Source organism: Vitis riparia, chromosome 10 (genome assembly GCF_004353265.1).
Source record: "Vitis riparia cultivar Riparia Gloire de Montpellier isolate 1030 chromosome 10, EGFV_Vit.rip_1.0, whole genome shotgun sequence".
NCBI lineage: Eukaryota > Viridiplantae > Streptophyta > Magnoliopsida > Vitales > Vitaceae > Vitis > Vitis riparia.
This window is the reverse complement of record NC_048440.1, coordinates 17,379,960-17,520,089: the sequence shown is the minus strand read 5'-3', so window position 1 is coordinate 17,520,089 and position 140,130 is coordinate 17,379,960. Positions and strand designations below refer to the sequence as shown.

The 140,130-nt window shown below is 35.0% G+C and overlaps 14 protein-coding genes across 19 annotated transcripts; 12 read left to right on the top strand and 2 right to left on the bottom strand.

The window, feature by feature from the left end:
- Positions 1–15,964: 15,964 nt before the first annotated feature.
- Positions 15,965–16,979, top strand: LOC117924031 (transcription factor bHLH162). The gene is made up of 3 exons (XM_034842581.1): positions 15,965–16,148; positions 16,262–16,597; positions 16,708–16,979. Exons 1-3 carry the CDS (start codon positions 16,029–16,031, stop codon positions 16,774–16,776), a joined length of 525 nt encoding a protein of 174 aa, XP_034698472.1. The 5' UTR covers positions 15,965–16,028; the 3' UTR covers positions 16,777–16,979.
- Positions 16,980–25,549: 8,570 nt separating this feature from the next.
- Positions 25,550–36,326, top strand: LOC117923547 (eukaryotic translation initiation factor 3 subunit D-like). The gene is made up of 2 exons (XM_034841889.1): positions 25,550–27,307; positions 36,029–36,326. Exon 1 carries the CDS (start codon positions 25,601–25,603, stop codon positions 27,302–27,304), a length of 1,704 nt encoding a protein of 567 aa, XP_034697780.1. The 5' UTR covers positions 25,550–25,600; the 3' UTR covers positions 27,305–27,307; positions 36,029–36,326.
- A 2,132-nt stretch (positions 36,327–38,458) lies between these two features.
- Positions 38,459–39,821, top strand: LOC117922861 (non-classical arabinogalactan protein 31). Its single transcript, XM_034841047.1, has 2 exons — positions 38,459–39,081; positions 39,336–39,821. Exons 1-2 carry the CDS (start codon positions 38,559–38,561, stop codon positions 39,647–39,649), a joined length of 837 nt encoding a protein of 278 aa, XP_034696938.1. The 5' UTR covers positions 38,459–38,558; the 3' UTR covers positions 39,650–39,821.
- Positions 39,822–47,158: 7,337 nt separating this feature from the next.
- Positions 47,159–48,250, top strand: LOC117922846 (VQ motif-containing protein 4). The gene has a single exon (XM_034841033.1). It carries the CDS (start codon positions 47,274–47,276, stop codon positions 47,979–47,981), a length of 708 nt encoding a protein of 235 aa, XP_034696924.1. The 5' UTR covers positions 47,159–47,273; the 3' UTR covers positions 47,982–48,250.
- Positions 48,251–52,131: 3,881 nt separating this feature from the next.
- Positions 52,132–53,001, bottom strand: LOC117924259 (protein RALF-like 19). Its single transcript, XM_034842851.1, has one exon. It carries the CDS (start codon positions 52,891–52,893, stop codon positions 52,507–52,509), a length of 387 nt encoding a protein of 128 aa, XP_034698742.1. The 5' UTR covers positions 52,894–53,001; the 3' UTR covers positions 52,132–52,506.
- A 3,874-nt stretch (positions 53,002–56,875) lies between these two features.
- Positions 56,876–66,406, top strand: LOC117923682 (protein SMG7L-like). Of its 5 annotated transcripts, XM_034842092.1 has the most exons (7): positions 56,876–57,015; positions 57,134–57,194; positions 58,462–58,607; positions 58,716–59,320; positions 59,550–59,672; positions 59,786–59,994; positions 65,483–66,406. In XM_034842092.1, the coding sequence occupies exons 4-7, from the start codon at positions 58,958–58,960 to the stop codon at positions 65,937–65,939; spliced, it is 1,152 nt and encodes a 383-aa protein (XP_034697983.1). In that variant the 5' UTR covers positions 56,876–57,015; positions 57,134–57,194; positions 58,462–58,607; positions 58,716–58,957; the 3' UTR covers positions 65,940–66,406. The 5 variants fall into 5 exon arrangements, with proteins under 5 accessions (XP_034697983.1, XP_034697981.1, XP_034697980.1 ...); XM_034842090.1 differs by lacking the exon at positions 57,134–57,194; XM_034842089.1 differs by having other exon boundaries at positions 57,134–58,607.
- On the top strand, positions 65,964–67,546 carry LOC117923159 (protein SMG7L-like). The gene is made up of 2 exons (XM_034841398.1): positions 65,964–66,025; positions 66,082–67,546. Exons 1-2 carry the CDS (start codon positions 65,964–65,966, stop codon positions 67,544–67,546), a joined length of 1,527 nt encoding a protein of 508 aa, XP_034697289.1.
- Positions 67,547–70,113: 2,567 nt separating this feature from the next.
- Positions 70,114–79,835, top strand: LOC117923158 (protein SMG7L-like). Its single transcript, XM_034841397.1, has 5 exons — positions 70,114–70,196; positions 71,255–71,297; positions 71,376–71,498; positions 71,612–71,820; positions 77,369–79,835. The coding sequence occupies exons 1-5, from the start codon at positions 70,114–70,116 to the stop codon at positions 79,431–79,433; spliced, it is 2,523 nt and encodes an 840-aa protein (XP_034697288.1). The 3' UTR covers positions 79,434–79,835.
- An 884-nt stretch (positions 79,836–80,719) lies between these two features.
- Positions 80,720–85,121, top strand: LOC117922954. Its single transcript, XM_034841191.1, has 3 exons — positions 80,720–80,895; positions 80,991–81,148; positions 84,306–85,121. Exons 1-3 carry the CDS (start codon positions 80,815–80,817, stop codon positions 84,397–84,399), a joined length of 333 nt encoding a protein of 110 aa, XP_034697082.1. The 5' UTR covers positions 80,720–80,814; the 3' UTR covers positions 84,400–85,121.
- A 2,567-nt stretch (positions 85,122–87,688) lies between these two features.
- Positions 87,689–94,877, top strand: LOC117923157 (transcriptional corepressor LEUNIG-like). The gene is made up of 13 exons (XM_034841396.1): positions 87,689–87,771; positions 87,957–88,037; positions 88,153–88,250; positions 88,729–88,856; positions 88,943–89,085; positions 89,373–89,421; positions 89,511–89,613; positions 93,442–93,491; positions 93,620–93,769; positions 93,891–94,013; positions 94,105–94,254; positions 94,372–94,518; positions 94,638–94,877. Exons 2-13 carry the CDS (start codon positions 88,003–88,005, stop codon positions 94,875–94,877), a joined length of 1,416 nt encoding a protein of 471 aa, XP_034697287.1. The 5' UTR covers positions 87,689–87,771; positions 87,957–88,002.
- A 2,046-nt stretch (positions 94,878–96,923) lies between these two features.
- LOC117924249 (transcriptional corepressor LEUNIG-like) lies at positions 96,924–102,500 on the top strand. Its single transcript, XM_034842843.1, has 10 exons — positions 96,924–96,977; positions 97,319–97,390; positions 97,538–97,591; positions 97,742–97,889; positions 99,160–99,269; positions 99,365–99,514; positions 100,553–100,708; positions 101,569–101,685; positions 101,823–102,023; positions 102,315–102,500. The coding sequence occupies exons 2-10, from the start codon at positions 97,322–97,324 to the stop codon at positions 102,459–102,461; spliced, it is 1,152 nt and encodes a 383-aa protein (XP_034698734.1). The 5' UTR covers positions 96,924–96,977; positions 97,319–97,321; the 3' UTR covers positions 102,462–102,500.
- Positions 102,501–103,973: 1,473 nt separating this feature from the next.
- On the bottom strand, positions 103,974–109,993 carry LOC117923598 (30S ribosomal protein S5, chloroplastic). The gene is made up of 2 exons (XM_034841964.1): positions 109,292–109,993; positions 103,974–104,519 (listed from the first exon to the last, which is right to left on the bottom strand). The coding sequence occupies exons 1-2, from the start codon at positions 109,963–109,965 to the stop codon at positions 104,270–104,272; spliced, it is 924 nt and encodes a 307-aa protein (XP_034697855.1). The 5' UTR covers positions 109,966–109,993; the 3' UTR covers positions 103,974–104,269.
- A 506-nt stretch (positions 109,994–110,499) lies between these two features.
- On the top strand, positions 110,500–111,571 carry LOC117924072 (uncharacterized protein ECU03_1610-like). Its single transcript, XM_034842624.1, has 2 exons — positions 110,500–110,664; positions 110,763–111,571. Exons 1-2 carry the CDS (start codon positions 110,530–110,532, stop codon positions 111,438–111,440), a joined length of 813 nt encoding a protein of 270 aa, XP_034698515.1. The 5' UTR covers positions 110,500–110,529; the 3' UTR covers positions 111,441–111,571.
- Positions 111,572–121,734: 10,163 nt separating this feature from the next.
- LOC117924284 (dof zinc finger protein DOF5.7-like) lies at positions 121,735–124,285 on the top strand. Of its 2 annotated transcripts, none has more exons than XM_034842883.1 (2): positions 121,735–122,080; positions 122,724–124,285. In XM_034842883.1, exon 2 carries the CDS (start codon positions 122,979–122,981, stop codon positions 123,876–123,878), a length of 900 nt encoding a protein of 299 aa, XP_034698774.1. In that variant the 5' UTR covers positions 121,735–122,080; positions 122,724–122,978; the 3' UTR covers positions 123,879–124,285. The 2 variants fall into 2 exon arrangements, with proteins under 2 accessions (XP_034698774.1, XP_034698772.1); XM_034842881.1 differs by having other exon boundaries at positions 121,735–122,555.
- Positions 124,286–140,130: the final 15,845 nt, after the last annotated feature.

Below are 140,130 nucleotides of genomic sequence, written 5' to 3'. Positions count from 1 at the left end.
AATATTTGATCCATGAACTGCATTAATATTCCTTATTGGGTTGTGAGCTCATTCCCAATTGTTGAAAATTTTTCAGGTACTCTTAGTTCGGGTGAGGAGTGATGGCTAGGCTGAGGAATGGTCATCATTAGGATTTGACTTAGGATTTTATGTTGGATTTTGTTTTAACTGTTAGTTATGTTCATTTGGATCATTTGGTATTTGGAAGTTATTTGGAAATTGAATTTTGAGGATTTTAGATTTTGTTCCGCTACTCTGAATAGGTATTTGGTAATTGGTAACATCCAGTTACAATATGATTGTTTGGGTCAGGTTATACTTTAAGCCTTTGGGTTTGAGGTGTGAAATGACCGTCACGCCCTTGGAGTGGGTCTTAGGGCGTGACAGAGTGGTATCAGAGCTTTAGGTTGTGATCTTGATGGGAACTTGTTTAGTTTACCTTTGGGAATAGATGAGTGACGCATTAGTTTAAGTTTCAACTTCATCTAGTCTGATTCCTTTTATTCCTTACAATTCTAATTTGCTTATTTGACTTCTTAGTGACTAATTTAGTTATACCTATTGCTTTATAGGACACCATGCCACCAAGAAGACCTGCATCTTCCCAAAACAGTCAGGCTAATGATGATATACCTCCTCCACCTGAGGCTTTGCCCCTATGAGTACTAAAGGGCTTTATAGATATTTAGGGACTTTGGCTGGCTTGGTTGAGCGTCAGGCTAGAGCTACTGGAAGTAATGGTCAAGGAAAATCCTCATCTACTAGGAGTAGCTCCTTTGACGACTTTAAGAAGTTGGGTCCCCCTTGCTTTTCTGGTACTTCAGATCCAACAGAGGCAGAGGCTTGGGTTATGAAAATAGAGAAATTCTTTAATGTCATTGATTGTTCTGAGGAGCAAAAAGCCTCTTATGCAGCTTTTATGTTAGATAAAGAGGCAGATCATTGGTGGTGTATGACTAGGAGACTTTTAGAGGATCAGGGACCCATAACATGGAGACAATTTAGGGAGGCTTTTTACAAGAAGTATTTCCCTGACAGTGTTAGATGGCAGAAGGTGGGAGAGTTTATTCGTTTGGAATAGGGGGATATGACTGTGGCTCAGTATGAGGCCAAATTTACAGAGTTATCACGTTTTTCCCCACAGTTGATTGCTACAGAGGAGGAAAATGCATTAAAGTTTTAGGATGGATTGAAGCCTTATTTGAAGAACAAGATATCTATTCTGAAGCTTGGTGTCTATTCAGAGGTTGTTGATAGAGCCCTTATAGCAGAGAAAGACAATGAGGAGCTTCATCAGTATAGGGAACAACAAAGGAAGCGAAATAGAAGTGATGGTGCTCATGGTAATCAAGCACAACGAAGGTCTACATCATGAAGAAATCAGAATAAAGGGAAGCAACGCAGAATTTAGATGGGGCTTGTCCTACTTGTGGTAAGAAGCATGGAGGTAGGCCATGCTATAGAGAGACTGGAGCTTGCTTTGGTTGTGGGAAGCAAGGACATTTGATCAGAGATTGTCCAGAGAATAGGAAGTTCATCACTGGGAAGCCTAAAGAGGAAAATAAGGAGGATAAACAGAAACCCAAAGCCCAAGGGCGGGTGTTTACAATGACTCATCGAGATGCTCAGGCCACTTCTGATGTGGTGACAGGTACTCTCCGAATCCACACCTTATTTGCTAGAGTCTTGATTGATCCTGGATCAACACACTCTTTTGTTTCAATATCTTTTGCTGGTTTGTTGGGTTTGCTTGTTGCTAGCATGGACTTTGATTTGATTGTTGCTACTCCTGTGGAAGATTTTGTTGTGGCCAGTAAAATGCTTAGAAATTGTATTGTGATGATTGGTTATAGGGAAATGTCAATTGACTTAGTATTCCTTGGCCTTCAGGATTTTGATGTGATTTTGGGAATGGATTAGTTAGCTTCCTACCATGCCTCTGTTAACTGTTTTGAGAAAAGGGTGACGTTTAGTATTCCTGGTCAGCCTAAGTTTAGTTTTGAAGGGAAGCATGCAAACAGACCACTATGTATGATCTCAGCCTTGCGAGCTAGTAGCTTGCTCAAGAAGGGTTGCTAAGGATTTTTGGCTAGTGTGATGAGTAATGAAAGTGATTTGAAGTTGGAAGACATACCCATAGTAAGGGAGTATCCTGATGTCTTTCTAGAGGATTTTCCTGGCTTGCCACCAGAGCGAGAGGTGGAGTTCACCATCGATCTGGTATCAGGAATAGGTCCTATGTCTAAGGCCCCATACAGGATGTCACCTGTGGAGCTTAAGGAGTTGAAAGTTCAGCTTCAGGAGTTATTAGACAAGGGTTTTATCAGGCCCAGTGTTTCACCTTGGGGAGCTCCTGTTCTATTTGTGAAAAAGAAAGATGGCTCAATGAGACTTTGCATTAACTATAGGGAGTTGAATAAGGTGACAGTGAGGAACAAGTATCCCCTTCCTCGGATTGATGATTTGTTTGATCAGCTACAAGGTGCTTGTGTGTTATCTAAGATTGATCTTCGGTCTGGTTATCATCAGTTAAGGGTTAGAAGTGAAGATGTACCCAAGACTGCTTTTCGAACTAGATACGGGCATTATGAGTTTTTAGTTATGCCTTTTGGTTTGACTAATGCACCTGCTGCTTTTATGGACTTAATGAATAGGGTATTCAAGCCCTATCTAGATCAGTTTGTGGTGGTTTTTATAGATGACATCTTGGTATACTCAAAGAGTAGAGAGGAGCATGAGGGCCATTTAAGTATTGTATTACAGACCCTTAGAGATAAGCAGTTGTATGCTAAGCTGAAGAAGTGTGAGTTTTGGTTAGATCGAATTTCTTTCCTTGGGCATGTGGTAAGCAATGATGGCATCTCAGTTGACCCTGGAAAGGTAGATGCTGTAGCTAATTGGAGAAGACCTAGTACTGTGACTGAGATTCGAAGTTTCTTGGGACTTGCTGGTTACTATAGGCGGTTTATAGAAGGGTTCTCTAAGATTGCCCTACCTTTAACTAAGTTGACACAGAAGGGAGTTAAGTTTGAGTGGTTTGATGATTGTGAATGTAGCTTCCAAGAGTTGAAGAATAGATTAGTGTCAGCTCCTATTTTGACTATCCCTTCAGGTTCAGGAGGATTTGTGGTGTATAGTGATGCCTCTCATCAGGGTTTGGGTTGTGTTCTTATGCAACATGGGAGAGTTGTAGCTTATGCTTCTAAACAGTTGAAGTCTTATGAAAGGAACTACCCTACTCATGATTTGGAGTTAGCTGCTATGGTTTTTGCACTTAAGATTTGGAGACATTTTCTTTTTGGTGAAACTTGTGAGATATTCACAGATCATAAGAGTTTGAAGTATCTATTTTCCCAAAAGGAATTGAACATGAGACAGAGGAGGTGGATTGAACTACTTAAAGATTATGATTGCATTATTCAGTATCATCCTGGGAAGGCGAATGTTGTAGCTGATGCCTTGAGTAGGAAGTCAGTTGGTTCCTTAGCAGCTATTAGAGGTTGTCAAAGGCAATTATTGGAAGAGTTGAGGAGTTTACAAGTCCACTTTCGAGTTATGGGCTTAGGAGCACTTGTAGCAAATTTCAGAGTACAACCAAACTTAGTTGGGAGAATTAAGACCCTACAAAAGAATGATTCCCAATTAGTGCAAGTTATGGAGGAAGTTAAGAGGGGCAGTAAGTCTGATTTTGTTTTGTCAGATGATGAGATCTTGAGATTTGGGACTAGAATTTGTGTCCCAAATGATGAAGACTTAAGGAGGGAGCTTTTAGAGGAAGCTCATTGTTCCAAGTTTGCAATCCACCCAGGAGGGACAAAGATGTACAAGGATTTGAGGCAAAACTATTGGTGGTCAGGTATGAAGCGTGATATTGCACAATTTGTGGCTCAGTGTTTAGTGTGTCAACAGGTGAAGGCTGAGCATCAGCGACCAGCAGGGTCTTTGCAGCCACTTGCTATTCCTGAGTGGAAGTGGGAGCATATTACCATGGATTTTGTGATAGGATTGCCAAGAACCTCAAGGGGTAATAATGTTATTTGGGTGATTGTTGATCGGTTGACAAAGTCTGCTCACTTTTTGCCTATGAAAGTCAACTTTTCTTTAGATTGTTTAGCTTCTCTTTATGTGAAGGAGATTGTGAGAATGCATGGAGTACCAGTTTCTATAGTGTCTGACAGAGATCCTCGTTTCACTTCTAGATTCTGGCATAGTCTACAAAAAGCTTTGGGCACTAAGTTGAGTTTTAGTACTGCTTTCCATCCTCAAACTGATGGTCAATCAGAAAGGGTAATTCAGGTTTTGGAAGACTTGTTGAGAGCTTGTATTTTGGACCTGCAAGGTAATTGGGATGATCATTTACCTTTAGTAGAGTTTGCCTATAACAATAGTTTTCAAGCTAGCATTGGGATGGCACCTTTTGAGGCATTGTATGGTAGAAAATGTCGATCTCCTATCTGTTGGAATGATGTTGGAGAAAGGAAACTTTTGGGGCCTGAACTTGTGCAGTTGACTGTTGAAAAATTTGCTTTGATTAAAGAAAGATTAAAAGCAGCTCAAAGTAGATATAAGAGTTATGCTGATAATCGTAGGCGAGATTTGGAGTTTGAGGTGGGTGATCATGTGTTCTTGAAAGTTTCACCTATGAAGTCTGTGATGAGATTTGGGAGAAAAGGAAAACTTAGTCCTCGTTTTGTGGGTCCGTTTGAAATATTAGAAAGAGTAGGCACTTTGGCATATAAAGTAGCCTTGCCCCCAAGTTTATCTAAGATTCATAATGTTTTCCATGTTTCAACCTTGAGGAAGTATAATTATGATCCCTCTCATGTTGTAGAGTTGGAGCCTATTCAAATTTCTGAGGACCTGACATATGAAGAAGTGCCCGTTCAAAATTGTAGATGTAATGGATAAAGTACTACGTCATGCTGTTGTCAAATTGGTAAAGGTTCAATGGAGCAACCATAGTGTTCGTGAAGCTACTTGGGAGTTAGAAGAAGAGATGAGAGAAAAACATCCTCAATTATTTCAAGACTCAGGTATGTCAAGTTTAGAGGACTAAACTTTTGTTAAAGAGGGGAGGATGTAACACCCAAGTTTTCTTTTAAAGGGTAATTTAGGAATTCTTAATAATGATATTAAATTAATTAATTAATTAATTTAATAAAATGGAAGAGGGGTGAAAAGGTAATTTTACGAATAATACCCTAGGTATAAATATAAAATTTTCTTCTTCCTGTTCTTTTTTTTAATCGTATTCCTGTTCGTAGAGAGTTTCCAGATAACGTGAAGTTGAGGTCAGATTTCAAGGTTTGAAGAACAAACTTCTATAGGTAAGTTTCTAACCCCTAAATTATTATTTTAGATTCATTGATTAATTTCAAACACATTAGATATATTTTTTTTGGAAAACCCAAAATCTAGATTAGGGTTAGATTATTTTATTTTTAATTCGTTTTAATATCAAAATAATAAAAATTTAAGATTTTGATTTTATTGTTGGAATTTAGGAGATCTTAAATTTTATTAGATGAAAAAAAAAATAATAATAATTCCTTGGAAAGTTTCGATTTTAGGTTAGGGTTAATTTAAAAAAAAAAAAAAAATGGCGTACGTGTACTGTGCTACTGGAAGCATGGAACAAAACAAAAGAAAAAAAAAAAAGGGAAAACGCGTGTGCACAGTATGGGATGGAAGGGAAAAAAAAAAAAAAAAAAAAAAATGGGCGTGTGCCGGATGGAGGGAGGCTTATATATATATATATATATAATGATTCATTATCATGATGATGGCAATGGAGAAAAAAAAAAAAAAAAAAAACCTTGTTTTGTTTTCTTGGTTTGGTGTACCCGAGAGACATGAATGGCTTTTGAATTGTTTAATTAAATAATAATAATAATAATAATAATAATAATAATATTTAGTTTTAGATTAATAAATAAGATAATAGTAATAATGGTCTTTTTTTTTGTAATAAATAGAACGAGAGATTTAGCAAAATATATATATATATATATATATATATATAGAATTTTATAATGAAATAAATTGTAATTTAATTAAATTAGTAATGTGTTATTAGAAACAAATTGAGAATTTATTAATTTAATTAAATAAGGAATAGAGTAATTAAATTATTACTTTGTTAATCAAAATATTAATCTTAACATTTAGAAATTTTAGGATTATCAGATTTATATTTTGAGGTAAATAGTAATAGTGGTCTTTATTGTGTTAGGTGAGAAGTAGACTTTTCAGGGTTATTTTTCCTTCAAGGTCTTTGCACATTTTGAGGTAAGGGAAGTTAATGCAATATTTATAAAATTAAATTATTTTATATGTTATTTTGAATTGTGGAAAAGAAAATGATATTTTGTTACCATGCATGGATCAAACTGTTTTGCACTAAATATTATGTTGGAATATTTTGTTTTATTTATGACACAAAATATGGAGATATTATGTTGTGTAAATTTGAACACTTGAACAAAAACATCACTCTGGTTTATTTGGCCCTTGTCAACGAGATATAATAGTTGACTATTCGGCCCTGTCAACGGGATATAATAGTTGACCTTTACATTTCATGGTGGGAATGTAATTGATTTGGACCCCAGCCTCTAGGGGTTTGGTTAGAGGTTACTAGTACTAGTAGTGTTAGGTTCCTTCCACCGGGAACAATTTGAGGCTAGCCACCCATTTGAAAAGTCCCACCTAACTGGGCATTTGATATTTGATAACCAGAATAATGAAAATTGAATGGATTTGATTGAATCTTATGTGAAAGTGTTTGAATTTGATATGAAATGGTTGGTTGAATTTTGAATATATTGGTATTTTGAAACTCTGATATTTGATGAAAAAAAAAATGATATTCTCCTATTTGAAATGAAAATATTTGATCCATGAATTGCATTAATATTCCTTATTGGGCTGTGAGCTCATTCCCAATTGTTGAAAATTTTTCAGGTACTCTTAGTTTGGGTGAGGAGTGATGGCTAGGCTGAGGAATGGTCATCATTAGGATTTGACTTAGGATTTTATGTTGGATTTTGTTTTAACTGTTAGTTATGTTCATTTGGATCATTTGGTATTTGGAAGTTATTTGGAAATTGAATTTTGAGGATTTTAGATTTCGTTCCGCTACTCTGAACAAGTATTTGGTAATTGGTAACATCCAGTTACAATATGATTGTTTGGGTCAGGTTATACTTTAAGCCTTTGGATTTGAGGTGTGAAATGACCGTCACGCCCTTGGAGTGGGTCTTAGGGCGTGACAATCTTCTACCCAATTTCTCCCTCCATGGGTCTAGGCACAAAAAAAGGGTGAAGTCATCTTTTCCATGAGTGCAACTAGGGTTTCTCTCTAGAGACTCTCTGGAAGATGACAGACAAAAGTCTTAACACTAAATCCTTATAGGAGTTTATATAAGGCTCCTTGTGGATTTAAGTGACTTAAGCCTAAATTAAGCTTAGGTCACCTAATCTTTCCTACTTTGATCCTAATTAATTAATTAGTTCCATTAAGATCCAATTAATTAATTAATCCAATCCAAAAGGTCTATTCATAAGATTTAATGCAACCTTGTGTTTTTATCAAAACACCTTTATGCAGACTTAATAATAAAAAAACCAAATTCCTCAAACAAAATATGCTTTGAAGAATTAAGAGCTCGAATAAGGATTGTTGGGACCCATAGAAAAATATTGACTTCATCATAATCTAATTTTGAAGTCAACTCAATACTCCACTAAAGAGAGTTAACTGTACTTCAGTATCCTATGAAATTACAACGACGTAAAATTCAAGTTTGTGACCTACTATTTATTACATACAGACTCTTGATGAACTAATGACCATAATCTAATAGGATAGTGCTATCAACCTATCAAGATTACCTTTTCAATCATTGAGTTATCAATCATCTTATTATGTGATCAATTGACATACTCTAACTCATAAAGAACATATGTCCAATTCTATATAAAGAATTATTACGACTATAGATTTCATAATCATATGTCATTTGAATCATTTGAATAGATACACTTTCTTAATTCCAAGAGATATCATGGTATTTCTATTGAGAATACCCATTGTCACTAACCTTCATCAATAATGAGCCGATCCATAAGGTTATATAACCACATTAAGGTCTTATCCATAAGTCAAAGTTTTCTGTTGATTTCAGCACAAGCTCAATATCCTCTTAAGGTTAGGAGTCCATACAATATAGTAGCTTGGTGAATCATGCAATTTGATAGTCTTATATCATGATTCATTGTACCCCATGTCCAATGTGTAACCATACATATTCGTGAATTCACAATGGGAAACTCATCCTAACGGCTAAAACAAGTCATTCATCTAATTATGAGGTAATACTGTACTATAGTCTCTATTGAATTACACAAATTCATAAACCAACTATGAACTACTTATCATCTTGTAAAGCCTACGACTTGTGTCCTCTATCAAACTCCAAACATATCAAAGTCATGTACAATGCAAGTGATAAGAGTTGAATGCTCAAATCAATATCAATGCGTACAAAAGATAAATAAGTGGAATCTCAAGTTTAACTTTGTTACATCATGTCTTGCTTTTAAGAGCTCTATCCTAATGACAATTTCATCATATAATATTGTCAAGTTGAATTAGAATGGTCCATAAAATTCCTAATTATATTGGATTATAAACCCTAGTTGTGTAAAATATGATTTGCTTATGAATTGCAAGTATTTTTAAATGATTTAATCATGGCTACTATTCATAATTTGATAGATTTCCATTAAATAAATAGTGCTTTGATAATCAAACATATACCCTATTTGTGACTAAACTTTGGTTTGAAATTAGGTATCATACATTTGCATATATAGGAAATTGTAACTTTGATTTTCTTGAATAAAATAGACTCGTATCAATAGTTTTGTGAAAATAACATAATATATGTTTGATATTATTTTAATGTCTTTAAGTTGGAGCAAAACTATATGTTGCTTATAAATTGACAGAAAAAACAATGGATGAGCATGTATAATTGACAAGATATATAAGTGCACTGAAAGCACTAAAATATGGTACTTCAAGACCTAATAATTCTTCACCATTTTCATAAGGGTGAAATGAGTTTTTTTTTTCAAGTGATCAAACAACTATTGGGGAACTTAAAAGGATGTGTTTTATCCATATGAAAACGCTTTAAAATTTTCTTAATATATGTTGATTTATTAAGACTACATTTAGAGAATGCTCAACCTACAAACCAAAACAAAATTTTGTTTTTCCAAGATATTTGATCTTAAAATCCTTTTTAAAATAATTTGTTGTTCTTATAAGCTTTTCAAGAGTCCTAACATGATTTAAGTCATTAACATACACTATAATAATTGTAAATTTGAGGTTTCCAATTTCTTTAATGAAAATACATAGACATATAGGATTTTTCACATAATCTACTTTTTCTAAGCATCTGTCGAGGTGATTGTACACACATGTCTTCAAATCACTTCAATCCATACAATTGTAGTTTTAACTTGATTGAATATATGTTACGAGGTTTTCTATCATTTGCTTCAAGTAATTTCAATTCTTTAGAGAATTATTTGTTTCAAACATTTTAAATCCTTTAGGGATTTGATTACTTTATGCATTTTGAATCCCTGTAGGGATTTTAGCATACCTATGGTCCATTTAAATATATTGTAGCTACATCATAAAGTATAAATTAAGTTCTTTAAAAACTATTGATCATATTATTAAATCATTACGGGAGTTGATACACGGTCTCTGTTATAAACCTTATGTCATTAAATCGCATTTTATATCTTATGATATTATTTTTCTCTCATTGTACTTTCATACAAATACCCATTTGTACCCAACAAGCTTAGTGTCTTCATGTATTTGCATTACAGGTTTAAATACTTCTCATTTTATTTACGAGTTTAACTCTATCAACATAGTTTCTTTCCATTTTTCATCAATTGTGGTTATGTCGGCATTCTTCCATATTTTGTGGTTTAAAATCTTCATCATTCTTATAATGTCAAAGGCTACTTGGAAAGTGAAAGTATTGTTAATCATAATATTATTTTGATCATATTTTTCTCGTGTATGTACATAACTTATTGAGATCTCACTATTTTCATATACTTGTAACTCTTCAAGGGCTACTCATTTCGTTTGTTTCTTTTCAAGGGCTTCTTGTTTCTTTAAGGGCTATATGTTTTATTTTGACTCTTCAAGGGCTATAAGTATATCAATTTTAATTGATTAGTTATTTTTGTGCCAAGTTTTCCTTGTGTTCTCCCCTATCGGGGAATTACATCATTTGAACAATAAGTCTATTATGTTTCAAGCATATTTTATATTCATTTGTTAATTGTTTTACATGGACATCAATCCATGTTGGAGTATTTACTGTTAAATTATATGATTTTATTACTTTTTTTTATATTAATGAATGCATATAGTAATTGGTTTGTAAGATTTTGCAAATAAATTATCCTTTGAAGTTTTAGTTCACATTGACTTGTACAAAGATCACAATGAGACAAAGTAGATGCATTCCAAGTAATTTCTCACGATTCTTCTATAATGGATTTTTCTCACCTTAATAATGGAAAACCACTTTCATCAAAATGGCAATTCCTAAAACAAGTTATAATAACATCACTTATCAAGGGTTTAAGATACCTTATAAAAACTTACATAAATCTTAAGCTTTCATTTAAAATCCATTTTAGTGCATTGTGTAGGTGCAATTAATACATATACTACACAACCAAAGTTTCGTATGTAAGAAACATTTGGTTGTTTTCCAAGTAAAAATTGTGAAGGGAAGTATTCAAGGTAACCTATAGGTTGAAAATGAACTAAAATTGCAATATGCATAATAACATATCCCTAAGTAGAAGTGGGTAATATGGTTTTCATGAACAAAAAAAGACAATTAGAGTAAAATGAGTGCATAAGGCAAAGAAGAATGCAAATAGGGAAATAAAGAGATACAAAACAAGATTGTTAGCTAAGGGCTACAAGCAACAACAAGACATCGATTATGATGAGATATTTGTTCTCGTTACAAGTTTAGAAACTATAAGATTAATCATTTCTTTGGTCGCTCAAAATAATTAAAAGATTTTTCAAATAGACATAAAATCTGATTTAATTTTTAATTTTTAATTTTTAATTTATATAAATGGGCATTTTGAGGAAGAAGTGTATGTGGAACAACCTATTGGTTGTTTAGTGAAAGAGCATGAAAACAAATTTCTAAAATAAAAAAGAACCTTGTATAGTCTAAAACAAGCACCAAGAATATGAAATAGTAGAATTGACAAATATTTTCAAGATAATAATTTAATTAAATGCCTTGATGAACATACTTTCTACGTAAAGGTGATATGTTACTTGTTTGCTTTTATGTGGATGATTGTATCTTCACGAAACAATCTAACCATGTTTGATGAGTTCAAATAAGTAATGGCTTAAGAGTTTGAGATGACTGACGTTGGTCTCATGTCATACTATCTTGACATAGAAATGAAACAAACCAAAAATAATATTTTTATTTCTCAAGAAGGCCAAAAAAAAAAAAAAAAAAAACTCAAAAGGTTTAATATGAATATGTGTAATCCAGTGAACACACCAATAGAATGTAGAGTTAATTATCAAGATATGAAGAAAGAGAAAAGAGAGACCTAATACAATACAAAAGTTTAGTTGAAAGTCTATATTATTTGACTTGTATAAGGTTATACATTCTTTTTGGAGTTGAACTTATTGATTGTTTGATGGAAACACCAATGGTGACTCACATGAAGATTATCCAGCGAATTTTTTGTTATATCAAAGGTACAATTGATTATGGTTTATATTATTCACCTTCTAACAATTTTAAACTTGTTGAATATAGTGATAGTGATTGAGGCAGAGATTTGAGTGATCAAAAGAACACCTTTGACTTTGTGTTTTTATGGGAGATACCGCATTAAGTTGGACCTGAAAAAACAACCTATCATGACACTCAACTTGTGAAGAGGAATTTGTTTCGGCAACATCATGTATATCATGCAATTTGACTTAAAATTTTGTTAAAAGAACTTAATTTGCCATAAAAGAAACCAACAAAGATTCATGTGGACAACAAATCAATGACTGCATTATAAAAAAAATCCAAGTTTTCATGATTGAAGCAAGTACACCGATTTAGTATATCATTTTTATTATAGAATGCATTATAAAGAAAAAATTGCAATTAACTTTTGTAAAACTTCAAGATCACACGGATATTTTCACCAAGACTCTTAGGTTTAAAGATTTTAGAAGGTTGAGGATGCTACTTAGAGTCAAAAATCAAGTTTAAGGAGACATATTAGAAAGTGAACTCAAATTAGGAACTTTCAAAAGATTACAATTACATTTAGTTTTTAAAAAGTTAAGGAGAATATTTTATTTTTGAATAGTTATTTTAATACCTATTTTTGAGTTATCAAATCCTAGACAATTTTTATATTTATTATTAGGAATTTCTATTTTATTACATAGTGTATATAAATAAAAAATTATGTAATATTTGAATAAGAAAGAGTGATGAAATATAATAAAATTTAGTTCTTCCAATTTTATCTTTTTTTTTTTTTGTAATTGTGTTTCTTTTTCTTTCAACCTTATTACTCCAACAAATTGATAAAAACTTTATGTTAGCTCAAGGGTTCTCCTAATTGTATTTCGACGATAATAAATTATGGTCAAGTTATTAATTATTTCAAGTGAGTAGATACTTGAAGGGATTGTGTAAGAGCCCATTAGAGTCGAAATCCAAGTGTAAAAGAGTTGAAAGTTTGGTTGAAACTTAAGTATAGTGGAATCCTTATTCGATTAAGAGCTTAAAGAGAAAAAATGTAGGCAAGGAATGTTGAACCAATATAAAATTTGTTTGAATTTATTATATTTAAAGTAAAAAAAATTAAGACCCAATTCACCTAATTCGTGGGTGTTTTTCCTAATTAAGTTTAGCCTTTATTTTTTCGCTTTCTAATACTCAATAAGAAATATCCAGACAAGATTAACACTCAATTTTCAATCCTGGAGCAATGGGCATAATTGAATCAATGCTGGCATGAGTTTTTTCGGTGCAACCACAATTATTTTTACTAGTCATAAATTCGTAGATATGTACAACCCTTAAATATGTGAAACTTCGTCTCCATTTGGGTGGTAATAGAATTTGGGAAAATATGAAGAAACAAGTATTAAATGTAGCTAGGAAGCAAGTGACCATCTAACAGCTTCTGCTAAAAACTGATGTATTGGTTAGATCCTATAATTGTTTGACCATGCTATCTTATTTTGACACAAAATTTGGTATTAATTAGATTTACAAGTTTTTCCTTCAGTATTTTGGGCTAGGTTATGACGATATATATGAGCGAAATATCATATATTATATTATGGAATATTAGCATGCCGACCTGGGTAAGGGATGAACCATATGTTCTTTCACACGCTTTTCATTTGATTCAAATCTCTGAAGTTGGTTTGAAATTAGGAAAAAAAACTGTCTCAGCTAAATTCCAAAGCAAGAATAGTCCAAAAAGGCAAAGTAGAGGAAGAAAACGTTCCCCGTAAAGATGGAGAATTTAATTTCCCAACTGCAGAATAAACGCTTTAGTTGAATTCGAGATGGTGACAAATATTCGACTAAAAATTTGAATTTAGACTTGCCGCTTCAATCAAGCCGCAATGAGTTTGGATGAAGATAACAAGCATTTATAACCAATATTGTTTTTTCATGCTTGGGGCTGTGATTGGTGTGAATGGATGGAAGTTGGGCGATGGTGTGAATTTGTTGATAGTCGACAAGTAGCAAAAATATTTCCATCTTCAACTCAGCAGACCTTCTGGAAAATGGCCTGTTTCATCCAAACTCAATCTTCTAGAAATGGGTCACCCCTCCCACCCATCGCCTTCAAAGAAAAAAATTTAGATTCTTGCTAAGAAAGATCAGCTACCCATTTTAATGGAGTCAAAATTTTAAATTTGTAGGTAAAAGTAGGCCACTAGCTAAAATATTTCAGAAACCAAGTCTGTCACAGGTGATGATCTTCCTCCATCCAAACAACCCCCCAAGATATTGGAGCATGTTAGCTCTTCCATAAAAAGAATGTTAAAATTAAGTAGATGATGAAACAACAGAACCACCCAATATGGTAACAAATTTATATTGAAAGGACACCACTAAAATGCTAGGGTTATGAATCAAAACAGCACCCAAAGGGCAGAACCTTGAGTAACAAGACACATGCAGGATGCCATAATCCATATCCAACCCTTTTGGATTTCCCTGTGTCCCCTCCTTCCACAGAAAAATAAAGTCAGTAAGGTGGTTGTTCGTAAAGTCAGAAAGTAAAGAGCTGTGGTGCCACTGTGCCAGATTTTCTAGCTTCCTTCACCAACCACTTAATCCAAAGGTGCATGGCCCAGTCCCCATTTAGTTTTGCAGACCTAGTCTAGTCACTGTCATGTGTCACCTACAATTATCATCTTTTTTTCTTTTTTTTTTTCTTCTCAATCTCCCCCTCCTGTGTCAATGGAACCCAAAGCCACTTTAGAGGGGAAGAGAGAGATGAAAGAGATAATCTCTTTTTCACTGTTTTTCATATAGTGCTCTTCACGCCTGTTTCAAAGTTTTCATATTGAACGGACAGATGGAGTCATACTGCCGTTCCTTCAGAATGTGAATACAGATGAATTAGGGTTTTAACTTTTAAACAGTAGATGGCAGATGACCAGTCTAGTCAACCACGTGTCCCATGTGACATGGGTAGGGCTCACCAATCGACAAGCTGCACCCATCCACATGATCCATCGATTCCAATGGCAAGTTTCATCTTGGAAGAGTACTAATTGCATCCTAATCATATTATTATATTTGTAGAAAGGGGGATTTTGACAAAAAAATAAAAAATTAGTTGCTTCCAGAAAGATAGTATTATGTTTGCTTTAATGATGATCTTATTGGTTTAGATATGTTGTTCAAATAAAATTTTATTTCTAATAATAGCTCGTTACCAGAGTTTTAGATTTTGAATCAAATAAATATATAGTTTAACATGATATTAAAATCGTGGATCATACTTCAATTAAATTGGCATTAGAATTGTAACCTCGATGAAAATAAAAGATTTTGAATCAAATAAATATATAATTTAACATGATATTAAAATCTTATATTGTCATGGATCATACTTCAATTAAATTGGCGTTAGGATTGTAACATCGATGAAAATAAATGTTTCTTCTCTAATTTTATTTGAGGTTCTTAATTACCACTCAACATGTTTAATCAACATATTTAAGAGGCACGTGAAAAATGAACAAAGCCTAAGTGTGCAAAAGGTAAAAATGAAAATGATTGTTATAGGAATAAAAAATAAATTTTCACATGAGAGAAAAAATGGAAATCAACAGCAGCCGACTAAAAATTTTGTCAGATTTTGAGGAGAAAAGCAATTCTAAATAATGTGTGTGAACCAATTTTCTTGAGTTCCCATATCAGACACGATATGAAATGGCTGCATTTATTAAAGTTCAGGAAAAAATGAGGCTGAAGTTCTCCCCCCCATCACCCCTCTAAATCTGAATCTGGACCAGTCAAAGATTTCGCCATACTTCAATTAAGACCATAATAATATGTGGACAATAAGCATTGATTAAACCATGTTTATGACACTAATAATTAAATTTTAAACTTAATTAGGTTATTGAAGCCGAAATTTGAACAGTTTTTCTTATTCAGTACAAACAAGTCAAAAAGGGTCCATGCAACCCCACAATGGATAGCTCAGCGGCCCCACCTACATATCAAATCACCCAACTTTTATCAACGGCTTGTAATTAAGTGATTCTGCTTTAAAAACCTTTGGCTGTGGCTCGGCTTATAAAAGCCTGGATCATTATCACCATACTTGTGTGAAAGTATGATAATCCATTTCTGTTGAGGAATGAATTCATTTCTACATTGATGGAGAGCAATCCTAGTTCATCTAGAACTGATAGAAAAACTATAGAGAGGAATAGGAGAAATCACATGAAGTCCCTCTACTCCAAGCTCAATTCTCTTGTACCCCATCAAACCTCAAGGGTCTCTTTCTTTATCTCTTCTCTCTCTCCCTCTCTCTCTCTCTCTGAGATACAGACACTGAATATACATGCATACTGATTATATATTGATGAGGATTTTTGTTGAGGTTGCAGGAAGCCATCACACTGCCTGATCAACTGGATGAAGCAGCAAACTACATAAAGAGATTACAGGAAAAATTGGAGAAAATGAAGGAGAGGAAGGACAACTTAATGGGATTTGAAAGGCCAAACACAAGTCCTAACAGTGGAGCCATGGTGGGATTAAAACCACCACAGATTGATATTCATGAAAAGGGTTCTGCTCTGGAGGTAGTTCTGATAACTGGGTTGGATTTCCAGTTCATGTTCAATGAGACCATTCGTGTGCTTCATGAAGAAGGTGCTGAGATCGTCAATGCCAGTTTTTCTGTTGTTGATGATACAGTTTTCCACACAATACATGCACAGGTGGGCTAAAATTGTTTTCCCAGTCACATATATTCATGTTGTGATAATTAAATTTAGTTTGATGGAAAAAATAGAAGAACTAATATTTTTTCAATATTTAAATGTTGTAGGTTGAAGGGCCTGTACTGGGTCATGGAGCTGCAAGGATATCCGAGAGACTAAAGAAGTTTGTTTTCTAAGTTAATATATTTCTGTTTGAAGCATAATGTTGCGTCTTAATGGACGAAAAAAATAAGACCTCCTTGAATGTGCTTGCCCAGTTGTTTTAAAAACCACTTTTATGGATGTTCTGTGGTGATTAAGAATTTTAGTTGCTGATAAAATATATAGTTAGCATTTGAATGTCAGCTATAGATTTCAGAAAATGCCCATGTCGATCACAGGCTCAAAATTGCAGCAGGCTCACATTTTCTCTTTGGACGGCATTTATTAGATGAATTTGTTGAACTATCAATTTTCCTACTAGTTTAAGATTGCAGGATTTGGATTCACTATACACATTATGTTCCATATCATACCATGTGAAGAGAGGGGGCTCAAATCCATGACCTCCCACCAAATCAAACTTTGATATCATGTTGAACTACCAATTTTCTTAAAAAAAATAAATGATTTGGGTTCATTATATATACATATCATGCTCCTTATCAAAATCTGCTATTGAATTTTCATTTTATATTAACAAATGATAGATCAAATAGCATAAATGAAGTGACCACTGCATGAGGATCCAGAATGATATATGACCAAAATGATCAGCATTAATCACACTATATATATTATTTTGGTAAGAGGTATAAATAGCCTGCAGTCTGATATACCAAGGTCTGTCCAATGTTGTGATTCAGGCTTTCAGCATTCAGTTTCTTGGTGTTTTGGCAGACAGAGGATTTCCTAAATGCTGTCTTACATACCGATCTAGAATATTCCAGTTTAAAAATGTTTGTTGCTCTACTTCTTGTCTGGTATTGTCCCAACTCAACATGGATGCTAGCTGCTAATCTAGGATTCTAGATCCTGGTTTGGTTTTCCAAAATGATCTTATATATCTTCTCCTATCAATAGGACAGCCCTATATGTCCAGTAGCATTGTATATATAGGAAATGTGTGGATGCATGAGTGCTTGCAGCTTCAGAAACGTCATGAAAATGGTGAAAATGTCTTAATTTACATATTGCTGGTAGCATTTAGATTTGAATATTTGGAAGACAGATGTGTTTACAATATCATCATATTCATAGTGTATGATCACTGCATTGGTTCAAAGTGCACGTTGTCCATCTGTTTTGATTATGCTTCCCAACTCAATGGATATATGTTGTTAATTTAGATTCAGGTTTGGTTGTCGTTAATTAATTTAGATCAGAATTTTGTTTTGGGCATCCATGGATATATGTTGATGCATGGTACAGTTTCAGAAATGTAACTCAGATGTATTTCATCATGAAAGTGGTGATAACATTTAAATTTCATCATGAATGGGTTATTTTAATGATCGAATTGATCTATTTGTCTAGGGTTTGATTTCTGATTAATTATCTTAAATTAACTAGCTAGATTAATATAAAGTGGACTCTACTGAGGATGATAGGGAAATGTTTAGCTGCATGTATAAGTGCAGTTTCAGAAACGTATGTGAGATGTACTTCATGAAAATGGTAAAGTGCTTTTATGTGTGTAGCTTAATTGGTGAAGGATGAAGAGTGAGTGGCGTGAGGAAAAAGAGATGTAAATATCTGAATCTTGATCAGACTGTATGGTTAAGTAGATGATGAGTGCTCTTTTGGAACTATAAGCTCATTAAGTTTTCTTTTCTTAATGAATCAAATATGATGACATTAAGTTAGATTTATTTTGAATAATGCAATACTTATTTCCTCTTGTAACCTTATGCTACTGAATAATACAACTTAGAGGTCAAAGCTCATAATGATCAAAGATATGCAACCAATTAGATATAGATTTGTTCAATCTCTCAAAGCAACAATTTTAGGGCTAAAACTCTAGGAGTATCGGGTTAATGAACCAGGCCTAATTAAATTAGACTAGTTTTGAAAATCACTGACCCCCTTCAGACCTAAAGCAACAGCTCAAAATCAACCCGGCCAATTTACATGTCCCAACCCAAAACCAATAAATATCAGGTCTACCATCCACTCGATTCCTTTCAATTTAATATATTAAAATCTTTGTACAATTTCAATTTAATAAACCTAGAATGCGGTCCACGGTTATGCTATGAATTCATGAAAGGAAGTGTGTTTGGAAGTCAAGAAAAAAAAGAGAGAAAGCAATGGAATCAAGAAATAGACATTGATTTGATAAACTGAGATTTTTTGTTTAGCTTTTGTATAAAGTTGGGATCTTACACATTGAAAAACTAAACTAAATATGATTATATATATATATGTACTCAATTTTAATGCTAATTGATCTAACAAAAGTCATTAATACACTAACAGATTTCTAACTAAATGAAGTTTCAAGAAGTATTGATATGGCAAAAGCTTTTGGAACTGCTTACATGGCTGAAACTATTAGCTAGACATAGCTAAGATTGTCTTCACATGCCCCTTCAAGCAAAATGGGGGATTCCTTCAATTTGAGTTTGGCCTTGAGCTTTAAGAACCAAGTGATTGAAAGTGGTTTTGTAAAGAAATCTACTCCTCGATCAACTCGAGGCATAAATTGTATATCTAACTCCTCTTGAATTACTTCATCATGAACAAAATGCATATGAATTTCAACATACTTAGTTCTATAATGATAAACAAGATAGGCAACTAGTGAAGTTGCACTTTGGTTATCGCACTAGATAATCGATTTAATCCTCAATTGAAGTCTCAACTTTGTCAACAAGGACTTGAGCCAAATTAACTCATCTGCTACATGAGCTAAAGCCCAATATTCTAATTTTGTGTTGGATTGAGCAATAATATTTTGTTTCTTTGAACTTCATGAGATAAGATTACCTTCTAGATACATGCACTAATGACTTGTTGATCTTCTATCATCCTAACAACTAGCTTAATTTACATCTATGAATCCCATGAGATTCAAATATTTTTTTGACTAGAAATGCAAACTATGAGTGATTGTTCCTTTCAAATAGTGTAGCACCCTTTTACAAGCCTTCTAATAGATCTCCATTGGATTTTGCAACAACAAACTTAGCTTGCTAAACACATATGAGATATCAAGTCTTGTGACAGTAACATATTGTAAGGTTCCAACTATACTTCTATGTAATATTGGATTGTCCATAGGGTCACCATCTGATCTAAAGAGTACTTATTTTTCAAAAGTGGCTAGTATTGGTAAAGGCTTTGTTGCATCCATGTTTATCTTCTAGAGCAAGTTGGTAACATACTTAGATCGAGTTAAAAAGAAACCTATTTGATCTCTAAAAGCTTCAATTCTTAAGAAGAAATGTAAAGAACCAATATCTTTTAGAAAAAAAAAACTATTATTAAGGTCATAAACTAATTTTGAAATTATTGTACTACTATTTCTAGTAATGAAGATGTTGTCCACATATACCATTAACATCTACTCTTTTGGACTTGTATAGGAATAAAGATACACCAAACTTTGAGTTTTGAAAGCCCCACTATAATAATGCATCTTTTAAGTTTATCAAGTCAAGCCTTTAGGGACTATTTGAAGCCATACAAAGTTTTCCTTAGTTTGCAAATATAATTGGCCTTGGTACAAAGAATGAAACCTTCAGGTTAACAAACAAATTTCATAAGGTAAATTAGGTGAGGTATGAATATTTGAGATTGCTTTAGGGGTTTGAGTTAGTAATTGTAGTAAATGATGAACAGATGATGAGAACCAAATGGGATGTTAAAAGAAATTGATAACATTGAATGATTTGATTGAAATGAATTGAAATTCACTACATTATTGGAAAGTAGTACTATACTTGGTTTCATCATGTCTCTCACTATAGCTACATTACCAAAACAAAAAGATGTAGACAATGATATGAAGACTTTTGAAGAGATACTATGTAAGAATTATTAGATGTGGGACCAAATAACTTAGAATAAGGGAATTTGAACTCATCGAACACTACATTTTAAGATATGTAGACTTTATCAAAAGGATGTAGATAGAGGTAGCCTTTATAAGTTGAATTGTAGCCCAAAAAAGCCATTTAGAAGAACAAAACTGCAACTTATGAGATTTGTAAGGTCTCAAATTTGGAAAACAAGCACATCCAAATATTTTGAGGAGGAGTTAATCTCATGTATGACCAAATAACTTCTAGAATGGTGAAATATTGGGAAAAAAAAAAAAAGTGGAGTTTGTTAATTAAGTAAACAAAGGCTAAAAATGCTTCCCACCACTAGGAGAGTGGCATAAATGCTTGAGCTAATAAGGAAAAGCCAAGTTCTATAATGTGATGATTTTTTCTCTCTGTTTTACCATTTTGTTGAAGTGTAAAGACAAGAATGGTGAAACTGTATCCCATTTTAAGCCAATTTTTTTTTTTTAATATGTATGTGTTCTCTACCCTAATCTATTTTAATACATTAGATGGGCATAAATATTTTTTCAAACAAAAGTTTGAATTGTTTAAAGATTGAAATAGACTTCAAATTTGAGTTTGAGAGCATAAATCCTTGTGTACCTAGTATAATTGTCCAAGAAGTCTATGTAGTATCTATAACCAGCAATGGAATTTACAAGTGGTGCTCCCTATATATCTGAGTGAATAAGCTTAAGAGAGGCAATAGTTTTGATTTCTGAACTTGGAAAGAGTAGCACATGACTCTTGCCATATTGGCAAGCTGAACAAAAATTTGGAGTTTTATTTATTGAAGAACTACAAACTTTTTAACGCTTGACTTGGAATTCTAGCAGAAGGATGACCAAGCTTTCTACGTCATACATTGGAATTGAAATTGGAAATTGTCATTGAACAACAAACTGAATTACAAGGTTTATTTGTATGAGAATTGTTAATAGACTTGGTTGAGGTTTGAGATGTAGTTGTAACAAACTGAATTACAAGGTTCACTTTGAGATGTAGTTGTAGGTTGAGGTTTACTCAACACGCATATACCATTTTTAAGTCTCCCTCGTAGCAACACATTCCTTGTAGTTTTGTCCTTTACAAGGCAAAAGTTATAGTAGAATTCTACAAATATATAAAAGTCAAAAGTAAGTTTGGATATGTTGACTAAGTTTTTGGTAATAAGGGTAATGAATTAGAGCTAGGTATTGACAAAATAAGTATTGATTTAAGCCAAAAATATGTGCTCCAATAGCATATAAATACTATGATTTATACATTATAAATGACTCGAATCATTCAACTTAACTCAAATTGATACTAAGACTCTAGTTATAGATCTAACTTTTATTTTGAGCTTATTGCAAGTTCAAGAGATGAAAAGAATGTTAAGTGTAAAGTCATTTTCAACTAAGGTAGAGGAAGTAGTAAAAAATCAACAAATGAGAAATTTGAGACTTATGAAGCATAAGGAGATCTAAGTAAGGACAAAACAAGTGGATCATGGACATAAAAGATAAGCAACAGATATTATTAGGAAGAGAATTAGAGAGCAAACAACTATGGGAAAGAAAGTTTAAAGCAAATGCATCAAGCTTAAAATGGAATTTGGAACACAAACTTAGTGCTAAGATATACCCTGACTTTAAAGTGAATTTTGGAGCATTTCCCATAATATTTTTAGGTCATCTAACATATAATTCTGAAGCTCAAGAAGTCATCAATCCAATGCTTCAAACGATTCACGAATCAAAGCTTAAACAAAGAAGATAAAAGCAATTGAATCAAACTACATATGAATATGTGAAATGCATTAAATAGCCAACTTTTGTAGGAGTTGAGAAACTTATAGGAATTATTTTCATATAAACATGCGAATTTTCCTACGACCATGCCAAAACCACTAGAATTATGTTGAAGTGTCGCCAACCATTTTCATTTCACATGATCATGTGAAATTGGTGATTCTCGTGTGAAATTTAAGATTTTATTGTTGTCTGTCTTTTTTAGGGTTATGCTATATATATGTGCTTTATTTTAAGGTTTAAAAGGGAAGATGAAATGGAAAATGAGATATTGAATTCTTGTTTTTAAATTATTTAATAAAGCTTTAGTTTTCTTTATTTTATTTTATTTTCCATCTTTCTATTCTATTTTCTTGCCAACTAGCCATGGGTTGTTAGGAGAAATCCTCCACCATATTTGGCTAACTTGATGAATTTGGTGAAGCCAACATAAAGGTGAAGAATTCAAAAAAGGAAAAATTTTGATTAAGTTTCTTTATGTTTTCATATTTGAATTAATAAGAATAAATCATTTGTGTTAGCTCACCTCTGATAAAGTACAGAGGATTCTTATCAAGGTACTAGTAATTCTTGGAAAGATTTTGATCACTAATTCACTTAATTTGATCTTATTAAGAAATCTAAGGGTCAAATCTATAAGATGGATATAAGCTTTTGATCGAAAAAAACTAAAAACCAAAATTAACCTTCATATTTAATTGGTTTAAGAGATCCATGTTTCAAAAATAAAATCTAAGTTTTAGATTCGATATTAACCTTAGGATTCAATCTTATCTTAATTAACTTTAATCATAAATCCTAGATTTTACAATTATATTTCTTTACGAATTTAATTTTGAATTGTTAAACTCTCTTGGACATTTTCTTTTATTTTATTAATGTTATTAAATATTTTAGGAAATTTTATCTATATTTTATTATTATTTATTTAAATTAGGTTATATTACCTTCAGTAAACAATTAATCCTTCTAACCTAAAAATAATTGAACACATTAGTGCTAATCCTAAAGGACGTCAACCTGAAATACTACAAAGTTATGAAAACTCTACCTCTAGTTTTTATTGGTCAAAGTTATCATGAATTTAGGATCTAATATTTTATTACGACAGAAGTGTGTGGTCAAGTGTCTTATGTGTGTGATATTAAGACTCTTACCATTCTCAATCATCAGCTCCTAGCAACCTTTATAAGGAGTCTTCATGGTAAAATTATTCATCTCAGTTGTGACATTATTTGTAGCACCACTCAACATACCAGCTCGAGCCAATCACTACCTCTAATGTGACTAGATAGATTATTATCATATAGTCGTCATTGATATTGATAAGAGGTGAAATAGGCTAAAAATTCTCATCCATTCTATGCAAACAATTGAGGGCTACATACATGACCTTATTTCTCACAAATTTGACAAACATGTTTATTGTTATTACTACAACCAAGAAATCCTCTATCCATTCCTCTCTCAGGCTCGAGGGTAAAGTTATCTTTTCTATGACCATGATTTCCTCCATTACTATGAACAAAATTGGCAGATATATGGTGTGAAGTTGTTGCATTCAATTTCTCAATTACACTTTCTTAATTTAGTAGTAAAGCATGAATTTCCTTGAGAGAAAGATGATTGACACTACTGCTAGTTGTAATACTACAAACAATTGGATCATGCTCTTATCCAAACCCCACAAAGATATACAACCAAATTTTCTTCACTAACAAAATAGTTAGCCACGGCACAATGATTTGCAATATTTTCCATTTTTGTAAAATGATTACTAATAGATCTTTATTATTATTATTATTATTATTATTATTATTATTGATTACAATTGCATCTTTAGTTGTAGTAATTTTGCCTTTGATCTTGAGGCAAAGAAATGCTCTAGAGCTATCCATAGTTCATATGAACAACTTGGCTTAGAATCACATTCGACGGAGATGAAAGTAACCAACTCAACAGTAATTGATCTTTTTTGTGACATTACTCAAACTCGGGATTGATACTTCTAATAATGTTTCCATTTTCGTCTTGAGACTCCAAATATTTTTGTGGATATGGATTTGTGCCAAACAAGTAGCCTCCAATGTCATAGCCTTGAACAACAGGCAATACTTGAGATTTCCATAGGAGAAAATTATCATGATCGAGTTTGATTGAGAATGTTGTGTTAAGTATGATTGTAAATGGAGAACACGGACTTGTTTTTTGCAATGAGTTCAGATTTGAAGCAGCAAAGAGAAAATGTGAGCTCTTATACGATGAAAGAAATGTGTTTAGAAGTCCAGAAAAAGGAGAAAACAAAGGTGCATGTGTTGTTGTCTAAGAAGAATACTTGAAATTGCAACGTGTTAAGATATTAGTGAGGCAAAAGGGAGCATAAATGCGAGGCCTTGGGCCATTCTGGTTTAGTTGAGGTTGATGCAGCCCACCAGAATGGCCCAATATGCTAGGCCCAAGAGCAAAAGGGTAATGGTGATCCAACATGCAGGCCCATTAAGGGATGCTAAAAGCCCACAATTCATAATGAGATTTTATTCAGGGATGCTAAAAGCCCATTAAGGCCCATTACTGCTTTTATTCCTCTCCTCCGAGATTTTTTTAGCATTCAGGGACTAAATTATATAGACTCTATTTTGGAAATTTTTCTTAAAAATAATTTTCTACTTTCTAAAATAAAAAATAAAAAATAATTTTGGAAATATTATTGATAAACTTGAAGACATTTTTTTGAAAAGAGATTATTTTTAGAAACAAATTTTAAGTAATTTTAATAAAATATTTTTAAGTAATAATTAAAAATATTTTGAAGACTTTTACATTATATATAAATATATAGTACTTTTATTAAAAATAAGTCAAAAAACCATTTTTATATTTAAATTTTTAAATAAGATTATTTTAAAAATAATTGAAAATTGTTTTTAAAATTATTCTAAAAAATATCGTTTGATAATCTTTTAATTCCTATTATTGATGATTTTTTATAAAGAAAATTAAGGATATAAATATGAAAATAAGGTTATATGTGTAATTTTAATATATAAAAATTATTATTTTTTAATTATTAAAGTAAATAAGCGCATGTAGTACTGCAATTGGATCAAAACCGTGAGACTTATAACTAGGGTTTTCTGCTCATTCGGAATTTCACTGCAAAACCCTAAATCACAATGGTCGGCGGCTTCGAGGTGGGTGCTGTTCCCTTCAACCCCGACGGATGGGGGCCGCCGGAATCAGCCTCTCCTCATCTTCCCAACCACCCCATCAACGTCCCCTTTGCCCCCTTCTCCCGCTCGGATAAGCTTGGCCGCATCGCTGACTGGACTCGCACCTACAACAACCCATCTCGCAATCCTCTCCGCAACCCCTCCGATTCCGTTTTCGACTTCACTGGCGATGATTCTTTCGGCGCGGGCATCGCGGCTGACGAGGACTCCTCCTTCCGCCTCGTTGACGGAAAGCCGCCTCCGCGCCCCAAGTTCGGCCCCAAGTGGCGCTTCCAGCAGCAGCGACAGCTTCCCCAGCGTCGCGACGAGGAAGTTGAGGCACGGAAGCGCGAAGCCGAGAAGGAGCGGGCTCGCCGGGACCGCCTCTATAACCTCAACCGCTCTGGGGGTAACAACCAGCGACGCGAAGCGGCGGTATTCAAATCGTCGGTGGATATTCAGCCTGAATGGAACATGCTGGATCAGATCCCTTTTTCGACCTTTTCGAAGCTCTCGTTCTCTGTGCCTGAGCCGGAGGATCTTCTTCTCTGTGGAGGATTGGAGTTCTATGATCGATCTTACGATCGTGTTACTCCGAAAAATGAGCGCCGGCTTGAGCGTTTCAAGAACCGGAATTTCTTCAAGGTTACCACCACTGATGATCCGGTGATTCGCCGACTTGCCAATGAGGATAAAGCAACCGTCTTTGCCACTGATTCAATACTTTCAACCTTAATGTGCGCCCCCAGATCGGTTTATTCTTGGGATATTGTGATTCAGCGAGTTGGGAATAAGTTGTTCTTTGACAAGAGAGACGGGTCCCAGCTCGATTTGCTTTCCGTACACGAGACCTCTCAGGAGCCCCTACCGGAGGCCAAGGAAGATATCAATTCTGCTTATTCTCTGAGTGTGGAGGCTGCATATATTAATCAGAATTTCTCGCAGCAGGTTTTGATTAGAGATGGGAATAAGGTGACTTTCGAAGAACCAAACCCGTTTGCTAATGTGGGTGAAGAGGTTGCTTCGGTTGCCTATAGGTATAGGCGGTGGAAGCTTGATGATGATATGTATCTTGTTGCTCGGTGTGAGGTTCAGAGTGTTGTTGAGGTTAATAAGCAGAGGTCATTCTTAACCCTGAATGCTCTTAATGAATTTGATCCCAAGTATTCCGGTGTTGATTGGAGGCAGAAGTTGGAGACCCAGAGGGGTGCTGTTTTGGCTACTGAGTTGAAGAACAACGCCAATAAGTTGGCTAAGTGGACTGCACAAGCGCTGTTGGCAAGTGCGGATTTGATGAAGTTGGGGTATGTGTCCAGGGTTCACCCCCGTGATCATTTTAACCATGTGATACTGGCTGTTGTTGGATATAAGCCTAGGGAGTTTGCAGCCCAAATTAACTTGAATACTACAAATATGTGGGGCATAATAAAGTCTATTGTAGACTTGTGCATGAAATTGAACGAGGGGAAATATGTTCTAGTGAAGGATCCATCCAAGCCACAAGTGAGGATTTACGAGGTTCCTGCTGATGCATTCGAGAATGATTATGTGGAAGAGCCCTTGCCAGAGGATGAACAAGTGCAACCTCCTGCGGAGGAGGCAAATGGTGGGGAGGCAAATACAGCCATTACTGATGTTGAAGAGAAGGAAGTTACTGCTGAAGCTTAAAGGGTAATAATTTTCAATCCAACGAAATAGCCTTTGTGTTTTGGAATTCCTTTTCTCATTTTTGTTATCAAGTCTTTCTGTTATTTAGATACTGTTTGATTGCCCTGGCGCAGCAAGACCCTTATGACCCTTGTGAAAACAAATGCTGGGTTTTTTTTTTTGGTCATATGATTATAAACTGAAAGTGGATGAAAAGTAAACTACCATTTGGTATGCTAGTGGATAGTTGTATGCTTGATTTTAATAATATTCTAAATGTCATTTTAAACAGAGTATATATTAAAGGTGCTGAACAGAGGGGGTGCCCTTATGTACATAGGTTGTATACAAAAGGCTTCAAAAGAAAAAAAAAAGGCACACCAAAATGCATTTAGGCAGGACAGCCTTCATCAAGATCTATCTAACGACAACTAAGGTCATCTAAGAATCCCAAAATTGTGTAATTCTTCAGTCGCAACAACATGGTGGACCACTCCAATAGAGATTTAATAAAGTTTTCCTTAAACCTTTGATCTGACTGGTCTTCTTCATTGAAAATCCTTCTATTACCCCTCTTTCCACAATCGCGAGAACAAGCATAGAGGACCCAAACGCCAAACCTTCCTTGCCTACTTTTAATACTATTCTAAATGTTTTGAAAACCTGGGATCCTTTTTTGTTTTTACCTGCTATAAACTCTGGGATATTGGGCACTTCTATGATAGTGATACTTGAATTAGTTTTTCCCAGCTAAGATGCTTCATCTCTAGGTGTACAAAGCATAGTATCCAACTGCAAACTAGTTTGTTGGTGATTTTTGTTAGAAGACCCATCTTTTGCATATATTTTCATGATTATGTATATCAAACTATATATTTGTGTACTTGGTATTTCTGTATAATTACAGAAATATATTAAATGTGATTGCTTAAGAGTCATGGCAAGGGTTGTTGGGATTTGGTTGAGGTTAATTGCGCCACAATTGAGGTACAAAACCCAGAGTGGAATTCGGCTCGGGCTGAGCCCCAAGATTTCAGGGGTGAGAAGGAGATAAATTGGGAGGAAAGTAGTCAGGCCAAATTTAGTAAGTTTTTGGGATTTCCAACAGAAGGCCTGGAAAATGAAATCTTGGGTTTTTTTATCAAGATTAGGAAAAGGCGAGAAAGGATACACAACAAAGGTATGTTGGAGAAATCGAAATTTGAAAAGGAGCTCAAGAGGCTGGAGTGTTCAATCAATTATGAGGGGGAAATTAAGAAGAGATGTCATCTTAAAGGTAGAGGGGGTCAACTAACGATTGGATAATGAATCTCAAACTATTGAGTTGGAATGTGAGGGGTGCAAATGACAACTCTAAAAGGAAAATAATCAAGTCTTTTGTTAGAAAACAGAAGGTGGACTTGCTTTGTATCCAGGAGACAAAAATCCAATTAATGTTTGAAGGGGTGGTGAAAAGTTTAGGGGCGAGGAGATTCTTAGACCGGAGAGCTGTAGAAGCTTCTGGATCAGCCTGAGGTGTTTTGATTTGTTGGGACAAAAGGTCTCTGGAAATATTGGATTGGGAGGAGGGCCGGTTCTCAATCTCCTATAAATTCAGAAATGTTGAAAATGGGGTAGTTTGGGGGTTTACGGGAGTCAATGACCCTTTCACCAAATAGGATAGGGAGAGCCGGTGGGATGAATTTGTGGCAATTAGAGGAATTTGGGGAGAACCCTGGTGTGTAGAGGGAGATTTTAATATTTATTCTCTCCCAAGGGAAAGGAAGTAGACAAGGGAGGATTACCTCAGTTATGAGGAGGTTTGCTCAGGTTATAGATGACCTCGAACTTGTTGACCTTCCTCTACAAGGAGGATCATTTACTTGGAGTGGAGGTCTTTATAATCAAGCTTGGGCCAGGTTGGACAGATTCCTTGTGTCTCCCAGCCGGCTTGATCAGTTCAGCAATGTGATCCAGAAAAGACTGCCTCGACCCATCTCGGATCACTTTCCTATTCTAATTGAGGGGGGTGGCATAAGAAGAGGTCCTTCACCATTTAGGTTCGAAAATATGTGGCTTAAAGTGGAAGGGTTAAAGACCTCATACAGAGCTGGTGGTAGGGGATGTCGGTCAGTGGAAGGGCTAGCTATAAGCTGGCTACAAAATTAACGGTGATTAAACAGAATTTAAAAATCTGGAATAGGGATGTGTTTAGGAGTTTGGAAAGTAATAAATTTGCAGCTCTACAACAAGTGGAATACTGGGATCAAGTGGAAAGTGAGAGGAGGTTGACAAAGGAGAAAATTTCTATTAAAAAAGAAGCCAAAGAGGGATATGCTAAGTGGGTAAACCTGGAGGAAATACACTAGAGACAGTTATCAAGGGAGTTATGGCTAAGGGAAGGGGATAGAAACACGGGTTATTTTCATCGTATGGCAACTGCACACCGGAGGAGGAACTCCATGGACAGAATAAAAATTAATGGGATATGGTTGTCAGAGGAGCAAGAAGTAAGGACAGGGATTGCAGACGCCTTTAAACAGTTGCTAACGAAAGACTCGGAGTGGAAGGCGGATATAGGGGGGTTAAATTTGAACCAGATCAATCAGCAAGAAGCGGAAACCTTGGAATTTCCCTTCTCGGAGGATGAAGTTCATTCAACCCTAATGGACATGAATGGGGACAAGGCTCTAGGTCCGGATGGCTTCACTGTGGTATTTTGGCAATGCTGCTGGGAGTTCGTGAAAGAGGAGGTTTTAGAGATGTTTAAGGAGTTCCATGAGCAAAATTCTTTCCTCAAGAGCCTCAACAACACATTTCTGGTCCTCTTACCAAAAAAAGGAGGGGCGGAGGAGCTAGGGGATTTCAAACCTATCAGTCTTTTGTGGGGGCTGTACAAATTATTGGCCAAGGTGCTGGCCAATAGGATTAAAAAAGTGATTGGCAACTGGATCAGAATGCATTCGTCGTGGGTAGGCAAATTTTGGACGCCTCTTTAATTGCAAATGAGGTGATTGATTCTTGGCAAAAAAGGGGAGAGAAAGACCTAATTTGTAAATTGGACATTGAGAAGGCGTATGACAGCGTTACTTGACATTTCTTGATGAGGGTATTGCAAAAAATGGGGTTCGGGTCTAAGTGGAGGGACTGGATGTGGAGTTGTATCCAACTGCTAAGTTTTTAGTTTTGGTAAATGGAGTGCTTGCTAGGTTTTTCTCTAGCTCAAAGGGGCTATGTCAAGGTAACCCTCTATCCTCATACTTGTTCATCATGGGAATGGAAGTGTTGAGTGTTCTTATTAGGAGGGCTGTGGAAGGGGGTTTCATTTCTGGGTGCAACATCTGGCAGGGTAGTGGGCCGGTTGCCAATATTTCTCACCTTCTCTTTGTCGATGACACAATATTGTTTTGTGAGGCAAAGAAGGAACATCTAACCTACTTGAGCTGGATTTTATGTTGGTTTGAAACTGTTTTAGGGTTAAGGATTAATCTGGCTAAAAGTGAAATTATCCCAGTAGGGGAGGTGGAAGAGATACTTAAGATGGCTATGGAGCTTGGATGCAAGGTAGGTCAGTTACCATCAGGCTACTTGGGGCTGCCCTTGGGGGCCCCAATAAGGCCTCTTTTGTGTGGGATGGGGTGGAAGAGAGGATGAGGTGAAAACTTGCCCTTTGGAAACGGCAGTATATCTCCAAAGGTGGAAGAATCACCCTCGTAAATAGTACGTTGGCTAGTATGCCTTTGTATCAATTGTCCCTTTTCTGTATGCCTAAGATAGTGGCAAGAAGGCTAGATAAGTTGCAAAGAGACTTCTTGTGGGGAGGGGGAAATATGGAAAGAAAAGCCATTTAGTCAATTGGGAGTTGGTGTGTGCGGGTAAGGAGAAGGGGGGGCTGGGCTTGAGAAAGCTAGTCCCCTTGAACAAAGCCTTGTTTGGAAAATGGGTTTGGAGATTCGCTCAAGCCAAGAATGAGCTGTGGAAGCAAGTGTTTACAGCGAAATATGGGCAAGAAGAACTTGGGTGGAGGACTAAGAAGGCAAATGGGGCGTTTGGTGTAGGGGTTTGGAAGGAAATTCTGAAGGAATCTGATTGGTGCTAGGATAATATGGCTTTTAATGTGGGAAAAGGCACCAGAATTAGATTCTGGACTGATCCTTGGTGTGGTGATGTGGAGTTGTCCCTAAGGTTCCCTCAGCTCTATGTCGTGGCTGCCCATAGGAACGCCACAATGGGAGAAATGTGGGACCAGAATCCTGAAGGAGGCTAGAATTTAAGGTTTTTCAGAGACTTCAACAATTGGGAGTTGGACTTGGTAGGTGAATTACTCCAAGCCTTAAGGGGCCAAAGGATTACCTTGGAGGAAGACTCGGTCTTTTGGAAGGGAGGAAAAAACAGACAATTTGGTGTTAAGAATGCGTACAGCTTGCTGATCAGCCCCATTGTCTCCGTTTTCCCCAAAAATGGCATTTGGGTGGATAGAGTTCCAACTAAATTAGCGTTCTTTGCGTGAGAAACTGCATGGGGGAAGGTTCTTACCCTTGATAGACTTCAAAAGAGAGGGTGGCAGCTTCCTAATCGATGCTTTTTATGTGGTAGCGAAGAGGAAAATGTAAATCATTTGCTCATACATTGTACAGTGGTCAGAGTGCTATGGGAGATTGTCGTTGGTTTGTTCGGTGCCCAGTGGGTTTTTCCAGAAACTGTAAAGGAGGTTCTACTTAGTTAGAAGGGCTCGTTTGTGGGTAAAAAGAGGAAAAAAAATATGGAAATCCATTCCGTTAATTATTTTTTGGACGGTTCGGAAGGAGAGGAATAGATTAACTTTTAAGGGGGGGGGGGGGAGTTAGCTATACAGAAACTTAAGAATTCTTTTGTTTGTAATGTGTGGGGCTAGGTAAAATTGTATAGTGGAGCAGAGTCGTGCTCCCTTATAGGATTCTTGGAGTGGTTAGCCTCCATTTAAGGGTTGGTGAGTTTTTTGTCTCTTTTTGGTTGTGAGGCCTTTGCCGCCTTGTATACTCCCTGTATGCTATGCGGCTTTTATTGCCTTGTATTAATATATTCGTGTTTGCTTATAAAATAAAAATAAAAAAAGTCATCAAGTACAAAAGTAAAAAAGGATAGCATTGGTCACATCCCAATGCCCATAATTTTTTTTTTTTTTATGGTTATAATTAAATCTTAATCTAAGCAAGTGGAGCATTAAACCAATACACTGCAGTTTTTGAAGATTGGATAAGATTAGATTTGATTAACTGTTTGTGCTGCCAGAGGATTTGTGTGTGGGCACATGACCTAGTCAAATCCTTGAGGTTTCAACTACATACCCAAAGTTGAATTTTTTATTGCTCACTGGCACAATCACTCACAAAATTTCATTACGAAATTAGGATGATTTAATACAATGCATTTACTTATTTACGATTTGTATTAAAATTAATATGTGAATTTATTTAAGTTATTTGGGATTCTTCTAAAAGATTTTTGGAGTAACTTGTAATATATATATTTCATAGCCAAGTAAATTGTAAAGTACACGACAGTTGATTTGAATGTTGCTCCAGGTTATATGTCATATGCATATGTAAGAATGTTTATGGGTCAGCTAGCGACCCCTCTTTTTGGTTTTGTCGTGGGGGATGGGAAGAATGTGAGTTTTTGGAAAGATAAGTGGTGTGGAACCACCCCTTTTTGTGAGGCTTTCCCTTCATTATTTGCTTTAGCAACGTCAAAAGAGGCTTGGGTAAATGAAGTTTGGACGACCAAGGGGGAAAGGGGGGGAAATTGGACTCCTCGTTTCAATAGGCCTTTTAATAATTGGGAGATGGAAGAAGTAGGAAGATTGCTTTGTTGCTTGGATGGGAAGATGGTTAGGGTGGATGAGGAGGATAGGGTGAGGTGGATGGATTCAAAGGATGGGGCTTTTTCGGTAAAATCGTTGTATAGGGCTTTGCAGCCGGTGTCTATTGCTTCATTCCCTATAAAGATTATTTGGAATTCTTATGTGCGGCCCAAGATAAGTTTCTTCGCATGGGAGGCTTCTTGGGGAAGAGTTCTAACCTTGGACCGTTTACAAAGGAGAGGTTGGGCTTTGGCAAATAGGTGTTTTCTATGCTAAACGTGTGGGGAGTCTATTGATCACCTCCTCCTTCATTGTGAAAGAACAAGGGAAGTGTGGACGTTATTCCTCTCGTTTTTTGGAATTTCTTGGGTCTTTCCTTATTCGGTAAAGGAAACCCTTTTAGGATGGAGGGGCTCTTTTGTGGGCAAGAAGAGGAAGGTGGCGTGGCAACTGAGACTGTTATGCTTGTTTTAGGTCATTTGGAAGGCTAGGAATACAATTGCTTTTGAGGATGGTGTGCTGTCCATTCAAAAGTTGAAAGTTTCTTTTGTATATTTTCTTTGGTTGGAAACCAAATTGTAGATAAAAGATGGTCCTTCGACCTTAATAGATTTTATCGATTGGGTGTGTTTGTGATAAGGGAGAAAGTTTTTTTGTGTTTTCCTTGCTGTTTGGGTCCTTTTGTAAGGGGGTGAGTTTGTTTATACTGTAATTCTGTGAGTTGCTTCTTTCGCGCCTCTTTGCTATACAATTTTCTGCTTATTGATCAAAAAGAAAGAAAGCATGTTTGTGGGTCAGTTTACTGGATTTTCATTTAAGCTCTCTAGACTGATGCTTTATGTTATCGCCATACAAGTACATGCATTGTGGTCGGTTTGTTGGATTTTCCTTTGAATTGCCTATATATGTTTGTTGTTTCATTCTCCATGATGCAACAGTTGAACTGCTATCAATAATGAAATAGGAAACTGTAAAATGCATTTCAAGCATGTACATTTTTGTGTGTATGTCAGTTTGTTAGATTTTCATTGGAATCTCTAAATATGTTTCCTTCCTTCAGTTCTATAGTGCCCATGCTACTGATTCCAACTGATGTCCAAGATGAATTGGAAACCATAAAATTCATTTTCGTATGTATTTTTTCTGTCTCTGTAGGTTAGCGTGTTGGATTCAAAATGGGTTTTCTTCCTTTGGTTTTCTAGTGTCCAACTGCTAGATATATTGAATTTGAAATCATAAAAACACATTTCAAAAGATTATGTGATTACATGAAAATTAGCAAATGCTGCATGGATGGGGAACACGTCTCAAACTTTTGGATATGGGTGAATGCAACCCAGAGTATCACTGGATATGTATCTGATGAATAAGTTAAATCTATTTTAGTTTGAATGATACCTTAAGTTGATGATAGGGATCTCTTTTCTTCAATAGCCCCATCACTCATTGTATTTGTTGATTCCCTCTTTTCTTCAAAGAAGCATTGCTGTCATTGATTTTAACAGGGATTGATGTTATGCATTACTGATCCCATTTCCATTAAAATTTGGATAATAATTAGTGCTGTCCATAGTTCTACCTTGGAAAAAGATGCTGCAGTCTGAAGGAAAGGGAAGAAATAAATGAGAAACGGAATATAAAAGCTTTTTACTGATCATTAATCTTAGCTCAATTATTGGATGTACAACTTACTTGGTTTTGATTGGTGGTGGGAGGTGTGATCTCAATAGGTTGGTCAGGTTCTTCTTCTCTCCAGATAACCATTTTTGTGAAAGGCCAAAGTTTTTTATTAATTTAAGCTTTGGTTTTCTTCTTTTTTTCCCACCTTTTCTCCTTGTTTATTTGGGGGACCTTTCGATATTATAGTGACTTCTTGAATGTAACTCAATCCCTATATGCTTGTCAGAAAATGAACCAGCAACAATTTATATGTTTCATTGACAAGCTGATGTGCAAATCAACTAGTTTGAGGTTAGATGAGGTGCATTTGGGGTTGGGTATGGTGGGGGAGTGTGATGTGGTGGTTTGCTCAGCTCATTGACCTGAAAACACTTTGGTGGAAATGAAGTTTTTGATTGTTTCACTCTTTTTGGCCCCTAGATTGGAAAGCTAGGTTGTTTAAATAAGAGCAGTAATTGCATTAATTTCAGGGAATAAGATAATTGGGAAATCATGATGCTGTATTTGGATTTTAAATGAACAATAGAAAGTGTGACATTTAAGGCTAGACCTTTTATTTAGATTAATGTTTTTTTGATAGGCAGGTTTAGATGTAATGTTTTAACCGGTGGACATGCTCTGATTGAAATATAAACCCAGTGTCAGGCGCCATGCATGCATGTGATAGTACTGTGCATGTTTGAACTTTGCTTGAAAATAGTATATGCTCATTTTTTTTGTCCCGAATAGACTAATTTACTTGAATTAATCATCACAAATGGGTTACTGCAAAAAATCATGGCTATCTTTACAGATCTTGAGATGGTGGGGTTTGCATGCCTAAATGTCTGTTGAAACTAATAAAATGACAGTTATAGTCACTTTCATGATAGTATGTTAGGAGTATGGAGGTGCACTTTACTTTCATGAATTTATGAAGGGATGCACTGGGTGGGAAATAATGCAAAGACCAAAGAATTGCCTTTATTTTGTCTTTAATTCAAGTGTCACATTCCTAACAGAAACATAAATAATTCATCTCTTGAACTCACGGGATAATTTCATCAGAAGTCTTTAACATTCTGAACGGCACAATATGTTCTGTGTGATAGTTACTTTGACTAGCTTCTCCAGTCCTTCTCTTTTGAGCATTTTTACAGAGCATGCATATTAGTTTATTGCATTTTTTGTGTATACTTTTTAAATGTTCTATTTGGTCAATTTTTGTTATGGTGTTGACTGAAATTTTAATCTTAAATTTCCAGGATATGGATTGAAAAAGAGCTAGCTATGGAGGGAGACATTTAAAACTCAAGTTCCCTGTTGAGGAGTGCTAAATTTAATTAAAAAATATTGTTTTAAGCTATTGTCTTACTTCAACAAGCTCCATTTTCTCCTTGCAGTTTTATGGAGGATGATTGTTGTGAATTAGATTGGAGAATTTTGTTTTAACATTCCATTAAAGTTTAATTTTGATTTTATGAGGACTTGCAAGTTTAGTGGACTAGGCTTGACCCATATGAAGTTTACTTAGTATTTTTGAAATGTACTTGGAATTGGGGGTGCAACTTGGACAATCATTTTTAATATTTGATTGGGTTTGGGTTAAGTTTTTTAATCCAAATTTAATTTGGATTGGGTTTGAACCAAACTTTGGACCGTGGGAGCTTTAAAAAAAATGAGGTTGGGTTGAGTTGAATTTGGATTAATTATGCTTAATTTGAGTTGGGTTTAAATCAATGTCTTTGCAGTAGGCATGAGCTGTAGTGCTATTTGTATGAGTAACATTTGTGGCTATCTGGCCAAGTCTAAAAATGAAGTTAGCATGCAATTTGTGGAGGAAAGGACCGTCAAGAATTTAGACTTGGTGTGTGAAAGGGTGGAGAATGTGAACAGGATGTGGTGGATGTGTGACCAGAATGTGAACACCATTGGGCATATGCTGTTCAATCGATTTTATAAAGGGAAAATCCAAAATCCATCTGTTGGGGTATATGCATGTGATATGAGGATCTAGCTTCCTCACTACTCCATGAATTTTTTTTTTTTTTTTTTTTTTTTGGGTTACTGCAAGCAGCGTCAATTTCACCCTCAACACTTTGCCCCACGCCCCACTCACAAATACTCTATTCCTTTCAGCCTTTCATACCTGTTTCCTACTAAACTTCGATTAAGTAAGCTCAGGAGGGTTTTTCTCATGACCATTTTGAATTTAATTCTCTTATAGGACCGTTCTACTTTCTAGTGGGTTAAATGTCATAATTCAAATTCAAATTCAAATTCTAGTAGGGAACTGTTTCCTTACTCCCCACTTTTTCGGTTGGAGTGACTTGAGTTGCAACATGCTTCACCAGTCAGTGCTGTCACACTGATGACACATGAAGTTTCTGGAATTAACTCCACCGCTCGCTCTCCCTTTTCCATTTTTGAATTTTCTTTCTGGCAGAGATCGCTGTTGAGTAAAGTAGTTTTCTTTTTTACTTGATTTTGTCCAAATGCGAGGAAGCTATCTCACCTGATTTTAGAGCACAAATGCTTAATTAAATTAGTAATTAGGTAAGGCAGAGGTGAATCCAGAGGATTGATCCGATGAAATAATAAAATGGCTAGGCGATGAGTGAAGTCAATGACTGAATTAACCCGATCCACGAGGCAAAATCATAAGATCAACCTTAATCAATGCCCATACTGTTTTAATATAGAGGATCATAGCTGGCTCCACATGCCACAACTTTAGGGGAATTGAAGGGTCCTCTCCTCTCTTCTACCACGTGGGTTTTTATTGGTTTATCATCATTCTTGCCCCTTCCCATCATCCCAACGTCTCATCCATTCCATTTCTTAAATCACAGCCGTTGGATTTTTTTTAATATAAATTACCAATGGCCTTTTTTGACCGCTTTTTGTGGGCATCCAACGTTCCCACTCTCAAAATCTTTCACAATCACGCCTCACGCTTCAGTTTTTTGGTAAATTTTGCTTATATATCTCTTTACTTTGTCATAATAGCATTTATACCCTCCTATTTTTAAGGTTTTACAGTTTCGAACAGAAGTCGTAAGGGTTAATACAATATATTGGCGTTATTTTGGGATATTGTCACGCCTAGGGTTTCAAGTATTAATTGGTGCTAAATTGATAAAGCTTAAAGCAACAGGCACAGAAAAAAACAAACCTTATATGCATGAAAAATAATAATAATTAATATTTATTTTGGCTAAAGTTGAGCCGTATTTCAAGGACATTCAGGATGGGACTGACCGGGGAGGAAAACTTGGCCTAAAAAACCCGTAGGGCACTACTCTACAACTAAATAAAGGACAAAGTCCCTGACTCCCTATTGCTTGCGTTGGACTCATCCAGCAAGGACTGGGTTTAGAATTAAGGTTTAAAACTGGACAACAAAATTAGATTTTGTGTTAAAGCAAGGAATGCATTGGAAACTTCCATTAAAAAGCATTGCAATATGTGCAAAATTCCAAATCCAAAGGCTACTTGCCCCCATGCATGTGAAGCCGTGCACCACTTGTCTATCTCCTGCACCGCTACTACACCCTAAAGCATTTTTTTTTAAAAGCAACCCCAAAAATTGCTTTTTATATTTCAAAATTACCTCCTCTCCTCTCCTCTACTCTCCGGTTTTCTTTCTAGTCTCTGCTTGTGTGGTAGAAGCCCCAGCTGGGGTGGGTGTCCACCATTTTAAAACTCGCTCTTTATCAGAGAATCCTGCCCTTAACTCCTATAAATTCAATCCTTTTGCAAGCTCACTTCGCTGTGTCCTGAGAAGAGACAAAGATGAAGTGTTTTGTGGTGTCTCTGCTCTTGCTGAGCTGCTTCACCACTGTTTTTGGTGAAGAGGCTGAGGCTATCATCGATGGTGCGCTTCCACCGCACCACCGTGGTGGCTCTTACCCCCCGGTAGAAGCCCCCGCTCCCAGTCACCACCACCACCACCACCACCATCACCATCACCAACCCCCTACTCACCCTCCTGTTCACCCTCCCACTCACCCACCGCATCACCCTCCCGCTCATTATCCTCCCAGCCCCCCTCCGATGCACCCACCAGTTCATGTTCCAAGCCACCCCCCAACTCACCCACCAGTTCATGTTCCTAGCCACCCTCCGACTCACCCACCAGTTCATCCTCCTATGCACCCTCCAACTCGCCCACCAGTTCATGCTCCTGGCCATCCCCCCGCACACCCGCCAATTCATTTCCCCCCTAGGAGTCTTGTGGCCGTGCAAGGTGTTGTTTACTGCAAGCCCTGCAAGTATAGAGGGATTGCTACCCTTTTGGGAGCTTCACCACTTTTGGGTTCGTTTTAATATCTCAAACTAATACTATCCTATGCATTTTTACTCATTTCAGTTCAGATCTGAACCTTTTTCACCACTTAAAACCTCTCTGCTTTTAGGGTTTTATCTCGAATATGTGCTTACATGTTTGAATGGATGGATGGATGGATGGATGGATGCATGCATGCATATTTCCAAGCATATGCACACACATAAGCTTTCGTCCTTTTTTCTAGCTGCTGACACTATGCTTTGTGATTGTTCTGAAAACAGGTGCCACTGTGAAACTACAATGCAACAACACCAAGTACCCACTCGTCGTACTAGGCAAAACAGACAAAAATGGCTACTTCTTCATCCAAGCGCCAAAGAAGATAACCACGTATGGAGCCCACAAGTGCAAGGTGTCTCTAGTTTCATCATCCTCGCCTACATGCAACCTAGCAACTGATCTTCACTTCGGATTGAAGGGTGCGATTCTGAGGCCCGAGAAGCCTCCTGCTGGGCTCCCACCCCCTCCATATGTTACCTTCTCAGTCGGACCTTTTGCCTTTGAGCCTGCCAAAAAAGTCGAGTGCCCCCGCTGATCATCTGAAGTCTTGTCTTCACTTTGTGCTACAGCTTTCTAGGGTTTCGTAGTGCCGTAAATTTGGGTTTTCCCACTGCATGCGTTGTATTGTACTGTAGAGGTCTGCGTGACAATAAATCTTATCTCTCTACATGTTATATCAATAAATAAATTATCTTTCTTCTTTTTAATCTTTTCCTGTTTTCTTTCTTCAAAGCAAATTAACGGTCAAAAAAACAACTGTGTCACTTATGGCAGACATGACATGGAAACACTTTTTTTTCCTGGGGAAAAACGCTAGAGTCTGTAGCCAAACAGTGTACTGCCACCGATTTGTGAACTGTGCTTCATTGCCTTCATCCACGTCTTTCTCTCTCTTTCAACTTTAAAAATTTGAACTTAAAAAAAAAAAAAAGTGACATTTCTTATGCTATGTTATTAACGTACGATATTTTCTCTGTCATTAACGAAGGATATTTAAAAATTAACACAAAATTTAAATATTTATAGTTGTTATCATTTTTATTAGAACATAAATAAAATGACATAAAAAGTATTTATAAGATAGAGTCTATTATTTAGAAGTCAATTTTTTTTAAATATATTATAAAATTTGATTTTAAAAATTATTATAGCTCATTTTCAATCAAATTTTTATAGGAACTAAACTCCAGTCTCTTTTTATATATTAAAAATAAAAATCCGATATATCTGATTCATGAAATATATAAAGAAAAAATTATAAAAAAAAAATAGATTAGTTAATTAATTATTTTAAATTTTTGTTTTTTTTTTAATAAATTTTAATTATATTTCATTTTCTTTCATATTTTGTATGATAAAATTAAACATTAAAAAATAATTTTTCTTAATATTTGTTTTCCTTTTCTTAGTTTTTCTCATGAATCGAACAAAATATTAAGATTTGAAATGAAAGTCCAAGAGAAATGTTACTCCTTGACCCACTAAATATTCTAATTTGAAATGAAAATAGAAGAGAAATGATACCCATTGGCCGACTAAAGCAAAAAAGACCTCCGATGTTCACCTTATCACCCTCGCATCCATCATCAGACTACCAGAAAGCCCCCTGGCCCAGATTGGTTGTCGTGGACAGTGGCCAAAGCCCATTATGGTCTGTTCAAGAATTCAAGAATGGTCTGATACAAGTTCCATTGCAGAAATTCAGTGGTATGCAACAAAACCAGGTCCTCCAAGAACAGTACAGAGACAATAGTTTTCACCCGTAAAATAATTTCAACCATTGGTTATGTCCAAACGGAAGCCTAACTAAGCTCGATCGTCCTCTCGAGTCTTCACCTTCTTTCACCAAAATTCAAGAAAAGAAGATCACCGGAAACTTCATCAAACGGGAAACCAAGAAACTGGTCAAAGACACAGGAAAAGGAGAGACATGCAATGCTAATGGTACGAGCAATTTGATTGAAATAATGAGAGTGTTGGCCACAAAAATTTCTCCACCGAAAGTGCTTTTTTTTTTTCACTTGTACAATTGGCATCATGAAAGGGCCAAGTAAGGAAACTGAGCACGAGAAAGAGAGAGAGAGATGTAAAAGCAAGACACATGTTTAATTCACTTCTTGAAAAGCCCTTTTGATGAAACATCACTTCTTCCCTCTCATCATTTTTATCGACACATCTTTGAACTTCTTCCCAAGATAAAAGAATCCACGTACAAAATTATCTGCTGGGGTGAATTAATAGTTGAAGTAATTTACTTCAATTTTTTAGTTACTTGAATTTTAATGATGGCAATGATTCCAATAATGAATATAGTTGACATTAAGGACGCATAAGAACATTGGATGAAAGGAGAAAAATCAACCATGGAGTTTTCTAAAAATTCTATGGATGTAAGTAAACGAAGATTAACGGGTCAAATTTAAGCAATCGCAAATTTCTAACATTAAATGACCTATTATTAAATAATAATAAAAAGGTATATTATTGCGATAGATTTAAGCATGCAAATCAACCAACATACTTTGTTATAAAAGCCATTTATCTATAAAAAAAATTAAATAATCTTTTGCGATTGGTTTTCTTAATGAAAATGATTATTCAATAAAATAGTGCTATTATAATAGATACTAGTCGATACAAATAGTAATATACATAATTGTATTAAAAATAATTTATTTGTCATGAGTATGATTTTTTTTTTATAATGGTTATATAATAAATATAATATGGAGATGGATGAGATAATATAATGATGATTTTTTTTTTAATTCTATACAATATTAATAAATTCCAATTTATAAGAGAATATATTTTTTAATCATAACATTTTTAATATTTCAATATTTTTATTATTTTCATAATAACTTTTTTTATCCATTTTTAGAAGAAATTATTTAAAATATTAATGTATTCTAAAATATTTTTAAAATTTAATTGTCTTGTTGTATGATATTGATAATATATTTTATTTATATTTTAATCAGAATTTGATAAATAAAAAAATATGGGTTTTTTTTTATAATTTCTCATATGATAGTTTTGTAGAGAAAAATCCATGATTTTTAAAAATGTCATATCTTTAAGAAAAAAAAAACTCATAATTTTTGCCAAATAATAATAATAATAGTAATAATAATAATAAAATTGATTTAAAATTTTCATATATTTTTTTTTAAAATAGATGTTGCATCATTTTTTTAAACTTTTCATAATTACTATCATAAGATATTAATTATCACTTAATAGTTAATGGCGAACCTATATTATTTTTATTATAATATTTTTTATATTATAGATATTTTATCATTTCTCTTCCAATATTTATTTTTATAGAAAAATCATAAAATATTATTAATATAACATTCAAATATATCATAATTTTGTATGATCTAATTCAGTTAAAAGTTTCATAAATTTTTATAATACAGTACTAATTAAATTTGATTTTTAATTTCTATTTCTACTTGTATATTTTAAGAACAATGAAATATTTATAATTCTTTCTTGTCCTTTCTATAATTTCTTATTATATTGTAAATAAGTGTGAATTTAGAAACCCAAATATTCTTATGTGAGATATCACATATGTGCATTTTATATTCCCTGTTAGGAGGGTTTAATTCCTAAACTAATGAAATTTGTATTTTTTTTTTTTAATTATTGGACAATATTTTATCTTTTAATCATATTTTCTTAATGGTTAATGAGAATAACATTTTCAACAAATTTAGGGGTTCCATTTTGATTGGTAGCTTGATATATTGTATGTATTAGTTAGCCCTACCCTTTTTTTTTTTTTTGGTCCTTTTCTTTGTCCTAATGTCTTGCCTCTTTAGTTTTTTAAACTTTTAATTTAAAAATTACATTTTTTTTTTGTTGCTAATTTTTTTTTCTTTTTTTCTTTTTTGGTTACTCAGATTGAGTTTGGTAATCTAAGAAGTGTTATGGAGTTAAGAAATTTTCAACCAATTCTCCTCTACATATTATTAAACTTTTATTATTTACCAATAAGTTGTTGGTGTACAATTTGCATTAGTTAACACTAATCTTTTCTTTCTATTGTTTCCTTTTTTGTTGAAAAAGATTTCAATGCTTGAAGACATAGCTCCTTCACTCTTTCACTTAGATTTGTTTCGGATATTAATTTAGTAGAAATATTAGTTAATCGATTTTAGTTTAACTATGATCTTGATTATAAGCTTTTAACTCCTCTTTAAGGAATTAGAGAAATGAGTTCCAGTATAATTGTAAAAAAAAGTAAAAATAAAACTCAATTTGATAATGAAATATACATGGATTAAAATTAGTTATGTATAGTTTGAATAATATTTGTACTATAATTTTTTTTATTAGTAAAAAACAACTTGTAACACAAATATTTATGTTACAAGAGTATAAAAAAGATTTAGTTTAGTTCAAATGAAATATTTAATTATTTATATAATTAGATAAATTAAATTATTTTGTTTGGTTGGAAAAATGTATTTTATTTAACTCTTATTGTATTATGATATTTTAATAACTTATTTGTTAGTTTTATTTTATTTCTTTTAAACCGATGATAAGATTTTACTTAATATTACAAGTGTCACGTAAAAAGATATATAATCAAGAAAGAAGATTTACAGAAAAATATATAAATGTAGCATTTAAGGTTTAGGTTTTGATTCTTAAAACTTTGTGGATTGAATGAACATTTTTGTGGTGGAGGAATAATTATTAAAATTTATCCTAGTTTCCAAAGATGTTATTTAAATATTTAAACATATTTTATATTTGTGTATAGATAAATTTAAATTTTTATTATGTTCAACTATTGAGGGTTGGGGCGTTGGTAATACATAGGTAGTCCACACAATTTGTGCCAAAATTTTATCATCCAAGTTTTAATGATAACAATGATTCAAATAATGGGTATGGTTAAACATCAAGTACACACAAGAACATTGGTTTTATATGGATAAACCATTGATAAAGTCGGTTAGAAACTAAGTGAGTGTAAAAAACCATAGGCCGATGTAATGAAATAAGTTGTACATAGTATTAACTGACCTGATGCGGCTACTCCCAAGGATCCAATATCAATCAACACCTAAACAACCTTCCATGTCCTCAATTAGCAACACATGTTCCTTAGCAGATGCCTTAACCTTCTATTAAGGCTAGCAAATCGTTGAACCTTCTATTTTGTCAAAATTTCTTTCAATAGTGGTTTTGAAAACTCTAAGAGATAGGGAACCAAGGTAGAGACATGACTATCTTATTGTACATGTTTTCCAACTTTAGAAAATTCTATTTTTACATCAAAACCCTAATAGAATATTTTAGAGGAATTTTTTAAAATTAAAATTACCAAAATACCATTTAAAAATACAAGAATCCTGATATACCCTACTCTTAAGGATCTAATTTCAATCAACATTTAAATAACCTTTCACATCCTCGAACTAGGACCACATGTTTCTTAGCAAATGTCTCAAACTTCTATCTGGATTAGTAGATTGTTGTATCTTCTTTTTTGTCAAAACTTCTTTTAAGATTACTCTTAAAAATTTTGATAGAAGGAAAACTAGGGAAATGAGATGACTATCTTCTTGTACTTGTTTTTCAATTTTAGAAAATTCTATTTTTACATCAAAACCCAAGGAGAGTATTTTAAAGGGATTTTTTAAAATTAAAATTACCAAAATACCACTTAAAATTTTTGAAAGGAGAACCAAGGTAAAGAGATTACCATCTTCTTGTACTCATTTTTCAACTTTAAAAAATTCTATTTTTACATCAAAATCCTAGGAGAATATTTTAAAGGGATTTTTTAAATTAAAATTACCAAAATACCACTTAAGTTAGGGTAATAACATGTGAACGCATGTACGAGACATTTGAATGCCCACTAACATGACGTTTGATCATTTATAGACATTTAAACGCCCCAAGCATGATGTTCAAACATCCAAATTTCAATTTGCATACTTGACTCAATTTTTCGATAATCCTTCCAAAATTTTACCTAATACACATGTAATAATCCTTTCTTATTCTCTAATACATTCAATGTATATATAGCTTGAATATGAATCAACTCTGAAGTAGCTCAAACTCGATTCCAACCCATAAAATCCTCTACGTCCAATTTAATATTATAATAGAATAAAATTGTCAAACTAATATAATGCATCAACAATAATATTTATCAACCCAAATGAAAGAGCCTTGCTAAGGTAAGTAAACATACTATTTAAAAGAAAAAGAATGTGGGAAATTTAATGGACAACGAAAGCAGCTTTAGAAATTAATGGTACAAGGAAAATATCTTTTGTCTAATTAAAAAAAGACAAAAACAACCATAAATAAGTTCAAGATACGTTCAATTCATGGGGCAATTTTCACTAGCCATCAAAAGACAATCAATTGTAAGGAGCATAGCATGTCAAACCAAAAGGCCCAAACAAGCTTACCATTCAAGTCCCGCCATGTAGTCCAAAAATCCAGAAAAAATTGACCCAAACTCAAAGATCCGCACAGGATTTCCTGGAAGCACACAGCATACATACACGAGAAAAACCATTAGCTGGGACTTGTCTGCTGGCTTCTGGTCTAAGAAAATTGCAACAAGTCATAATGTGGACCTTTTTTTATATCCACGGGAAGCTTCGTAGAAGTCATACCCAATTCATAAATATCATCCTCACCATTCCCATCAATTGATATCCCATTTTTCCATGAGAATTTTATTTCTTGATATTTTTTCCCCACGATTTCTAATTCTTGGTAGTTGCCTTGAGTGGCGGCATCTAGGGTTTTTCAATAAAGTTGGAGTCCATCCCATTAAATCATCACTTGGACTTGGACCCCTGAAAAAACTTACACAATATTATAACAACAACAATAATAATAACGATAATAATACATGTTTTGATCCTTAGATCATCATTTTTTTCCCCAGAGAAGTGTAGGACTTGATGAAACGTGGTCCCTTCCCCCTTCTACTTTCCACAGCATTTGCTTTCATTTTAGAAATGAGAATTTGATTCACCTCTCATTTTCACTTTTTTTTTTCCCCCTTAGAAAGATCCCATTTAGTGTCAATTTGAAAGTGGGCATATATCAATATGCATGTTTGACTTGTGGGAAAGCTGTATGGTGCACTAATCAAGATTGCATGTCTCGTCTCTCACCTCTCTAAATTGGTATAGTTCAAAAGGCTTGCCATTTAGCCTTAGCTTTTTTCTCTCCACTTCAAAAAGAACGACTATAAAAGGACACCCCCACGCCCATTTTAGGACAAATTCTAAATACTTGTCCTACTACTCTCTCAGTGCATCCTTTGATTTTAAAAGCATACCTTTACTGGGATTAATGGAATTTATGCGTGAAATACAATCTCTTGTTGGAAAAATTGATGATGCAATCCTGCATATGTTGAATTAGTAGTTGAAAAATATGTAGGAGAAGGGGTAAAGTTCTTGTGGGTGACTGACTTACTACCCATTGCTTTGATTTGGTCCATCAAACTATAATGAGTTTGAGATGGTATCATTTTATTGAAGTAGGAGTGATCTTAAAACTTAAACTTTTTGTATGATAACATGGCATTTAAAATATGAGATGAAGTTGTAGAGATTGAAAATGGGTGACATAAGAAACAAGGGCGTGTGATATTATGGCAGAGTCAGCCAAGATGAAGGGCCCTGCTAGTCAATGCCAAACATTGAACTCTTTTTGACTATTTCCTCACTCCCACACCCACACCTCCCTTCTCATCTGGTCTTATATTCCAAACAGCACCAATGGCATGTTACCACTTGGGGCTGTTACATCTTATTCTTTCTACCACGCGCTTGTGTGGGGAGTGGGATACTGTCATGGGTTTTACACATCAGCTGACAGGTCCACTCTGGTTTTTTAGCCATTGGAGGGTGTTGGGCACGCTCTAGGGAGGGAAGTGAGTGGTCCAAACTCCAAAGTACCCCCACCAAAACATTTCTTACCAAACCAAAAGAAAGTAACAAAAGACTCCATGGGTGCCAAAGTCTCATCCTATTCTCTCATCAAAGCCTCTCTCTTTCTTTTTCTTCTCCTTCTTCTTCTTCTTCTTCTTCTCTTCAACTTTTTTTCTTTTTTCTCTCTGGGAGTCTCGGAGACAGACAGACCCATCAATGGAAAACTCGCCAAAACCTCTGGAAGGGCAGAACCCAAGTCTCATACCATCTCCAAACAGCCACAGCACCAACAGTAGCAGCAGCAGTAGCAGCAACAGCAATGGACTCCACCACCCGCCAACTCCCAAACCCATTACCCGATCCGAATCAAATCCTTACCCGACAACCTTCGTTCAAGCAGACACCTCCTCCTTCAAGCAAGTGGTCCAAATGCTCACCGGATCCTCTGAGACAGCCAAACAGGCCTCGGCTTCCAAACCAGTCTCCGATCCGAGGACCCATATTCCTCCCATCAAAACGGGGGCCAAGAAGCAACCAGGGTTCAAGCTCTACGAGAGGAGGAACAGCCTCAAGAACCTCAAGCTCAGTCCTCTCATACCTGGGTTTGTTCAGAACAATTCTGGGTTTTCGCCGCGGAAGCCCGAGATACTCTCTCCTAGCATGCTTGATTTTCCGGCTCTGGTTTTAAGTCCGGTGACGCCGTTGATACCTGACCCGTTTAATAGATCTCCCATGAATTCTTGTAGTTCTTCTGCTTCTGCTAATGCAAATTTGGATTCTGAAGCTGAGGAGAAGGCGATCGCAGAGAAAGGCTTTTTCTTGCATCCATCGCCGGCGACGACCCCGAGGGACTCCGAGCCTCGGCTTTTGTCTCTGTTTCCGGTGACTTCCCCCAGAGTTCCAGGTTCTTCGACTTCTTCTTGAATAATTTTTACGCTGATTTTATGTAAGAATATAATATTGGCATTCACGAGGAAAATGATCAATTTGTAATGGGATATTTGGAGAGAATTGTAAAATTTGATCTCTGTTTCTTTTTTTTCCTTGGGTTATGTTTGGTTGCCGAGAAAAATCTGATGAAAAAAGAAAAGAAAAAGAAATTTTTTGTGTCTTATTAATTACTTGTGTTGTATGCCGTGTTGTTTTCTGGTCAATGAAAAGCTCAATTATTTATTTGGACCAATTCAATGGCATCCTTTTGCTTCTTCTCCTTCTTTCTCCCTTCACTAAATTTCCAACTAATGAAAGATTAAATTCAAAATCTTGCCCTTCTATTTTTGGTCTTATTTATCAATTATCATAGAGTGGTTCGATCCATGAGGAGGAAGCTGAAAATCCCGAGAGGTGTGTTCCCTTATTTTATTTTATTTTTCAAATTTTCACGAACTACTATGCATATATATATATATATATATATATATATAAATATATGAGAAATGAGAATTCTCTCTCTCAATCAATGAGTGAATGAGTGAGATCCAATTCAGTTGCATTTACTTTACAGAATTAATAAGCTTTGTAAGAAGTGCATATGAATTGGGGAAAGTGTGTAGCAGTGGGCAAAGCAACTGAGCTAAGCTAGCTGTGGAAGAAAGAAAGAGAGAAAGAGTAGATAAATGGGCAAGGAATCTTGACCCTTTTGTTGTCTTTCTGATTGATGAAAGGGCCTGTGGGAAAAGATGCCCAAGGCAGGCAGGGCATTCTATGTGCTTGACTTGTAAGCACTCTCCACCCCTTTTTTTTTATCTTAATCATTCATACTTTGTACCTTTATCTCTTTGCTATTGGGTTGTACTACTGTTTCTCAACTTTTTAAGGGCATGCTGTGGATCTATCATCATTAATGAAAAATAAGCTTCTACCTATTAGTGTCATTATCCCATTTAAGGTCTTTTTCTACTATCAAGCAAGATAGCCTCTTGGATATTATTGTCTATGAGATGAGATTTTTTTCTCCATATTAAGAGAACGTTCTTTGGGATTCGGGTTTCTATTGCAAGCTTGAATTGCTTTTTGTACCATTACCATTATGGTATTAGGCTTGTACAGGCAGGCTCACTGAGCCTTTAAAATCAAGAGCATGTCCATCTTGGAGATGAAACTGACTCACTGAGCCATTTGACTCTTCCATTTGAGATCTTTCTATATAGTCAGGCAAGAATTTGGGGATGACTTGGTTTGATGTACTGTATGTAGCCTTGACCCAATTGGAGGAAAATCTTAACAGGAGGAGGAAGTTGTTTAATTGAGATCCATAAAAATTGGGGATGACCCATTTGGGTTTTCAGGGTTCTCCCATTAATACAAGGTTGAATTGATGTAAAGGTTATCATGCAAAGGTGGTTGTTCTTTCTATGAATCCAAAACTCTTTTTAGAGGTCTCCGTTTGACTGAAAAGAGACCAAACTGTAATCAATGGGAACATGAGAAAGTGAAGGTGGGAGTGGGGGGGGGGGGGAAGTGGGACTTGTGATGATGGAAGAAAAGAAAAGCAAAAGAAAGAAAGAGAGAGAGAGTGTGTGATGAAAATAGGAAAGCCAGAAAACATGGTGGGGGTTTCCTCTTGTGCTTTGTTTGCTTGTTTGTCTTGTTCTTTTGTGTGGGTATGGTTCCTGTGGACTTCGGACCCCCAATAAGTTGGTGGGGCATTAATTGGAAATTTGAAAGTCTCATGTGCAACTGTTTAGACACCCTTTGCCTAGCCCTCTTTGCTTGCCAATCATCACTCCATCTTCTCCCTTCCCCTTTAATGCTAAGATCATCTGTCTTTGTTTCACTAACTCTTTCACCGGGATGAATAAGTGGTTGCCATGCATTTATTACCTCATGTTGCAGAAAAAAAAAACTCAAGGATCCAATCTCATGCGATAACAAGTTGTCATCTAAGGTGTTACAAGTTGATGGCAATTAAAGAAAAAAAGAGTTAATGATGTGAAATTTAGATTGTATTCATTCACGAATGATGTATTTATAGAGCTAATTAGGAGCAGTGTTATGTTATATCTTATCATTCAGCTTTGCCATCTTAATTTTTCAGTCACCATGACAAAACATTCTAACCAGTAAAGAGGTACACAGCAAATTTGGTCTCTGCCCCCCTGGGTGGGTCGTTGTTACCTGTTAGAAATTGAGAGGCTTGGCAAAAGGCAAGATTTGAAAAAGGACTTCCAAGTTTTTTCCAACCAATTTTATTTGATTTTTCTCAGTGTAGGGATGGGTTTCCTGATTTCTCATTGGAAGTATTCTGCCAGAGTGTATGGGTCAACGGTTGGCATCATATTCAAAAAAGCATAGACAAATTTAATTCAACCATGGGACCTGCCAACGCCTGTGAGCCATGAGTCTCGAAGTGCTGGGGATGGTTGCACTCAGACTTAAAAAACACTAGTTTGTGTTTGGTCCGATCTTTGAAGATTATGGGAGCTGCATTAACATACAAACATAAAGCATCATGGTGGAGGGTTAATGGAAAAGTGGGCTACACGGCTACACCACTGATTGATGTGTCGAAAAGAGAGATTCTTGTGCCAAATTGATATTGATGTCAGCAACAACATATGAAGGGAACTACTGACCTTCACTTTCACTCACAATTTATAATTTGGGGATATATTCCCACCCTCAGATTCCCTTTCATCCAAACTTTGTACAACTCTTACTCATCTTTGTAAATAGTAACCATGAAATAGAGAATAAAAATGACATCAATTTTATTATCATTTATTAATGTGTTGGAGGACTTTAAAAAATAATAATAAAAAAAAGGAATATGAAAATCATAACTCATCTTCATTAGGATTTTAATTCATTTCGGTTATATTTGGATTCTAGAAAATACTAAGAAAAGAAAAAAAAAATAGAAAAAAAAATGATGTTTTCATGTTTAGTTATCTTATGAAAAATATTAAAGAAAATCAAATAAAATTTAAAAATAGTTATAAACTTATATATTTTTAAATTATTGAATATTTATATCAATAAATTAAAATAAGTAAAATGAATTCAAAGTAACAAATAAAAATAATTTATTGATTTTTAATCTTTTTTTTTTCTTTTACTTTTCCTTTTACATTTTCTTTCCCTCAAAATTTTCGAATCTTTATATATATATATATATATGATAACATGATTTACCTTCATTCTAATCTTATTTACCAAACGCACCCCTAGTTCTCTGTCCAATAACCTTTTAAATGATTAAAATCTAGTTTAGTATACCCTCTTTATAGTTGTAACCAAGGTATTTGAAATTAAAGGATGGCTGTGGCCTAAAAGTTCTTTCCACCAAGTAAAGAAACTGAATGCTTTGGCCAAATCCTTTCGAAAAGAAGTACATTTAATTTTCTACATTTATCTTTCTCACATGTGACAGAAGAATTTGAAAGATACTCAAATTGTTTATATTTAATTTTTTTTTATATAGAATTATACATGCCATAGGTTTTAAAATCATGAGAATTCTTTTCAATTTAAAGCGGATAATATTTATTGATAATATTTACGTTACTGAGTACATGTTTTTTAAAAGAGTTTGTTTTGAGTTTTTGAAAGGAAAAAAATAAAAAATAAAGCTTCTGAATCAATTAAGGACAAATAAAATATACTCTGCGACTCCCAACTGTGAAAAATTAATATTGAACCAACTAAAAAACGTACCAATTCGCAGGACCTCACCACTTGTGTGTCAAAATTATAATAACTTCTGTTATTAATTATGTTAATATAGTTTTCCAGGCATTCACTGTATATCCTGATCAAACAAAAGCGACAAAGACAGAAGCTGCTATTTGAGGTGGTCACGGTGTCATCCAGCATTGTACCATGTCTGCACCTTTAGGGAACAGTTTTTAAAGATGATGTTGTAAAGTACATGTGCCTGTGTTCATGACTTGATCCTATCATACGCAATTTGCTACTAAAAGATAAAAGAAATCAATGTGACTGGCTCTACATGTAACAGTTTAATAAGGAAAACAATGGAAATCCAGGTATGGGAGAAGGTTTATTTTTGTGGATTTTTGTTTTAATTTTTCAGAAACATGATTGATAGAGATATATGTAACCATTTTAGGAATGCTTTATGGGATTCTTGTTCCCTTATTAATTGTACTCTTTCAAATTATTACACCCAGTTGCAGAGAAGTAGATGGGAGGAGGAAGAAGACATAGGGGAGGTTCATGCATACATGCATGCAAGCAAGCAACCATAGAAACCCTAGCTAGCTGCTGAGATTTTTTTTTTTTTTTCTCATAAAATAATACATATTATAATGGGAATAATGTTGGGGAGAAAACACCACATCATGTAAGATTAAAAGGAGTGAGATTGAAAAGATTCATACATACTGATCAATAATGGACATTATCTGGTTCTTCTTCTTCTTCTATTTTCTTTTTCTTTTCTTTTTTTTTTTTTGGCCTCTCTTCTTCTGTGGACTTATTAATTTCTTCAGTCTGTGAACCTGTGACACTTTGTGATGACACTGCAACCACGTCTGTAAGGATTAGCCCTTCCACCTCTCCTACAGTTGTAGTATGAGCGGCCACGACGGTTGCATGGTACTTGGTTCCTCCTCAGAGCTCCATAGCTGATGTACCTTCTGCGTTGGGCCAGTGATCGTCGGTTAGTCTCCGAATCCATCATCATCTCGTCGTCTTCATTGATACAATCACCGACTGCACCGTCGCAGGGAGCGAAGCCATCGGTGGCATTCACTTGGGTGCCATCAACCAACTGGATTTGGCTATCATCCCAACTATCATCTGCAAAGGAAAATGACTCCACCACCAGGACAAAGCCCAGGAGGAGGAAGATGAACCCAAGTCGGAGACCCATTTGGGGTTCCAAGAAAGCAATGAGTCGGAAGGGAGACAGAGGCTTGATTGCTTCTGTTGACGCTTATTCTCTACCCTTCCTTCCTGCTAATGGAGAAATAAGGTAGGAAAAGGTGGTAGGAAGATAAGTTTACTGGTATAAAAGGCAGTTGGTAGAGCTAGAAATTTGGAGAATATGATGTGTCATTGTCTTTTTGTGATTTAACCTTAATTTGGGGCGTCCGTTTATTACTCATTTCTAATGGATTTTGTTCATTAAGGGATGTTTGTTGGGGTTTGTGTGATTAGCAGAACTTGGCTAAGGATGATGGAAAGTTTCTAACCGCCAATGTACCTGTAATTAGAATCTTAAACCAAATCAAAATTGTCGTACATGCTCGTATTCCCATGGGTGCAGCTCCAACCTCGTTACACTGGACCACCTTGCGGTTTGAGTGTGTTCTTGGGCAAACTCAAGTCTCAAATCCTAACACACGTAGGCATGGTTGTTTAAAACTTACAAATTCTAAATCAAACTTTATAACATCTCTAAGAATTTGACCTCTAAATGATTTACTCTATATTACAAATTATAAATATTTAAATTATGAGATAACTTTCAAATATTCTCCGTTAATAACATAATATAAACAATCTATTATATTATTTTTATATTACCTTTAATCTCTAAACTTAAGAATCTATTATTTTTGTCAGCTAACTTATCATCTCTTAAAACCATACAATCCGTTTAGCATTAAAATACCAACTTCATATTTACGTATTTTTCTAAACTTATATTATTAAAGTTCTATATGATTCGCTAAAAATAATGTTCTAATGCCCTTGCCGTTTTCTTCTTGGTACAAACTTAATAATAATGGTTTCCAATATTTGTTTAAAAACAATATATACTAAATTTTATTAATTTATATTTTGTGTTATGTGATTAAAAGGAATAAAACAAGCATACATTCCAACTTGTAAAAAATATGAAATATACACTTTTTGGACAATTTTTTTTAATTAATTTTTTTATTCATATACATGTATATCATTTTTAATAATCTGAAGATTAATTTTGCAATTGTGTGCGTCTCTTTGTCACAAATATTTCTTATATTTTTAAGAGTCTGTGTTGGGCTGTTAGTCGCTAATAGCTTTCCTTTGGGCTAGAACATGGCCTGGGAGCTACGCTTTAGGGTTGGGTCCATGGGGGTACGGAATTCAATTCCTTCGAAGTCCAGCCTTTTGCATTTGGCCCAATTTTTATACCTGTCGATGGAGAGCTCAAAGCCCAAACTTATAAATTCATCCGAATTTACATGGAATAAGATAATAGATTTAGACGATATTTGTTTTTTTATTTAATTCTAAATAGAACCTTAATGTTTAATAGTGTTAAATATTAAGTTATTTATTTTTATAGTATTTTATTTCTATTAAGTATTAAAAAGTAAAAAATATATATATATGTTATTTTTTCTATTTAGAAAAAATTACATATTTTGACTTTTTTAATTTAGTAAAAAGTTTATAATAAGTCATAAAAAAATAGAAAAACAAATAACTTAAATTCTGAAAATAAATTACTTTTACTAAAAAGCCAAAAAAACAAACATTACATAACTTAATCATACATTAATTCTCATATTTTGATTGATATTTTATAACGATTTCATTCGATCAAATATCGACTCCGCTTTCAAAACAGCTTTTGTGGAGCGAAATAAAAGGTTGGACCAACCAACGTATGAATAGCATGATCAAGCATTACATTATCTCTTTCTTGCCCTATGGGATGACAATTTCCATAGAAAGTTGGAAAAAAAGACCAACATTTCAAAACATCAAAAGATATTTTTTCATCTTTGAATCTGGCACGTACCGAGGAGAAGGATTACACCTAAAATGCCCCAACCAACCATGCCTTTAGCCTTCATAATTAATAAGCTGGGCCCATAAACTCCCCAAAATTAACGTCCAGGGCCCCCCTCCAAATGTGCAATTCAAATAATGTCTACAAAATAGTAGAAACTATAAAATATCTCATCCTCGACGGACTCATTCCCATGAGAAAAGACCCACAATAAGGGCACCCCCACCTTTCATGTTTCGCCTTAAGATCATAATCACCATTCCCACCTACCCACATTTGAAGATAAATCACTCGATCATACGGCTGTCGGGGTGCAGAGTCACCCTGACACCCTGTCCACGTGTTGCAAATGTGGAAAATTGAGGAGCTTTGAATATAGCCCAAAACGGATCAATCACCAACCTAACATCATCTCCAGAGACCCGTCTCAGTTTCCTTGGACTTTCCTCTGGATTTTTTTATTGAATGTGCTCAGATGGAGGGCCAAGATGTAGCCCTTGACTCTTTGTTGTGATCCTGGCCGTAACAAGAGTGTTTGTAATTGACCCAAGTGGCCATCCATCATGTACGACAACATTATCCGTAGAAGCTTCCCTTGTCTTATCCGTGACTAACAACATTGATCGACCCCTCCACCACCCACCATCTACTCACCAAGTCCCCATACATTCTTGGCCCATTTTCCTCTGGTACATATCCACCCAACTCCATGTAGAAAAAGTGGAACCAAATTTGACTTGATACTTGATTTGATTCATGTCTAATACAATAATTAAACACAAAGTAATTAATGTAACTTTGAGTATAAGTTTATCCATATTCCACATTTGGCAACTTCATGTCTATTTTAATAAAAGGGAGCATAGTCCATCTTGGGGTCTGTTTGGGAAAACCTTTTGTTTGTAAAGTTTTATTGATAAAAATATTAAAATTGGACAACATCTTTCATAAAAAACTTTTCATCCTTGCACCTTCCAAACCACCCAAAGAAAAATACAAGAAACATCTTTTATGAAAACATCTCATTAGCTCACAATTCTATGTCCCTATCCGACTTGCAATATTAGCCATAAGAATATATTATGAAATTTAAATTGTTGGATAATGATAGAAATATATCACATCATATATAAATAAATAAGATTGAATACAAATATATCAAACTCAAAGGAAAAAAGAATAAGATAAATGAATGAAGGAAATGAGGGATTGAGGGTTTTTTTTCAGAAAAATAAAAATAAAAATAAAATATAGGTATTTAAAAAATAAATATAAAAATATGATATATTTTATCATTTCTTTTGCATTAAAGTTGGTTTTCCAAAAAAGGAAAAAAAAAAAAAGATGATTTTATTTTTTATATTGAATTGGTTTTTTTAAAAATAAATTATCCTTTTACCTTTAAATTATATTTGACTCTTGAAAACTATGGGGGAAGAAAAAAAATGTTAAAAAAATAATTTCTTATGATTAGTTTCATTATGAGAAATATATAAAATATATATATATATATATATAATTAAAATTAATTAAAATTTATATATTTTTAAATTATTTTATTGTCATAAAAAAAATAAGTAAAATGAAAAAAATATATATAAAAATGAATTATTAACTTTGAATCTAATTTTTTATTTTTACTTTCTTTCTTTTAAATTTTCAGACCAATCATGCACCGTTTTTCCAAGACGGGTTTACTATATTTGACTTATCTTTTGAAAAAAGACTTATTCTAAATTTATTCTCTTAGTGAGTTTGTTTGAAATTTAAGACAGCGACGATTTAGAATTATTTTTGGAAATGAGATATTCAAGGATGAGGACAAATCAAATAAACCCACACCTTAGCTGAAGGGTGATGAATGGAGGCGGCACAACTTAAAACGGTGCACGTAAAAGCACTAGATGCAGCCGAAATCTGGATGGAGCTGGCTTGCATTGCAAGGGATCTTCCATTTTCCCTTGATAAAAGTCAGGGGAACTGATGACGATGATGACCCGCTTTAATTTATTCCTGCTTTTTTAATATAATATAGTAAACAAATTAAGGGAAAAAAGCAAGGAAAATAAATAAGAGGGTAAAATAGTCCTAAATCGAATCATAATCCGCCACCTTTTACTTTGTCCGTTTCGCAACAGAGCAGTTGAGTTGTCTCATTTCTTCTTGCAGCTTCCCTTCCCCGCGCTTCTCTCTCTAAAACTCTCTCTCTCTTTCTCTCTCATCGTCTACTTCTGCAATTGGCCTGTTTAGGGTTTTGGAGTTCAGGTGCTGCTTCAATCATTTGGAGTGACTTTGATGGGGTTTTCTTGTTGACTCTTATCCTTTTCTTTTTTTCTTTTTCTTATTTTATTTTATTTTTTTATTTTTAAATTGTGTTCTTCAGGTATACTTTTTGATTTTTCTTCCCTTCTCTGGACTATGTTTCTCTCTTTGTGGTTTTTGAGGTTAGAAAGACTTTGCTTGGCGATACCTTGTTGTTTAATTTGACGTGGGTGTTGTTTCATTGTTGTTATTTGTCGTTAATTTTGTGATTTTTTTGTCTTTACTTTATTATTATTCTTATTTTTAATTTTTTCTATATGGGTACTGGAGAATTATGTCCCGGTGAGGTTTTGATCCACTGATTCTCTGTTACAAGTTGTGGGTGTCTAGTGAATTGGGCATTCAGACCACTACTGTACTTGTCCTAGGCATTTATGTTTTGCAGTTCTAATAATGATTGTGAAAGGAGCTCATCTCTCTCATATAATGATTTGATTGCTATAGAAATAGTTGGAGTTTTTTTTTCTAACTGAACTGAAAATTTTACAGTATGCTCGTTTTCTCTTTGGGATTGGTTTGTGATATTTTTCAAGTTGAGACTGTTTCCATAAATAGGGTTTCCTAGTCTGAGGTTACTGAGTGAATTGATAAGTATGATTAGGTGCTCTGAATCTCAGGAAAACCTTCTCAAGGGATGTCCTGAGCTATTGTAAACCACAGGTGAATATACCCTCTCTTAAGGTTCCAAATTTGCTCAAACCAGTAATTTGTGTCAGCATCTGCTAAATGTTCTCTAAGAGTTGTAAAAGTCATTCTTTTGTGTTGCAGAGGGCATTTTTTATGAGTGCAATTTTGTTTCTAATGCCCTTTGAGTTGAGTCCATCCTGTGTTATGCATAGGGTTGTGTTCAGGCTTTCAGGACATTTCATCAATTATCATTTGTATTTTTTTGTTATCTTTTTTTGGCATTATTCCACTTTTTCAAAATGGCACCATGTTGGTTCTTAATGACTCCAAGAGAAAGACACAAATCCCATGGAGATCAAATTGATACAATTTCATTTCCTTGAGATTGCCAGGTCCCCATCACAACACTTTCATGAGGATGTAGGAAAAAATGAGATTACTTCTATAATTTGGGATTTGAAACATGCTATATAATTTTATCCTTCTCTGGATGGGATTTTTATGACTCCCAAACCTTCTCCTCATGACTCCAACATGATACCCATGAATGTAGGTTTTTGCGGTTGTTGTTTGTTATCCTCCTTATAATTTACTTCTCTTTGTTTTCTATCTTCATGCCTCTTATAGTAATGTTTTTGCCAGGATTAGAGTGCACATTGGCTGTCGATCCAAAACATACTCTGAAATTCTTGACTACATGTATTTTCCATGTTTTTATTTGTTTTATCCCCTCATTTTGATGGATGCATCATCAACTAACAGGTCTGCTATATTATGAATATACACCGTTTGTGTTCCACAATGAGAAGATAGGGTATCATTGAACCAATTCTTCCTTTGTAAACATGGGTACTGATTCACTCATCCCCCTTAAAGATCAGAAAGGAAAACAGAGTTTTTTCGCAGAGGTATTTTCTGGAGCTGCATTTGCATTTGAATTTTCACATAGATTGGGAAAGTCTTTTGTACCATTTTCTCAGAGTAACATTCTTGACTTTCTGCAAATGTGTTTTCAGGTCGTTAATACAGAAAAACAGTTGTGGGCATTAATCCATTCCAAAGGTTTATTGCATTCTGAAACTCAAGACTTGTACCAAAAGGTTCGTTCTAGTTATGTGAAAATCATCCTGAATGAACAAGAAACAGAACAACTCAAGATATTGAATATTCTTTGTGGAAGCTTCACTATAAGCATATTGATGAGTTTCGTAAAAGAATACGCCAAAGTTCTGCTAATGGAGAGAGCAAGAAATCCACAATGCCTCAGAATGTTGCTAATACACAGAACAGCAATGATAAATATTTAGAAGGATTTAAATTGTTTCTGTTGGAAGCTACTGAATTTTACCAAGACTTGATCAAGAAAATAAGAAGATGTAATGGGCTTCCAGAGGAACCATTGTTCTATAGAAAGTCTGGGATCTATAGTTCTGTTCTACCAACAAAAATGCGTGATTGCCAATTTTCATGCCATCGTTTTTTTGTTTGTCTTGGGGATCTTGCTAGATACAGAGAGCGTTATGAAAAACCTGATGTTCAGAGTCGCAACTGGTCAGTTGCTGCTACCTATTACTTAGAAGCAACAATGATTTGGCCAGATAGTGGAAACCCCCAAAATCAGGTATTTAGGGCACTTTTTCTAAATTTTAAATTTTATCATTTCTTGATCACCCTTGGATCTTGACATTTGCCGATTCTTGAGAAACAAATTATTCTATTTTGGAGATTATGTATGTAACTAACTGTGCTCGTTTTCATTTGTATCATATGAAGTATGTCTACATGATTCCAAGCACTATTCTATTTTGGAGATTATGTATGTAACTAACTGTGCTCGTTTTCATTTGTAGTTGGCTGTATTGGCAACATATGTTGGTGATGAGTTCCTTGCTCTGTACCACTGTGTAAGAAGTTTAGCTGTTAAAGAACCTTTTCCCGATGCCTGGAAGAACCTCATTGTACTGTTTGAAGAGGTAATAATTTCTAATGTCAATGTTTTGTTGCTTATAATTGTTAGATTTTTCAGATTCATGTTGATTTTTGCTGTGTATCTTGGGGTCCTGAACTGCTTCCTATGCTCTTACAGAACAGGTTATCCAATCTGCAGTCCCTTTCAAAGGAGGCCCACTTTGATTTCTTAAAACCATCCGAGTCCTTTGAGATGATCCAATCACAATCAAGTGATGGTTCCTCAAATTGCAGTATATCAAGTTCCACTGAAGAAGTCCATTCTGTGGAAACTGATTTATGGTCCCTTATTATTAGAATGATTAGTTTTTTCTTCATAAAATCCAGGTACTTATTCCAGAAGATTTTATTTCTATACAATCTTAACTTCTATTATGATACTTTACTTTGATTATAAGTTTTGCCCCCCGTTTGTTGCAAGAACGCTTCACATATGCGGTTGATCTGGTCCTATACTGTCAATTCCAGTCATCTACTCTTGTTCACACTCAAAATTCATGTTTTTGTAACTTTGTCTAATTTTTATTGCAGTATGCTAGCATAGATGTACCTACCTTAAAATTTTTTAACTATCTCACATTTTTCAATTTTTTTTTCTTAATTCATATTGCACACAACACAAAATTTTCTAACTAAATGCTTTGTAAACTTGGCACATGACAATATTGAAGGGAATTAAACCGAATTCCCAACCTGTGAGAAACAAAAATAGAGAAATACACGCCAAAGAAAAACATCACACCACAAGAAATATTTACGTGGTTCGGCAATTTGCCTACATCCACGGAGTTGCAGGGATATCACTATTATCAGGGAAGAATACATAGTACAACCACGGCGGCTACAATATTTTCTCTCTATATATAACACAACAACCACATCACACTAAAAAGCCCTAATTACAAAAGGTGGTTCCACAATGGGCTAGACGGGCCCAACAAACCTCAGTAAATCTCCCATTAAAAGCCATGCAATATTATTTCGATCGGGTGCCAAACCGGATCAAACAAAACTAGACTCCACAAAGCCTGACAAATTCCCACTTGGAGACTAGTTCAATCACAACATCAAACCGCTATCCTCCAAGAAACAATCCCTCATCCTTGCAACTCATCCTCCTGTCCTTAAGCTAGAAGACCAATTGAAGTTGTGCACACTTCAACTTCTCAATAGTGACACCCTTAGTCAATATGTCTGTCGGGTTCTTATAACAAATCTTCTCAAGTATTACCAGTTTATCTTCAACAAGGTAACGGATAAAGTGGTATTTTGTTTGTATATGCTTCGACTTTGAATGAAAACCGAATTTTTTGCAAGAAAAATTGCACTCTGACTGTCACTGTGTAGAATGCTCATCTCTTGCTTCTTACCCAATTCATCTAAGAAACCATGTAGTCAAATCATCTCCTTTCCAGCTTCAGTTGTTGCAACATACTCAGCTTCTGTTATAGAATGATATAACTGTACCACCTAGAGTAAAAACAAACTTAGTAGTACTCTTTCTACTATCAATATCACCAGCAAAATCAGCATCTATATAACCCTGCAGTTTCAAACTTGCACCTGTGAAGCAAAGACATGTATCTAATGAACCCTTCAAATATCTTAGAATCCACTTGATTGCCTCCAATGTGCTTTTCCAGGCCTACTCATGAATCTGCTCACAACTCCCACTACATGTGCAATGTTTGGCCTTGTACACACCATAACATATATCAGCTGCCAATAGTGAGGCATAGGGCACCTTGCTCATATGGTCCCTTTCTTCTTCTTCTTCAGTGACTGTTTTTTGCTTAGTTTGAAATGACTACCCAATGGTGTGCTCATTGGTTTAGCTTCATTCCTGTTGAACCTGCTGAGAACTTTCTTCACATACTCTGACTGTGAAAGCTTCAATGTACCATTAGCCTTGTCTCTAATGATTCTCATACCAAGGATTCGCTTTGCAGTTCCCAAATCCTTCATTGCAAACTGTTTGAACAATTGCTTATTCAGATTATTAATTTTCTCAATGTTAGACTCTGCAATAAGCATATCATCCACATACAACAGTAATATGATGTAAGAATTGTCAAAAGACTTAACATAGCAATAGTGATCAACTTCACATCTCTTGAACCCAATTCTATGCATAAAACTGTCAAAACTTCTTGTACCACTGTCTAGGAGCTTGTTTAAGGTCATACAAGCTCTTTCTCAATTTGCAGACTAGATTCTCTTGTCCCTGAACAATGAACCCTTCTGGTTGAATCATGTAAAGGTCTTCCTCCAAGTCACTATGAAGGAATGCTGTCTTCACATCTAACTGCTCAAGATGATAGTTTTCTGCAACCACCATTCCCAGTGCAAGTCTGATTGTTGACATCTTCACAACTAGAGAAAATATCTCTGTGTAGTCAATGCCCTCCTTCTGTTGGAACCCTTTAACAAATAATCTGGTCTTGTAACGTTTGCTACCATCATGTGCATTTTTTATTCTGTATACCCACTTGTTGTGCAAAGGCCTCCATTCTGATTCCCCAATAAGGAATCCATTCATCCTTCATGGCTAACTCCCACTTGCTTGAATTCTCATCTTGCAAGGCTTCATCATAACACTCTGGCTCACCACCATCAGTCAACAGGAGATAATTTAAAACAGGTGAATAACGTTGCGGAGGTCTAATGTTCCTGTAAGATCTGTGAACTTCAGCTACAGGTGTACATAGATCTACCTATGAATTTACATTCTCCTTATCTTCTTCACCCCTTTTTGGACAGTACTTTCAGTCAATTCATCTAAGTTGACAAACTCAAATTTTTTTGATCTATCTCTGTAACATCTGACACTATAGTTGACCTGTCCTTGTACATAACCTGTTCATTAAATATCATTTTTTACTTCTGATGATTTTCCTGTTTTGTTCATCCCAAAACCTATAGCCAAATTTCTCATCACCGTAGTTAATGAAAAAACATATTTTGACTTTGCATCAAGTTTACTACGAGCATCAGAATCAATATGAATATAAGAAATACAATCAAAAACTTTTAAATGTGAAAACTTCACCTCTTTACCGTTCCAAACCTCCTTAGGAAGTCTGAACTCCATGGAAATTGATAGTCCTCGGTTTATCAGGTAAGCTGTAGTGCTAACATCATCAGTCAAAAAGTTTTTGGTAGTCCAGCATGCAACTTCATACTTCTAGCACGCTTATTGAGAGTTCTGTTCATGCGCTCAGCCACACCATTCTGCTGTGGTGTCCCAGGAATGGTCTTCTCCATCCCAATTCCCTATGCAACACAATACTCACTGAACCCTCCATTTATGTACTCTCCTCCATTATCTGACCTCAAACATTTTACTTTCAAACCTGTTTCTGTCTCAACCATGGTCTTCCACTTCATAAAAGTTTCAAATACATCAGATTTATTTTTCAGAAAATAAACTCATACCTTTCTGCTTGAGTCATCAATAAAAGTGATGTCGTACCTTGAACCACCAAGGGATGCAACTGGAGAAGGCCCCCACAAATCAGTGTGTACTAGTTCCAATTTGTCAGCCTTCGGTGTCCTGCCAGTTTTCAAAAAACTCACATTTTTTTACTTTCCTAAGATGCAACTTTCACACATGTCAAAATCAATGGACTTCAATTCTGGTAGTTTTCATTTTGATAACAACATCTTCAATTCTTTCTCATTCATGTGACCAAGTTTGCGATGCCATAGGCTTGTATCAGTACTTGCATCAGCAACTGCAATTGTGTCTCTTGGACATGAGGTTATATACAGAGTACCGGTCTTCTTTCCACGAGCCAATATCCTAGTTCCCTTTGTAACCTTCCAAGTACCACCAACAAATAGTATTGCATGTCTTTCATCATCAAGTTTTCCAACAGAAATCAGATTCCTCCTCAGGTCAGGAATATGTCGAACCTTCTCCAGTAACCAAACAGACCCATTGGGCAACGATATTCGGACGTCTCCCAGACCCACAACATCCAAGGCTGAACCATCAGCCAAATACACCTTACCAAAATCACCTGCAACATAATTTTGTATAATTTCTCGGTGTGGAGTGGTATGAAATGAAGCTCTTGAATCCAAAACTCAATCATTAAGTGGACTGTCTACTGCAAGAAGTAATGCATCTTGTAACTCTTCTGTTACAGCATTAGCAGAATCATTTTCATTCTTCTTCTTAGGACTTTTGCATTGCCTTCTAAAGTGACCTGTTTTCCCATAGTTCCAGCATTGTACTTGTTGGCCTGATCTAGATTTGCTTCTGTTGCGATTAGAATTTTTGGATTTTGATCTACCCTGGTTTGAATTTTTGTCATTACCTCTACCTCTTGTATCAAGGTTTAGGGCAGAACCAGATCCTGAGGTTTCGCTTGCATCTCTTCGGCGAATCTTCTCAGCCAGAATTAAATCTTGTATGTCATTGTACTTGAGCTTTTCCTTTCCCGTAGAATTGCTTACTGTCATCCTCATTGCCTCCCAACTGTTTGGCAAAGAAGCCAAGACGATCAGAGCACGAATCTCATCATCAAAATCAATTTCTACAGACGACAATTGATTTGTGATTGTATCAAATTCATTTAGATGTTGTGCTACTGATGCATTCTCTGTCATCTTCAAATTGAACAATTTCTTCATCAGATGCACCTTATTGTTTGCGGACGACTTTTCATACATACCGGACAAAGCCTTCATCAGATCTGCTGTGGTCTTCTCCTTTACAACATTGTGTGCAACAGACCTAGACAGAGTTAACCTAATAACTCCTAGAACCTGTCTGTCAAGAAGCGCCCATTCCTCAGCCTTCATACTCTCAGGTTTTGTCCCCAAAAGAGGCAGATGCAATTTCCTCCCATAAAGATAATCTTCAATCTGCATCCTCCAATACGCAAAGTCTGTGCCATCAAACTTTTCTATTCCAGACGTCTTTCCTGCTTCCTCTGCCATTGCTCCCACTCAAACCTAACCCTAGGCTCTAATACCAGTTGAAGGGAATTAAACCGAATTCCCAACCTATGAGAAACAAAAATAGAGAAAACACACGCCAAAGAAAAACAATCACACGCACAAGACGGTATTTACATGGTTCGGCAATTCGCCTACATCCACGAAGTTACAGGAATATCATTATTATCAGGGAAGAATACAGAGTACAACCACGACGACTATAATATTTTCTCTCTATATATAACACGACATCCACACCACACTAAAAAGCCCTAATTACAAAAGGTGATTCCACAATGGGCTAGACGGGCCCAACAAGCCTCAGTAAATCTCCCATTAAAAAGCCATGCAATATTATTTGGGCGGGTTGCCAAACCGGATCAAACAAAACTAGACTCCACAAAGCCCGACAAATATATGATCTCTTATTATTAGGCATGGGTCTGAAACTTCGGAAATACACATGTTTATAATGCCATGTCGTTAGAAAAATTATAAGATAGTGTCTTTGGTTAATATGGTTTTATTATTATAATGCAAAATGAGGGCATTTTGTCACTGAAACAATATTTAGACATGAGATCAAAGATCGTACTTAAGTTCTTTTATTGAGGTGATTGAATGTAGGGATACAACAAATCTCACTCAATTCCATGTAGTTAGACAATTGATTTGCTTCATAATGTAGACATGACTAAAATCATTCTAAGACTGTGAGGAAGCCATATACAGCAAGTGTGAAATTTAGTCTTCTGTATTCTTGGTGTTGCCAATTCCATATTTGTAGATCAGATGCTGGATTATTTAATGTCCGTAGTCAAAATTTTCTTTGTTCTGACCCCTGCTGCACATTTTTGGTGTAATGCAGTTTGGAGGATTTCCCTTCCACTTTTGCATCCACTATGAAAGAGTTGAAAAGGTTGATGGGACTGGATAATACAAAATTAAAAGCCACATTGGAGTCATATCAGCGTACAGATGCTGGGAGAACAGGTCCTTTTCGAGCCATCCAAGTTGTTTCTGTGCTCATCTTCATCATTGAAAACCTAACTAAAAGCCCAGAACAAAACGATCCAAAAACCAAAAATGATATGCAGCAACCTGCCTTGACACAGTTGGCATTGGCTGCTACATTCATTTGCATGGGTTGTTTTACTGATAGATGTTTGACGGGAAACCCTGTCAATGATTGCCCCATTTTACCGGCTGTGCTTGTATTTGTGGAGTGGCTGGTGGCCGTCCTTGATAAAGAGGAAATATTTGGAGCTGATGAAAAAGCGAAAGTGCCATTTCGTACTTTTTTGGTGCATTTGTTGAGCTTCTGAATCAGCTTGATGATAAAAGGGGTAATGTCGAGTCTCCAGATTCTACTGCTCTGTGGGAAGACTATGAGCTGCGTGGCTTTGCACCAGTTGTTCATGCACATGAGTCATTAGATTTTGGTGCACATTGGGGAAACTTAAACAGTTATGAGAGTAGAAATGAATGTCGTGGTCAACGAATCACTCATGCAGCAATTAAGATTGCAAACGGATCCAGTGATTCTCGGAAGTGGATCATCTATGATGAGGTGGAAAGAAAATTCTACACCGGGGAGTCAAAAAAATCGCCCAATAGCAGAGGATCAGAATTGGTGGAGCCTTGCTCTGCTGTTGAAGTAGAACTGCCCTGTCAGCCTATTTGTGAAATCAACAAAGAATGCGAGCAACAGATACTTGGGGAAAATCAGAGCAGCCCTCAAGTGCATAGCAAATCTGTTGCTGTTGAAGAGGAAGAAGTTATTCTCTTCAAACCTATAACCAGATATAATTCAGCACCAGTTTGTACTTCTAGTACCGAAAATGATCTAATGTTTCCAGAAGACATAGGGGACCAAGCAGAACCTTCTGATGAATGTCTGCGCCGTGCCTCATCACTACTTATAGCACAGAACGAGGCTTATGGTGATCCTTTGACTTCCACTTCCACCATCACTAATTTCAGAAGCAAGAAGTCATTCGAGCCATTGGAGGCTCTTATCAAAGAATCAATGGTATGCCCATTTTCAGAAGGCCCTGTCTTTGCCAGGCCTCCCTCGCTTAGTTCTTGGGTCCTCAATAGAGGAAGTTTGAGCACTGAAAGAGAGAAAGGGACAAGTAATTTTAACAAGCATGGATTAGAGCCTGTTGAGGAAACTGTTGAGGAAACACTTTCTGCATCATTTATTGGTCTCTCCATGGATGAAACAAAGAATTCTGTCACTGCTTCTGAGCATGTCTCTCCAACCTTGCATTACTCTTCCCCTCCGTATATAGCTCCAATGCCGTCTGCCCCATTATTACCTGACGATGCTGTCTGGTTTAGTGGTGTCCCATCTAGTTTTCCTGAATGCAAGAGCCCAGGGGTCATTAACGAGACCGGTGACTTCATGGGTGCATCACCGCTAAGTGGGTACTCAAATTGGACTGCTACTCATGGGCCAGTTGATTACACTCCTAGTATTCCAGGCCTCATTTATGGACACTCACCATTACTTGGTGCGAGAAGCTCTCCTGAATGGTTTCACCACTACAACTACAACCAAAATTTTGAGCAGGCCAATATTCATATGCGGCCAGTTCAGTTCTCTGCAGCTGGGAACCTTGGGGACTTCCATGGTTATGATGCTTCCAGGTTTGATCTTTTTGATAGATGGGGAAACCCGTTGGCTTCCAACCCATTGATATACTTGGAGAGCCCACCATTGCATCCTGGGTCAACGCTTGTTTACGGTGTAGATGAACAAAGGAGAGAGAAGCTCTTTCATGGTTACCAAAGACCATTTCCATACGGGTATGGTGCTGCCACTGACCTAAGAGACGAACAGCAGCAGCTTCTGCAATATCTTAAAGAAAAAGAATTGCGACTGCCTCAGGATCCACAAGTGAGAGGTCCTACTTACATGGGGAATTGATATGAGAAAGGTTCGGTTATCAAAATCAAATGTTACGAGCACACATGTACATATGTTTGATCATGCCCTCTTGAGAGAAAAATTCTGCTGTTCATAATTATATGGATTTTCTTGTGAAAGCCCAAACGTGCTCTTTCTGATCTGGTATGGATCTTGTTCCCCTCTTAAATCAGAATGTAATGTATTGCAGAGCAGGCTTAGCCCCTCATCTAGAAATGCTGATGGGTTGCCCCCTCCTGTTTTCTTTTGGCATTTCAGCTACCTTGATTACAGGTAACAGGGTTTTAGAAAACCAGGCATTGTAGGTTTTCACTGAGCTGTGCCACTGTGAATTAAATTTTAGTAATGGCATTAGGGGAAATACGAATCTACATTTGATCACCTCATTTATTTGTTAGTTTCTCAAGAGGCCATTTTATTTTTTATTTTCCCTTTGTTCCTTCACCCTGGGATCGTATAAGAATGACGGGAGATAAATACCATCTATTTATTATTTATTACCTCAATATTACAACATCATACTTTTAATCCATCTATATCTTACTATTGATAATATCTTGAATTTACCCGATATTAGTTGGTGTCTATCAATGATTTAAAATCGGACCGCATCGGCCAATTCAACCGGTCAAACCGTCGATCGGACCCAGGTTTGGTTCGGGTTCAACTTTTGAGTCGGAAAGAGCTTCAGACCGGCATGGAACTGGATGAATCGATGGTTGAATCGACAAATCGGACGAAACCAAAACGGTTCAGTTCAATTGAGAATTTGGGTTTTTGGGGAGGTCAGCACTTTGAGGCTTGGATCCCATTGAGAGTCCTAAAGACTTGACCACGGAAGTTCCTCGGTTATAAAATAAATAAATAAATAAATGTATTATATTGAATTGGATATAAATTGATTGTTAACTCGTAACCCATTTAATCCATTAACACATTATGGTATTTAAATATATATATATATATATATATATATATATATATATAATATATATATATATATATATATATATATATATATATTATTGTTTCAACTTTCCAATTTTAATTTTTTAAAACTTAAAATTAAAGGGATCATTTGATTTTAACAATAATCTTTATAATGAAATTTATAAATTTTTATTTAGTTATTTAATTTTTTTAATTTTATGATAATTATAATTGTAAAGATATAAAATTGGTAAACAAATTAGATGGATTGGGCAATCAAACCCAAACACTAAGTCCAGTCGCTGTTACAAATCTAATAAAAAATCCATTTGGAAACCGAGTCCTATTTCCAATATAGGCCCGACCCAACGCAATTTCTGTCTCGCGCAGTCGCTCTCTCACCGTAGGTGAAGAATCTGCAACCCTAGATCAAAGACGAAGAAAATGGAAAACCAACAGTCTGGGCAAAAAGAAATATCACCAGCAGAAGCAGTTCTTCTCGGAGCCCTAAGTCCTGGAGTCAACGTCCGTAATTCCTCAGCTGAATCTCTGATTGGAATTTTTTTTTTTCCTGTAATTTTCTTTAAAAAGTTGTGATATGTTGATGTTTAAATTTCAGGGTCCAACATGGACTACGCTAAAAACAACGTTTTTGATGCTGGGTCTGAGTCTGGCTGTTATGCTTGGTTTAGCATTCTCTTCTAGTGATTCCGCTTTAACACTTCATGTGATTTTCCTTGTTCTCATCACAGCAAGCCTCTTCTTGCTTCTTAGCTGGTACATTAACTCTTCCTCACATTCTGTGATTTTCGACTTATTTATTTGCATACTCGTCAATTGAACTTCGTTTATTCTATATAGACTAACTCTGGATGAATTGTTGTTTCTGGTGATGGTAGAAGAGGTTCTGTTCATGCATAGAAATTTGGAATTGGAATCATCGGAAATTTGGTTTGGAAAACATCAACTTAGTATAATGAGAAATTTGAGAATGAATTTGAGTAGAGAAATCAATGTTTGTTAGAAAAAAGAGAAAGAAATGTTTCTAGATCACAGTGATGTGCAACAATTTGGAAATCCTCACTGTATTTCTGGCTCATATGCAATTCAGGAATAACTTGGGAAAGTTTGAAATATAATGTATATCTTTGCTACTTGAATAAATGGGGATAAGTTGGATAATTTAAGCATTTGTTTTTAAATTTTTTACAAACAAAAATTCTTGAAATATTTTGTTTTTAACTTTAGAATAACATTGTGTGGTCTTATGTTTTGGGTTTTGTTTTGTGTGAAATTGGCTATGGCAAGGTATCATGATGCTATTCTGCTAATTTGGGTCTGGCTGTCCTTTCTCATACCCTTCTGTGCAGTGTGTTGCTATACTTCCCTTTTGGCATATTTGATTCACGGCTGTTAGATTCAGGTGCATAATTGTTTCCATAAAGGAAATCTCAGATAGTTGGGATGAGCACTGCTGATTCTGATTTTGCATCTTAGGTTTTATTTTCTAGAAGATGTGGATTTAATCAGACTTAAGTTAGTTTATGCTTATATCTCTGTGGTATGTTGTGGCTATGCTTGAGTTTCTGCAGAACTGCTGTTGGTGAAAGGATATATGTTCAAGAATTGATTTCATTATGGGGAATATGCAAGTTCTTGTTTGTAAATGTTACTTATCCAAATCTATGTACAGTGACACTTACACATGTTTCAATATGAGGTATGCTATGTTTGGTTTCTAGAAAATTCAAGAGAAAATGTGAGGGAAAGAATTTAAAAAGGAAAGTAGAAGGAAAAAAAAAAGTAAAGAAAAATAAAAAATAAATTTAAGTCAATAAATTATTTTATATGTTCTTTCAAACTCATTTCACTTATTTTATTTCTTTTATGTAAACATTAAATAATTTAAAAATTCATATGTTTGTAACTAATTTAATTTTATTTTATTTTCATCTATATTTTCTATGATACAACCAAACATAAAAAAATAATTTCTTAGCTTTTTTCTTTTATTTCCTCATACTTTCCTAGAAACAAGCATAATGGTAGTGTCTGACATAGCAAAAGTTTAAACTATGGAATTGTTCTGTCAAATACACGGTTGGAAGTGTTGGCTGAGACTGGTGTGATATGAATGAGTCTTATCCATCTCGGCCATGGCCCCAATGAATCTGAAACATGAGTGGCTAACGAGATGACCTGCAGTTTCCATTGTGTGACTCTGCTTCAATGAAATGGGAGAAAAAAAACCAGAGACTAACTTGGATATGAATCTAGGCTAACTCACAAAACTACTTGGAATCACAACAATGCAACTTTGAGCCAATGAAAATTGTTGGGAAAAAAAAAAAGAACAAGAAGAAGAAATCTTTGCATTTCTCATAAATTCCTCACATCAGTCAAGAAAAAAATGTCTTGATTCATGACTTGCAACAAGAAATTCAAAATAACTTATTTTCAAACAATTATTGACTTGTTATTAATCACATGTTTATCATTATTTTCATTTTTATTTAAAAAAATAAAAAATAATGCTTATTTAGCTAGCCTTAATTTCATTATGTTTTTTAATTCTTATTAGTATCATAAACTAATTCACTTGCATGCTTTTATAACTATTTAAACAATATTACATGTGAAAGATGTTTTTTAAATTAGTTTGTTCAATCTATCCAATTATAATCATTTTTTTTTTGAAAATTTTTATTGTTTAGTTTTTATTTTATTTTATTTTATATTTTTTGAGCTTTTTAACTTGCATGTTGTGTGTATTCCCAGGCATGCATCCAAGATGCTTAGCNTTTCATTTGTATCATATGAAGTATGTCTACATGATTCCAAGCACTATTCTATTTTGGAGATTATGTATGTAACTAACTGTGCTCGTTTTCATTTGTAGTTGGCTGTATTGGCAACATATGTTGGTGATGAGTTCCTTGCTCTGTACCACTGTGTAAGAAGTTTAGCTGTTAAAGAACCTTTTCCCGATGCCTGGAAGAACCTCATTGTACTCTTTGAAGAGGTAATAATTTCTAATGTCAATGTTTTGTTGCTTATAATTGTTAGATTTTTCAGATTCATGTTGATTTTTGCTGTGTATCTTGGGGTCCTGAACTGCTTCCTATGCTCTTACAGAACAGGTTATCCAATCTGCAGTCCCTTTCAGAGGAGGCCCACTTTGATTTCTTAAAACCATCCGAGTCCTTTGAGATGATCCAATCACAATCAAGTGATGGTTCCTCAAATTGCAACATATCAAGTTCCACTGAAGAAGTCCATTCTGTGGAAACTGATTTATGGTCCCTTATTATTAGAATGATAAGTTTTTTCTTCATAAAATCCAGGTACTTATTCCAGAAGATTTTATTTCTATACAATCTTAACTTCTATTATGATACTTTACTTTGATTATAAGTTTTGCCCCCCGTTTGTTGCAAGAACGCTTCACATATGCCGGTTGATCTGGTCCTATACTGTCAATTCCAGTCATCTACTCTTGTTCACACTCAAAATTCATGTTTTTGTAACTTTGTCTAATTTTTATTGCAGTATGCTAGCATAGATGTACCTACCTTAAAATTTTTTAACTGTCTCACATTTTTCAATTTTTTTTCTTAATTCATATTGCACACAACACAAAATTTTCTAACTAAATGCTTTGTAAACTTGGCACATGACAATATTGAAGGGAATTAAACCTAATTCCCAACCTGTGAGAAACAAAAATAGAGAAAATACACGCCAAAGAAAAACAATCACACACACAATATAATATTTACGTGGTTCGGCAATTTGCCTACATCCACGGAGTTGCAGGGATATCACTATTATCAGGGAAGAATACATAGTACAACCACGGCGGCTACAATATTTTCTCTCTATATATAACATGACAACCACACCACACTAAAAAGCCCTAATTACAAAAGGTGGTTCCACAATGGGCTAGACGGGCCCAACAAACCTCAGTAAATCTCCCATTAAAAAGCCATGCAATATTATTTAGGTCGGGTTGCCAAACCGGATCAAACAAAACTAGACTCCACAAAGCCTGACAAATCTCCCACTTGGAGACTAGTTCAATCACCAACATCAAACCGCTATCCTCCAAGAAACAATCCCTCATCCTTGCAACTCATCCTCCTGTCCTTAAGCTAGAAGACCAGTTGAAGTTGTGCACAGCTTCAACTTCTCAATAGTGACACCCTTAGTCAATATGTCTGTCGGGTTCTTATCACAAATCTTCTCAAGTATTACCAGTTTATCTTCAACAAGGTAACGGATAAAGTGGTATTTTGTTTGTATATGCTTCGACTTTGAATGAAAAGCCGAATTTTTTGCAAGAAAAATTGCACTCTGACTGTCACTGTGTAGAATGCCCATCTCTTGCTTCTTACCCAATTCATCTAAGAAACCATGTAGTCAAATCATCTCCTTTCCAGCTTCAGTTGTTGCAACATACTCAGCTTTTATAGTAGAATGATATAACTGTACCACCTATAGTAAAAACAAACCCAGTAGTACTCTTTCTACTATCAATATCACCAGCAAAATCAGCATCTATATAACCCTGCAGTTTCAAACTTGCACCTGTGAAGCAAAGACATGTATCTAATGAACCCTTCAAATATCTTAAAATCCACTTGACTGCCTCCCAATGCTGCTTTTCAGGCCTACTCATGGATCTGCTCACAACTCCCACTACATGTGCAATGTCTGGCCTTATACACACCATAACATATATCAAGCTGCCAATAGCTGAGGCATAGGGCACCTTGCTCATATGGTCCCTTTCTTCTTCTGTCTTCAGTGACTGTTTTTTGCTTAGTTTGAAATGACTACCCAATGGTGTGCTCATTGGTTTAGCTTCATTCCTGTTGAACCTGCTGAGAACTTTCTTCACATACTTTGACTGTGAAAGCTTCAATGTACCATTAGCCTTGTCTCTAATGATTCTCATACCAAGGATTTGCTTTGCAGCTCCCAAATCCTTCATTGCAAACTGTTTGGACAATTGTTTATTCAGATTATTAATCTTCTCAATGTCAGACTCTACAATAAGCATATCATCCACATACAACAGTAATATGATGTAAGAATTGTCAAAAGATTTAACATAGCAACAGTGATCAACTTCACATCTCTTGAACCCAATTCTATGCATAAAACTGTCAAACTTCTTGTACCACTATCTAAGAGCTTGTTTAAGGCCATACAAGCTCTTTCTCAATTTGCAGACTAGATTCTCTTGTCCCTGAATAATGAACCCTTCTAGTTGAATCATGTAAAGGTCTTCCTCCAAGTCACCATGAAGGAATGCTGTCTTCACATCTAACTGCTCATGATGATAGTTTTCTGCAGCCACCATTCCCAGTGCAAGTTTGATTGTTGACATCTTCACAACTAGAGAAAATATCTCTGTGTAGTCAATGCCCTCCTTCTGCTGGAACCCTTTAACAACTAATCTGGTCTTGTAACGTTTGCTACCATCATGCGCATTCTTTATTTTGTATACCCACTTGTTGTGCAAAGCCTTCTTTCCTACTGGCAATTCAGTCAGCTCCCATGTCTGATTCCCCAACAAGGAATCCATCTCATCCTTCATGGCTAACTCTTACTTGCTTGAATTCTCATCTTGCAAGGCTTCATCATAACACTCTAGCTCACCACCATCAGTCAACAAGAGATAATTTAAAACAGGTGAATAACGTTGTGGAGGTCTAATGTTCCTGGAAGATCTGCGAACTTCAGCTATAGGTGTACATAGATCTACCTATGAATTTACATTCTCCTTATCTTCTTCACCCCCTTTTTGGACAAACTTTCAGTCAATTCATCTAAGTTGACAAACTCAAATTTTTTTTTATCTATCTCTGTAACATCTGACACTACAGTTGACTTGTCCTTGTACATAACCTGTTCATTAAATATCACATTTTTACTTCTGATGATTTTCCTGTTTTGTTCATCCCAAAACCTATAGCCAAATTTCTCATCACCGTAGCTAATGAAAAAACATATTTTTGACTTTGCATCAAATTTACTACGAGCATCAGAATCAATATGAATATAAGAAACACAACCAAAAACTTTTAAATGTGAAAACTTCACCTCTTTACAGCTCCAAACCTCCTTAGGAAGTCTGAACTCCATGGAAACTGATGGTCCTCGATTTATCAGGTAAGCTATAGTGCTAACATCATCAGTCCAAAAAGTTTTTGGTAGTCCAGCATGCAACTTCATACTTCTAGCACGCTTATTGAGAGTTCTGTTCATGCGCTCAGCCACACCATTCTGCTGTGGTGTCCCAGAAATGGTCTTCTCCATCCCAATTCCCTATGCAACATAATACTCACTGAACCCTCCATTTATGTACTCTCCTCCATTATCTGACCTCAAACATTTTACTTTCAAACCTGTTTCTGTCTCAACCATGGTCTTCCACTTCATAAAAGTTTCAAATACATCAGATTTATTTTTCAGAAAATAAACTCATACCTTTCTGCTTGAGTCATCAATAAAAGTGATGTCGTACCTTGAACCACCAAGGGATGCAACTGGAGAAGGCCCCCACAAATCAGTGTGTACTAGTTCCAATTTGTCAGCCTTCGGTGTCCTGCCAGTTTTCAAAAAACTCACATTTTTTTACAAGCAAGAAGTCATTTCCTAAGATGCAACTTTCACACATGTCAAAATCAATGGACTTCAATTCTGGTAGTTTTCATTTTGATAACAACATCTTCAATTCTTTCTCATTCATGTGACCAAGTTTGCGATGCCATAGGCTTGTATCAGTACTTGCATCAGCAACTGCAATTGTGTCTCTTGGACATGAGGTTATATACAGAGTACCGGTCTTCTTTCCACGAGCCAATATCCTAGTTCCCTTTGTAACCTTCCAAGTACCACCAACAAATAGTATTGCATGTCTTTCATCATCAAGTTTTCCAACAGAAATCAGATTCCTCCTCAGGTCAGGAATATGTCGAATCTTCTCCAGTAACCAAACAGACCCATTGGGCAACGATATTTGGACGTCTCCCAGACCCACAACATCCAAGGCTGAACCATCAGCCAAATACACCTTACCAAAATCACCTGCAACATAATTTTGTATAATTTCTCGGTGTGGAGTGGTATGAAATGAAGCTCTTGAATCCAAAACTCAATCATTAAGTGGACTGTCTACTGCAAGAAGTAATGCATCTTGTACCTCTTCTGTTACAGCATTAGCAGAATCATTTTCATTCTTCTTCTTAGGACTTTTGCATTGCCTTCTAAAGTGACCTGTTTTCCCATAGTTCCAGCATTGTACTTGTTGGCCTGATCTAGATTTGCTTCTGTTGCGATTAGAATTTTTGGATTTTGATCTACCCTGGTTTGAATTTTTGTCATTACCTCTACCTCTTGTATCAAGGTTTAGGGCAGAACCAGATCCTGAGGTTTCGCTTGCATCTCTTCGGCGAATCTTCTCAGCCAGAATTAAATCTTGTATGTCATTGTACTTGAGCTTTTCCTTTCCCATAGAATTGCTTACTGTCATCCTCATTACCTCCCAACTGTTTGGCAAAGAAGCCAAGACGATCAGAGCACGAATCTCATCATCAAAATCAATTTCTACAGACGACAATTGATTTGTGATTGTATCAAATTCATTTAGATGTTGTGCTACTGATGCATTCTCTGTCATCTTCAAATTGAACAATTTCTTCATCAGATGCACCTTATTGTTTGCGGACGACTTTTCATACATACCGGACAAAGCCTTCATCAGATCTGCTGTGGTCTTCTCCTTTACAACATTGTGTGCAACAGACCTAGACAGAGTTAACCTAATAACTCCTAGAACCTGTCTGTCAAAAAGCGCCCATTCCTCAGCCTTCATACTCTCAGGTTTTGTCCCCAAAAGAGGCAGATGTAATTTCCTCCCATAGAGATAATCTTCAATCTGCATCCTCCAATACACAAAGTCTGTGCCATCAAACTTTTCTATTCCAGACGTCTTTCCTGCTTCCTCTGCCATTGCTCCCACTCAAACCTAACCCTAAGCTCTAATACCAGTTGAAGGGAATTAAACCGAATTCCCAACCTATGAGAAACAAAAATAGAGAAAACACACGCCAAAGAAAAACAATCACACGCACAAGACGGTATTTACATGGTTCGGCAATTCGCCTACATCCACGAAGTTACAGGAATATCATTATTATCAGGGAAGAATACAGAGTACAACCACGACGACTATAATATTTTCTCTCTATATATAACACGACATCCACACCACACTAAAAAGCCCTAATTACAAAAGGTGATTCCACAATGGGCTAGACGGGCCCAACAAGCCTCAATAAATCTCCCATTAAAAAGTCATGCAATATTATTCGGGGCGGGTCGCCAAACCGGATCAAACAAAACTAGACTCCACAAAGCCCGACAAATATATGATCTCTTATTATTAGGCATGGGTCTGAAACTTCGGAAATACACATGTTTATAATGCCATGTCGTTAGAAAAATTATAAGATAGTGTCTTTGGTTAATATGGTTTTATTATTATAATGCAAAATGAGGGCATTTTGTCACTGAAACAATATTTAGACATGAGATCAAAGATCGTACTTAAGTTCTTTTATTGAGGTGATTGAATGTAGGGATACAACAAATCTCACTCAATTCCATGTAGTTAGACAATTGATTTGCTTCATAATGTAGACATGACTAAAATCATTCTAAGACTGTGAGGAAGCCATATACAGCAAGTGTGAAATTTAGTCTTCTGTATTCTTGGTGTTGCCAATTCCATATTTGTAGATCAGATGCTGGATTATTTAATGTCTGTAGTCAAAATTTTCTTTGTTCTGACCCCTGCTGCACATTTTTGGTGTAATGCAGTTTGGAGGATTTCCCTTCCACTTTTGCATCCACTATGAAAGAGTTGAAAAGGTTGATGGCACTGGATAATACAAAATTAAAAGCCACATTGGAGTCATATCAGCGTACAGATGCTGGGAGAACAGGTCCTTTTCGAGCCATCCAAGTTGTTTCTGTGCTCATCTTCATCATTGAAAACCTAACTAAAAGCCCAGAACAAAACGATCCAAAAACCAAAAATGATATGCAGCAACCTGCCTTGACACAGTTGGCATTGGCTGCTACATTCATTTGCATGGGTTGTTTTACTGATAGATGTTTGACGGGAAACCCTGTCAATGATTGCCCCATTTTACCGGCTGTGCTTGTATTTGTGGAGTGGCTGGTGGCCGTCCTTGATAAAGAGGAAATATTTGGAGCTGATGAAAAAAGCGAAAGTGCCATTTCGTACTTTTTTGGTGCATTTGTTGAGCTTCTGAATCAGCTTGATGATAAAAGGGGTAATGTCGAGTCTCCAGATTCTACTGCTCTGTGGGAAGACTATGAGCTGCGTGGCTTTGCACCAGTTGTTCATGCACATGAGTCATTAGATTTTGGTGCACATTGGGGAAACTTAAACAGTTATGAGAGTAGAAATGAATGTCGTGGTCAACGAATCACTCATGCAGCAATTAAGATTGCAAACGGATCCAGTGATTCTCGGAAGTGGATCATCTATGATGAGGTGGAAAGAAAATTCTACACCGGGGAGTCAAAAAAATCGCCCAATAGCAGAGGATCAGAATTGGTGGAGCCTTGCTCTGCTGTTGAAGTAGAACTGCCCTGTCAGCCTATTTGTGAAATCAACAAAGAATGCGAGCAACAGATACTTGGGGAAAATCAGAGCAGCCCTCAAGTGCATAGCAAATCTGTTGCTGTTGAAGAGGAAGAAGTTATTCTCTTCAAACCTATAACCAGATATAATTCAGCACCAGTTTGTACTTCTAGTACCGAAAATGATCTAATGTTTCCAGAAGACATAGGGGACCAAGCAGAACCTTCTGATGAATGTCTGCGCCGTGCCTCATCACTACTTATAGCACAGAACGAGGCTTATGGTGATCCGTTGACTTCCACTTCCACCATCACTAATTTCAGAAGCAAGAAGTCATTCGAGCCATTGGAGGCTCTTATCAAAGAATCAATGGTATGCCCATTTTCAGAAGGCCCTGTCTTTGCCAGGCCTCCCTCGCTTAGTTCTTGGGTCCTCAATAGAGGAAGTTTGAGCACTGAAAGAGAGAAAGGGACAAGTAATTTTAACAAGCATGGATTAGAGCCTGTTGAGGAAACTGTTGAGGAAACACTTTCTGCATCATTTATTGGTCTCTCCATGGATGAAACAAAGAATTCTGTCACTGCTTCTGAGCATGTCTCTCCAACCTTGCATTACTCTTCCCCTCCGTATATAGCTCCAATGCCGTCTGCCCCATTATTACCTGACGATGCTGTCTGGTTTAGTGGTGTCCCATCTAGTTTTCCTGAATGCAAGAGCCCAGGGGTCATTAACGAGACCGGTGACTTCATGGGTGCATCACCGCTAAGTGGGTACTCAAATTGGACTGCTACTCATGGGCCAGTTGATTACACTCCTAGTATTCCAGGCCTCATTTATGGACACTCACCATTACTTGGTGCGAGAAGCTCTCCTGAATGGTTTCACCACTACAACTACAACCAAAATTTTGAGCAGGCCAATATTCATATGCGGCCAGTTCAGTTCTCTGCAGCTGGGAACCTTGGGGACTTCCATGGTTATGATGCTTCCAGGTTTGATCTTTTTGATAGATGGGGAAACCCGTTGGCTTCCAACCCATTGATATACTTGGAGAGCCCACCATTGCATCCTGGGTCAACGCTTGTTTACGGTGTAGATGAACAAAGGAGAGAGAAGCTCTTTCATGGTTACCAAAGACCATTTCCATACGGGTATGGTGCTGCCACTGACCTAAGAGACGAACAGCAGCAGCTTCTGCAATATCTTAAAGAAAAAGAATTGCGACTGCCTCAGGATCCACAAGTGAGAGGTCCTACTTACATGGGGAATTGATATGAGAAAGGTTCGGTTATCAAAATCAAATGTTACGAGCACACATGTACATATGTTTGATCATGCCCTCTTGAGAGAAAAATTCTGCTGTTCATAATTATATGGATTTTCTTGTGAAAGCCCAAACGTGCTCTTTCTGATCTGGTATGGATCTTGTTCCCCTCTTAAATCAGAATGTAATGTATTGCAGAGCAGGCTTAGCCCCTCATCTAGAAATGCTGATGGGTTGCCCCCCTCCTGTTTTCTTTTGGCATTTCAGCTACCTTGATTACAGGTAACAGGGTTTTAGAAAACCAGGCATTGTAGGTTTTCACTGAGCTGTGCCACTGTGAATTAAATTTTAGTAATGGCATTAGGGGAAATACGAATCTACATTTGATCACCTCATTTATTTGTTAGTTTCTCAAGAGGCCATTTTATTTTTTATTTTCCCTTTGTTCCTTCACCCTGGGATCGTATAAGAATGACGGGAGATAAATACCATCTATTTATTATTTATTACCTCAATATTACAACATCATATTTTTAATCCATCTATATCTTACTATTGATAATATCTTGAATTTACCCGATATTAGTTGGTGTCTATCAATGATTTAAAAATCGGACCGCATCGGCCAGTTCAACCGGTCAAACCGTCGATCGGACCCAGGTTTGGTTCGGGTTCAACTTTTGAGTCAGAAAGAGCTTCAGACCGGCATGGAACTGGATGAATCGATGGTTGAATCGGCAAATCGGACAAAACCAAAACGGTTCAGTTCAATTGAGAATTTGGGTTTTTGGGGAGGTCAGCACTTTGAGGCTTGGATTCCATTGAGAGTCCTAAAGACTTGACCATGGAAGTTCCTCGGTTATAAAATAAATAAATAAATAAATGTATTATATTGAATTGGATATAAATTGATTGTTAACTCGTAACCCATTTAATCCATTAACACATTATGGTATTTAAATATATATATATATATATATATATATATATATATATATATATATATATATATATATATATATATATATATATATATTATTGTTTCAACTTTCCAATTTTAATTTTTTAAAACTTAAAATTAAAGGGATCATTTGATTTTAACAATAATCTTTATAATGAAATTTATAAATTTTTATTTAGTTATTTAATTTTTTTAATTTTATGATAATTATAATTTGTAAAGATATAAAATTGGTAAACAAATTAGATGGATTGGGCAATCAAACCCAAACACTAAGTCCAGTCGCTGTTACAAATCTAATAAAAAAATCCATTTGGAAACCGAGTCCTATTTCCAATATAGGCCCGACCCAACGCAATTTCTGTCTCGCGCAGTCGCTCTCTCACCGTAGGTGAAGAATCTGCAACCCTAGATCAAAGACGAAGAAAATGGAAAACCAACAGTCTGGGCAAAAAGAAATATCACCAGCAGAAGCAGTTCTTCTCGGAGCCCTAAGTCCTGGAGTCAACGTCCGTAATTCCTCAGCTGAATCTCTGATTGGAATTTTTTTCTTTTCCTGTAATTTTCTTTAAAAAGTTGTGATATGTTGATGTTTAAATTTCAGGGTCCAACATGGACTACGCTAAAAACAACGTTTTTGATGCTGGGTCTGAGTCTGGCTGTTATGCTTGGTTTAGCATTCTCTTCTAGTGATTCCGCTTTAACACTTCATGTGATTTTCCTTGTTCTCATCACAGCAAGCCTCTTCTTGCTTCTTAGCTGGTACATTAACTCTTCCTCACATTCTGTGATTTTCGACTTATTTATTTGCATACTCGTCAAATTGAACTTCGTTTATTCTATATAGACTAACTCTGGATGAATTGTTGTTTCTGGTGATGGTAGAAGAGGTTCTGTTCATGCATAGAAATTTGGAATTGGAACTCAATCGGAAATTTGGTTTGGAAAACATCAACTTAGTATAATGAGAAATTTGAGAATGAATTTGAGTAGAGAAATCAATGTTTGTTAGAAAAAAGAGAAAGAAATGTTCTAGATCACAGTGATGTGCAACAATTTGGAAATCCTCACTGTATTTCTGGCTCATATGCAATTCAGGAATAACTTGGGAAAGTTTGAAATATAATGTATATCTTTGCTACTTGAATAAATGGGGATAAGTTGGATAATTTAAGCATTTTGTTTTTAAATTTTTTACAAACAAAAATTCTTGAAATTATTTTGTTTTAACTTTAGAATAACATTGTGTGGTCTTATGTTTTGGGTTTTGTTTTGTGTGAAATTGGCTATGGCAAGGTATCATGATGCTATTCTGCTAATTTGGGTCTGGCTGTCCTTTCTCATACCCTTCTGTGCAGTTGTGTTTCTATACTTCCCTTTTGGCATATTTGATTCACGGCTGTTAGATTCAGGTGCATAATTGTTTCCATAAAGGAAATCTCAGATAGTTGGGATGAGCACTGCTGATTCTGATTTTGCATCTTAGGTTTTATTTTCTAGAAGATGTGGATTTAATCAGACTTAAGTTAGTTTATGCTTATATCTCTGTGGTATGTTGTGGCTATGCTTGAGTTTCTGCAGAACTGCTGTTGGTGAAACAGGATATATGTTCAAGAATTGATTTCATTATGGGGAATATGCAAGTCTTTGTTGTAAATGTTACTTATCCAAATCTATGTAACAGTGACACTTACACATGTTTCAATATGAGGTATGCTATGTTTGGTTTCTAGAAAATTCAAGAGAAAATGTGAGGGAAAGAATTTAAAAAGGAAAGTAGAAGGAAAAAAAAAAGTAAAGAAAAATAAAAAATAAATTTAAGTCAATAAATTATTTTTATATGTTCTTTCAAACTCATTTCACTTATTTTATTTCTTTTATGTAAACATTAAATAATTTAAAAATTCATATGTTTGTAACTAATTTTAATTTTATTTTATTTTCATCTATATTTTCTATGATACAACCAAACATAAAAAAATAATTTTTCTTAGCTTTTTTCTTTTTATTTCCTCAATACTTTCCTAGAAACAAGCATAATGGTAGTGTCTGACATAGCAAAAGTTTAAACTATGGAATTGTTCTGTCAAATACACGGTTGGAAGTGTTGGCTGAGACTGGTGTGATATGAATGAGTCTTATCCATCTCGGCCATGGCCCCAATGAATCTGAAACATGAGTGGCTAACGAGATGACCTGCAGTTTCCATTGTGTGACTCTGCTTCAATGAAATGGGAGAAAAAAACCAGAGACTAACTTGGATATGAATCTAGGCTAACTCACAAAACTACTTGGAATCACAACAATGCAACTTTGAGCCAATGAAAATTGTTGGGAAAAAAAAAAGAACAAGAAGAGAAAATCTTTGCATTTCTCATAAATTCCTCACATCAGTCAAGAAAAAAATGTCTTGATTCATGACTTGCAACAAGAAATTCAAAATAACTTATTTTCAAACAATTATTGACTTGTTATTAATCACATGTTTATCATTATTTTCATTTTTATTTTAAAAAAATAAAAAATAATGCTTATTTAGCTAGCCTTAATTTCATTATGTTTTTTAATTCTTATTAGTATCATAAACTAATTCACTTGCATGCTTTTATAACTATTTAAACAATATTACATGTGAAAGATGTTTTTTAAATTAGTTTGTTCAATCTATCCAATTATAATCATTTTTTTTTTGAAAATTTTCATTATTGTTTAGTTTTTATTTTTATTTTTATTTTTATTTTTTTGAGCTTTTTAACTTGCATGTTGTGTGTATTCCCAGGCATGCATCCAAGATGCTTAGCTTGATCCACATCCAATATGCTTAGCTTGATCTGCATCTAAGATGCTAAGATTGATTTGCATTGGGACATGCTATACGACGACTTTGAACTATGGTCAAATTGGTGCCTAAAACATATCTAATGTGTACATATGTTTGGAGTTGAACAAGGTAAAAATGAAAAGGCAGAAGTTCTATTTTGACATAAACCCTACTTGAAAGAAGTTGCTTACTTCCTAGTAAAGGCTGGCACCCTGTTTCTGGATACTTGGTTGCTACTTCCCTTTGTACGATATTGTCATATAGCAGATTACTTCAATAGCTGTAGTTGTTTAAAAAGGAAAGTGATGGTAGCTTTCAGAAACCATTTCATACAACTACTTTTTCGGAATACTAAAGTCATCCTTAATTGAGTTATTAATTTAGATGCTGTTGGAAAGCATCTTTAGTGAAGCTGAATGCTTCTGGGAATTGGAACCATGACACAATCAAATTTTTCATGAATTTATATACTTAGATCTTATTGAGATTGTCAATATAAACCACTGCTAAGGAAAGAAGATTGTCCTTTAAACAATAGATTTTCTTCTATTGCATGCTTTCATCTCCAAGCAATGCTGCAATAGAAACATTATAAGCAGAGAGGCGAATATTAAGTTTGATATCTTGCATGATAACTTTCATGAGTATTCAGTCAAAGCTTACGGCAATTATTATGTTTTCTGTTTGTGGCATTCATATTGTGCTCAAAATGATTTGTTACTAACTAGAGCTGTTACGGGATATACTTGGAAGAAGAGGCCATTACCAATCTGGTGGTTACTTTGGGATCGCCCTGCTTAGGTCATTTGAACTCATAGATTAACCATTTAATTTTGGAGGCCAAGAGATTAGATCATGATGTAGATGGCTAACAAAAGTTAATTTCTCTTGAATCTAGTAAGCAATGTCTCTTAGGTGCTGGTTGTGGACATTTAGATGTTTTATGTGGGGCATCTGATTTCTTCCATTATTACCTTTATGCTGGGAAATTGGGGTTCATTTTATTTTTGTTTTATTTTTTAAAACAATTTCAATGAATAGAATGAAATCCAAAGTCATGTATTTGGATGCTTCCTTAAGCATTGAATTTGCCTGCAGGTTTCTTTCACAGACTGGTCTGGTTTCAGTTGAACATCAAATGCAGGAGATGGGCTTGGCACCAAAAGATAGCATAAGCAAAAAGGACACGTGAAGACTCACTTTCTTGTAGTTAAGGCATCAACATGTTTCAAAGGAAGACATCTAAGAGCACATTTTATAACAGCTTGATTTAAAATACAGGTACAATCTGTGATGCATTCCCCAGAAGAGAAAGAGAAGAAAAGAAGGATAACAATGCTCAAATCAAACTATTTTCCCTCTCCCATTATTTCATGGGTAAATCTTTGCTGAAACGGTTGCATCTTTTACTCACCCATTTCTTCCTTCTTTGGCTTCCCCTTCTTGGGCTTGAGAAAACAGAAACATGAGCAGCATGGGCACTGAAACAAGAGCTTCATTCCTTTCGCCTGCTTGTGATGTCAAGTGCCTGAAAACCAGTATGTATAGAGAACTGCTGTTGATTTTCTCATATTTATTTATCTTCAGATTCCATTCCCATCTCTTTAGGATAAGAAGATGCCTAGCTTCTCCATTTCTATGATCAAGGCCACTGGGCTGATAAAGGTTCACTTTGTGGGTTATTTTGATACCTTTTATTAAAAAAGAGAGGATCCTCTTTTATGTTCTCCTCTCCGTAGGAGGAATTCTAGGTTGTCAAGCAACAAAGAGCGGATGGGTTAGATTCCAAGGGGTCAAATATTTTGGCTTCACAAACTTATTGCTTAATCCAGGAGATGTTTAGAAATGATCTGCTCTTTGTGGAGGCAAAGCTTATAATGTCATGATTGGCGAAGAATGAATTCTTATCTTTTACAGGTTGAGTAAGCAAAAGCTTTATCATGTGATAATATTACATGTCCTGGTTAAACACCTTGGCTAAACTAAGCTAAGAATCTGGGCATCGGTGTGCAGGCAAGCAAATATGCTTTCGGGGTGGCTGCATATATGCTGTATTCACCCAGATGGTACTAAACATCCTCAGGGAAGAATGAATGGATGCATATCTTGATCAAGCAACAGAAACAGACACTGCATTAGGCCTAAAGGCCTGCTTTAGGGGAGTGAAGGTTTATTTACAGTTGTGGATGGTATTAAGGCATGAACATCAATTGATTTTAGATAAAGCAGAGGAAATATGGAAGTGACAGAGGTCAAATGGGCAGCAGAATCGATTCCATCTAGGACACGTTTCAGAATGATGCCCTAGGGTTTAGCTTAGGTTGACCTACCTTTAGGTGGGTTGAACTAAAATTAATTACATTTTGCATCATCAAAGTGGATCGTCTCCTCGTCCACCTTGAGAATTTCTTGGTGTGTTCTTTTCCTGAAAATGACCTTCAGCGCAATATTAAACTGGCATGATTCTGATCCCTTCTATGTTTGGTGACTAAGAAGAAAAATGCAGCAACATGTAAACTAAGAGCGTGAGGATTTGCAAGGGAAAATCTGTTTAAAAAGAAAATGAAAATGATGCATAAAAATAGCATATTTTCAGACTCTTTTGGATAATTATGATGCATTAATAATTTTTAAATTTCATTTTTATTTTTTTATAAATATGAAGCATGTTTGGTAATTCCAATTTATTTTTATTTATAAAAATTTAAAATAAACTTTATTTAATAATTACAGATCAAATAGAAAAAGATTTCCAATTATTCTTTCCTTATCTCTCAACTAGTTTACATAATTTTTCAATTTTCATGGGTGAAACATCAGTATTGTTGACTTTGTAAGGGATAATGAGAAAAAATGATTTCAAATTTCAACCATAAAAGCAAAAATTGAAAAATAAAAGTAGAGAGGTAGAAGTTTGATAGTGATTTAAAAAAATATTTTTATTATTTTTAACATGATAAAAAATTTTAAGTGTTTAAAAATGTTAGAAATATTTTTTAAAATCACGGTTTTTAATTATTATTATATTTATGAAATGATTATTTTAAGATTTATCATTTATTTAGAGTATCTATTATAAATAATTTTTTTTCATAATAATTTAATTAATGAGAAGTAGATTGTAATTAAAAGTTTAAACCTACTATAAAATTCGACAATTAAAATCCATTTATATATTTATATAATACTCATTTTTAAATATGACACTAAGACTCCGTTTCACAATTATTTTAAGACCCATTTTTACTTTAAAAAGTGTTTTTAAAAAAAACAAGACTTAACAAATTTTAGAAAATATTTTTAAAATTTTGAAAAATAATTTGTAATAATATTTGATAGATGATTATCATAAAAACACTTCCATTCAAAACACTTAGTATAAACATTACGGGTTTGTAAAGGAAGAAATCTTTTTGAAAATGACTTATTTTTTAATCACTTCTATGATACCTTTTTTTTCTTTAAATAAACCATATATGAATGACACTAAATATATGATAACAACAAAAATATTAATTTGAAATAATATATAGAAAAAGCATCATTACCCATAATAATTAAAAATTTTATATGGTATATAAAAAGGACATGGGCCCACATATTTTATAAAAGAAAAGGTAACATGAATTATAATCTAAAATGTGTTTAAATTCATTATCTTACCAAAATCTGATCAAATCAAGGAGGGCAAAAAGGAGTTTTTACAGTATTTTTAAACATTCCATATCATTAAATATTTGATTTTTTGGTTCCACAAAAATAGAAAAAAAAACATTATTAAAATTAATACTATACCATATCCTAAATCCTAGATATCTTGGTGGGCTGTCATTAATTGAAATTTGATGAACTTTCCTCAAATGTACACGTGTAGAAATTTATAGAAATGAACTATCATAATTATAGTGACGTGGAATTAATATTTTTTTTTGTACTGGCCCACAATTTTATCTAAAATAAGAATATTTTTAAAATTATTGTAATTTTTCTAAACTTGATTGGGTGCAAAAAGAAAACTAATGTTTTATTTTTAAATAATTATTGTTTTTTATTTTATTTTGTATAAGCATTTTTTTTAATTAAAGAAGGGATTTTTTTTTCCTTTGATAAAATGAGGGTCTGTTTGGATCAACCTGTGAAATTTTAATTTATTGTCTTAAAGAGATAAAAAAAAATATTTATTAAAAACTGACACGTGACAAACATGCTGAAATCTAACGGATGCACATTTCGACTAGAAGACAAAAATACCCTTGTTCAGTGACATGGTAGGAGATGATTGGCCAGATGATTAGTTGACTGGCGATAGACACGAAGAAGACCGAGAAGAAATATTTTTTTCTTCGGTTCGTACACCCACACCGTACCATCCGGTGCACCCTCTTTTTTTTATTTTTTATAATTTAATTATTTGGATAAGAAGTATAAAACGCTTCATACACACTCTCTCTCTAACTCGACTTTCTCTCTCTAAATCTACAGAAAAAGCCAATTTTGTTTGTTTGTCCCTAGTTCTCCTTTTCTCTTTTGCATGGCACCGTCACTTCCCGCCTGGCACTCTCAGGTAACGCCTCCTCTCTCTGTATTGCCATCTGTTCTTCTTCAAAAACCCCAAGTTTTCCATTTTCATTTCTTTTACTCGTTGGTATTCGTCTGGGATTTTTCCCTTGTTTTTCTTGTCAATTGCTCCCTCTTCAACTCACTCTGTTGTTGCTCTGATTGGTTTTTATTTATTTATTTTCCTTTTAGGAGATTGTGAATTGAAGGTGGTCTGTTTGGGAGGTGGTCACTGATCATGGCTCCAGGTGACGAGTGGGATGCTGAAAAGATGTGAGTTTTGTGCTTCATTAATTTTTGTTCTCTTCACTCTTCACTCTTCACTCTTCACGTTGATATAGAAAAGGGTTTATGTGTTTTCACTGTTTGTTTGATTTGGGATTTACAGGCTTCAAGTTTACATTCTTGATTATATGAAGAAAAAGAATATGCACACCGCTGCTGATGTATTCGCCACTGAAGCAAACGTTGGCTCCAATCCTATTGGTATGTGTTCTTTGCTAAAAGATCTTTGTTTTGTTTTGGAGTTCTTCTCTAATAGATGAGTGTACTGATTTGAGTGGTGATTGATGAATTTTTCTGTGTTTGTGTCACCAAATTTTCTTTTCAATAATTGTCTAAGGGTTTTTTTTTTTTTTTTTTTTGCTGAATTTTGTTGTTAATATCATTGATTAATTCTTGTTTTGTCTAATTTAAGTGGTGATTTGAGATGTCTTCTTGATGCGTTTCCATCATTAAAATTTTCATTTCAATTTTTTAAAGTTTTATTACTCAATTTTGTTTTAATATTCTTGATTACATGCCTGTATTTTCTTTCCTTCATAACAGAATCATGTTTTTGTTTTTTTTAGTCTCTTATTTGATGTTTTATTGCTTAGTTTCTGCTCTGCATATTGAGTGTCATTTCACTCTATTTCCATAGCATGTTTGTTTGTTGATTTGAAATCTGGGGTTTTTGTTTCAGCAATTGAGTCTGCAGGGGGCTTCTTAGCTGAATGGTGGTCAATATTTTACGATGTGTTTGCCTCTAGGCAAGCAATGGGTGAGCAAGGGACAAGTCAGCAAGAAGCCAGGGGAGATGGTTCCAGCCTGGTGATAATTTGATGAATTTTGAGGTTCTTATGTACTGTTTAGGTTGTGAAATTATGTGTTTGAAGTATTGTTTGTTTGCTTACCAGGAGATACAAACAACTGAAAATGAACTACAAAGTCTCCATCCTCTGGTGCCAAATTTTGAGATGAATCAGCAAACTCCTGGGCTGTTTACTAATCTGGAGAACATGCTTGGGCAACAATCATCTTCTTTATCAGCTGCAAAAATGTATGATGAAGGCATCCTGTTAGAGATTATGATCCCCATTTACAATTCCTTGATTTTAATAAATGAATCTCTTCAAGTCAGTCGGCATCAGTTTGATGTATTCCTTGTGTATTTCTTTGTTGTATCAAGAATGGAATCATTGGCAATTATCACATATATCGGTTTCAAAAGGAGAGATTTTCAACACTTGGCTTTTCATAAGAGAATTGCATTGCATATGTTTATCATTGTCATTTCAGTGATTGGGTTCCTAATCATCTTATTTGATGTTTGTCTATGTACCACAGGCACCGGCAACAACAAATTGCTAGGCAGCCTCAACAACGGGTTCGGAGGGTATGGTTTAAACCTATCTAAACACACTTTTTTTTTAGGAATATTAAATTTCTACAATCACATTAAGGATTAAAATTTCTTCATTGCAGGATAATAGACAAGGGATTAATATGGGAAGGGCTACATCTATGGATCCAACTCTCTATGGAGTACCAAGAGCAGCAATCCCAAGGGCTGGGCCTCTTGATTCGGGTTTGTTTGTATTTTATTTTTAGGTTTTTGAATTTTATCTCTTGGAACTTGGTGCTCATCCAATTGCCCTTGATGATAGTTTAACAAGGTATTTGGCAATATGAATTTGGATAAATTAGGCAATATCGGTAGTTTGTTTTTATGCTTTGTTATGTTAATACAGGAAGTGTCTAAATAGGATGTGTCTTCCTGCATCTTTTATTGGCTTATTGTAGCAAGTAGATGACCTCCAGCTGCAGCTGTTACTGCTTGAATTTGACTGATCGAATTTTAAAGCAACACATTGCATATTTGTGTTCCTTTTGTTCGTTTGTTGGTTTTTCTTTTCCCTGTTTTCTGGGAGCGTTTAAGACAGGGAGCATAGTTAATTACTGCTATATTTCTTAGACTCTAAACCCCAAATCCCATGGCACAAAGGGGCTTTTGTTTTTGGAGTTGCAGTTATCTTTCGAAGACACATTTACAGAGGGTGACTGCACCCTGCTTTGTTGTGTTTTTGGCCACAGAAGAATTGTGTCAGGTTGGAAATGTTTATAAACCCTTTAGCCAAGCCCAGAAGAAACAAAGTGAAAAAATTGTAGGATGGGTATGTTTAGCCAGCCCAAATAGTTAAGGGAAGATCCAATTACATTTGTTAGGTATCCTCATTTATGGATATGTTGCAATGGTTTGAACTTCAAGCATTTTTCAATTTATTTGTTGGTATAACATAACCAGCAAATAGTTGACATTTTAATCAGCAAAATCATGGACATGTTTTTGTAGTGTTGGATAGTATATGACATGTGCTTGCCAATCTCTCTACTAGCTAGTGTCTTCAACACATTCTTATTTCTGGTTTGCACATATTCACGTAGGCATGGTAAAAGCATATCATGATCATGGTGTGGGAAATGAAAGCATATAGAAATCTCCAAGAGCGGCATTTAGATGGCATTAAAAAAAGAGAGGACATGCAAAATGACGCATCCACATGATTCAAAACTGGATAAGAGAGACACAAGTTTCTTACTACAACCGGTTCACTTCAAGGGTCAGACTCTTATATGCTTTCATTGTGGTTAAGGATGAAAATTACTCAGTGAGTTCCTAGAGTTTGGGAAAGTCAAACTTTACTCCCCAAAACTTAGAACCTTATGCCATAAACTTTTAGGAAGGGTTTTAGATGACTCCATTTTCAGGTTCAGTGTGTGACTCTTCTTACATATGTACATGTAGAACTTAGCTAAACATTTATATGATATCAAAAGTTTATATTAGGAACTCTTATCTCCTTTTTTATCATCTAGCCAATCTTCTTGTTGGCATTAGTCTTTTTTTGCCCTTTACAAACACTACCTAGGGATGTTTTCTTTACAAACTTGGAAATTTTGATTGAGAAAATGTTCAAATTTATTAAGAAAGTATTGAAAACCAAATAGATGGGTTTTCTGAATTGATTAGTTTTCGGAATGCTATTAAATACTGCAGATATTTTATGGTTGAATTAACTGAAAGCTTCTAATATTGAAAGGTATGGCTGAGAGAAGGGGACAAAGTCCATACATAGAACAAAAGTTTAATAGTAGTCCTAGTAGATGTTTTTTTTTTCTTTTTTCTCTATGCATTTTGATTTTGTTGTTTTCCAAAGATTTGTGGACAGAAACATGGGGGTAATGAATTTTTAGATCATACTGATTGTTCTTATGTTATTCGTAGACTTCAAAAGTTGTGAAGTATCCACGACAGAATAGACATTGGAAGGACCTGCTATCAGATATGTACCTAGCAAGCAAGTCTGGAAAAGGAAGAGATGATACTTTCCTAATTTGATCAAATTTCCACAGGATACTACCTATTCTAGTCTGTTGTTATGCGAGTATTTAAATAAGTGAAGTTTCATCGTGGGACAAACTACATTCCATAAACTCTTCATTTCACTTTGGTGTATAGAAAAGTAAGAGTAGAATGAGTGATGACCAAAACATTGGCTGTCAAAATGGATCCTTCACCTAGATGTATACCAGAATCTGATCTGAATCACACACACACACACATACCCATGTTCCTTTAGATTTACTTATAATATATGCACAAAAACTAAAAAACTACAAGCTAAATCTTGATTTTGATAAATTTCCCAACCATGAAAGTAAGATTACATAAAGAAAACATGAAAGCATACTATGAACATTAGAATATAAAGAGGCCCTTGAATGGAAACTAGATTTAAATTTTCAAAATGTCAAGGAAAAAATTTTAAAATATCATTAAAAAAATGGAAAGTATGTAAGAGTGACTAGTTGCCTATTAAAATCACATATTTCGGGAAAATTCTTAACAAAGATAATATTATAAAAACGTGATGACATACAAAATAAGAAAAACGTCTAAAATTTCCATAGTACTTTATCATGACCTTTTATTATTTAAGGCTAACTCAAACCTATAAAACAAACAACCAAATTGATCATGTGCCATTTTAAGGTGAGGCAAATAATTGATCATTGCATATGCATGGGCAATAAATAAATAGCAAGGCTTGAACTCATGACTTCTAAGAACTAGAGCTTCAGTAGCGTATGTTAAACTACTAATTACCCCAACAACTTAAATCTATTATGAGAATGCACCAAAATTATATTTCAAACTAACTTTCTTGTGCTATGCCATAGGGAATAAGGTTTTGTATAATCAATTTAGTTAAGAATTGTACGAACAGACACTTCAAGTTTTTTGGCTAAGTGATGCACCAAATGCAATGTTTTTAAACATATGATGAAATTGTGGAATTGATATTTTGAATGCGACTTAGTTCTAACCACGAGTTCTTTGAAACCTAATTGTAGGATCTCTAGAGCATAGTTGAAGCACAACACCCCTAAGGCACTTACGTTATTGAAAAGTCGCACCTCATTCATTTTTGTTTGACTTTAGGAAAAATGACGTTGTCTTAGGCAAGACAATAAATTTTAATTTGCCTGATTTTTTTTTTTTCAAAAAAATAAAGAAAGAAATCCTTATGTCTGTCCCCTCATGGAGTAGCTCAATGGTGGTGCCCTTTAGCAATGAAGTAGAGGTCTTGAGTTCAAGTCTCATTTATTTGTAAGTGGTGTTGGGTAGAGTGGTGGACCCATATCACTTAGGGTTTGTTTTTCCAGTTGTTAGGATAAATGCCTTGTTGTATTGTAGTAAAAAATGTCAACACCTAAAAAGTGCTTATATTTTCTAACCTTTTTTTATAGTTTTTTAACACCCAAACAAAGAATTATAGAAAAAATTTCTTCACTTTCCTTTTTTGACAATTTTATTCTTAATTTTTTTTCCATTTATAGTGAAATTTTATGGCATTGTATCGTTTTGTGTTGGATGCCTTTTCTCAATGGTTGGAATCTTGGATTTTTTGCTACTTGTATTGAAATTTTGGATCATATTTGGTGATATATGAGCATATTACAAATATTTGCATGTCCATGTTTAAATTATTTTATGTAATTGAACATGCTCTCCAAGTTGCACCTTGGTTTGTTCAAGTGCATGCCTTCTTTCACCTTCGCCTAGGCTCCAAAGAACCTTTGGATCTTAGATGTACCTTACACAATTTTTAAAATATGATCTAGAGTGTTGTAGAAGTTTTGGAAAGCATTTTAATTCGTCAACATAGTGCGTTGTGGATTTTGTTGTACCCACTAAGTTATACATATTTTTTAGTCCTCAAATCTGTATGCCATTTAAGTCCAATTTTTTGCTAAATGTGTCATTTTTTAGATTGATCTCCACCATTTTGGTGTTGTTCTTTTTTTTTTTTTTTTTAATTAACATTCTTATTCCTGATTTTTATCTTTGCAGAGATGAATGAAGGAGTTAATCCAATGCCACTGAAAGGACAGATGTCATCTGTAAGTGGAATGATAAGTATTGACTTAGATTCTGTTTCTGTATTTGCAGATTTTCTCTTTTCTGGTTTATTAGTGTCCAGTGCAGTATTGATGTAAATACTAAATCCATCTAATTGATTTCATTGCAGGGAACTGACCAATTTCCCTCTGGTTTTGGTCATCAGGGACTAACCCCAATGTTGCAGCTACCAATACAAAAACCACAGTTTCAACTGGCAAGAGCACAATATCAGCAAGATCCCTCAATCCAAATCCTGCCGCACACAACAGTCATGCTGGTATCCTCTTACTCAGACTTGGATGCTTCCTAAGAGAAACTTAAATGGGAAGGGTGAGGTTTATAGTGCCTAATCAAGTATTGATTCTAGTTTTAAATTAATTTACTTGATTACTTTGCAGGGAGTGGACCAGCTTCCTTCTAGTTTGGGCATTCAGGGACTAAACCCAATGTTTCAGTTACCAAAGCTACAGTCACAGTTTCAATTGCCAAGAGCACAACATCAACAAGGGCCCTCAACTCAAGTATTGTCACATACATCAGTGACTCTGGTATTGTCCTACCCAAACTTGGATGCTTCCTAGGAGTGACTTAAAGGATGTGATCTCTTTGCAGGGAGCTGACCAAATTCCCTCTAGTTTGAGTCATCAAGGACTAAAGTCAATGTTGCAGCCACCAAAGCTTCAGCCACAGTTTCAAGCACTAAGAGCACAACATCGACAAGAGTCCTCAACTCAACTATTGTCACACACTCCAACCACATTGGTATCCTCTTACTTAAACTTGATACTTCCCAAGAGCTACTTAAATGGGAAGCATGATTTGTGATGCCTGTCCAGTATCAATGCAAATGCTAAATTAATTTACTTGATCTCTTTGCAGGGAGTTGACCAATCTCCCTCTGGTTTGGGTAATCAGGTACTAAACTCTTTGCAATCTCCAAAACATCAATCACAGTTTCAAGTGCCAAGAGCACAACATCAACAAGAGCCCTCTACTCAATTATTGTCAAACACACCAGCCATTCTGGTATCTTCTTACCAAATTCATATTCATCCTAGGAGTGTCTTAAATGGGAGGATGAGGTTTATACTGTCTAGTTCAGTATCAATTTGAATGCCAAATTAATCTACTTGATTTCTTTGCAGGGAGTTGACCAAATTCCCTCTGGTTTGGGAAATCAAGGACTAAACCCAACGCAAGGGCCAAACCCCCAGCAACAGTATAGTATGTCAATAGCACTGGAGTCAAATCCTCAGCAACAGTTTAAGGTACCGACTACTCAGCATCAACAAGATCCTTTAAATCAAATATTGTCTGCACCATCCACACAGTCATCCTGTTTGGTAGGAGGATCTACCAAACACTACCGCTATGTTTGTTTCTAGGAAAGTATTGAGGAAATAAAAAGAAAAAGCCTAAGAAAAATTATTTTTTTATGTTTGGTTTTACCATAGACAATATAGATGAAAATAAAATAAAATTAAAATTAGTTACAAACTTATTAATTTTTAAATTATTTAATGTTTACATAGAAGAAATAAAATAAGTGAAATGAGTTAGAAAGAACTTTTTAAAGAAACGGGCCCTAAACCCACCGCCTTTTTGCCCCTCCTCTGCCTAAGTTCAGGCCCAAAATCATATTGGGCCTCCACCGAGCCCAAACTCACTTCATTGGGCCCAACTCTCAATTCTCAGCTCTCTTTTCAACCCACTAAAGAACTTTTTACAGCCTTTTCACTCTCCCCCTGCCCAAGCTTAAGCCCAAAAACATATTGGGCCTCCACTGAGCCCAATCTCGCTTTTCCTTTTCTTCCTCTATCCAGCCCACCACTGCCCCCACCCAACAACTTCAAAAAGATGTTCTCCCCTACTCTATCACCCCTACACTCAAGTATCAAAACAGAATCCCACTTTTGATTCCTGCCCATACACCCAATTATAGATGCAGCAGCAGTAGTAGTATCAGCACCAACTCCTCCTTGTCTCTCCGCCTGCAACGACACGTTTTGTACTCCCCTCTGAACCTCAGCTTGCACCACCCTTTCTCTAAAAGCACCGCAAAAGTCAGCGAGTGGCCTCTCCTCAACTGCTTTCCTAGAACTTCTAGCCAAACAGAACTTGCTCGCCGACACCACTGGACAAAACAGGAATGGGTTTCCCACCATAATTGAATGGAAAAACAACCTGATCCTACCATTATCTCCAGAGAACTGGGAAGCTCCTTGCCTTCCAACTTCACTAAAATCCTCACCCACTGTAACACCGTGAAGAAAGTTGTATCCTCATCCACAACAATAAAACCTTCACAACCATCAGCTATCTTTTTGAACACCTCTTTACTCCACATGTGAAGAGGAAGACCCACCACCCTCACCCAAGCCTCCTTAACGCCAACACCTTGCCCAAAACACCCCACCTCCGGATTCCATCTTGTAAGATGCAAAATATTCTCCTTGAGTCTTCTTTTTCCTCTAACCAAAACCCTTTTAGCTTCACTCAAAGACTTAAACTCAAACAGCAAAAGCCTTCTACCCAGATAAGCCACTCTCAATCTCCCCTTTAACAACCAGAGGTAGCTCGCCCAACTCCTCACTAAATCCAAATCAGGGACATGAACAGAATCTACTTCCCACCAGCCCACTAAACACCGGCCCAATTGATTCTTCCTAACTAGCAATTCTCTTTCATCCAACTCCACCCAAACTGAATCACCTAACCTCTCTGGCCTCAGTTTTGCCATTTCCGCATATGTCTTTGTCAGCAATCCTTTCTGCCCAGGAGGAGTCTCTGAACCTCTTGAGTCCGAAAACCTGACCAAAGAAACAACTCCAAGATTACGCAGCTTCTCCGCCAGGGTATTCCAGCCTCTTAACAAACCCCTTCCTTCTACCTGCAACTCAAAAGACTTGGACTCAACAGCAAACCAACTTCTTCCACCCCTAGAAACTTCATTCATCTTTAACATGACAATCACCAAAATGATGATGTCAGTAATGATTATATAAGATATTTCATAGTTTGATAAATTTAATCATCATTACCATCTAAAAGATTGCACGACCGCAGCAAATTCCTAGCATCTGCTTCTGAGTTCCAAGCCATCCCTCAAAATTACAGGATCTCTCTCATAGACTCCATACCAAAAACTCCTTTTCATCACAAAATAAGTTTTAGAAATATAATGAGTACATGTAAAAAAGGCCTGCATAGATGAAAGAAGAACATTTCATGATTAACTCTTCACTTTGAGCAGCAATGTCTTGCTTATAGTTCTTGTAGAGAACAGGATTCATTGTTTTCAACCAAAAAAAGAAGGAAAAAAAAAAAAAAACCTCTGAAGGTATAAGAATAGTGTATGTTGAAAGGAAGGACAAAAAGGAGGGGTAGCACGGAATGACATGATGGCCTATTTTTTTTCCTGAAAATTTGGTCTTCAATGGAGTAGAGTGGCGAAACAGGGTTGTTGTGACTACCTTAATTATCTGGTGTGAGGCTTTGTTGAATTGAGTCTGTTTAAATATATATCTATATGAAAGACTGATAGATTCATTATCTAGGACTGTGTTTTTAGAATTTCTCTTTTTGTAATGGTTCTGATGTTACAGGTATTATCGACTTCTTACTTTCTTTCCTCGTTTTCCTTTTTTTTTTTTTTTTAATAAAATTATTTACTATGATAACCAAAATTGAAAAAGTTAGTTTCTTTTCCATTCAGCTTTACATGCACATACCAATTCTCAGATTTCTTATAAATATTTTCATCAGACTTATATATCTAACTCTTTGTTCTCCATTTTTGTCGATGAATTGATTGGCAATATCCCAGACAATGATCCAAATGGGAGATACCGCAGAGCAACAACAACATGATCAGGCACAAAAGCAGCAGTCAGAAGAGGTTGGCTGGGATATTTCGCCTCATTAAGCCCCCATTTTCTTTTCTAGGGAAGTTAGGGCCAGGAGCTTTGGACCTGGTGGAATGTTTAGATTTTGCATGTTCTTTTCTGGCATATGCTCTGTTCTAATATTACCTGTTCTGCACCAGAGTGGCAGAAAGAGAAAGAGTTTATCCAATTCAGGATCTGGAGACAATATTTTGGTAGGGCCTACCTAACAGGAGAAAATGCATGGTTTGATTTAGAGATTGTACTGTCATGTTTGTTGTTTATGTTTCTCACCTATGCACTCTTCTAGTCTTCGGCAATAATTTCTTCTGATTGTTACCTTTTTATGGTATCTCCCACTCCAGGCATGCAACACTGCAGAGAAGGAGAAGCCTATTGATGAGAATGTCGAATCTTTTTTATCCCCTGATGATGTCAATGCTAATACTGTGCCTATCCCCTTCAGCATTTTGAAACGAGATTCTTCAGATTGCACAACCAATGAAGGCACAGGTAACCTTTTTTAGCTCCCATGGAAGAATACACATTACTCCTCAAGTGGTACTTATTCAGAGAGCATGATTTACATCAATACTTAGCACAAGTTAATGTTTTAAAAGGACTAGGTCGGGTCAGGCTGGAAGCCTTAGAACCTTGAAACTTGGTAGCCTATATCTTGCCTTTCATCACTTATTTTTTTCTTTTTTTTCCTTGGTGTAGAAGAGTAGTAAAGATCTCTAGTACCCGAAGATTATTGGTGGTTACAGTTCTACACAAATACACATTTGTAGTTTTATATCTGTTTTTACCCACGGCTCCTTACCCACTCCAACCAATGTTTCATCAGCTTTCTACTCGTCATCTCTGAATATGTCTTATCCAAATTAATGCTCTATTCTTCTATCACATATCTAGGATACTCACTTCTTGTTCCGGATTTGTTTATTCTTTTACATGAAGACAAATATTAGATAAGCATAATATGTCAATCAATCCCCTTTAGCTGTCAAGAACTTCTAGATGAAGACATACATATACTTAGAAAAGAGTGAGAGCACAAAAGATCCAGAAGTATAATACAAAAGTAGGTTGGCAAATTAAGAAGAGAATTTGTGTATATGCATGCTATCATATGGAGTATGAACCACCCATTGAAAAAAAAGAATGTATTAGCTAATATTTTATTAATAATAGGATCATGTCGATTTTCCTTTGTTTTTCCTGTTCTTGTTTTAAAATGGCAGATGATTTCTGCTACCATTCAGTAGTCATTTTCTAAAAAATTAATTGCAATATGGGTCTCACATCCCTTCGAACTTTCAAGGGGATCTTTTAATATGTATTGAACACCATAAATCTTAAAAACCATGTACATGTTATCAGTAATAACATTCATGTTTGTTAAAATGAATAAAAATGAAATAAAAGATATTAACCTCATATCATGACTATAATGTAACATGTTCAATTCTTATACTAAGACATGTCTCAAAGTGTCTGGGTTGTGTCTTGTAAGGACCTTCTTGCACTGAGGATTGAACCTCTAAGGTTTCCATCTGTTCTTTGGGGGAGCAGTGCCGAACAAAGATGCATTGGAAGAAATTCAAGTAATAGATTAAGCAGCAGATGGCCTATACAACTTGTTTCTTAGTTTCCATAGGAAGTGGAGATAGTCCTACCAGATTAAACATGACTGGTAGCAGAAGGGGGTAATGCTCTGTTGGCAGTAAATTGTTCTGAGTTCCATCGGTATTCTAACATCATGATTGATCACATCTGGTAGGCTTCACTTTTAAAGAGGTTGGTCGCCTCCAAGCAAGCAAAGGCAAAGTTCTCTGCTGCCACTTCTCGTCAGATGGGAAGATGTTAGTTAGTTCTGGGCATGATAAGAAGGTGGCCTAATGATTTCAATCTTCAAATAGCTTTTTCTCAGTCAGTTTTGAAGGTCTTATCCATGAACACAGAGGTCATTCAATTTTTGCTGGCAGGTTATGATTTGGAGCATGGAAACATATGATTATGTTTGTACAACAGAAGAGCATTCTCTTCTCATTACAGATGTCCGATTTAAACCAAATTCAGCTCTTTTTGCAACATCTTCATTTGACAGAAGTGTTCAGATATGGGATGCAGACAAAGTAAATATTACATTTTTCTCTTGTTCTTTTTCCCTATGTAAGAAATCTCAAAAATCCTAGTTTCTGCAGTGGATCTTACATTTTTTTTTTCTTTCTTTCTTTTCTATAGCCTCTAGCTGATGCTTTAGTCTCATTATGGTCAATAAATGTTCACACTTTATTTGTATAAAATTCTATTCATTTATGTTGGAGAGCATGATATTTGGTTAACATAGTATCAAGCCTCTTTTGGTGAGAGGTCAAATGTTTGAACCTCAACACCATGTGCTTATTTCCCCAATTTATTAAACCCATGTGTAAGCCCAAAAATGGAACCTACACATGGAGGAGGGCATTGGAGAACATAATATGCATTGTGGGTTCAAATCCTACAAGTTTAAGCTTTTAGGAAAATTGGTTATCAAATAGCATAGTTTATAGTGTGAGCTCAAATCCTAACAGTTAAAGCTTTTAGGAAAGTTGGTAAACTAAGATGGCATCAGAGCAATGGTTAACTAGAGGCCTTAAGCTTGAGTCTATCCAAGGAAGAGTATTAGTGGTCTATTATATATTGTAAGTCCAAATCCTAATAACAAACTTTTAAGCTAGTTGGTAGCTTAACAAATTATTTCTCTTGGGCCTGGTATGCTTAAACTCGTAGGGAAGTTGGCAGCGTAACATATTATTTATCTGGTAATTGTGAATTGACACAATTGTGTGTGTGTATAAGAAAAAATTTACCAAACAGTAATATATTAAAGTTCAAATTGTTCATAAAATATTACATAATTCTTGGCCCTATTTAGGCCTTATTTATCTTTTTGTAACTTCTAATTACAGTTAGCACAGTTCAATATAAAAATGTGTTTCAGTTATTTTGGGCAAATTCCTATGCTCTAATATGCTTAGAAAGGGATAACTGCATGGTAATATGAAATGCTGCCTTTTTTTATCCCTTTCATCCATCATTTGGTTGTTTCCCATTTTTATATGTGCTCTCTTTCTCCCTCTCTCAGCTGGAAGTATAATGCTTATGTTTTTCATGTCATGATTTTATAGCCAAGCAACGCACTAGTCAAGCTTCATGGGCATGCTGAACAGGTGACATCAGTGGATTTCCACCCAAGAAAGTTGGACCTCCTCTGCTCATGTGACAGTAACAATGAGATCCGACTGTGGAATGTGAGCCAGCAAGTTTGCACACACACCACTAAGGTCAGATGCTGCAATATTTAACGATTATGGATTCCGTAGCTATATCACCGATTTACCGAAGTCAAATTAGCAGGAGTGCAGTTTCTCTGTTTATTTGTTAGAAGGAAACACTATGGCTATGTTTGGTTCCCAGAAAATTTGAAGGAAAATGCAAGGGAAAGAAAATATAAAGGAAAAGTAGAGGGAAAGAAAATACAAAGGAAAATAAAAAAATAGATTAAAAGTTGATAAATTATTTTTTTTGTTACTTCAAACTCATTTTATTTATTTTAACTCATCAATATAAAGATTAAATAATTTAAAAATACATAAGTTTTTAATTAGTTTTAATCATATTTGATTTTCTTTTATATTTTTCATAGGACAATCAAACATAAAAAAATCATTTTCCTTTGTATTTTTTTTCTTTCCTTAGTATTTTCCGGGAACCAAACATAACCTATATTATTTCAGACTTATTTACTGTCAATTTTGCTTCCACAAACCATATCCCTAGCTTTGTCAAAATGGATGCTAAATCATATTGATAAAGACCATCCTGGACATTTGTGCTTAAACAGAGGGCTTTTTAAGTTGATGAGTGTCAGCATGGTTCTTAAAATTGGCTCTATTGTCTTCCCGATATATTGATGGCCTATATATCCTTGGTGACCAGTCATGATTTAAATCACGTATTTTGCAGATAAATACATGTTCATTAAACCTCTTGGAATCGTACCAGGTGCAACTCATTGAATCATTGCCCAATACATTGGTGCTCATATTGCAATCGTTCAACTCCAAAGATGATGTTTATCAAATATTTTCTACAGGTTCCATCTATCAGTTGCTCATCTTGATTCCTGTTTGATTGACTTCAGGGAGCTACTAAACAAGTTAGATTCCAGCCTCGAGTTGGGAAGCTTTTAGCTACAGCTGTAGGAAATGGCATCAATATAATTGATGTTGAGACCGATACCCTTCAAGCCCACTTAAAGGTATGCTAGTGGTTTACTTTTGCACCATAGATATTATTGTCGATTGTTTACTCGCACAACTAGAGTCAATTCTTTTCATATTATTTACCAGATTGGATGTTCCAATTCAATCTAATTCCTTTTTATATAAATTTCAGGGACATACTAAAGATGTTCGTGCAATATGTTGGGATACAAGTGGAAAATATGTCGCCTCCATTAGTGAAGACAGTGCGCGAGTGTGGTCACCCACGTTGAGTGGAAAATGCATACATGAACTGCTTTCTAATGGAAACAATTTCCAATCATGCACATTTCATCCTGGATACTCACAACTCTTGGCAATTGGCGGTTACCAGGTAAATTTTCATGGATCATGCAAAATATTTGGCCAACAAGGCTTTTTTAACGTTGGTCGCATTCTCCTAGCAATCACATGATCAAGGATATTTTACCCTCTTTGTTTTCCAAAGCTGGTAAAGTTATCACATTGAGTTTCAAAAGGGTCATTACATCCCAAGTCCACCCAACAAAAGTGTTTGTGACTACTAATTTGCTGTTCTCTTTTTCCAGCAGTGCAAAGTTGTTTTTCATGGTATTTTATACTATTGGTCTTACAGAGAGAGCTAACTATTTGGTTTTTACTGCAGACCCTTGAACTGTGGAATCCGACTGAGAGCAACAAAACAATGTCAGTTCCAGCACACACGGGGTTGATTGCTGCATTGGCAGATTCACCTCAGGCTGAAGTCATTGCATCAGCAAGCCATGACCAGTGTGTGAAGTTATGGAAATGAGACCTCTCCTTCCATGTTAATGGTGGTGCGTGTGCACCCATGGGTATTTATGTGTATGTGATATGTATGTTATGGAAATGTTTCTTCTCTATATGTGTCCGCACATGCGCTTCCATGTGTATGATGCATCTTCTGTGCATGTATGTTGTATGTGCATATGCTTGGCATGCATGTAAAATATGGGGTGTCCATTTGAGAACAGGGCTTAACTCATGGGGTTTGGGATTGAAGGCAAGCTGGAGATGATGTCAAGAGAAAAATCATCAGGAATAAGTCTGGATAAAGATATGGCTTCCCTTTTATAGAGGAAATAGATATACATAGACTTTAGTCCTCGAATCTTTATCAGGTTCTACTTTTGTTATAGAGAACACGTGTATATATGAATTCTGATACCCAACTTTTGGTGTTAGATACACATCTTGGGAAATAAAATAACAGCATAGAAACTGCTTTGTTGGTTTGGAACTTAATAGTTTTGGATTTGGGTTGTTTTATGGTAATATAGCCCCTATTCTTGAAGACAATGTCTTGAAAAGTGAAGCCACTTTCCTTCACTTTAGAAGATTACTGATTGGCACAAAATCAATTCATTTCTTCTAAGCATAATCATACCAATCTGCATTCATTTAGGTACCAAAATAAAAATAAAAAATTCATTTTAATTGATTTTATTGTCACAAGGCGCTTTGACATGTTCTATACAAGCTTTGTAGTGATACTAAGCAAAAAGGTGGATCAAAAGAAGCAGAAACCCCTTCATTCCGCTACTTTTAGGCCGTGGAAATTGTAACTCCGCAGCTTATAGGTAGCGAAAATCGGTCCCTAGAACCATTCAACTACTTTTACTTCATGCAATTACTCTTTTTCCAACCATGAACTGAGGATCAGCAAACAAGCCCCATGAGAAACAACCGCTCGGAGTCTCTTGCCGAGTACTAACATAGAGGTTCTTGCGCTTTGGAACCCTGACCATTTGGACACAACAAATATGAAATACCCAACTCTCCGCACTGACAGTAGCATAGGGAAATTGATTACCATCTACAAGCTATTACGTATGTCAAATGATTTTCCCCCGGGAGTTCCTTGTTTGTTGCTTACCCTGGTTTTGGTGAAGTTGATAAAGCCGTTAGGCATGGTGGCTGAATAATTAATCGAGTTCAGTTCATTTTTCAGTGTGATGCCAATTAAACACACTATTTTGCTGAATGTAATGTGTATACCTTGCTGAAATCAACTGAATGAATGGATAACCAAATACCAAGGCCTAAAACCTTGCTGAACCTAGATTGGTGTGAGTTTCTGGTGGAAGTTGCTAAAGGAGTTGTTGGAGGCATGAAGATTCATTCTTAGGTGCCATATGCAAAACTTTATATTCTGGGTTGATAAGCAATCTAACCATAAACCATTTGGTGATTCTGCCTAAATGTGAAGAAAGGCAAAATAGTAAACTCACAAGAATAAAATCTTACAAAAATATTCTCAGTGCCCCCACAAGGGGGTTAAAACTCAGAGAAAGAACAGAATTGAATTGAGAACTTCAACATGGAGCAGGCAGGAAAAGAGTTTCATGGAAAAACTACCCATGTACCCCAATCCAAACAGATAGAAGTATAGCAAGCGATAATGTTTGTAAGAAAGAAATTATCATTTCTTGAAAAAAATCACAAGTACCTGCTACCAATGAGAACAACAATATTACATCTTGGTTGCTGAGACAAAAAAAAAAAAAAAAAAAAAAAAACTTGCACCAGAAAGTCTCTTGTATTAAATCTAACTCAAACAAATGGCTTCTACTTGTCTCATCACTTCCAGAGTTCCTCCATAGGGATCCCACGCTCACGAGCAACATCACTGAATTGCCTCATTTTCTGCACAGCAACAACTGTGGCTCTGGCATTGTTGAGGGCATTTTTACTCCTTATTTGTTTTCCCAAAGCATTCTCAACACCTGCCATTTCTAGAACAATCCTGACAGCGCCTCCAGCAATGACCCCAGTTCCAGGAGAAGCTGGTCTAAGCATCACCTTTGCTGCCCCATAATCTCCATCAGCTCTGCCATATTGTTTCTCAAAAAAAATTAACAAAACAGATGGCATGAGAATACAGTGTCTATAAAATATTCAAACTGAGTTTTTATCTCCTGTTTATACACATAATGGCTCTAGATGTCGTATGTAGGTTTCCGGCATAATCACAAGTAATCTGACAGGAGGATAATTGGGAAGGACTCTGACCTCTGTTATATGCAGAATCTAGAATTTTTTACTTATAGTCATGCCTGGTTAAGCAATATTTGAATTAAAAGTCATGCAGTTTTTGCTTCCGAGAAGTGGAGCAGCAAAGGTTTCAATATGCTCCAGTGAATGATCAATACACCAAATACAACACAAAATTCTCAATCAAAACCAACACCAAACTTCCCTCCACTACACCTAGCCTAAAAATGGAAAAAGAAGAAAGATATGACTTTGTTTATTTCAATTGGTGGGAATCTAATCATTTCAATATGATTAGACGTGCAAAATGATAATACACTTTTCTACTCAATCCATAGCTATGTTTTACCATTCTATACTCTCACATATTTTTTCTTTTCTTACTCAGACCATATATGAAATATATATCAACTAATGATCTTATATCATAGACGCATAAAGTTTTCCTCACAATGAACCCCTTCTTAATATAGTTATTGAATTGAATAGAGGCTCCAAATTAGTAACATCAATTGGGATTTACTTGGCGGTTTCTGTGCCCTCGGGCAGTTTTAATGTCATTGCTTATCAAAAAGAAAAAAAAAAGGGAACTCTGGATAACTTGAGATCTGTTATAAGTGAGAATATGGTCAAAATCAACTAGTCAGACACCAATTCCTTAAACTGATGTGAAAGGTTATGTGGGGCCTGCATCCTAGGGGCTGTTTCACAATAAAATTTTGCAGCTTGGTTTGCTTACCATATCAGATGGTAAAGAATGTGGTGTTTTTATTTTTTTATTAATATGACAGATTAAATGAGCCCCAAAAATCAAGTCTCTATGGTTATTAACAAGCAATAGAGCAGTAGTTGCTGTCCTAAAAGAGAGGTGTTAGGTATAGATATTTTATGGGGTCTAGAGGAGAAGAATTAAAATTATTTGTTTATCAGATGTAATAGGATAAAACTAGTTAGTTAGGGAGAAAACTAAACCTAGATGTCCCATCCTGGGAGGAATCGAGATATCACTGAGCAGCTCAACAAGTTAGGGGAACATCCCATAAAAAATTAGAATAACCATTTGACAGTTTTTTTATAATTGAGAAATCAACTAAACTGTGTATTAATTATGTTGAGTTTACAATTACTCTGAAAGATAGATCACATTCAGGGTAAAAGAAAGGAATTGATTAAGCATATTAGGTGGCAACCTCCATTAATTCAGTGGATGAAGTTGAATTCTGATGGGTATAGAAAGGATTCTCAGTTCAGGAGTAACAGGTATCATAATTTGTGGTGATAATAGGAATTAGTATAGTGAAATCTTATTGGTGCCCTTTGGAACTTGAAGCAGTGGCCTTTCAGAGTGATTTGCTCATGGAAAAAGGATGGGATATTAAAAATTCTTGAACAGAAGCTCCTTTACCACCATTCTCATTTTGATCCCTATGGAAGAATTTAGCAGCATCATATACAGAGCACTGGAATCAGGGTTTAAGGTTTTTGGATGGATGGATGGACGGGGTTGAGGGAGAGGTTATTTCTTGTCTTTAACAAGCTGATATAATTTTTTTTTTTCTTTTTGTCAAGGCAGTTCAATACAAGTATTTTCAGTGTGTTCCTAGTTCGAGGCAACTTCAGGCTTTGATGATTAACTTGGAGAAAAGTGAGATTATTCCAATCAATGTGCAAAGATTTTCTTCTGTTCTTAATTGTAAGGTGGGTTCTTTACCCTCTACTCATCTGGGCCTCCTTAGGTGCCAGGCTCCCAGAAAAGCAAAGACAATAAATAAAGTAATCAGATATTAAGAGGGTTGAAGGGTGGCTGTCTAGCTGGAAGAGACAATACTTATCAAAAGAGGGTAAGTTTCTTTGATTCTAAGCACATTAGTCAGTACAACTTATTATGTGTACTTTTGTCATTTCAGGGTCAGTTATGAAGAAAACTTGAAAATTTTGAGATCAAACATTTACAGGAAGGGTTGGGGAGGAGAAAAGAGATTATCACCTGATAAAAAACGAGCAGGCTATATTGGCATCTAGAAATTTGGGGGGGATACCAGCTCTATTGGGCAACCAGCTTTGGAAAGTTTCTGCTAAGAGAGATTGTTGCTGGAGGAAAGTAGTGTGTGTTCAATATGGGAAAGGAGTGGGAGGCTGGTGCTCCGAGTTGGTGAAAAGTTCCTGATTATGGAATCGAAATGGCATTACATGGGGAGACCTTCAACACAGCAGGTTCAAGATGGGTAATGGGAACAGATTTCCTTTTGGCTTGATATTTAGAGTGGGGAAGGACCTCTCATAAGGAGATTCCTGAAATTATTCAAGATTACAACTAATAAGGATACCAGGTTGGTAATTATTGGTGTTTCAAGGGTTTGGTGGATATTGGAATCTGAGATATATTAGAGATTTTCAGGATTGGAGCTAGGTGACATGATGCCTAACTGAATTACATTCCAGCAGTGAATGTAAGGGTGGATGCTTTGTTATGGAGTTTCTGGGTTTAATCCTTCACAAGGAGAAAGTGATAGGGTAGGGAATGAATGTCCTACCAAAGAGATCTGCAGTCCTAAGGCTCCTACAGAGGTATTAATCTTGTGTGGCAGCCACTCGGACTACAATTTTAACTACCAGCTGGTTAGCAAGGAGAGGGCAAATAGTCCAAACTGGTGTTGCATGCCTGGCTCACACAGTGACTTGTGGTCCATGTTTCCTCTATGGAGCAGTTATCTAGGCTATCTCAAAACCTTAAAGCAAGATTAGGAGAGGGGGGTGTCTCAACTTAGCAAGTTGCCCAAAGGAAAGACACCAATGTGGCAAGCTGCCATTATGAGCATTTCTGGGGGGTGGTTGAATGCCTTGGATTACCCAATACTAGTTGTGGTGGATGTGGTAAGCACCCCTGAGGTTTGGGTCCCCATGGAGAGTCTAAAGGGCTCAGCATGGAAGGTTCCTTGGTTATCAATACATACATAAGAAATTTAGAAGGTCTAGAAGTTCTAGATTGGAAGCATAATGAGATGGTTTTGTGCTTCCTTTTCTTAGGCATTGGCATGGAATGTAGAGCTTAGGAGCTCTTCTTGAATTTCATTCAAGATTTGCATGGGGCTTGAATTGCAGTTCCTCGTTTGGGGTGTTCTCATTATTTTTTATAGGCAAGCATTCTCATTCTATTTTATCTCGCTTTTGGTTGTGCCACTTTCTGCATTTTCAGTGATGCTATTAAAATCTTCTGAAAACATTCGTTGCTTACACAACTGAGTGTAGTACTGTCTGGCACTTGATACTATGACCTTTCAGACTGCCCAGTAATCTAGCCTGTCACCAGGCCAAATCCCAAAAAAAATGAAATGCAATAAATTCTATCTACGTCCACTTTACTTGGTTCAAACTAAATTTAGCATATATCACTGCAAGAAGAAATCATAACCAAGTATAAGGCACTGTTGACATATTACCAACTCTCTGCCAAGAACACAGGAGACTTAAATGAACCAGGAGAAAATAAAGTCTGGAAGGCATCATTGATCATACGAGGCATCTGAAAATTTTTCTACAAACCTGAATCTTCTTCTATCAAATCATTGCTAAAAATTATCAAGGTCAATTACTTAAGACACTCACATACATTTTCAGGAGTAGTTGAAATACCCTCAAATTTCAGATGTAAATTGGATACTCCCTATAGCTTGGCAAATAGACTTACAACAAGACTTTAAGTTTTAGACACAAAAACACTGGACCCTATATGGTTTGTCATAATGTTACTTAAACAACAACATTTTTCCAATTATAAAAAAAACATTTCTTGTTATTTCGTTTTAAACTAAAAGGATTAACCTTCAACAATTATAAAAGAAGAGATACACCCATTAACACAATCAATCTGTGCTAGGAACTAGATTAACATTTACAAAACATATATAACACAGCCACAGTATGGGGGGTACCGTGTCCATAATATGGATGGGTTTACTCAAGTGTCTATCCAAAACCTCAAGGCGTATCTAAGTACATAGCCCCCTATTATCATTCACAGGAACCAGGATTAAATAAATTTGCACATTCAGTGTATGATTTTACATCTAACATCCAGAATTAACATTCTTATGATTGAAATTGAAAGGAACACCACAAACATTGGAACTTGTATATAAAAAGGTCCATTAAAAAATTTTGAAAAATAGAATTTTGTACTCTGGAAATCTCATTGAAATTGTCACAAGTCTTGGGCAGGACAACTGTTAAACTCAGCCGTTCAAATGTCAAGTGAATTGCTACATGGTTCAACCTCAATTCCATTCCAATAATCTATTTCCAAATTAACTTAACTTCTACATGCCAACATATAACCCCACTTGGTTGCTGAGAAACTTGAGGAAAAAAAGGCCTTATGTTTCAGATTCACCTAAAGAAAAATTAAATAACCAACTCAATCAATTCCTATGCTAATCTTTTTTCAGGTCAAAATTTTCATTTTCTTAGAAACTAAACTAAACAGCACAAAATATAAAACACTAAATTTCTTTTCCACATTTGTCTCAGCAGCCAAAGGGAGGGCAAAACAAAAGCATTCATAATTCCAACATTAAATCAACCAAAAGCACAGAGCAAAAGATACAATACCTATGCGGGAACGTCAAGTACTTGGTCATGGGTACCGTAATTATGTTCCGGCGAGCATTGGTGGCCGATTTCTGAACCGCCGCTATAACCTCTTTAGCTTTGCCAACACCGACACCCACTTGGCCCTGCTTATCACCCACAACAACAACAGCCCTAAAATGCAATTGCTTCCCACCCTTCACCACCTTGGTGACCCTTCTCACCTGAACCACCCGTTCTTCGAACCCATCTCGCACCTTCTCTTTCTTCACTTTGGAGCCAAACCCTGTTGATTTTTTCATTTTAGAGTCCATCACAAAGGGATCATTGCCCAACAAGCTGACTCCACTGTATGCGGGGCCGTAGATTTCTTCGTAAGCGGAGGCAATTTCGTCCTCGGTTTCCATAGGGCCATCGTCAAAGGAGGGAGGTGGGACGAAGCCTTCTGGGGGTGGGGTGGGTTCGAAAACGACTTCTTCCTGGAGGCTGGGGTCTTCGAAGAAAGTGGTTTCGGAGTCGGCGGCTTTAAGTTTGGTGGTGGATGTGAGTTTAAAGGGGAAGACAGGAAAAGGTTTCGAGGCTTTGGATTTGGGAGTGAGGTTGTTAGGAAGTGGGTGTTGGTTGAGGACAGAGAATCGAGTTGTACGGATGGAGAGTGAGGAAAATGAGGATAGAGAGGTTGCAGAGAAGGCCATCGCCGTGAAGAGGAGGAAGAAGAAGAAGATCAGTCATCAGTGGAGTGCGAAGTGGGGGTCTTATCCCAATTCCCAATTGCCAGATGGACCATGGATCCATTGTTCCTACAACATGGGCCTGATGGGTTGGGCCCTATTCGAACAATTTTGGACCTCCACGTTCTCTCAACAATTTGGGCCTGTCAGGTCGCGTTCCTCTTTCCTAATTTATCCGAGAGTTGAACCACGTTGCTCTAATTACGCGGGTCTTCCCCTCTCATATTTATCTCAGTTTGAGGAAACGACGTCGTTCTCGTTAATGCTACACTGCCTCTCAAATCTCAAGTGCCTGCACGTGTCACTTCTGAGCGATAGAGCAACTGCATCCGGATAGGTATCACCACCGGTAAAAAGAACACGTGTCTACTAGAGGAGTGCACGTGGCATCAACAGTTCCACGTGTCAGAAAATAACGCCGCCACCGTCTTCATCTCTTTCACCTTATAACATGAAAATAGTAAGAATGCGGGGAGAAGCCAAAACAGAGAGAGCTAGGAAAAAGGAAAGCAATCAGAGTGAAGTGGAATGGCAACCATGTTTATAGCCAGAAATACCATGCTCAACCTCTCAAGAGCATTCCCTCGAAACCGTTCAATTGCTCTTAGATCTCCTCGCAAGGTCTCAAGGGTCTGCTTCACCTCTGCTTCCAAATCTTCTGAGGTATACACACCTGCGCTTCTGTCATTGTTTATTGGTTCAAGGGTTTTATAGACTTCTTTCTGGAATTAATTTTCTCCCACTCGTTTTTCGGTTTTTAGGGTAGAAATGCAGCAGAGGAAGCAAGAGAAAACGGTTCTAACATGGAAGGTCGAGCGTCGGAAATGACCGAGAAAGCAAAAGAAAAGACGAGAGAAAGCATGGACAGAACAAAAGAACAAGCGGAAGAAGTGAAAGACAGAGCAAAACAACGTGCGGAGGACATGACAGAGAAGGCCAAAGAAGGAACCTATAAAGCAACGGAAACAGCGGAAGAGGCGAAGGAGAAAGCGAAAGAACGTACGCGTGAGATGAAGGAGAAGACGAGCGACATGGCGGAATCCGCAGCGGATAGGGCCAAAGAAGGAACGGACAAAGCAACCGAAACAGCGGAGCAGGCAAAGGAGAGCGCGAAAGAACGCGCACGAGAGGCGAAGGAGAAGACGAGCGACATGGCGGCATCGGCGGCGGATAAGGCCAAACAAGGAGCCTCTAAAGCAACCGAAACGGTGGGGGCGGTGGGGGATAAAGCAAAGGAAGGAGGGAGCAAGGCGGCGGAGACGGCGCAGAATATAGGGGAGAAAGCGAAGCAGACGGTGCAGGGAGCATGGGGAGCAGCAAAGGAGACAACCCAGAAGATCAAAGAGACTGTGGTTGGCAAGTCGGAGGACAAGGGCAAGTCCGCAGAGGACTATGTGGAAGATTTGAGGAGGCCCGACGACAAGGACAAATCAAAATAGGGCCTTCTAATTTTAATTTGCACATCACACTGCGACTGATTTATGCCCCCTGCGATGCATAAGAGCTTATTACTGTTAATGGCGTTGTTATGGTTTGAATCTAGACTATATATTATGACTTTGCTTCAGCCTATGTTTGTTTCTTGAAAAATGTCAAAAATTCTTTTTTTGTCCCTAAAAAAAGTCTTAGGAAAAAAGTGGAACTTTTTTGGTTATGAATGGAAAAGTTAAAAGGGAAAAAAATGTAAATAAAATTAATTGGAAAAACATAATCATGTTACACAATTTTTTTTTGGTTCTCGTACCTAAATAATTTATCATATTTATCATAATAATTGAGTGATTTTACTTGACATATGCTATGAAACTAATTTCTTAATGTCATAACAGACTCAAAAGGAGATGAATAAAATAAGTCTTTACAAATCTAAAAACATTTCATCCATAAGTTTTTCATTATTCATAAATTTTAATATTAAAACTTCAAGTATAATTGCCAAAATAAAAATAATTTCCATTATAAGCTAAGCATAAAAAAAAGTTTATTTAATTATTACATTTAATTGACAATCAAAGCTTGAGTATTTTTAGATAAGTAAAGAAAGTTCGAGCTATATTCACATCATCAATAAAAATTTAATATGTTTTCACATAAAATATATCATTTATACCTCTAATCTTAGTAATTTCTTCGAACAATTGATTTTCTATTTTAAAAGGTTATTTCTATCTAGAGTCACAACAATTACATTCATTTTGACTCTAATTAACCTTAATTTTTTATTTATAATGTTGACTTTAGTATAAAAAATGATGGATACATATGAGAAAGACGTTTTAGTCATCGTTTCCTTTTCAACAAAAACAAATGTTTTAACTCTAATCTCATGTTATGATGGTTCTAAAAGAATTGTATCAATTCACATTGAAATTTTGTTCTCAAGTCCAACCAAGTTTTTTTTTTCTTGTACGTGCAACAAGTTTGTTTTATTTATAATGTTGATTTTAGTATAAAAAATGACGGATACATCTAAGAAAGACGTTTTAGTCATCGTTTCCTTTTCAACAAAAACAAATGTTTTAACTCTAATCTCATGTTATAATGGTTCTAAAAGAATTGTATCATTTCACATTGAAATTTTGTTCTCAAGTCCAACAAAGTTTTTTTTTCTTGTACCTGCAACAAGTTTTATTTATAATGTTGACTTTAGTATAAAAAATGATGGATACATTTGAGAAAGACGTTTTAGTCATCGTTCTTTTCAACAAAAACAAATGTTTTCACTCTAATCTCATGTTATGATGGTTCTAAAAGAATTATATCAATTCACATTGAAATTTTGTTCTCAAGTCCAACAAAGTTTTTTTTTTTTTTTCTTGTACCTGCTACAAGACTTACTATTGGTTAATCCTTTCCAAGGAGAATAGATAACTTATTATAATTCCTAATGAGTTGAGTTAAGATTTTTTGGATGTGTTTATTAATATCATACAAAATAAATATTAACAAAATTAAAGTTCAATTTTGATGTCCATATAGAAACTTATAACTTTACATTATATACTAATTTTTTTATTCCAATAACTCAAAAATCAACAATAGGCGAAAGGAAGAATAATAATTATTAACTCACCTTAGTGTAACTCATTTTTCACTATATTTACAATAAACAATTTTTTCCCCTCAAAAGTAACCCAACAATTGCATCAATTGTGAATGCAAAATTATCAATGTTATTGTATCTTTCAATACTTTTAATTATAGGAGTCATGTTTCTAAGTACAATCATCTTACTTAATATTAAATATAGAAAGTTAAATAAGAAAAGAACCATATTCTTACAGAATCTATAAACCTAATCTCTCCATATATTCATGGCTACTTTCTCTCTTGAGATTTCCCTACTTGTATTTTTCAATTAAACTCGAGATCATTGATTCAAACTACATTCTTATACTAAAAAGCACTTTGTCGACCTTTGTTGTTAGTCTTTCATTTGGAAAAACACTCATGCGATAATTATGAAGAATACAATATGCTAATATCATATCAGCTTGTGTGTTGGTAAGGTATTGTGGCTCTATCCCACAAGCTATTATTGGAAACCTTTTTTTCAAAACACCAATGCTTTTTCAATTGCATTTCTTAAAGACCAATGTTGAATGTTGAAAACCTCTCAAGCATGTTTTGGTTAATGAACAATATTACTCTTTTAAATGGTAATAAATGTTTCTATATGAGGTAAGAAATTAAGTTTTTAGTTGAAAACCCACATCAACCAAATAATATTTAGCTAAGAATAATAGATAAAACATGTTTCTTATTAGTCATGGTCACTTAAAATAATAAGTTATGTTATTATCAAATCACTATTAATAACCAACTTATGGAACAATCAATCTATCAAATTATTTCATTAGTGCATATCTAGGATTCTTCTGTTTGACGCAGATCCTTCCCAACAAGGTAAAATATATCTGAACTTCATGTCAAAGGAACATCTTACTAAAACATTTTATTTTGGATCATACTTTCGCCTTCAATATCTTTGTGAAACATCATTTGATACTTTCATACAAAAATGTGACCCATCAATCACACCTATATAACACTATACAGAAACAAAATCATTACTTTATTTTAAGATATAAATAATATTCCAATGATATTTACTAGTGAAGAAAGTGTACCTTAAATTAGGATCAAAATTTCATATTATCCTTGATTTCTTTAGGGCACTTCAATCCATTGGATTGCTTTAAGAAGACATTATCTAAAAGTATTATAAATCTAAGAACTTGATGAAAATGATGACTAACAATTTCATTAGAATGTTAAAAATAAAATTTTATAATTCTATTCCTTAAATTATGACCAACAATGTAAAGGAATTTAGCAATTTGTTCTTCTACATTACTATGTACACTGTTTCTAAGATGACTTGTTCCTCAAAAAATGTTTACTAGTCTTGTGAATGCACCCTTTACCATGCATTGTTGGTTATGAAAATCTTCATGTCCTTGCTATAAGTCTTTCCATTAAAGCATGTTGCTCATAATCTCCTTTATCGAAGATTGATCTCTCCAAATAATTTGAGTTATAATAAACTAAAATAAGAACTATTGCATATTCAACACATAGCTACACAAGTTGTAATTCATATCCAAAGCCTTTGCCACTCTTCTTTACAAGTCTACATAGCAAAATAACAATCTAAATTATTTTAGTTATTACACAAGCAAGTACAATTGTAAAAATACAATTAAACTACAAAATCAGTCTATTCATCCATTATAAATTTCCCCATAAAATGGACTTTCCATAAACCAATTTGAGGTATGAATGCTACAAAGGGAAGCTAACTAAAATGGACTCGATACCCAAGAATGACTCTTAGCTTCTATATATAACAATAGGTACACAATGCAATAGCTATGTGTTTTATTATAAACACATAACCACATAACCAAAACGTATCACAAAATGGAGAGAAAAGATTTAATTAGGATATTCCTTTTGAAAATGAATAGCTAGTGGGGCCATAGTAATGAGAATATTACTGATTAACTTGTAGAACATTTAGGATGATTTCTCCTCAAATTTTTATAGTATCCAAACAAAAAATAAATAAAATAAATGGCACCTCTGCTCCTGTGACAATGGACTTTCGTACTTATTACAAATGCAAATATAAAGTAGACATAAAATATGAATATAAAATGGTACCAAATCTTGTACGGTCTTACAGTGAAAAAGACAAATGGTAGGTAGTTCTTAGTTATCACATGGGTAACAATGATGACTTCAATTGCATGTCATGAGGTTGTTCAGGGAGGCTTCACCGCCAAGGACAAGGTTTCTGAATTGAAGGATGTACAGATTTTTGAATTGAATGCTTGCATCAAAGACTTGTACTCACTTGGCAAAGGTAACAATTGGATCAGTTCAACAAAAGGTGGTTATGAGTGGGTAGTTTGAATTGGAGTTCATTGCCGAACAATGTTCTAAAGGAATTGGACTCTCTTATAGGAAGTTGGCCACGCAGGTGAAACTGTTATCAAGGTAACAACAGGGGAATGTTCTCTCACTATTTATGTATATGTTGGGCATATTTTGCTAAACATAGTTTCAATTAGTAGTACTAAATAAATATTATGCTCGCTAGTAATATCACATTTGGCACCCTAATTCACTTTTGTTATTGTTGTTTAAAAAATGTACAAATGATTTGAAGAATTTAGAATGTTAGGATCGATGCCTAAACCCAATGTAAAATATAAAGGAAAACACACATAAATGCAGTTATTATTGGTAACCGTCTTGTGGAAGTACTTCAAGATATATAGATAGAATCTAGGACGGAACTAGGCATTGCCTAGCAAGAGCATATGTCCTCTTGAAATTTTGAAAAAAAATATTGCTTAAATTCAATGTAAAACATAGAGGAAAATACACATAAATACCGTTATTATTGGTAGCCGTCTTGTTGAAGTACTTCAAGATATATATAGATAGAATGTAGGAGGGAGTTAGGCATTGCCTAGCAAGAACATATGCCTCCTTGAAATTTAAAAAAAAATGTTGGGATTAGTGAGATTTGATCCTTAACTTAGGCAGTGTCTAACAAAGGCACATGCCCATTGAAATTTAAAAAAAATGTGAAATTTGATCCTTAACCTCAAATTTTGAAGGGCTTAATTACCTACCATTAGGCTATGCAAGTTCTTTAATGATATTTTGTCCCCCCTAAAATAAGTTCTATATTTTGCCCCCCTCAACCTATTTTTTGGCTTCGCCAATGAATAGAATTATTAGGTTGGTATACCCTATTGTTGCCTTCCTTTTGGCTAATTACTCTCCTCTAATTTTTTTTTTTTTTTTTATTGAAATTTAAAATTATAAAATCTGGCTGTGGAAGACTCAAACAAACATCAATTACCTCTCATGGGTCTTGTCTACATTATTGAACAACAGAACAAAAGGAGAAAGGTAACTTTGAAAGCCCTTAAACTAGTGAACAATGACCATTACCAACAAAGAAGCAAACCCAATTTGAGTATGATTTTATCATGCTTTGATAGTCAAAGGACCCTTTTCTTTCTTGGAATCCTTTTTGTTATTCAACAGGTATCCATCTACAAACACCATTCTTTATAAATGTTGTATAAAGTGGGTTTATGCAACACAAGACCTTGTTAATGCGAATACTTACTAAAATATTACCAATTTTATAGGTTCACAAGCTAATACAAAGAAGTAATGATGTTTCCAATAATAAATACAACAAAATTTCATAGATGTATTCTTCATTAACAACCCTAGATCAATACACCTGCATCAACACTTTAAACAGGCCCTTAGAATTTTTCAGATTAATTAGCTAAATTAAATAACATGAAAAACCAAAAAAAATTTAAAATGCAAACATAAGAGAAATATCGGAATCCATTTACAAAGAGTAGTATCAAAATTCTATATCTACAAAATTTAGGTTTCTAGATTTCTAAGGAGAAAAAAATTAGTGGTCCTTGAGAAAGACCTAGATATACAAATTAATAAGGTGTAAGGTTTACGAGAGAGAAGTTTAATTCATATTTGATTTGAAGACATGGAAACGAACATATTCGTTGGATTTGTAGAAAATACTTTATTCATGGGAACTTGTGTACCCGAAGAAAATAAGTTATCAAAAGCCCTAGAAGATGGTTTGAGTGATGGTGGGTCATTGACTGTCGGAGGTCTCCTTGATGAAGAGGAGATTATGTGAATATGAGATTCGATGAAGAAGATATGTAAGCCCTTTAAAATTTCTCCCAATCTTTCCCTATTTTCTTTAGTATTTTCCTTTTTATTATTTTCCATATCATGCAAATATTGCAACATAAAAGTAATAAATTAAAATAAATATTTTTTTCACAAGTTATTTAATTGGTTATATCTTCTTTCTCCCTTACTTTTTTTCTTATACCCATCAACTTAATAACTCAATATCAATAAAAATAAACATGTTACTTTAATAGATTAAGAAAAAATTTAAGTTAACATCATCAAATAACTTTGACATTTAAAATGAGTATTAAGTAATATTTCAAACGAACATTTTAAACATAATTTAATTTAAAATCATTTTAAATTATTGAACATTAAAGTTTTATCAAATGCCCTCTAAACAAATGTAAAAAAGAAGTCATAGATTGTGTGAATACATATATAAACTCAAAAAAAATAAAAGAAGTGGAAGGGAAAAAAAATAGGGATTTTGCAAATATATACCTAGATAGGATTTAAGTGAATTGAAAAGGAAATTAGTTGGAGGGGATGAAAAAGTTGAGAAAATCTTGAAGGCTTAATGGCAAAAAGAAGATGCCATCATGCATATTCTATTTTAAGATTCTCATCTTTATGGATTTTTATATTTTTATTGTTACCATCATATCATTCCCCAACAATTTTATTTTATTTTTTTAACTTCAATAATTCTTTATTTCTCTAAATTCTTATTCACTTATAAATATTAAAGTTTTTTTTTTTTTTTTTTTTTTGACAAATGCCCAAATGGAATGTCTTGAACTTAAAGAGCCCTGTTTAGGGATGACAATGAGACGAGTTTTTTCAGTACGCGTCCCGCCCCGCCCCTAATGGGACGGGGTTTAATTTTAATAAACGGATTTGGGACAAGTATGAGATTTTTTTTTTAAAATCCGGGACGGGTTCAGGTATTGCCACATCCTGTCCCGTCCCGTCCTGATTATATATAAAATTAAATTTAATTTAAATTTTAAAACTAATTTAATTTAAAATTTTATTTTACTATTTTTAATATATAGATAATAATAATTTTTTTTAATAAAATAAGTTATAAAAAATATAATAATTTTATTATTTATAAAATATATTTATTTTAATATAATTAAAAAATTTTAAAAGTAATTTAAAAAAAAAAAAGTTAAACGGGATTGGGTGGGTACTCGTTTAATTTTTTAATGGGACATGATGAAAATTATTTTTAATAAACGGGACGGGGTTGAAATGAGGCGATCCGTCCCGGCCCATTGCCATTCCATGTTTTCTTTACAAAGGCATGTGTTCGAATGCCAAGCCAAGTACTGAAGTACATCCAAGCTTCCAAACGAAGCAGTACCTAGGGGTCTGCCTGGCCCAGGCCTGCCTCTAGACTTGGGCTAGGCAGGCTCAAGAGGCCAGACTCATGTACCCCAACACAAGATATATATGTATATATATATAATATATCATCTACATAAATTAATGATTTCCTAATGTGAAACTAAATTCATATGCATTTAATTTTAATCCAATTTGAAACTATCTGTTTCGTGTTATGTGATGTGAATTCTGTTTGGGCTAATCCCGCTTTAAATAGTACACATATCCGACAGGCTAAACTGTAATTAATACGGTACACCGCTTGGGTGGGCGTGATTGGACCGGATGATGGAATGCCAAAATCAGAGCGGTAGATGTACTTGATATCAAGGTAACATAAAGCGGGGGAGGACCGGAGGGGAGACATGGAAGAGACGGTGGGGGAAATAAACGGCTAATAGTGATGATGGAGAGGAAGTAGTAGTGTGGTAGCGGGTACGGTAAAGGGAAGTAGCATGAGGCATGATGGACCACAAGTACAGAGTATTGTAGCCCTCCCCTCCCAGGCTCCCCTCACCCCAGAATAGAGAATAGAGAACAGAGAGAATGGGGGTTGGCAAGGGGGTGGGGGCAAGTGTGGGAGCAGTTGGGCGAGTTGCAAAGCCTTAACGGACAGCAGCGTCACCCTCACACCATCTCTCTGCGCTCTCCCCTCTCTTCCGTTACGTGGTTGAACTTTGGAGGCACGTGCCACTTCCCCCTCTCTACATTTCTCTCCCTCTTTTCCTTCCACAACCCAACAAATTTTTATTTGTTTCTTTTTTTCAAGACTTCATTTGGGCACCCAAACTGTGGCAATCGAACGGTCGGAATTGCCCTTCACATTTAGCTCGATTCACATCTTTAATGAGTCAACTCAACAACTGCTTCGGGCCATTCTTTAAAAGCTCACTTTAAAATTCCCTGTTCATACGAAAATTTTCTTTTAGTTTGACTAAAATGTAAAGAGAATCTCATTCTTTATTAATTAAAAGATTGTATTACATGTATAGTATGTAAAATGTTAATTAAGATATGGTGTTATATTATCATCATTTTTATCATTTTTTATCGAGGTATATATCTTATTTAAATAACAAAATTATAAGATGAAAGTTTTGGGCTTGCTTATAGACATCAAAATTTTTAGTGAATTATCATTATTAAATTGGTCTTTAAAATAATCATTTTTCAATTCAATAAAATTTGGGTTCGAAAATTGATGAGTCACAAAGAAGTAGAAAATGTTTCACAAAACTTCTTGTAATATGGCTCTACATGGAAAATGAGACTAAACAAAAAATAAAATGTTTTATAAAATTTCTCTACAAATTTAAGAAATAACAAAAATATTACATGCATAATCTTTTATCTTTCAACATATTCACTCGGAAACAAGTCATTTGTGATTCCCCATTAATCTCTAAAATCAAAAAAATCATTTTAGTAAAAATTTATTTTGCATATTTTTCTATAATTCTATTAAAATAATTTTCATAAAAATAGATCTTTGTTAGTGCCATGATATTTTGCTTATTTCTACTTTAATTTCCTTCTTTCCCTTTTTTCTATTTTACATGGGTTTGATCAATTTGGTTGATGGGTCATGTTCAAATGTGTAAAAACTCAATGAGAACAATGAATAAATTATTATTATCAATAATTAATATTTAAATTTTTTCATTTATTAATTCATGAAATCCTTTTTTTACTTTCGTTCCATCACCTCTTATCACATAGTAAAATGATAAAATTGATGGTGTTAAATGCTAGAAAAGGTGATAGATATTTTACCACTGGTGCCACCGATATTTTACATTAATTTATGTACGAAAGGACTTTAAAGATTTATTTACTCCACTAAAAGTAGAGAGTTAGGCCTTTTTCTTCTTTGCTTATAAAAAATTCTAAATTTAAAGTTACAAATATTTTAGGTACAATTTGAACGAGTTGAACCAACTTAACCCAAATCCAATTCGATATTTGGGCAAATTTGAACAAATATTTTCATTATTTGCGTTGAGTTTGAGTTATGCCTAGGTCAAAATTAAAATAACTTGAACCTAACTCAAACCCAATTTAATATTTATATAATATCTATAATATTAATCATATGATAATATTTGTTGTCGTTTTAGATTTAAAAAAAAAATCAAATTATATATATATATTAAAAAAGATATATAAATTTATTTTACTTTTCTATTATACATTTTTTTATTTAAAAAAAAAGATATAGAAGTTTTTTTTATTTTTTTTATTATTATCTTCAACTTTTGTGTCCTTTATCATTTAGATTTTAGTATAAATGCATAGAGAAAATTTTAAAAATCATGTATAGATTTTGAATCATATAACTCAATTAACCTAATTAAATCAAGTGTAACTCAATCAATCTGAGTTTAACCCGATTAACCTAAACTTAACTCAATCATCCTAATTTCAACTATAGTTTAGAAAAATGAGGTTAGATTGAACTTGGGTTAAGTATCTCAGATTAGACGTCAAGTTATATTAAATTTGATTTGATTATTTCTTAATTTAAGTTGAGTTTGGATTAGTCATCAATCCAACCAACCCTTGCAAATTGCAATCCTAATAATATGTTTAATTATATATTAAAAATGCCTTGAAAATTTTCCAATTCACAAGAGAGAGAGAGAGAAAGAAAGGAAGTGAATCTTGCATCCTTCTTCCAAATATCATGTTCATTTCAATAAAGTTTTTTTAAGGTTTCTAAAAGGTTCTATTATCTTGTAATAGTTTTAGGTGTTTAAATTTAATTTTTTTTTATATTTTGATTTTATATATTTATACTTAAATCTCGTCTTTATGTTTTCTAAATTTGGTCATATACATTAAAGATTTGGATTGAAAGTTAAAAAAAATTATGATTTTTAAATAGAAGAATATTTTATACTCTAAATGACAATATTTTCATCATAAATGTGATGAGAAAATAAGAGTAGATTAAAATTTATGGGCACATTAAATGGAGCTTTAATACAAACAGACAAGCCTGACACCCAAATTGAAATAGAAGGTGAATTGAAGGAAATTGGGAGAGTGAAGAAAAATAAAGGGTTCAAAATTCAAAAGGGGACAAGGGGGTGTTACAGCTACAGTTACAACCAGGCTTAATCTGGCACAGCCTGGCTGGCGCATAGGATGATAGGAGCGAGTTGGGTGTGAGAAACGAGTGCAGAGGGGGGCAGGATGGTCCTTTCGGAAAAAACGGACGTTGGCGATATCAAGGAAGGGGCGGCCAAATGGCAGAAATGATGTCAGGAGAAGAGAGGAGAAGAGAAAGAAATAATAGAATAGAAGACTCAGGAGAGAGAGACATGAAAGTGGGATGAGAGAAGAGAGAGAGGACAAACAGAGAGAGGGGGAAAGGGTATTGCTGAGGTCTGACACAGCCACCACCACCCATTGACGACCGCCACGCCACCCTCTTGGGCCGCGCTGCCGCCGCCGCTGAATTCAGCATCTCCCTGTTGGTCCTTCACTTTTGCTCCTTCGTTTTTCTTTCCCCTCCCTTCCCCCTCTTCTTCTTCTTCTTCTTCTTCTTCTTCTTCTTCTTTTCAATTTTCTGTTTCTGTTGGTGATTCTTTGGAATGATGATATGATCAGTCGAATCGTGTGAATTCCGAAGTGGGGTGGGTGAATTGATTGGTGTATTGGCTATTTCACGTATAGGAGGGGTCGTCTGGGTCGTCTGACGGAAGAAATGAACTGGGGTTTCAGTTGTTTATTCTCCCATTATCCTCTGGGTTGGTGAGATGGGACGGAACCTAAACAAGCCCATTTCTTTATGGTCACTGTACTTTCACTGAACTGGTTTCCCCGAAATCTCTTCCCCGGATTGAGACCTCTCCTTTGTGGACTTTGTCTACGTGCAATAACCCGTACACCTTCTCTCCCTCTTTCCCTTATGAAGTTGCAGAAGAATTAAATAAATAAATAAGCAGGTGAGATTTTTTTTTTTTTCTTTTTTTGTTTTCCCTCTCCTATTCCCCAACCTGCTCTTAAATCCTTAATAGAGCGGAGAGGATGTAGGGAGTGGTGCTGAAGATCTGAAGAGATTGTGTTTAGATTGAGAAATATTTGCTTCTTAATTTTGGTTTGCTTGTTTTCAGAGTGGAAACCTGGTTTTGTGGTGTGGGTAGGTGGGAGCGAATCTGCATGCACAAGGTAACCATAGCCGTTGTTTTCGACCCTGTGTCCATTCTCCAAACCTAGAGAGGGACACGTTGGTCCCAGACGCAAACCAAAAACTGAAACGCCTCCCAATTCAGTAGTTTTCAGAACCTGCATGCACCATTATAAAGGGTAGAAGAGGTGAAGAAACCCAAACTAGAAACAAGATAGACCAGTTGGAGAGAGGGAGAGAGATGCAGCAAGATAGAGATAAAGGAGGAGGATCGGAAGACGTGGATCCTCCAGATCGGCGATTGAAGCCGGCGCAATCCGAGAATCAACAGCAGCAGCTACCTCAGAAATGTCCTCGATGTGATTCTATCAACACCAAGTTCTGCTATTACAACAATTACAGCCTTTCTCAGCCTCGCTACTTCTGCAAAACTTGTCGAAGGTACTGGACTCAAGGTGGAACCCTAAGGAACGTCCCCGTCGGCGGTGGTTGCCGGAAGACTAAGCGCAAACCATCCGCTTCTGGCGACAATTCGCGCTCTCAGTTACCAACCCAACAACAGCAACAAAATTTAGCCGCACCGCCGCCAAACATCATATCTACAAATTCTGGTGTAGCCGTGGGGCCACCTCTGAGGATTGCAGAACCAGCCAACTTATCTCCGGCACCAGCACCTGCATCTGCACCGACGCTTTCTTCTGTCAACCCTTACTATCCTGCTGGGGCTTTCTTATCCTCTTTACCAGCGATGCGTCCTCTCAACCAGCCACAGCCACAGCCCTTCAATCAACCAGTCAACGTGGGTCGCGATTTTGGAGGTTCTAATTTGGCTATTTTGCAGGGATTCAATGTTCCTTCTTTGGGCTCACAACAGCAGCAGCGTCAGCAGGCAGAATTCTACCAGATGGGTAATAGAGACAGGAACATAGAAAGCTTGTATGGTTCTGGAGAAGACTTGATTCAATCAAGCAGGCCTACTGGACATCAGAATAATTGGCATCAGACTTTCATCAACCCTACCGCTCCAGACTCCAACCTTTGGAGTATCGGCGGTAGCAGCAACAACAACAGCAACGCCGCTAGCTCGTCCTTCAATCAAAATCACTGGGCTGATCTGCAGGGATATGGCCCTCCTCCATGATATTCTTCAGCCTTGTCAATCTCTCGAGCTCTAGCTAGCCAACAGACAGCATAATTTTCTGGACTTTTTTCTTCTTCTTTTTTTTACACACATAACTATTGAGTACCTGCATCTTTACCTGGTTTGCTTGATTACACAGGGTGGCATAGGGTTTGATCTGGTTGATAAAGCAGCGTGAATTTGAGAGGTTTCTGTTATGTGGGTATTCATGTAAATGGGGGAATAGCGGCAACACCCTTTGTTCTTATCTTCTTATAGAGATTTTATGTGTTGGGTTAGGTTGTTTTGAACTTTTGATTAAAGTTATATGTTTGAGCTTTTGTTTGGTTTGCTTTAATTCATCTTTACTGCTTTAGAGCATAGTTGTATATTTATATCCCAGTTAAGCAATAGCTTTACTTTGTGGCTAAATTAGGGTTTATGGCGTGCAAAAAGTTACAAGAACTGGGAATAGGTGAAGAGGATGCATGGATAGGCGAGCTTTTGTCCTTGTAGAGTTGATGGCTAGACAAGATGGTTCGTTTTTATGCATGTGGGTTTCAATTCTGCTGTCCATTTAATTGCTGCTTTACACCATCACTTTACCGCTTACTCTCTCTCTCAAAAGTCCAAACACATCTCTGGGGAAGTGCAGTCAGGATCGGATGGCTATAAATCCATGCATGCATTGGTCTCACTGGATACATCAATCAAAACACGTCTTTCATTTGGATGTCCATGTTCTCCTTTATGACCGAGGTTGCGGTCGTGCTGGATCAAAGTCATCAAACCACCATATGTACAGCTTAATGCCCTGCATGTAATTTTTTCACTCATCACCTTGTAGCATATCTATTAACAATGCTTCTGCTCAAGATAGTAGTCACTCTACCACTACCAATCGCTATATAAACTATGAATTAGCGTAAAGTTTTACAGTACTAATTATATATGGGGGGGTGGGGGGACCGACACCATCTTTGATGGTTAATTCTTGTATATAAAGTTGACTATTATCGAAAAGGAATGGCTCGAGCGTGCCTATGGAGGTTGCTGTTTCCGAGCAAAGCATATCTTTGGCCTGCCATAATTAAATCTCTTTCCAGAGAATAAGAACAGTACATCTCAAATGCCTCATCACCACCCTTTGCCGTACATCGAACAGCCAAAATTTTCTTTTTCAAATTTTTATTTTCCTAACTCACAAAGAAGGGAAAGGGTAACTAAGTAGCTCATACCATATACTTACTAAGATTTGGCCACTCGTGATTAATTAGTATCGGGATATATAGTTTGGGATTAAGGAAGAAGAGAGGGAAATGCGCTGAAGCTACGAGAGCACGTAATTTCACATGGTTTAAGGGAGAGTATTGCTTTTGATCACAGTGGATTGATTAGTTGTAATTCCATTCCTTTTGCAGACAAACAAACACAAACTTCAATCCAACATAGGGTTCATGTTATGAATCCTGGGACCTCAGTGATAGGTAGAAACATAAATCAAATTCAAGAAAACTGTCTAATAAATCCTCATGACCTGAACCAGGAGGTGGAGCCCCTGATAGACCGATATATTGCCTGTTCCTAACTCTTGTGCTTCAACCTATTTTTTAAATGCTGTTTCCAACAGGCACGAGCCACTTCCCCTCACTGCAGAGAGCATGCATGTGTAACCATTATAGTGGGCTACATGATCAATATCTCCTTCTTTATGCAACTTGAATTCTGCAAATGGGAATCACCTTTAAAGTAATCAAACCGTTAAAGCTGCTAATCTAATCTTTAATTACTCAAAAGAATAAATAACTAAAGCTGAGATTTTTAAGGTTGACAAGCAAGTAAAAACTTAACTGTATATAGTTAAAGAGAGAGAGAGAGAGAGAGTGATGGGGGCTGGGTTCTTCTTTAGAATCTTTTAATATATCAATTGAGTGGGGGCTCGTGAGATAGCAGTGTCCAAAGGACAAAAGCATCATGAGTGGGCGTCCATGTGTGGGGAACCCTTTCACTTCATCTTTTTCCCCTTCTCACTAGTTTATCCTGAGAGTCATTTTAAACTTTTGAATGGTTTGGTGACAAATGCATGGAGGAAGACTCCAGTGTCTAGCTTTAACACCACATCTACATATACATGATGTAGAGGTATGGGACCCTCCTTCCTTCATAATATCATGAAAAAGCATCATTACAGGCTCCACATATTCCATCAGACGTCGCATCGGTATGGGACTAGATGGCCCCCATCGCACCATCATTTGGTCAGCTGGTCTTCCATTTGAAACCCACCTCCCACTCTGCTAATTGGCGTTTCTGCGTGCTTTTGATTCATCAGTTTTTTCTCTAGTGGCGTGGGCCGGCCTTCTGTTAATTATCAAAACATGATTGTGACATCACTCTGAGGAGGGATGTCGGACCAAATAAGTGGAACGATTTATCATTTTGCATTGCTTCTTCCTCTGCATTCATACTTTCATTATGAGACATGTTTCATCACACTATTTCAAAACTTTGCATATCAACTAAAATAAACCATGACCAATTTTAGTCTGAATGGGGTTGTACAATATTTTATTGATCTCAAAGAAAACAAAAACTACTCTTGAATATTTCCAACACCTTTCTGATTTGCTTTTCCAAATAATCTTTCCAAGCGTGCAGTTTTAACGTTATTTTTTGTAAAAGGATCATATATAGAGATTGATTGCATGATTAGAGCTAGGGTATATTTTTTTAGGTAGATGAGGTAAGAGGTCAATTTTAACCCAATCCATCAAACTGGCCATTCACAAGGTTCAATTTAATCCAACTCTAGGTTGGGTCGTACAAGTTAGCTCAATGATTGCTTGGAATATTTTAAGCTTTTAAATCAAAATCCAACAAAAAAAAAAAAAAAAAAAATCAACGAATGGGCAAAACCTAGAATTGGAAAACTCACCATGTACACTGAAGTCGCACACTGCCAGAGGACGTAGCTCTTGGCCCCTCATGTTCTGTGGTTTTGTTTTCCTACTAATCAGACCTTTCTGCATAACAGTACAAACCAAAAATGCCATCAATTTCTCAGAAATTCAAAAAAAGAAAAAAAAAAGAAAAGAAAAAAAAACAGTAGTCGTCCATTGGCTTCTTGCATGCAAATGCCGACACTGCCCCTGCATGCCATGATGTGAAGTGTAAGAGGCGTACATGCTTCAGGAAGAAGCTGCTGTTTTTCATAATTATTTCAAAACGGGGTTGACTAGATGTCCATTGGGCTAACTCAGGCACCTACCCATCCTTTTCCTCTGAAATTAAAAGGTTCCAAAGGTTGCTTAGGAGCCAAGGGTTGACGCCAATTATTTTATATAGATAGGAGCAAAGACCCTCAGCCATGATACATTCTTGCCTTGGTCGTTATTCTCAATTTTTATTTTTTTTTCATTTTTTGGCGTGGGAAAGGTACTAGATGTCATAACAGTTTAATATTTTATTCTCGTTCAACTGCTCATGTTTGGTCATTTGGTCATACCATTCTTATATTGGCATACTTGTCTTCTTCTGACTGGCTCCTCTGGAATGATTTGGTAAGGTTGGCTAGGTCGGCTAGGTCATACTACGACTCCATCTCAAGGTTATAATGGATTTGGTGGTTTCAATTCAACTTTTAATAATGTACGTAACTTCGATTATTTCTTAAGTGACTACCACTTCTAGAAGTCCTCTTTAAGTTGGTTTTGTTCTTTGACTTAATAATTTGTCATCTTAAAAGGCCTGAATCTTATGCTATGCATGGTGGAAAGATTTCAGTTTTTCACCAACTCGCTGGAAGTTGCGGAAATTTCTGAATCCCTCTCAACATGGATTAGAAAAAAAAGGATGGTAGACTACCTAACGCCAAACAAATCCATTTTAGAATAAAGTATCTAAGTCTTCATCAACGGTAAATAAGCACATTTCTCACACGTTGATAAGTCACTTTTCATCTTGTAAAGAAGACAAAATTTTAGCAGATGAAAGTGTCGCTGAAGGATGTTCACCAACCACATACTATGATCACAATAAAAAGGATGTTGAAAGAGGAAAAAAAAATTAAATTCTTCAAGATGAAGTTAACTGGAAAGAACAGGTTCTTTCTCCCCCCTTTCTTGGAATTGTTCGTTTCATATTTTTAGTACAAAAGCGTTACAGGCATCTCGGACGCTGGGAAACGTCACCGTTTTCTCATTTATAAATGGTTTCTAAATTAAAGAATAAAACATAATTTCTTTAGTATTTTCTAAAAATAATGTTATTTGATAATTTATTTTTGAAAGCACTTTTAATGAAAAAAAAAAAAAGAGAATTTATTTAGAGAATTATTTTTAGAAAAATTTTTTTATTTAATTTCTTAATTCTTTTGTAAATTCTATTTATATAACATTAATTAAATTTAATTCAAGATTTATTAAAAATAAAAATGGTTTTATAATTATAAATAAATTATAAAATAAGTATTTTTTTAATAAATTATAAATACTAATATTATAATAAGATCATAGATTATGTATTTTTATTAAAAAAAATATTATTTTAGTATCTATTATAAAAAAAGCATGGATATTAAAAATTTATTTAAAAATGAATAAATAATAATAACAGTTAATAAATTTTATAAAAAATATATTTAGAAGCAAACAAAGGAAACAATAAGTGTTATTAGTGTTTATTCTATAAATTTTACAACTAGAAAAATTTGTATCTAAATAGTTTATTAAATCAAAATAAGTGTACTTAGATTACCGTTGGACTTAATCAGTATGATTGCTTGGTTTAAGTCTAATGAAAAAAAATTAAGTTTTGATGATGCTCATCTCTAATTCATCGTGCATACACTTTGAACTCAAGACAGAAAAGAGAAATGTCTACATTATTTATTTTAAAACCGTTATCCATTAAAAATTCTCTCTATCTTTCATATCATGCCCAAGTTCTTGATTTAAAATGTAAGTTGTTGTTCTTAATTTAATATCATAATTTAGAATATCAATAATTTTAAAATTGGAAAATTATTCCACATAAACTTTCGCCATCACAAAACCATTTAAAAGAACACATTTGTATCCATTTGATATAATGCAAAATCTTAGTATACAAAGGCTTATAATATCTCATTAATTACTTCTAATCTAGCAACGAAAACAAAGGTTTCCACATCACCTATTCCCTTTTTTTTTATTAAAACATTAGGTTACAAATTTAGATTTATTTCTAACAATAACAATGTTTTTATCTTTTTTATTTCTAAGCCAATTATCAATTGTGTTAGTATATTAAGCCATGTAATTTAAATTGTCGATTTTTTTTTATTCATTTTGGTATAAGACTTGGCTAAATTATGTATGTTACTCTCCATTGAAGACTCAAGATTACTATATAATCAATCGAAATGATTTAGGTTAGTATAAAAAGTTTTGGGAAATATTAATAGGATTTATATATAGTATGTTAGCCCAAGGGTTCTCCTAATCGGGTTTTGATGATAACAAACCATGATTAAATGACTAATTTGTTTAATGGTTAAGAATCTCAGGTATAAACTCGAAAATTCATTAAAGGATCAAATGGATATAAGATCGAGACGCTTGGAAGACTTGTGATCATAGGAAACTAATGTAAGATGAATGCATGAGTGCACTTAGGATTTTCATACGATTCATGCAACTTAGAAAACTCGGTTTATTATTTAAAACTTTGATTTCATTAAAACTCGAGTTTTTAACTAATGTACCTTAGGCAAAATGTTTTATAATTGGCTTAATAATTCACCTAAAGACCTTGCCTAAGTGTTAGAAAAGAAAAGAATTAAAAAAATAGGTTTTCGGGGCCAAAAATGCTCAACCGGTCGAGGTTATGACCAATCGGCTCAACCGGTTGAGGTTATGGCCAACTGGCTCAACCGGTTGAGGAACCGGTCGACTGGTTGTGCTCGTCTGGTCGAGGGAGACCAAAAAGTTTTTTTCTCTCCCAGTAGCCTTCTCTTCCCGGTCAAGGTCCGGTTGAGGCAACGGTAACCTGTCATGCATTAAATGCTCCAACGGCTAGTGAGCAAGTCGATACCTAGCTTAACCGGACGAGGTTACCTTTTGCTATTTTTGACTCCCAAACTTAGAAACCTATAAATTGAGAGCTCCACTTCATTTGTTGATAAGAGAACACTTGCATTCAATAGCCTACCTACCTGTTCTTGATCAAAAAGCTCTCATTTCTTTCATAGTGCATTAAATCACCACTTGCATATTCTTTAGTGCACTCTTGTGTGTCATCCTAGTTTTGTCTTGTATTTGAGCTATCCTTAAGCTAAGTTGAGGGATCATTTCTTGTAAAAATCTGAGTGTCAAAGCCTTCAAGAGGTTTGAATATTGAAGAGATTGTGTAAGAGTCCATTAGAATCGGAATCCAAATGTAAGAAGATTGAAAGTTTGGTTGAAGCTTCAAGTTAGTGGAACCCTCACTCGATTAGGAGGTTAAGGAGAGTGGACGTAGGCAAGGAAGTGCCGAACCATTATAAATCTGAGTTTGAATTCTCTAAACTCTATCTCTTTACTTTGACTTATATTGTGTTTGAATTTGTTGTGATTGAAAAAATTTTTAAAAACCCAATTCAACCCCCCCCGCTTTGGGTGTTTTTCTTAACTAAGCATAACCTTTGTTTTTTCACAGTAGATGAAAGGTTTTTTTTTTAAAAAAAAATTGTAAAATTCTAATTTTGTGTAATTAGATTAATTTTACAATTGTAATTGGATTCATTTTTGTAATTGCAATTGGATCAATTTTACAATTGAAATTGGATTTATTTTAAAATTGTAATTAGATTTATTTTAAAAATGCTAATTTTTTAATCCAATTTTGAAGTTGTTGTTTTAGAAGTTTAGGAGCTTGACTTATAATAATTTACCCAAATCACAAAATTAGTTCATAGATAGATACATTGGCTAGGCCACTTCAATGATAAAAATCCCAGATTGTGTTATCTTTCATACTTTGTTGATTAAGATGAGAATCATTCCTCTTTAATGTTACTTAATTGATAGAGAAGATGATCTTAATGCTTTTAAAATTGGACTAATCATTAAATAAAAAACCTATTAGGGTCATTGTTTACTGGTCAAATAAGTTGTTCAATTGTGATTCAGTCAGGATAATAACATGCTTCATAAATAAATAATTTATATATTATTGAAATTAAACATAATGATAATTAAAAATATATAATTTAAACTTAATTTTTTATTTTTTTATATTATCAAATTATGATAAGATAAATACAAATATATTGATATTATTATTTTTAATTTTATTGAATAAAACATATATAATATTTAAGTGTGAAAATATATTCAACATAGAAGCAAAAGTTATATATCCTATTATTTTTTATTATATTGTCTATTAATATTATTTTTATACTTGTCATGATAAAAATAAATATAAAATTAAATATTTATATTTATTTAAGGATTTTAAGTAATAGAAATTTGAAAAATCAACATTATATATTTTTAATTGGTAGTATTATTTCATAAAAAGATAAGTAGCCCATTGGCCATCCCTTAGTCTGCATTCAAAGAGACCAGGGCTTACATCGCTCTACAGTAATAACTCTTTGTTTTTTTTTTTTTGGCAGCAATTCTCTATCTCATATCGAAAACAAATAAACATTATAGGATTTTAAAGCTAAAGCCAAAAACATGGCATTGTACCATACATAAGGCACAATGAGCAGTGACACAGTATGCTTTTGGGCTCAATCGCACTCTATCCTTTTTCGAACCAATTCTCTAAGCTATCCTAGTGTCCTATATAGAAAATAAATATACGTAATGAGGTCTTTAAATTAAATCTGGATGTAGACCCCTAATTTAATTTGTGCATAATAAGATATTAGCTCATAACATGTTATTTCTTGATTTTGTGTTGCATTAATCATATTTTCCAAGGAATCTCATTTTGGTGTGTCAATACCGACTCGAAGATCCCCACATGGAGCCAAGGACTTGAAAATGGTGAGTAATTAAAGGAAACTCAAGAGGATATAGCCATCGATATCCTATTAGGGATATCATAGTGTAAATCAACTAATCACCCAAATCAATAAGGATATATGATCGTTTTAGTATTTTGCTCATATGACTCGAAGTGACCACCAACCCAGATAATCGTTTGATGACATCTTAGATCCTAAGTGCATGCAACTGGTAGCTAAAAGATTATGCATATATCCGATTGATAGCATATAATTTGTATGCAAATCTTGGTTTCCTTGGAGCTAAAAAAATGATTTTGTGGGAAAAAACATATGAATCACTCTACTTAAACCTATGTTTGTAGGTGACTGATGGAGTATTTGTAAGGTTTTATGCAACATAACAAGAAAGGAAATTCATCATTTAGACCTAGGAGGTAAGCAAGAAAAAGATCAAATGAAAGGACAACAATTGGAAGATGGAAATGAAAATTTGGACTTAGTATTGAAATGTAAGACCCATTTTGAACTAGAATCAACAAGGCTTGATGATATATTGAGAAGATCAATAACAAAAGGCTTTTCCAAAATCAAATTGATACATAGCATGTGTATTGATTTGTGGTAATACGATGGGGTTTCTCAAGATTCAAACTAATAATAAGAGATTTTATTGAAATTAGTCGATATAGGAATCAATACCAAGATTGACATTGCATTCATCTGTCAAAATGGATTTTGACACCGAAGCCAAATCAATAAAGAATGAATTTGTTATTTCCCTTTGTCAAAATTAAGATTTGTGGTATCAAAATTTCAATACATCGAGTTGAGATATTTGCAGCTTTTACCGAACTTTTAATTCTAGGAATGTAATTAATTATTTTTTATTTTGTTCTAAGATGTTTTAAAATTCTTTTAGATGAATTGACATGAAGAGATCTTCCCACTTGGATTTTGATGCATATAACTAGATTTAATTGGAAAATTTCCTTCTTATTATTTATTTTCCCTTTTATCCCTCTATTTTTTGCTACTTTCTCGGCTATTAAACAAGGTGATGAAGCCAATTCTCACCGTATTTAGTTGCTAAACTCTTTCTCATTTGGAGGAGGATTCTTTTAGTTGAAGATCAACATTAGAGTGTGTAACGACTCACTTCCAACTGTGTAGATATTGTCCACTTTGGACCCAAAGGAGCTTTATAACTTTAAAACGCGTGTACGAGGTTAAGAGAAGCTCATACTTATATAGCGCCAGAAACTTTCCCCCTTATCTGATGTGGGATATTACAAACACCCTCCCATACAAACACAACGTCCTCGTTGTATCCCACAAGATTATAGAGCCAAACAGACAAACACCCTTATGGGGGCAAACAAACCCCACACCGAGGTCAGGGATAGGCTCTGATACTATTTGTAACGACCCACTCATAACCGTGTAGATATTGTCCGCTTTGGGCCAGAGGGACCCTAACGGTTTTGAAACGCGTCTACAGGATTAAGAGAAGTTTATACTTATATAGTGTCAAGAACTTTCCCTCATATCCAATGTGGGATATCATAGAGTGCATCAATTCTCAAGAATAATTTAGTTCTTATTGTAAGATGCATGATTCTCTCATCTATGGCTAAAGATTTATTGAAATCTCTCTTGAATTTGACATATTTGATGTTTTATAGATACTTTGAATGCTTTCTTTTTTGTTAGATTCACTATGGATCATTTAGAACTCTTATGTGTGAAAAATAAATCTAAAAATGATCTAGGTTTTTCAATTTAGTAGAGATTTATAATTCTAAAAGTGCAACTAAATTTATGTTTGAGATTGATCCTATTCAATGTGTAGATTTGATCCAAAACCTGTATCTATCTAGATGGCCTTTTATTCTTTAGTTATTTATTTGTTTTTCTTAGTCATTATCACAGTTCTCAATTCAATTACATATAATTCATCACCATGAATGCTTCATCTTCCTCTTAATTCAAATTTTAGTCATTTAAATTTCGGATTTTCATCAGTTTTAATTAATATTAATTTTCAATCCATATAGACACAACCAAACACTATACTAGCTACTCATTTATTTTTCAAATTCATTTTGGCTTGGGGAACAAATAAAGACAAATTCAAAATAGTTGTTGCCATTTTTTTCATACAAATTAATCACTTTCAAAACCAAAAATTAGCATTAACAAGAAACAAAAACCCAACATACATGACATGCATTTCCATAGGTCATGTTCAATGTGCAACACATGCATGCAAGCACATCCACTTAAAGATCACTTCTGAAGACTAAGACAAATCATTTTATTTTCATAAAATATGGTATCCTACAATTTTTATTAAATTGCCCAAATTCATGAACCGCTATGAATACACTTGTCAAGTCATAAGAATCTCATGGTTTGTGTCCTCTATGTATTCACATACATCAATACAATGTGCTCGATTAGGATGAATGCTTATAAAGACAATGTATAAATAAATTATACATCCATTAAATATGCATAAGAAAGTTAAACTAAATAATCAATTGCATTTATTATGTTTCAAATGTCTTTGCTTTGCCAAACTAATTCCAATAACTAGGTTTTTTTCTACGCCTAAAGATAGAATTTTTATACTAAATCTTATACCAACACCAAAACTAACAAGATAGGAACAGTTAACCACAGGAAAAATAATTGAAGTATAAGTCAACTCATCAAAGATTCTCTCAAGAATAGCTTACTGTATACTAGAATTATGTATAGTATTAATATAACAAAAAGGCTTTTTGTTAAATTAATTAAGAGAAACCAAATTAAAACTACTACTCAACATTGATCAAGCCACATTACTTTGGTCAATGCCCTAAACAAGGAAAGTCTTTTGGAGGCAATGCATTGCATACGATTTTATAACACTCTAATTGTAATCCCCATACCATGCAACTTATTGGAGACAAAATATGTGCTCTAATGACATATGATTTGATTTATGTTACATATATAAAAGGCTCAAATTACCTAGCTTAACTCAAGACCCTAGTTCTGGACCTAACATGCACTTTGAACTTATTTCAAGTTTAAAGGAGGAAAAGAATGCAAGTTTGTAAGAGTCAATTTTGATCAAGGAAGAGAAAATGGGTTAAATATGTATGAATGAGATACTTGGTACTTGTTGATTATGAGGATACCTAAGCAAGGAAAAACAAGTCAGGGGATGAAAGATAAGAAACAAATGTTATGAAGAGACTTAAAAGAGCAAACAAACATGATAAAAGAGGGTTGTATACTATAACTTAAAATTTAACATGGGAATTGGAATTCAAAATCTACAAGTAACACATACTTTCACTTTGGGGTGAATTATGGAGGGCTTCTTAAGATTTTTGAATCTTGAGAAGACAAGAGTTGTTTTTCAAAAGGTCCATGAATCAAACCTAAAATGATGAGGAAGTTATGACTAATTGAAGTTAATTGTGCAGGATAAGTAATAATTTTGAAAACAAAATTTTGAATTCAAAAATGAAACTTGTGAATTTGAATCAAATTCAATTTTTTTCCCAAATTCAAATTCATCTACTACCCAAGGGAAGAAACCAACTTCTAATTGGAATCCAATTCAAATTTGCACTCTAATTCGAATTTGGTCACTACCAATTCAATCTCGAGCCTCTTCCACTTTGAATTTAGCATTTTTTTTAGCACCTCAATTAACTCGGGATGGGCTTAGATAATTCAAAAATCATAATTTTTTTTATTATTTTGGAATATTTTATGTTATTTTTTAAATAAGCAACTAATTAGAAAGTGTCACATGTCTTTTTTAGGGTTATGCTATATATATAGATATATATATATATATATATATATATATATATATATATATATATATATATATATATATATTTTGTGTTAGGGTTTAGAAAAATATATATGAAAATATATAAGAAACATAGGGAAAAAGATTGAATGATTTGATTATGTTTTCAAATTTGAATTCGTAAGATTAAATCATTTATGGTAGTTAGCCCTAGATAAGGTACAAAAGATTCCTAGTGATTCTTAGAAAGGCTTTGATTATTAGTTACTTCAATTTGATCCAACTGTTAGCAAATCTATATGATGAATGTAGGTTTTTTTTATTGAATAGAACTAAAAACCAAAATTAACTATCATATTGAATTGGTTTAAGAGATTCAAGTTCAAAAATAAAAGTCTAAATTCTAAATGCAATACTAATTTCAAAATCTAATTTAATTTGGATTGACTTTGATCCTATATCCTAGATTTTATAATATTCTCTTTCTCTAAAGATTCAACACTAGATTATTAAACTCTTTGATCATTTTCTTTTCTTTTATTTAATTAATTAAATAATTTAAGAAATATTTATTTATTTAAATTATGGTTTCATTAACTTTAGTAAATAATTAGTCATTCCAATCTAAAAACAATTAAAGGCATTAGAATTGATCATAGAGGATGATAACATGAGATACTACAAAGTTATGATAATTCTATTTTTGTTTTTTCTTAGTAAAAGTTATCATGTATTGATAATGAAAGTCAAAATTTTCTTGAAGACCATTGTCTTTTCTTTTCTTTTTTTCTCACATATAATTCCCTATTTCTCTAGTGTAAATTATACGTTAGTTCCTATTTTTTCTCCTAACATCAACCTTTTCTCACCATTAAATCTAATTCAAATGAACAATGAAAACTAACTAATCAATTGATTTTTCTTTATGTCCCATCAAAATCAAAATTTTAACCTAATTCAACAATACTAAAGTAACTTTTGTTTGATCAAAAATTGACTTTTAACAAAAGTTAGATAGTCTAGCAGTTTTATATATTGTCCACTAAGATGACATATTTTTAGTAAGTTGGGCTTGAATAAGAACAAAAAATGAGTGTGATCAAGTTAAAATTAATTGTCAATTCATGATAAAATGAAATTGACGATGAGTTCAAATTAGAAAGAACCATTTAATTTAAAACAATCAAATTTTGAAAGAAGATTAATATAAAAAAACACTCTTAGAGTTAGGATTCTTTAGAAAACAATATCTATGATGAATAGATGTTGAAATTTACTTTTCATCAAGTTAGATTGAAAATATAAATTCTCATCTAAACTGATTTTTTTATTTAGCTTTAAATCTAAATCCAATTTTTCTTCAAATTTGGTGATTTAATATAAAAGATCAATTCAAATTATACATTCAATTCATTTAAAATCATCCTATAATGATTCGTACAATAAAACAATTTAATCTCATTAAATCTAGTTTTAAGAATTTAATGAATTTATATGGTTTATATAATATAATCATTCAAGATGATTTAAAGAGAATTTCAATCAATCAATCAATTAGATCAAAATACTTTGTCAAATCAAGCTTCATTTTCATAAATCACCAAAAATTGTCTCTAGATCCTCATTCCTTTGAAAAAAAAAAAAAAATCTAGCAACTCATATTTAAAGATTTTGTCTCATAAGACATATTTGGTTAGTAAGAAAATGAGAGATAATGAAATGAAATAAAATAAAATTTTCTATTAAGAAAGAGAGAAAAAGTCTCTACAAAAATCCTAAAATCTCAAAGTTCCAAAAAGATCTTTTACAAGATTTGAATTGAAAAATCACAAGAGAATTTGCATTTTCGCACGAACATTTGAACCATTCTCTAGGCCAGTTGTCATGTCTATGTGAAATTTTGCACATTCATGCAAATTCACTCCTTAGCTTGTTGTAGCTTCTTCTCTTTTGTCTCAATCCGCATGATCATGCCAAATTTCACCATGATGGTGTGAAAGTGCTTCATCTTGATTATTAAGTTCTTTCCAACATTCCTTCAAGCTCTTTCCTTCCATACCCTCAAATCTCATGCTTCATGATCTCTAAATTATAACAAAGACAACCACCATTTTTTATTACAATTTTGGCTTATCATCATCCTTTATTATCTTCAAGTACATATATCTCTTTTGTTACTCAATTCATCAACATTCACACCTTGAAATCATTCTAAAACTTACAAAAATTGTTAATAATGTTTACAAGAGTATTAATGTCAATAGAGTATTTTAGTCATAGTTACTATTTAAATGTATGTAATAATTATTATTTAAAATATGTTATTTTTAAATAATAATCTCAAAATATTCTCTCTTTTTATAATAACTTTTACTGTAGTAATTAAGTATCCTTATTGCCAACAACAATTTTCATTGAATTTTTCTAATTTTCCGACAACTCCCATGATTTACGTGACCTTGTTAAATAACCAGGTTATTGCCCCCTTAATCCTTGGTCGGCCTACGTTAGTGTCTTTTTTTTTTCCTTTGTCCAACTCATCTTCTTTACTTCCCACGTCACAACTTATTCGCTCTAACACGCATTGTCACCTGACTGCCACCTCCGCCTATGGCCTCACGTCATCTCTTCTTTCTTTCCTTGGGCCTGCCGCGGGTGGCGCAAACTGGGGCCAATACATGCAAATTTACATTAAAAACTTGAGTTGCATTTGGCTAATGTTTTTCGGAATAGTTTTAATTTTCATCTCCAAGAAATGAAAATTAAGAAAAATTTGAAAGTAGATTATTTTATGCTACTATAATTCCCGTCAAAACTGTTAGATCTGCAAAAACAACTTTTTGTCATTTCCTACAAATGGATCATCATCAGAAAATCGGGTTGGAAAGCAGCCCACCAAGCACGTCACAGACTTACTGTACAAACAAGCCCTACTTAGCCTATATCGAAGGCCCCTCAAAAAAGAACAAATTGGAATTGGACAAAAATCAAAATATGGCCGAAATCCATAAGTTATTTTAAAGGCCAACTTTCAAGGCTAGAAAACAGGAGCAGAAATGCCCAATTCCCCCACTACACAGCTATTTTGGGCGTTATGTGGAATGTTGTATGTGCGATGGAGAATCATCCTTTATCATCAAAACCTATAAATCTGTCTCATGTTAAGTAAAGAAAATGCTTTGTAAAGTCAATTTCCACATGGGAATAAATAAATGGAGAACAGGCTTGAGTTATCTCAGCAACAAGTGGGCAGTTAATTATTTCTATCCATCGGGTTGAATATGTTCAACTGTCAGTGAGTAGAGCTCAGTGATATTATATATGGGCATCTATCCACTGCCAATTCCAATGCCCGTATGTTAATTAACATTACTTTTTAATTAATAATAAGATAGACTGATGGAGGATCTCTGTTGTTTGATATAAAGCCTCTCGATAGAGATGATAAAATAGTATAGTTAAAGTGGTTAGTACAATGTGAGGTTAGGGTGACTTTAAGATGATAAAGGCAAATCAAAGAAATCTCCCAATTTTTTATAGTATGATATCAGCCAGATTTAGTTTTAGAATTTGTGCTCAAGACGATGCAGTGGTTCTTGGGATACTCACTGTTCCTCCGTTGTTATATTTTCTTGATTTGTTGTCACAATATTGAACCCAAATAGCTTGCAAGAAAATTGATAGTTATCAGAGTTTGGTTTGACAGGAGGTCTTGTGTCGTCCCTTTTCCTTTGTTTCTCCTCCCCGATGTGCAGCTCTTTGACTTGCAGAACCTCCCTTTGTTTCTCCTCTTCCCCAATTTGAAGTTCCATTTGTTACTTCCCTCCCTCACAAAAATCCTAATGTGCGCACTAATCAACCTAATCGAGTATTCTTATCAATCTACTGGAAACTTCATCACTTTAATAAAACTGCAACATGCACATCATATATATTCTATTTAGCTCCCAAGACAACTGCCGCATAATGGATTTGCAGGGACAAAAATCTAAATTTTTGTGGAAGGGCTTGGTCCCCACCCACGTTGTATGACCCATTGAAGGTTGCATATATGGTCTACGCAGGAGGCTCCACCCCTACTGAAGATTCTCCCTGCAACTCAACTAATGGCTGGGCCACAGGCTCAGTTGTAGTTTTACGAGAACCCAAATTTAGTGCAACAAACAGCATGCAAAATATGGTTGTACGCCCTAATGATATAGTTATGGCCTCCATTTTCATAATGATTTGCAACTTACGAATCATATGAGCAAAGAAGGGAGTCCTCTGACCATATATATCCAATCACTAGTCAGACATGGAAATAGAAGTTACAAGAGTACAATGCAAAAGTGGAAATATGAAGATTAATTCCGGGAGCATATGCCACTAGAGTATCTACCGGAAAAAAAAAGAAAAAAAAAAAAAGGAAAAAGAGTGTACTAGCAAGTGCATTGCAGCAAAGACAACAACTTGAAATCCAAAACCATTTCATAATA

Coding starts and splice junctions, on each gene's coding strand:
- LOC117922954 (XM_034841191.1), top strand. CDS start 80,815: ATGGAAAACCAACAGTCTGGGCAAAAAGAAATATCACCAGCAGAAGCA. Junction 80,896..80,990: donor CCCTAAGTCCTGGAGTCAAC/GTCCGTAATTCC, acceptor TTTAAATTTCAG/GGTCCAACATGGACTACGCT. Junction 81,149..84,305: donor CTCTTCTTGCTTCTTAGCTG/GTACATTAACTC, acceptor ATTTGCCTGCAG/GTTTCTTTCACAGACTGGTC.
- LOC117923159 (XM_034841398.1), top strand. CDS start 65,964: ATGTCGAGTCTCCAGATTCTACTGCTCTGTGGGAAGACTATGAGCTGC. Junction 66,026..66,081: donor AGCTGCGTGGCTTTGCACCA/GTTGTTCATGCA, acceptor AAACTTAAACAG/TTATGAGAGTAGAAATGAAT.
- LOC117923682 (XM_034842090.1), top strand. CDS start 58,958: ATGCCTCAGAATGTTGCTAATACACAGAACAGCAATGATAAATATTTA. Junction 59,321..59,549: donor GTGGAAACCCCCAAAATCAG/GTATTTAGGGCA, acceptor TTTCATTTGTAG/TTGGCTGTATTGGCAACATA. Junction 59,673..59,785: donor TCATTGTACTGTTTGAAGAG/GTAATAATTTCT, acceptor ATGCTCTTACAG/AACAGGTTATCCAATCTGCA.
- LOC117922861 (XM_034841047.1), top strand. CDS start 38,559: ATGAAGTGTTTTGTGGTGTCTCTGCTCTTGCTGAGCTGCTTCACCACT. Junction 39,082..39,335: donor GGGAGCTTCACCACTTTTGG/GTTCGTTTTAAT, acceptor TTCTGAAAACAG/GTGCCACTGTGAAACTACAA.
- LOC117924259 (XM_034842851.1), bottom strand. CDS start 52,893: ATGGGTCTCCGACTTGGGTTCATCTTCCTCCTCCTGGGCTTTGTCCTG.
- LOC117922846 (XM_034841033.1), top strand. CDS start 47,274: ATGGAAAACTCGCCAAAACCTCTGGAAGGGCAGAACCCAAGTCTCATA.
- LOC117923547 (XM_034841889.1), top strand. CDS start 25,601: ATGGTCGGCGGCTTCGAGGTGGGTGCTGTTCCCTTCAACCCCGACGGA.
- LOC117923157 (XM_034841396.1), top strand. CDS start 88,003: ATGGCTCCAGGTGACGAGTGGGATGCTGAAAAGAT. Junction 88,251..88,728: donor CGTTGGCTCCAATCCTATTG/GTATGTGTTCTT, acceptor TTTTTGTTTCAG/CAATTGAGTCTGCAGGGGGC. Junction 93,770..93,890: donor CGCACACAACAGTCATGCTG/GTATCCTCTTAC, acceptor ATTACTTTGCAG/GGAGTGGACCAGCTTCCTTC.
- LOC117924031 (XM_034842581.1), top strand. CDS start 16,029: ATGGAGAGCAATCCTAGTTCATCTAGAACTGATAGAAAAACTATAGAG. Junction 16,149..16,261: donor TACCCCATCAAACCTCAAGG/GTCTCTTTCTTT, acceptor TTGAGGTTGCAG/GAAGCCATCACACTGCCTGA. Junction 16,598..16,707: donor TCCACACAATACATGCACAG/GTGGGCTAAAAT, acceptor TAAATGTTGTAG/GTTGAAGGGCCTGTACTGGG.
- LOC117924284 (XM_034842883.1), top strand. CDS start 122,979: ATGCAGCAAGATAGAGATAAAGGAGGAGGATCGGAAGACGTGGATCCT.
- LOC117924072 (XM_034842624.1), top strand. CDS start 110,530: ATGGCAACCATGTTTATAGCCAGAAATACCATGCTCAACCTCTCAAGA. Junction 110,665..110,762: donor CTGCTTCCAAATCTTCTGAG/GTATACACACCT, acceptor TTCGGTTTTTAG/GGTAGAAATGCAGCAGAGGA.
- LOC117924249 (XM_034842843.1), top strand. CDS start 97,322: ATGATCCAAATGGGAGATACCGCAGAGCAACAACAACATGATCAGGCA. Junction 99,270..99,364: donor GTTCTGGGCATGATAAGAAG/GTGGCCTAATGA, acceptor TTTTGCTGGCAG/GTTATGATTTGGAGCATGGA. Junction 100,709..101,568: donor TTTGCACACACACCACTAAG/GTCAGATGCTGC, acceptor GATTGACTTCAG/GGAGCTACTAAACAAGTTAG.
- LOC117923598 (XM_034841964.1), bottom strand. CDS start 109,965: ATGGCCTTCTCTGCAACCTCTCTATCCTCATTTTCCTCACTCTCCATC. Junction 104,520..109,291: donor TACTTGACGTTCCCGCATAG/GTATTGTATCTT, acceptor ACAATATGGCAG/AGCTGATGGAGATTATGGGG.